The sequence below is a fragment of the Oryctolagus cuniculus genome, chromosome 4 (assembly GCF_964237555.1).
Source record: "Oryctolagus cuniculus chromosome 4, mOryCun1.1, whole genome shotgun sequence".
NCBI classification, from domain to species: domain Eukaryota; kingdom Metazoa; phylum Chordata; class Mammalia; order Lagomorpha; family Leporidae; genus Oryctolagus; species Oryctolagus cuniculus.
In genome coordinates, this window is record NC_091435.1 from 28,208,399 (window position 1) to 28,352,577 (window position 144,179).

Sequence of the window (144,179 nt, forward strand, 5' to 3'; positions counted from 1 at the left end):
TGTATTTTGATGTTTCATATATGTAAGAGAAATATTAGAATGAACAATTTTAGAGTAAAAGAAATCATTTTAATATCAATTACATATTTCTTTAAATTAAAATCTGAAATCAATAGAACAAAGCCTTAAGTATATATGCAGATCTCCCATAGAAGAGCAAATATTATTTTTCCTTCATATTCTAAAATCCAGAGAAAGTAGAGGGTGAACCACTATATTTTGCAATTGATTGCATTAACTTCAAGACTGATTTGGTTAATGTCTCCTCAAAGGCTTACCACCATATTTTGGAATTTTCATACCACATTTCTCTGTGCTGAAATACTATTTTCTGAGAAAAAGATTGATTCAAATTCAAGATATTTTTTAGACATATTTCTCTTGTGGGATTGTATTTGGCTCTGTCTTGGTTTGCGATTTTTTTAAACTTTTATTTAATGAATATAAATTTCCAAAGTACAGCTTATGGATTACAATGGCTTCCCCCCATAACGTCCCTCCCACCCGCAACCCTCCTCTTTCCCACTCCCTCTCTCTTTCCATTCACATCAATATTCATTTTCGATTCTCTTTATATACAGAAGATCAGTTTAGCATACATTAAGTAAAGATTTCAACAGTTTGCTCCCACACAGAAAGATAAAGTGAAAAATACTGTTTGAGTACTAGTTATAGCATTAAATCTCAATGTACAGCACACTAAGGACAGAGATCCTACATGAGGAGTAAGTGCACAGTGACTCCTGTTGTTGACTTAACAAATTGACACTCTTGTTTATGGCCTCAGTAATCACCCTAGGCTCTTATCATGAGCTGCCAAGGCTATGGAAGCCACTGAGTTCACCGAATCGGATCATATTTAGACAAGGCCATGGTCAAAGTGGAAGTTCTCTCCTTCCTTCAGAGAAAGACACCTCCTTCTTTGATGGCCCGTTCTTTCCATTGGGATCTCACTCATGGAGATCTTTCATTTAGGGTTTTTTTTTTTTTTCCCCAGAGTGTCTTGGCTTTCCCTGCCTGAAATACTCTCATGGGCTTTTCAGACAGATCTGAATGCCTTAAGGGCTGATTCTGAGGCCAGAGTGCTGTTTAGGACATCTGCCATTCTATGGGTCTGCTGTGTATCTCGCTTCCCATGTTGGATCGTTCTCTCCCTTTTTGATTCTATCAGCTAGTATTTTCAGACACTATTCTTGTTTATGTGATCCCTTTGGTTCTTAGTCCTATCATTATGAACAGTTGTGAACAGAAATTGATCACTGGGACTAGTGAGATGGCATTGGTACATGCCACCTTGATGGGATTGAATTGGAATCCCCTGGTATGTTTCTAACTCTACTGTTTGAGGTAAGTCAGCTTGAGCATGTCCCAAATTGCACATCTCTTCCCTCTCTTATTCCCACTCTTATATTTAACAGTGATCACTTTTCAGCTAAGTTTCAGCACTTAAGAAGAATTGTGTATTGATTACAGTATTCAACCAAAAGTATTAAGTAGAACAAACAAAAAAAAATACTAAGAGGGATAACATATTAAGTTGTTCATCAACAGTCAGGGCGAGGGCTGATCAAGTCACCGTTTCTCATAGTGTTCATTTCATTTCAACAGGTTTCCTTTTTGGTGCTCAGTTAGTTGTCACCTATCAGGGAGAACATGTTGTATTTGTCCTTTGGGATTGGCTATTTGGTTTGTGATTTTATTTAATTTTTATTTCTTTAATAAATTTATTTATTCCAGCTGGGGACAGACAGAGTTTCCATCCATTGCTTCATTCCCAAATTCCTGTAATGACCAGGACTGAGAAAGGTCATATCTGGGAATTGGAAACTCAAAACAAATCTCTCATATGGGTGGCAGGAACCCAACCAACGCAGCCTTCATCACTTCATTCCATTGTCTACATGCGTAGGAATTTGAAATTTTGAGTGGAGCTGGAAAGCAAACCCAAGCACTCTGATGGAAGGATGTGGGTACCTCAATCAAGAGCCAAACTGCTAGACCAAACATCCAATGTAGTTAGAGACTTCTGATTTTCTCATGAGGTGCCAGTCTTAACTACTCCTAGATTACTTATCAAAGAAAAGAAATCTGCCTTTATTTTGAAGTTGTGAAAACAATATAATCTCAACTTTTCTTGAGAATGTCAAGCACTGCATTAAATAAAAAATTATTATTTTTTTTTCTGGGTGCAGAAGACTTTATTGATGGTTTCATGACAAGGTAGGGCTCCCTAAGCCCCTCCCCTCCTCCAGGGGGTCTGGGATGGAAACTGTGAAGAGGGGCAGATTCTCAGCGTGGTGGGGACTGAGTGAGGGCAGGGACTCCCCAGCGGCTGAGGGCCTCGTCCTCCTCTGGTGCTCTCGCTGGGGCTGGTGGTTTGAGGGCTCTTACTCCTTGGAGGCCATGTGGACCATGAGGTCCACCACCCTGTTGCTGTAGCCAAATTCGTTGTCATACCAGGAAATGAGCTTCACAAAGTGGTCATTGAGGGCAATGCCAGCCCCAGCATCGAAGGTGGAGGAGTGGGTGTCACTGTTGAAGTCGCAGGAGACGACCTGGTCCTTGGTGTAGCCCAGGATGCCCTTCAGGGGGCCCTCGGAAATACAGCATCAGGCCGGCACCCCAGTTCAATAGGCTAATCCTCCACCTTGCGGCGCTGGCACACCGGGTGCTAGTCCCGGTCGGGGCACCAAATTCTGTCCCGGTTGCCCCTCTACCAGGCCAGCTCTCTGCTGTGGCAAGGGAGTGCAGTGGAGGATGGCCCAAGTGCTTGGGCCCTGCACCCCATGGGAGACCAGGAGAAGCACCTGGCTCCTGCCTTCAGATAGGCGCATTGCGCCGGCCGCAGCGCGTTGGCCGCGGCAGTCACTGGAGGGTGAACCAACAGCAAAGGAAAGACCTTTCTCTCTGTCTCTCTCTCCCTGTCCACTCTGCCTGTCAAACAAAAAAATATATAGCATCACATCTTTAATATGGCATATTTTAAAGGGCTAAAGCTGTTTTTCTCTAAATTGATCTCTTTGCTAATTTCAATATAACACTGTAGGTATGTGTATCTGTATGGTTCTCATCAGTTTAACTAATTCTAATTTTTTACTGTTTGGAAAGATGCTTATCCATTTCTGTACTTAGTGGGATTATGATATAACTTTATGCTATTTATTAATATTTTATGCTAAGGTTGTAGCTTCTGGAAAGAAATTTTCTTAAATTTCAAACATTATGTTTCCTCAAATAGATCAAGCCTATTCAAATAGTTTAAAGCTTGATATTTGTGACCACAAACTTTCAATTCATGCCTACAATATCCCAAGCTATGTTAGTTTATTCCTCCGTGTTGGAGTATTAATTAATTAATTTATTTATTTATATATATCTACTTATTTATTTATTTTATGATTTATTTATTTTACTTGAAAGTCAAAATTACACAGAGAGAAGAGGAGAGGCAAAGCAAGAGAAAAGTCTTCCATCCTCTTGTTCCCTGCCCAGATGGCCGCAATGGCCAGAACTGCACAGATCCAAAGCCAGGAGCCAGGAGTTTCCTCCAGATCTCCCACGCGGGTACAGAGATCCAAGGGCTTGAGCCATCCTCCACTGTTTTCCAAGGCCATAGCAGAGAGCTGGAAAGGAAGTGGAGCAACTGGGTCTCAAACCATATGAGATGCTGGCACTGCAGGTAGCAGCTCAACCTGCTACGCCACAGCGCCAGCCCCTGGAACATTAATTTTGTTTAGATGACATATAATTTCAGATCTATAACTACCAAAAATAGTCTTTATGAGATGGATATGTGACCATTTGTTTTTATCTAAAGGTAATGGCTGCATTTTTTACTTTAACAAAATGTCTTAGTCGTCTTAGACTGCCATACAAAACACCTGAGAATTGCTATTGAAAGAAAAGCTCCCAGGGGCCGGCACCGTGGATCACTTGGTTAATCCTCTGCCTGCAGTGCCGGCATCCCATATGGGCACTGGGTTCTAGTCCCAGTTGCTCCTCTTCCAGTCCAGCTCTCTGCTGTAGCCTGGGAGGGCAGTGGAGGATGGCCCAAGTGCTTGGGCCCCTGCACCTACATGGGAGACCAGGAGGAAGCACCTGGCTCCTGGCTTCGGATTGGCACGGTGCCGGCCGTAGCAGCCATTTATTTGGAGGATGAACCAATGGAAGGAAGACCTTTCTCTCTGTCTCTCTCTCTCCCTAACTCTACCTGTCACATAAAAAAAAATAGTAGTCCATAAGATCCAGAACACTTAGTGTTCCTAAATTTTTTTAAAGATTTATTTTATTTATTTGAAAGACAGTTACAGACCGAGGTAGAGCCATAGATTGAGAGAGAGAGAGAGAGAGGGGAAAGTAGTCCATCATCTGGTTCACTCCCCAAATGACCGAAACAGCCAAAGCTGAGCCGATCTGAAGCCAGGAGCCAGGAGCTTCCCCCAGGTCTCAGTCGCGGGTCCAGGTACCCAAGCACCTGGGCCCATCTTCCACTGCTTTCCCAGGCAGAGAGCTGGATTGGAAGTGGAGCAGCTGGGACTCAAACTGGCACCCACATGGGATGCCAGCGCACAGGCCGTGGCTTTACCCTTCTGTGCCACAGCGGCAGCCCCCTAAATTTTTAAATTTTGATTTTAAGATCTCTAAATATATTAAAGGGAGTATCTGCCATATACTCTGTCATGTATGTTACCCTTTCCAAGGTATCTCTCTTCTCAACTTTCTACATCTCTGCCATTATAACAGTAGTACAGATCTTTATCATCACTTTCTCTGTAATGCAACAATTCTCCCTCATCTAATAATCTTTCTTGCTTGCTGCATTAATTCCCTGCATAATATCTAAAATGATAAAATAAGAAAGCAAAGCAAAAGAAACAGAGAAGGCTAGAATGGGAGTAAGTCAGTTGCCTAAGAATGCTTTCCTGGTCCCCACGGTCTTTAGGCTCTACAAGGTCTACCTGTGAATATGCCTTCAACTTCATTTTGAACTATTCTACCTACATTGTCATTACATTGCAACTCTATTCCCAGTGATATTCACTACATATAGTTCTCTTTCTATTTGTGGTACACCTGCAAAAGTCATTATTTTTCACAACTCAAGTTGGGATATTTTGGGTCTCAGCATCTTGATAGTTGGTGTAGCAACGTGTTAAATAGTTTCTAATTGAAACTAGACCTTCAACACTCTCGTTCCATTTCAACATTTCATGGCTAGTGTGGCCTTGAGTGAGTTCATTTTTGTGTTATATATTCTTCATCTATAAAAATGAAGTCAATGTGATCACCTGTCTCAAGAACGTTTGTAGGAAATCTCTTTTTTAAAAAAAATAAGATTTATTTATTTATCTAACAGAGTTACACAGAACGAGAAGGTGAGACAGAGAGAAAGAAAGAGAGAGAAAGAAGTCTTCCATCTTGATTCACTCCTCACTCCGATCCGAAGCCAGGAGCCAGGAACTTCCTCCAGGTCTCTCACAGGGATGAGGGGCCCAAAGACTTGGGCCATCTTCTATTGCTTTCCCAGGTCATAGCAAAGAGCTGGATAAGAAGTGGAGCAGCTGGGACTTGAACTAGCACCCATATGGAATGCTGGCACTGCAGGCGGTGGCTTTACTCATTATGCCACAGCACTGGCCCCTAGAGAAATTCTTGAGATAACATATGTAAGGTACACATTAGAAAAAAATATATATATATAACATATTTAATCATTTATTGGATTGTACCTCAATAAAGTGTTCTTGATTAAGCTGAGTTTCATTATAATCACAATAATATAAATAGAGCCAACTCTTCAACTACTCCAAGTTATAGGGAATGATTTATCTCATTAGATTCTTTCTTGGTCTCTATCAAAAAACCCAGATTATTACTTTTATCACATTGAAACTGAAATTTCAAATGTGTTTATATAAGCATAATCTATACAGTTTCACTAAACTCTAAGAGCCTAACATGTAAGTACTGCATGTGCTTTGTCCATCACTAGATTATTGTCACCTACAACTGCCTAAAAAGTAGATTGACTGAATTAGTGAATATTGTTAGTACAATTGAATTTAATGAAGCAAATCCATGTATCAAACTTTTGAATCCCCCACCAGAGAAGTGATGAAACTAACAAGGAAGAGAAGTGGTTAAAGAAGGTAAGATATTCAACAACAGGAAGAGTCAGTGATATAATCCACGGGGAACACTGCTGAATAAGTAGAAGTAATGGGGAGGTGTCTGTCAATAGACAGATAAAAATCAAGGCCAATTCTACGAGATGACTTTTATTAATAATTAATGAAGATATCAGACCATTTGAGCTGTGTGTGCTCAGTCAGGAATAGCATTCAACAGGGAAAAAGACATAGAGAATAAAAGGTACAGTAAAATCAAATAACCTTAGTGATGGTGTAGCATACTGCTGACCAACAGATTGAAATAATAATGATTCTTTAAATAGGATATGGAAAAAATCTCTAATTTTTATATCTTCATGAAGCATCCTTTACAAAGCTGTAGTAAATGAAATGAAAAGATAATTTTATTTTGCCTCAAAAAAATTCTGAAATTCATGATCTGAGAAGTCTTCAAAAGTTTCATGGAAAATTCAAATTATGAAAAAACTTTGGCAGAATTAAAAGTATTTTACACTAAAAAAAAACTTAACTTTTAAGTTTCTTCTTCCCACAATCTTTTTGAGGTACACTTGTGTTTTTTTAGGAAATTTTTATTTGAAAGAGTTTCAGAGAAAGAGGCACACACGCATAGAGATAGAGGGAGAGAGATCTTCCATCTGCTGCACTCCCCACATGGCTACAAAGGCCAGGGCTGGGCAGGTTGAAGCCAGGAGATAGGAGCTTCATCTGGGTCTCTCACAGGGGTGCAGCTGCCCCAGTTCTTGGCCATCTTCCACTGCTTCCCAGGTGCATTCGCAGGAATCTGCATCAGAACTGGAGCAGTGGAGCAGTAGAGGCTCCAACTGTGCCCACATGGGATTCAGGCTTTGCAGTTTAACCCACTATGCCTCAGTGCTGGACACAAGAAAACTGTTATGTTTTTGGAAATAAAATATGCTATACCAACTGAAAAGCACATTAAGCAAACTTTCTGAAGTGAATTAAGTTACATTTAATGTGTATTTTGCATGATGATTTCATTGTGTTTCTTTGTATTTGATTTTCTCTCTTCACTTAAGTCATTGCAGCAATTTTTCTTTGCTCTGCCTCCTCTGCCACAGTTGATCTTATTTGAATTAAGAATGCAGCTGCCTTAATCAATCTTTCCTGTTATATATGGATTTAAAAATAAATTTTCAAGTACAAAAACTCCTGACATTATTCAGCCCATGAGCTAATTCAAGCTCTGTTTGTCATGATGTAGCTGTTTCCATCCCTATGCAAATTCTGCTTTGTCCTCAGTGTTGACATTTGCGTTGCTTTCACAGTTGGTGGAATTAAAAGACAGACAAAAACATTGCAAGTAAACTCTCATTATATTAATGCAAAAGCCCACATTATCCTGATTGTAACCATTAATATAATTAATTCACAAACAAATGCTAATGCTGTTGCTAGTTTTTGTGGCATGTTGATCATTTCAATTTACATGTCTTCCCTTTAGGATTTTCTGTTTCACATTTTTAAAATGGTATAGGTTAGGCCTGCGCCGCGGCTCACTAGGCTAATCCTCCGCCTTGCAGCGCCGGCACACCAGGTTCTAGTTCCGGTCGGGGCGCCGGATTCTGTCGCGGTTGCCCCTCTTCCAGGCCAGCTCTCTGCTGTGGCCCAGGAGTGCAGTGGAGGATGGCCTGAGTGCTTAGGCCCTGCACCCCATGGGAGACCAGGATAAGTACCTGGCTCTTGCCATCGGATCAGCGCGGTGCGCCGGCCGCAGTGCGGTGCACCGGCTGCAGCGCGCCGGCCGTGGCGGCCATTGGAGGGTGAACCAATGGGAAAGGAAGACCTTTCTCTCTGTCTCTCTCTCACTGTCCACTCTGCCTGTCAAAAAAAAAATGGTATAGGTTATACAAAAATAGCCCAAATTTCTTCATGAATTATTCTACGTTGCCTATAGGGCACTAAAGATACATTTCAAAATAATTAAGCCAATACTTGACATTAGTTTTTTTCATTTCCTTGAGAATTATATTGTCAGCTAGATTACTACCTTGTGCTTTTGATTAAAATGTGTATTATTTTTATATTGTAGCCACATGTGTAGTTATGGAAGAATGAAATTATTTTCTCACATCAGAAAATTATATTTGATATGACTGAGAAGTTACTGTCAAAATAATGCATGTCTAAATGAGAAACTTTTATAATTACCCATTTTCAACTTGCCAACACTATTACATTTGGGAAGAAATGCATGCTTTGAACATGCACTTATTTTCAAACTTTAAAACAAATCAGAATATGTCATTTAGCTAAGATCTCAGTTCTTTCATCTATGAATGCTCTCAATCATATCATTAATGCATATTAAATTAGCATTAACCTTGTCCCTACCATATACAGTTTTATAAGGAGTAATATTCCTATCCCTTGACTAATTGCACCAATAGACTTCATTGCATTGACATAACTAATAGACCATAATAGTTTAAAGGATGATATTTCTCACTTAATTTTAACTCTAGACTTGCAATTCGAAAAGGAGAATAAGTTACTGATAGAAGATTTTAATCAAGAGTAGTGTCTAGTTGGCAGTTAACTGAAATAGCTATCTTTCCCTTAATAGCAGTAAAATAGAAAGGATTAATTGCCCATTTTTATTGGTGCAATTGGAACTTAAAACTCCAGAGACAGTTTAAGCAGTTAACCACCATTAGAGTCTATTTCACCATCTGCACCTAAAAATTGTAGTTACCAAATCAACACATAAAAGACTCAGTTAAGCTAAATATCTTATTCCAAGTTTTCAAATTGTTTGTTAACAGTCTCTTGTGACTTGGAATACTTAAAAAATAATTTCCATTTAAAATATAATAATATATTGAAGTCATTTACATTTTGATAGTTTTAAAACTAAAGACCAAACAAATCACAATCTGTTTTAGAAATTTTTAAGAATTTTAAAAATATTTTTATTTTCACTTCCTTTTTAAAGAAATTAATTTGTTTCAACCAAAATCTGAACATATATATGGCCTCTTTAATAATTACTATGTAATGAAAGAAATACAGACCAAACATGATGGCCAAAAGTATCTTGAGAAATTCTTGCTCTTTTCAAGCAAGATATTTTAATCATACCCATAAATACAAGAATAAATATTAAGAACCAAATTTTATATGAACTAATCTCAACAGAAACAGCTAATAGAGAAACCATAGATTTTAAGGGGAAAAAAAAACACCCACATGTATCATTGTGTCTTTTGGGATAAAACCATTGTGTATCTATCCACATGTAGTGTAATTTTTTTAAATAGGCAAATTCTAAAATATAAGACTTTTTAATGATTACAGTTATTACAGACAAAAACACATTTAATGTGAAGTTCCATAGGTTTTCAAAACATAACCTTTAAACAAACTGACTTGAGTTAAAAATATAGTTTTCATTTCTATTTAAGTCTAAAATAAGATTAGGCATATGGTTAGGGTCTGTGTGTGATTTCCTGTTGAAAGTTTTAATGAGGACATCCTTTTCTACTGAAACTACATCTTTTCCAGGACCTTTTCATAATTTTGAAAATTACCATGAACCAACCATTTAAAAAATTAACTGTGCTTTCAAATATCCCAGAAAATCCTTCCTCCATATTCTTTCAAGTATAGAATTGCATTCATTTATCATTCAGGAGAAATAGGCTGACCTATATTTTGCTGATAAAATTAGATGGAAGTTGATTGGAAGTCATAATAATAGTTTGGTATGCATGTTAAAATAATCACTGCATTTCATATGTGTCAGACTCTTGCTAAGTTAATGAATTGACTTCCAAGTTGCAACATCCTGCAGCCAAGGGAAAGATCAGAACACAAATCATGGTCTCTGACTTGCTGAACACTTGACTGATTAATTTGGCCTCTTATTTGTTTTTTGTTTTGTTTTATTTTTCTTTCTGCTTTTTTTCTCCAAAGAAACCTTTTATTTAATGAGTACAAATTTCGTAAGCACTATTTTAGGACTATAGTGATTCTTTCCACCATACCCACTGTCCCATCCAAACTCCCACACCACCTCTTCCTCCCTGTCCCATTTGTAATCCCATTCTCCATTTAGATTCATTTTCAATTAACTTCATACACAGAAGACTAACTCTACACTAGGTAAAGATTTAAATAATCTGCACACACACAAACACACACACACAATTGTTTGAAAACAAGTTAATTCTCATATCTCATTGAGGACAGAGGTTCTGCATGAGAAGTAAGTGCATAGTGACTCCTGCTGTTGAACAATTAGCACTCTTTTGTATGATGTCAGTGATGACTGAGGCCCTTGACATGAGCTGCCAAGGCTATGCAGGATTTTGAATCCACAATCTCTGCTAGTATTTAGACAAGGCCATAAGCAAAATAGAAGTTTTCTCCTCCCTTAAGAGAAATGTGGACTCTTATTTGACCAAGTTTTAAATTAAGAATTCATTTTCTCCCCTTATGGATAAGAAAATCAAAGCCCTACTGATTCTGTTATATACATTAAATATTAAAGGTCTGGAGTGATGGACTGATTAGAAGGATCAAGATATAGAAAAGAGGAGCCAGCGCTGTGGTGTAACTGGTAAGGCAGCCACTTGCAGTACCGGCATTTCATATCGTGCCAGTTCAAGTCCTGGCTGCTCCACTTCCAAACCAGTTCTCTGCTATGGGCTAGGAAAACAGTAGAAGATGATCCAAATGCTTGGGCCCCTGCACTTGCATGGGAGACCAAGAAGAAGCTCCTAACTCTTGGCTTCGGATCAGCCCAGCTCTGACCATTGCAGCTCTTTGAGGAGTGAACCAGTAGAAGGAAGAACTCTCTCTGCCTCTCTTTCTTTCTCTGTGTAACTCTATCAGATAAATAAGTAAATCTTTAAAAAAGATATAGAAAAGAAAGAGGAAAAAAAGAAGGGTGGGAATTACAGGAAGAGAAGCTGCTCTAAGCCTGGCTAGTATGGTGGCAAAACCGACCAGGTCACATTACACATTGCAGTGAAAGATGGAACCTGAACCAACCAGACGGCATATTTCCATAAGCTAAACATGTGATTATTTTCAATGATCATTGTGAAAAAAATACATAGATGATTGGTGAGTATGGGTTCATTGATTAGTTTGCCTTTGAGAACCTATCATCGCTTAAGCAGCTGAGGTCACTTGCAGCTTCCCATATATTTCAGTGACTTCAGATGTGGCTGTGGGTGCCCAGCAATGTCTGAGGCATTTTATGTTAAATGAGCTTTGAAAAGTAGAATCAATCATTCTATTTTTAAAATAAACATATTTTACCATTTAAGAAAAATATAGAAGTCAACATAGCAAAACCTATGGAATCTCAGTGAGTTGTTGATTTTCAAATAAATCAGCTAATACAGTCCTGAAAATATTTACCTCCTAAACATGCTTGCTCAGGAAGCTTCTGGAGGCTACATTCCACCAAAGGAAGGTTGAACATGAAGAAAGACAAATGTATGATAAGCAAACAATGGTACCCCAATACAGTAGAAATGTGAAACAAATTTCAAACTGGAGAGAAAAAAGAAGTCACAGCATAACAGCAGCATGGTCAACCCATAGTTGAGTCAGGTCAGTCTGGAACAGGATAATGAAAAACTCCAAGAATAGAGATATCAAGAAAAAGAAGTCCAAATAGAATGAACAGCACCTTAAAGATTTATGGTCTGTCTGAATTTCGGATTAAAAAACCTATTAATTTTATATTTGCATTTGAATATTTGAAAGTGACTTCATGATAATGAAATACAAATTTATCCAAACAGATAAACAAAAATGTTACCTCCAGAAAACAAAAAAGAATGGAATCACGTTATTGATATGTTTATATTTAGAAAGAGAAAACATTCTTGTGTATGTGTGTGTGTGTTCAAGTTAAAATAGTCTTAAAAAAAAACTAAAATTTAAAATACCATGGTCAGCATTGTGTTGTAGTAGGTAAAACAGCTGCCTGCAATGTTGGCATCCCATATGGGTGCCAGTTTCTGTCCCGGCTCCTCCACTTCCAATCCAGCTCCCTGCTAATGGCCTGGAAAAAGCAGTGGAGGATGTCCCAATTGTTTGGGCCCCTACTACCCACGTAGGAGACTAGAAAAAGCTCCTGGCTCCTGGCTTTGGCTTGGCCCAGCCCCACCTGTTGTGCCCATATGAGGAGTGAACCAGCAGATGGAAGCTCGCTCTCTCTCTCTCTCTCTCCCCTCGTGTCTCTCCCTCTCTCTCTATAACTCTGAATTTCAAATAAAAAATAAAACAAATCTTTAAAAACAAGTAAATAAAATAAAATTTAAACTACCTCCAATCCAATTTCCTAAACGTATGTGTTATTTTATAACTATATAATAATCAATGGTTAAATTAATAGTTATAGTATGCTGACTACATGCGTATTAATTATGAGCAAGTGGTCCACCACACAATAATCATGTTTCTCTTTCTTCTCTGCTATAATTTCCTTTCCTGCCTTGCACGTTTGGTTTCTCTCCTCTCAGAGACTTTTCTCACAATGGTGTGATCAACAAAATATATATCAACCTCATTTTCAGGGAAAGCGGCAGAAGCTTCCAAAAGCATAGTTTGCAAACTTCAATTGATCTCTGGGCTCCAGATCCACACAGGAAGACTGATCTTTGCATGCTGTGGTTACCTGCTCCAGAGCTTGAGAGATTCATTCTTAAAAATACAAAAAATCGGGGGCCGGTGCCATGGCTCACTTGGTTAATCCTCTGCCTGCGGTGCCAGCATCCCATATGAGCGCCAGGTTCTGGTCCAGGTTTCTCCTCTTCCAGTCCAGCTCTCTGCTGTGGCCCGGGAAGACAGTGGAGGATGGCCCAATTGCTTGGGCGCCTGCATCCGCATGGGAGACCTGGAAGAAGCTCCTGGCTTCTGTTCGGCATAGCTCTAGCAGTAGCGGCTATTTGGGGAGGTGAATCAACGGAGGGAAGACATTTCTCTGTCTCTCTCTCTCACTGTCTAACTTATGTGTCAAATAAATAATAAAAAAATGCAAAAAATCATTTATTATCTTTAAAATGGTAAAAATTTTCAGGTGTTTTTTTTTTTTTAAAGATTTATTTATTTATTTGAAAGACAATTACAGAGAGGCAGAGGCAAAGAGAGAGAGAAAGGAGAAAGGTCTTCCATCCACTCATTGACTCCTCAGAGGGCCATAATGGCTAGGGCTGAGCCAATCTGAAGCTAGGAGTCAGGAGCTTCTTCCGGGTGGGTTCAGGGGCCGAAGGACTTGGGCCATCTTCCACTGCTTTCCCAGTCCATAGCAGAGAGCCGGATTGGAAGCTGGGCAGCCTGGACTAGAACTGGTGCCCATACTGGGTGCCAGCACTGCAGGTGGCAGCTTTACCTCCTATGCCAAAGCATCAGCCACTTTCAGGTTTTTTTCAAAGGATCATCATCTGACTGTGAGATAGTGTGGCTAGGCACAGGTATGCATTGTTTTCTAATTCAGATGTTTCATAAATTTCCTTTCTCTGTCTTCTGTACTGAGTCCAAGATAAGAACTTTAACAGGCATTGCTTATTCACTGCCACAGAAACAGAAAGTACCCATTTCTCTGATTTAAATAATCCAATATTTCTTATCCATAGACAATATAATGACAAATTTGATCAAATTCTTTTGCTTAGACACAATTTTATGCCCCTGTCTGTATCTACAGCTTAGTATACCATATGCTTTATTGATACACCATAAATTTTCCCTTAATTAGATATATTTTGGTTGAAAGAAGCCTAACGAAAAGTTAAGAAGAAAAAGAAAATTTATTAATAGTTATGTTTTATGAAATTACATTTAGGGCCTCAGGAATAAAACTTCAAATGTAGGTCTTGTGGGGAAACAGGAGGTGGATTATTTGGCTTGTCTTTGCTTATTTGTTTCATTCTTCTCAACCTTACTTTCTACATTGGAATAGGACAGACAGCCCAAAGCAGGTAGGATATAAACATCTTGATGTAATTATCTATCTCCCCAGAATAATTTTTTTCAATGATTCTGAGTTTTAAATTTCCAAGTAAGGATGTTAACTTTAGGCTTGGAATCAAACTATCAGCTTTGACTTTCCAAAGGAAAAAAAAAAAAGGTCATTAACTCATATAATTCTAGTGTCTCTCCCTAATAGCCAATAATAAATAATCCTTGTAGTTGTTGCTGATATAATAGCAATTTAATTGAGATAATGGTGGAACCTATGAAAATTAAGAAACGATAGATTCTCCAAAGATGAATAACCATAAATGACCTGGGATTGGGCTGACGGTTGTCACCAAAAGCAGTAATTATGTTCTGTATTAGAAGAAAGTATACTTTTAGAGAAAAAGTATGGATATTTTACTTACAGCCACAACAGCTAGAGTCTTCATGAGAAAGAAACAAAGTACAATTTTATCTTTTTGATGAATAAGGCAATGATAGCCATGCCTCTGGCTTCAGTCTCTTCAGTCTCTTTGGTTAATATTCAAATCTCTTCTATGTTGGCCTTAATTCTCTATATCATGCACGATATCATCAATTTAAACATGCCCCAAGCACCTAACAGGGAAATTTCAAAGTACTACAAATTGTTCACCAGTCTAAGATTAAGCTAATTCTGCTGAGTTCATGTAGCAGGAGAACTGGTTGGACCAGTGAAACTCATGCTCATTAATTGGTTATTTGCTTCCTGGATTACAACCTACTTGTCTGATCCAGATTGTGAACATTGACAGCATTTCCTAAATTCCATTGGCTATCTTGCCTTGAGAATAGAAGAAGAGATAGTTGTTAGTATGATGTTCTTAAAAAAATGAGAAAGCCCATGTGAAGATGAGTGTTGATGTTGTACATTGTAGCCAAGATATTTTAGCTAGAGAAACAAGATAATCGACAATATAATGTACAGATTCAGCTCATTGGATAGATGTGATATTAGAACCTTTTGGAAGTAGTCATACTGGTATTTTTCTTTCATCCATGTAAAAGTTGGTAAAATCCTCATATGTGATAACTTTGAGTAGCCATGGTGGTCTGAAGAATACAGGCAAAGTGATGAAATATCTGCATAAGAAACCAGAAATAAGGACCAAGGAAATACAGGACTGTATCTATGACTTGCCATGGTCCACCTGACATAAATGATCATAAAGTAAAGTGAGTCCAGACTGCCTTATTGAGTGTACTTCTCTAGCCACATCAAACTATGTAGAAATAAGTAAATGATATTTTTCCCAAGAAATAAATAAAAAGAATGAATATAAAATCAGTTAAACAACTAAGTTATGGTATTTAAAGGTAATCCATGGGGCTAATAACCAGAATATATTATGAACTCAATTTTATATTTATCTATCTATTACATATGTATGTATAGATATATTTCTCAAAGAAAGACGTATAAGTGTCAGACAGTTATGCAAAAAAGTACTTCACATTAAACATGAAGGAAATGCAAATCAAAGGCAAGATGTCATCTCACTGCACCTAGATTATCTATTGTTGAAAAGACAAAAGATAACAACTGCCAGTAGAAAATGGGGGCCTCTGCAGGGTGTTGGATGGAGCTCCATCAAAGGAAAAACTAAGACTATCACTTGGCCCAAAAGTGAGTATAGATCCAAGGCACATGAATATTCAGGGAATCCATAGGCCATGGCTGTTGGCAGGGCAAAGATGGTGACCAGATTGTAGGAAAGTGACCGTAGCAGAGAGCGATATCATCTAGTGCAGTCAGGTAACCTAAAAATCAAAGCAGCAACACAGGAGAAAGTTCTGAATGTGTAATGCAAGGACCCTTTAATATCTATGATATTAAAAATATGTGAAGAAAAAACCAAGCAAACAACAACATCTTTTTGATCTGGCTCTGAAGGATGTAGTATTTTCAGCAGAGCCAAGATTCACTGCAAACAGAAGAGTGAGTAGATACATAATAACCACAATGTGCATGTGGTTATTATTCATACTTTTAAGACTCAGTTGGGGATGGTGCCTTCACTTCAGACAATTATGATGTATTTTCTAAAGAAGTAGAAACTATTTTAACAGGATAGATTCCAAGGCTAAAGTAAAAAGTAAGCATCCATAATTAAACTTAGAAAACCATCTTTTTGTAATGATGTGTTTTGACATTTTTTGAAATATAAATTGCTTATGTGTCATTAATCAACTATTCTTTAATTAAGAATTCAAGAAGTAATTGAACAGACAGCAGGGAATAGAAAAAAATCCTGATTCATCTTCAGCCATTTAAGAAGTGGTAAGAGGGGATAAAATACAAATATTAATGAATTATGTGATTTCTCTTTTTAAATTCACCATTGAATATAGTTTCCAGAAAATCTATAGCAATAATTATTTTGTTTAGTTTTAAATGCCTATATTCATTTTCTTGAAATAAACATGTCTGTATCTTTGTCTCATTAATAAAGCTGTTAAATTGAAAAATAATGAATTTAATAAATGCTTTTATTGAAGCAGAGTTCTTTGTAGATTAATCTTAGAATTACTTTGGATATCTTACATTTATATAATCTAACTACAAAAATGATTATTCAGAAATACCTTTAACAATTAAGTTAAATTATTTACCTACTCAGACTATTGAACTATACTTCTATTTGCTTCTTATAAAGAAAAAATAGTTAGGTCAAATAAGATAATGCTGCAATGACACATAACCCTCTTTCCTTTAGACTAAGCTCTTAGTGATCCATATAACCAACTCAAATTTTGTTAAACAGCTTTTTGTAAAAAATAGATAAATAATGGTCTTGTACATTAGCATTGCAGAAAGGTTGTGTTAGAGATGAAGAAAATTAGAATTGGAAAAATACAGAATATAATAGCTTCTGCCTGACTGTAAATGGAGGGCAGTACTTATCTGTCCAGGAAGCAAATCAATCAATCTTGGCATCTTTGACATTATGAATGTTGCTTCTGTCACTGTGAGCCTCAGCACATGTTTTGCAGTGTTCATACTAGCATTTCTGTTTCATGGTTATTTGACTAGAATTCTTGTTTTCAATAATAAATAAACCAATGTATAAAATGAATCCCTGGACATTCAAATTAATTTGTAGTTATGCTAAGCCAATGTCTGAAGCAGCTTCTGTTGAATATTTCTTCCTTTTCTATTTTTTTCTTTTTTTCCTATTTTATGCATTTATTGGTGATTTTTCCTCTCTTGACCTTTATTTTTTATTTTTAAGTGATTTTTCCCCAGGAACCTTTTATTTATGGTATACAAACTTCATGCATTTCATAAATACAACTGTGTATTTTTTTCTTCCCAGAGCAATCCAACATAGGATCAATTCAACAATTACATACTGAATGCCAGTTTTCAAGTCACTGTATACAGCAGGGTATCAAAAACTCTATGAAAACATCCTCATGCCTTAAGAGCCTGAGAATCCCTTCTTGGTGACAGGAAACATATAAATGAGGTTTCTATATCATGATCCCTGTGCCACTTATCTGTGCATGTGTTAGTCAATCAGCGCCTTTATTAATATATTTAATCCCTCATCCTAGACCCCTGAAAGCATCAACAGTAATCTGTTTCATTTTTGTTCTTCATCCACACTTACAACCATGTTTTGTAAATAAAGCAGTGAATGCCTTACGACAATTCCAAATGTTACAGAGTTAATGAATAACAATACAGTTGGGAATTCTCAACAAGCACATTATGATGTAAACACACAGGATCTATCTGGAAAATACTTCTGGTTAACACCTGTGCAAGAAAAAGGCAGGGAGCTGGATTAGGTTGGTAGAATGGGTGTGTTGGGATACAATTTCAACAAGGGCCCAGCAGCTCTTCTCCAAGGAGCTGTTAGCAGAAGACACTTCAAAGCCATCTGCATTTGTAGTGAGAAGACTGGGTGTCCACAATCCCATGTTAATATGTTACTGATGCAGGCGGGAATCAGAGAATGGGGTATGCTGTGGGGCAAAGCACCTTTCAGATGAAGCAGTCCTTAAGGGTGAATGACATCTGAGGATTATCTGCTGTCCCTTTCTCTGAAAGTGAAATAAGGTATCCATCGCTACTAGAGCTTCAGGTGCAGTATCCACAAACAAAGTATCTCATGGGCTCCGCATGTCTTCAGCACACTAACAGGGATGCAAAGTGTTCTGAAGAGCTGAAGAAGAAAAGGACAATATATGGAGTTTTGTCTCATTGAGACAACTATGTTAGATTCATCGTGCTTGTTGAGTAACAGGCATCACACAATGAACGAGCATCACACAGAGAATTTCTGATTATGTAAATAGCACGAGCAAAGGCACCAAATAATCAGGGAAACTGAGAGGACAAAGAATAATTTGCTTTATTTGATGGATGAATGGATATTTTGGGGGAAATATTAGTAACTATAAATAGAGCTTGTATTATAATGTAACTGAATTTCAAATGTGTTCATTCCCCTTTTATTTTCCATTATTTTAATGAAATCACAATTTTAATATAGTTGTTTCTTTCCAATATTTTAATATAAAAATGCCATAAATAATAATGCAATAAATTCTTTGTAATGGGACAGATAATAGTTTGAATAAAATGTAATGGAAAGAATCCAAGAGACGTTGCAGACGTGAAACGTATGTTGATTTTATGTGTATATATATATGTGTGTGTGTGTATATATATATATATATATACACATATTCAAATAAGTTTTCTGGTCTCCAGTGTAGAGAACATTGGTGTTATTAGTCAAAGAGTAATATCAGAATTCAAATCTCAGTTCCAACTTTCAGATTTCACACTTTTACCTGAAGCTGTAACTGCTTCCAACTCTAGCAAGAGTCCAGGAAATTGACAGACCCACTGGGACCAGGCCTGAACTAGCACTTCATTAATAGCACAATGGGTTCAGGAAAAGCCTTACTCTGCTAGTAAGATTTTGACTAGTAGATTTAACTGTTTAAAAAATTGCTAAGCTTCAATACACCTCTCCTATGTATTGCATTGGGTCCTTGCCTACAGCCAAAACCTTTTCTGCAAACCGCATCCCGATTCTTTTTCTTTGTACCTTTTTGCACGTTATGGACTTTCCACGAATACCTGGTGCTTTAAACCAGCACTGTGTTTTGGGGCTTTTTGCTTGTTTGTTTTTATTTAAAAGGCAAAACAAGTGATAGAGGGAAATCTTCCATCTGCTAACTTGCTCCCCAAATGACTACAACAGCCAGGACTGGGCATGCCAAAGCCAGGAGACAGCAACTCCACCCAGGTCTCCTGCATGGGTGGCAGGAATTGAGTACTTGGACCATCACCAGCTGCCTCCCTGAGGCGCATTGATCTGCTGGATGGAAAGCAGAGGCAGAGGCAGCTCCAGGACTCAATCCCAGGCCCTCCCGTATGAAACTCAGGTTCCCAAGCAGAGGCTTAAGCTGCTGCGCTACAATGCCCACCTCATTACTATGTTTTATTGATTCTTACAATGTAGGAATATCTTCTCAGCTGAAGTGACACCTGACTTTGTTGTCTAAAACTGCTGCTTCTTGGATAAATGAAGGAGGTAAACTGAGGAAATTAAAATGACCCCCCGTCCTCAGCTAAGATAGCCCCATTGTCAGAGATTCCTTATACTTTGAGTTCTGTGATTTCCTTGCCATTTTCCAAGGGCACCATGCTGCCTCTCTTGTGGACACTCTGCCGAGCTATCTTCTTCCACTAACTTTTAGTTTGTGCTAATAGTCTTTTAAAGAACTTCAAAGACAGGAAAACAACCTCATATAAACACATTGCTACAGCAATATCAACAGTAACATCTTGACTCCCTGAGGGTAACGTACAAATCTGTGAACCACAAAATTTTTCTGAGCTGAATTCACACTTTAATTTTGCTCTGAGCCAGAGAATCTTGGCAACCTGTGCACCCAACATTGAATTTCTGAGTATTTCATGTTCATGGGCTGTGCTGTGGAGAACCCACCCAGGACTTTACATTTTCCTTAAACTCAAGCATTTTATGGCAAATTTGGCTTTTGTTTTTGTGCTTAGGAGCTTCTATAAAAATAACTGATGTGTGTGTCACAATATAGATTGCCAAGGACATTCATATGTGAGCAAGTTGGTTGTGAAACACAAGCTTGGAAGATTTATTGTTAACTGCTAAAATCATCACTATAGCTCTGATGCTCTGAGCATAGCGGCAAAGGAGGGAAAATATCTCACCAAAAAGAGAATGTTTAGGAGATATGCAGTTAGAGGTAAGGCCCAGGGCAGGCATTGCAACATAACACATTAAGCTGCTGCGGGGGACTCCCATATCTCATACTGGAGTGCCTGTTTTGAGTTGCTGCTACTCCACCTCTGAATCAGCTTCCTATTAAAGCACATCTTAGGTAGTATCAGACTGTGGCTCAAGTACTTGGGTTCCTGCCACCCATGTGGGAGACCAGAATGGAGATCTTGATTCTCAGCTTTCCCCTACTCTTGCTGGCATTTGGGGACTTGAACCAGCAAATGGAAAATGATGGAACAAGGACCTTTTCCTAATAAAAAATACCCCTACCTCTCTGCCTTTTGAATATAAATAAATAAAGAACAAAAACATTTAAAAGAAAAACAATAGGACCCCAACCCCAGTTGTCCTGAGCAAATGGAATGAGGTGGATAGGCCTGTACAAAGCTGATATTCTTTGTTGTAGCCTAAGAGTCCACAGATACAGCTTTCTTGCATGACAGACCTAGTCTAATTAGGCTTTGCTAAGATCACATCTCCAGAATTTTCTCCAAGCTTCCCACACATGGAGCCTGTGAGTCTAGAATAAGAATGTATGAGTAAGAGGGGAGGTGGTATTGTTGGATAAAGGTTGAAGTTTCGGGTGAATACTGTTTCCACATTCTGAGGTACCAGTCTGCCAGGGCCTGCTGGGCAGACTTGTCCTCCTTGAACACCGTCCTACTAAATCAGCCTGTGTTTGTGGGTTCAGAGCCACTGTGGCCAGCCACAACTTAAGACAGCCATGCCTGATGAAAGGCTACCAGAGGGCTTGCTCACTTACTCTAAAACAAGAACCATCAAAGAATCAGTAGGAAGAGCAGAAACTAAAACATCAGGTTCATTGAATCCCTTTGTGATGAGCAGTCACCTCTATCTGTGTTAGGACAAATTGCTTCCTCTGCTCCTGCTGCATAAGTGAAACCAGGGACAGGAGATGCCTTAGTCTCCCAGGTCAGAGGCAAGTGCAGGCAGAAGGGATCCAGGGTCTCCACCTTTGGCAGGACCACCAATGTGTTTGATTAAATTGCATGGCCTTTTAAAATTTCTTTTTGGTTTCGAAATCTCACTTCTGCCTTCTCGAGCCAGATGCCCTGATAAGGCTGAATGATCTTTATAATAGTTCCGAGGCTGATTAAGTATTCTTTTTTTCTGTCCTGAATTTGCCTAGGATTCATGCACAGCCCACAGTTAACTTTATTAGCCACAATAATGGTTGCCCTGTAAAGTTCTCAGTACTATTTCACATTATAACCTGAGATTCTTTGCTGTTTTGATACTGGCCCACTCCACTTCTATCATAAGGCAAAATTAATGGGTTCCCTAATAAAACGTGTTGAGTTTGAATCCTCATGACTCTGTGATCTCTGTGAAATTTTCTAGAATTGCTATTCTTCAATTTTACTACACACACACACACACACATATATATAGAATAACAGGAGGATTTACATTACAAGGTGGCTGTCAGGGTGAAATGAATTTTTTTGAAAAAAAATATTTATTTGAGAAAGAGAGATCTCCATCCATTGGTTTACTTCCAAATCACCATGAAAACCAGGGCTCTGCCATGCCAAAGCCAAGATCTAGGAACTCCATTCTGGTCCCTTATATGGATGGCAGTACCCCAAATACTTGGGCAATATTCCATTGCCATCTCAGGCACATTAGCAGGAAACTGTATTGGAAATGGAGAAGTTGGAACAAGAACCAGCACCCTAATATGGGATGACTACATCAAAGACATGGCCTAAACTGGCTGTGCCACAACACCAGCCCTGAAATGAGATTTTAACCAAATAAATAAATAAAATAAAATAAACCTTCAACACAGAACTTGACAGTTAATAAGTATTCAAGATATATTGGTCAATATCTCTATTGGAAGACGTCTAGAGAACAGGCTTTGCCCAGGCCACAAGAAGAGGGACTGGTGATGGCATTGTACGTAAGATCAGGAAAAGTTATATAATTTGTGGGGCTTGGTAAAAAATGAAAACGCAGAGCCCTGACGAATGCAGAGCCAATCCACAAATAAAGGAGTAGATGAGAGTTTTTGCTAATATGCCTATCAAATTTGTTATGGCATTGCCAGATTATAGCATGAATCGCTGTTGTAGGACCCAGAAGCTTCCAGTGCCTAAAGTCATTCACCAGTAGTGAAATACTGGTCTTCCTCTAAACACAAACCTCTCACTGCTCTGGGTATACACTACAGTGGTTCTTAGGTGAGCAGGAGAGGCTGGAGGAACTGGGCACCACAAAATGAGTGAATAGCTGAGAACTTGTTCTGTTTAGGCAGGAGGTGATGGGATATCGAAAAGTCTGGGAGCTCAAAATGCATAATCTATTATACCAATGTCACCAATTACAATTTTACAGAGGAATTTATTAAGAATTTCAAAACAGGCCAGAGCCGCAGCTCACTAGGCTAATCCTCCTCCTTGTGGCGCTGGCAAACCAGGTTCTAGTCCTGGTCGGGGAGCCAGATTCTGTCCTGGTTGCCCCTCTTCCAGGCCAGCTCTCTGCTGTGGCCAGGGAGTGCAGTGGAGGATGGCCCAAGTACTTGGGCCCTGCACTCCATGGAGACCAGGATAAGTACCTGGCTCCTGCCATCGGATCAGCGCGGTGCGCCGGCTGCAGTGCGGTGCGCCAGCTGCAGCGCGCCGGCCGTGGCGGTCATTGGAGGGTGAACCAACGGCAAAGGAAGACCTTTCTCTCTGTCTCTCTCTCTCTCACTGTCCACTCTGCCTGTCAAAAAGTAATAATAATAAAAAAAAGAATTTCAAAACAGCCACTCAAGGTGCTTATTCCTTTCAAATGTGGGACTTGTGCAACTACACATATCCATGAACACTACCCATGAAGGTTATCCTAGGTGAGACATAGCTTTTCCAGACTTAGTGCCCTCAGAAAGCAGAGAGGCTACACAGGGTCCTAAGGACATTCAAGTATAGGTGCAACTTACAAGAAAGTATACAGAGGTACTAAGAACCCAGACTCTGGACAAAGAATAGGAAAGAGATCCCTCTGGAAAACTATAACCTCATCTGTGACTTTGAATCTCCTTTTTTGTGGATCAGGGGATTATCAGGGCTGTCTTTATGACAGTATCTACCTCCCAACACCAGGAATCTACTCAAGTATTATTAACAGAGACAGCAGGCCAATGCTAAATAAAGGCTTCATTTTGCAGAAGACATGATGGGAATGAAGAGAGTAGTATACCTCAGAAATGCTGACAGCTGCCTGTATGTCTGGCAGCCAAGTAACGGAGCCCAGAGTTGAGTGAACTGTGGGTCATAAGGATCCTACAATCAGTGCAGATGTTTGCTTCCAGATCAGAGTCGGTTCCCACCTACTACGAAGCACAAGCTTCTTGGAACCTTCCAATGGACACTCACATCTCCTAAATAACCATAGCGTACTGTCTTTGAGTGTGTGACCTTCTTTTCAATATAAACTCCTCATAACAACTCTCATCATGGGATCAAATTTGTTGCTCAGAATGCCTGGTTATTTGCTGTTTTTTGAGAGATCCCTGGAAATGTGTTCTGAGACACAAACAGGTTTTCCCCAGAGACATGCCAGTAAGAAGTTTGGGGTACTGAGCATTTTTGCTTGGTGTAACCTTTAAGTAAGAGGACTTCACCAACATTATCAGTTGCTTCTGTATCACATGGAGACTTCTGATGTGCCTCTTCCTACAGGCTATAAGTGCTGTCTTTGCCCAGGTCCCAATCTCTGTGTCATTTGCATCACAGATCCTCGCAGTGCCCTCCAGCTTCTGCTGTACAGAAACAATAATAGCCTCATGCATGGGGTGAACTTACTGATATTTTGCAAATACTAATCTTTAAGTTTTAGTTTTTACTAAATTACAAGTGCACCTTCCGTTATTAGTCAAGGCACTAATGTGGTATTTTGTGCAGATTCTGCTAGATGAGTTGTCAAGACATCCAAGTGCAGGGCCTGTTCATCTCTGGGACAATTAAGGTCTGAATAAGATTTTCTGGTGTCTACCTATGGCTTGGTCAAGGTCTGTCTTTCTCTGGCTGGAGGATTTATGAAGATGTGGATGCTCCTCCCAGGCTAGGCTTTTGATGGTAATAAGGCTAAGAATGTAGTGACTCTGATCAATGAACTCATGAAGCATCCTTGAAGGTTGCAAATTCTGTTTACCATTGTATCACCTTGGTTCAGAATAATGTTTTGATGAATATTGGTGTCAAATATGTGGTAAACTAATTGTGAAGCTTGAGTAAGAGCATAAAGAAAATGACAAGTTTATGGTATAACGAACTGAATTTCAAACGAACTAAGTTATGAATTTAGACCTGTTTTGTGGGCCATGGGGAAAAACAGGTCTATAGCTTGGTGTTAATTGTTGACAGAGATTCACATTTGTTAGGACACGGTGGTATGTATCTGATAGTGGTTTGTTGAGATAGCAGGATGGGTGAAATTACAGCTGAATATAGTCATGGACCTGCTGCATATACTTGAGTCATGAGCTGAATTGCGGTAAGTATAATTACACTTGATTTTTATGCTCAATGCTTTTGTTTCTTTATAAATGATTCATTTCTTTTATCCATGTTTAAAGAACTATTGCATGCACAAAAGTACTTCAAAAGTTTGTGGAAGTGGAAATAAAATGTTTAATCATGCATATAAAGGAATCTTCAAAATGTTCATTAAAGTGTGTATTTTGGAAAAACATGTATAGATTTCAAAACTTGTGCCAAAGTAAACTTATTTTTAAATTTTTATGTAAACTTCTGGAAGTAGCATTGTATATATATTTTATTGTTTATCATTTCCAATATAAGATAAGAGAGTAGATAAAATAAAAGGAACAGATAAATCAATATTTACTGATACAGTAGAATTCAGATTAGTGACACATAGAAAGAAGCAAGATTCAAAAACTAAAGTGGACAGATACTGTGAGGACATCCATGAATGAGTGAGAACTAAGAAGAGAACATGGAGTTTTATCTTGGTAGTCATTAGTAACTAGGAGAGCAGCCTTAGTGCAACTGTTGGGGGTGACTCACAGCAATGAGGCAGAATGAAGTTATTCTGGGACAAAAGAACCAAAGACTTACAGCAGGTGCACATTTGTACTGACCACCCTGTACAACTGAATTAGGCTTTCTAAATTTGTCCAGAGTACAAGTATGTTTGATCCTGAACTATGGGCAGATCTGAGCCTGTAGGTAAGGTTCAAGTAATACAAGTGGCCGCACTAGGAGTTAAATTCAAAGAATGTCATTTGTGGCCTTGGTCTCCCTGGGAACCAGTTTTCCTTTCTATTTGTAACAACCTGGCTGTTACTTTCACTCCAGACAGCTATCTTCATACACAATGTAAATGTAACAAATCCATTGAAAATATAACTCAAAGAGCATGTCTTCTTGAAGTGGAGCTGTCTGTGTGACCTCAAAGTCTTTTCAGTGCCCGTAAAGGGAGTCGTTGTCTGGCAAGCTGCCATTTCTGGGTTCATTGAATATGAACACTTTTCTTATCAAGATTCTGGTTCATGTCTGTTCACTACTTTAATGAGTTGACCCCTGTCATGAATCTGGCTGCGCTAATCAATCTGCAGTCAAATATACAATTTTTTCCATTCTTCATTAAATACCAGTGTCTATAAATTACAGGCCTATTTTGATATAGAAATATGGTTTATTCAACCACACCAATTTCCTTAAAATTATACTTTAGTAGAAAATAGCCCAATGGTAAGTATGATGATGATGGTGTCCTAATTTTTGTTCACCCAAAGTAGTTCCTAAAACAAGTGATTTTTATTTGCTTTGAGTTTATTTGTAAGGTAGTTCAAATGCAAGATGTGAGAGTCACAAAGTGATACAGGTGGAAACAGATTAATAAAGTGTACCTTAATGAGCCCATAACCACTGCAGATAACTACAGTTCAAGGCTAGCAAGAAACTGTATTTGAAAAATGTCAGGATTGTGCCTCTGAGGGATGAGTGAGTCGGAGTAGTTACTAACATTCATCCTCATTGTTGGATGATTGATATTGACATCATTAGTTCTTGGCGCTTCCACACTATCCTGAGGCAGATCTGTCTTGCTCATGTAACAAAAGCAAGCAGAGAGTGGGAAAGATACAGATAGAGAGCCATTGGCACATAGGGAGATTCCATCAAAGTTGTAGCCATCATCCTGGGTGGGCTAAGTGTATTTGAATGGAGCACTGACTATGTTACATAAAGTTTACATGTTTTATCATTAAGATCTCATGGCCACAATTAAATCTGCTGCCCATCACTGCTTCTTCAAGGCAAAGTATGTGCATGATCCCTAAGAGAACAGGAGGATAGAAATGTCAAAGAAGAGTTAATTAAATTAGAGTTCAGACTGATACAATTAATTTTAGGGAGATAATTAGTATTCATTGACTCTTTCTACCATTTCTTTTAGATTGCCTTCATATTTGCTTAGGACTTTTGATTGTCTAGAATGCTTGCCTGATATGTTGGCATAAATTTTCAACATAGGTCACAAATGAAAGGACTGAATTCTAGGTAGTTTTCTCCTGGTAGACCTTGGTAGTTTTAATTTCCTCTTAACTATTACTCCAGGACATGGAGACTTCATGAGGCAGCCAAGAGAGTGCCTTAATTTACAGAACTCTCTTTTGAATTCCCATTACATAGTAGCACCTGCACTTTCCTATATAATCAATATCAAATTTCCAGGTGTGACAGCGTAAAACACTAACTCTTATATAAAACTCTATCAACATGAAAAGGACGGATGATAAGGGCACAGCAAACAACTATTATATGTTATTTAGAAATCCTAATGTTCTCCTGTAGAAGCCTGACATTTTTCAAGAACCAAGGCCTCAAATCCAAGTGTGTGTCCAGAGACAAAATCGAACACAAAAATTACCAAAGTAACTCACTAAGAGTGATGAAGGAGAGGGATGGTTTATTTATTTATTTAATTTAGGTTCTAAGAGGTTTTATTCTAGATATTGGAGACATATGGCCACATAATGGCTATTGATTTTTTGCACATATTTCTTTGTAAGTGACTGCCCCAAAACTTCACAAAATAATTTCTTTCAGTTCTAACTTTAAAAAAGAATTCCAAATTTTTATTAGTCTGTTAGCTCCTAAATTACAATGTTGTAAGACCTGTAAATGTTCTAATCATTTGTTCATTGCTGCTTGCTTTGCCATCAAGAGTCCCTTGATCCAAGGCTACAAAGTAAAGGGTCTTGTGTGAGAAAATTGGGCACTCTGAGCTCAGAGATGATATGCAGAAGCATTGGGTTAGGAAATTCAAATACACATAATTATTCACTTCAATAGAAGTTCATTTCTATTTTCTCCATAGTGAAACAGTTGTGTTTTATAACCATCTATATACAATGCAACTATTTGCACTCTTTAAGAAAAGGAAAATTTTGATATGCTATACCATAGATATTTTCAGGTGCTAAAAGATTATTCAGTCCTGTCACCAGTTAAATCAGCCTTGAAAGATGTTACATGTGCTGTAGAACCTATTAGTAATTTTCATTCTTGTCATTGTGACTACCCTGCTTGTGGACCTACGGAGAAAACATTGGAATGAGCCATTATATCCTTGTGAGTTTCAGTTTTTCCATCACCACAAAAGGTCATGAATCACAAATATCTATACACTATTGGAATAATCCCAGTGTACACTTGTAGATCTCTTATCTGACCTTTTGTATCTAATTGCCAATATTCTTCCTGAAAGCCCATGAATTTCCAGCCAGGACATTTACAGCTGTTCACAAATGGAGTATACTCCTACATCATAAGAAGCATATTTTGTCTAGCAGTTTGGAGAATTTCTCGTTATCTCTTATTTTAAAATAGTCTGAACCAGAAGTAAATGCCACACCTGCCTTCCCATGCCCCTCTATTTTTGTAGGTTAACTTGTATTCTCTATTTTGAACCTCGCTTATCTGAATCTCTTCTAATACCAGATAACAAAAAGTAATCTAGCAAAGTTCATGATTCCATGGTGACTAACAAATATAGGATAAAACATGAGGCTTTTAATATTTTCTCTCTCATGTAAAGATGTCTATCTATAGTAGTTACAAACTGTAAATTGGAAAATTGTCTAACATCATTGTTTTAATCATTGTTTATATTTGTGCATATATTTTTGGTGATTTAGTAAAACAGTAAACTTTTCTAGTATGCATATTTTCTGAAGCTTTAGAATGTACCTAGAAAACAACGTAATTGTGATTGCACTATGCAGTTGTGTTTTTATCTTTGCAATTCCAAAATCATACCTCTTTACCAGGAAATATGTGAATTGTTATTAATCTTTCTACACTATATAGTAAAGTGGGATTTCAAAATTCCCATCTGCACACGAGTTAATGAACAATTCAGCATCTAAGATAGGTATCAATTTTTTTAATTGCTGAGTACAGTTTAATTAACTTCAAAACTATATTATGGAATATAATAAGTTATTTGTTTTCATGTATTCTCTTAAAAATTCTTAGTGTGTATGTAAGAAAATTAAAACATTTATTTCCTTAAAAATTATATTCCTTATTATAATTATTTTATAATTATTAAGTTAATTAACTTTATTTCATAGTGTTTACGAAACATTTCTTGCCTTACCACAAATTTGCTTATAAAATTTGTATTGTTCATAGTGTTCTACCCATTCTCAATCTATCAAAATTCTCATATTACTTTGAGGTCTGCCAGTCTCAGATCGCAGTGACTTAATTATTTATTCATAATTATGCAAGTGAATTGGGATCTATAAGGTGATGAAATACAGAAAACCATAACCTAAAATTAGGAATCCCAAAAACTCTGGACTCAACCTTGTAATTAGGAGAATTTAAACATATACATAAAAAAACATGTAAATATGCTAACAGTATATACTGCTAAAAATATTTTGTAGACTCCTGAACCTCATCTATAATTTTCTAAATTTATTAATTTCACAGAAGATGATAGCCCATTTTTGTGTTAATGTGTCTTTTCAAGCCTGTAATATTAATATTAGTCCAGGAAAGAAGGAAGGAAAGAAGGTAAGAAGAACAAAGAGGAGAAAGAATATGAAGGACAGTGGAAGGGCACAAGTGACCCATGTGAAACTATTTTCTCTTATTTTTGCTCTGTAGTGGTGCTGAGAAACTGCAAGCCTGGGGGAGGAAGTGACTTGTAACTTCCTGTTTGTTTCTTGCGGATTCCTTTCCAGCCATGGCTCTGGTGAGTTTTCTACTAGCAGTGTTTTTCTCATCTCAACTAAAACAGATTTTCCTGTAGCTGCATTTGCGTTGTGTTTGTGGTTTTCCCAACACTTTCAGAAAGGCCTCATCATACATTGCCAGTACCATATCCTCAGAGATCTGGTTCATTATTGTAATCACCTCCTCTGAGTTTGTAAATTTCAGTAGAATCAAAATCCTCCTATTGTCACGATCATCAGGTGATGGATGGTTTCCTGCAATTGTTGCCTGTGTGATATCCTATAGGTTTAGCATGGACGTAACTCAGTTAGCAACTTTGTACACACAATTAACACTTTGATATTTAATTCTATTGGTAGAGTGACCTGTGTGATTTTCATCAGCTAACTTGAGTTTGACTGAAATGAACAGAGAAAAATAAAGAAATAAGATAGTTTATTTAAAGTCTAATATATGCTAACCATATTGCTAAGTATTTCAGATGTATATCCTATTTTCAATTATGTATGTATAATGCAAAAATGAGGCATCTGACAATCATAGAAGCTGAATTTCTTCCCCAAATCACAAAGCATATGGTGCAGATTCTCACCACTGACTTCTTAAAATCCAACATCCAGGAACCAGCGCTGTGGTGCAATGGGTTAAAGCCCTGGCCTGAAGCGCTGGCATCCCATATGGGCACTGGTTCTAGTCCCAGCTGCTCCTCTTCTAATCCATCTCTCTGCTGTGGCTTGAGAAAGCAGTAGAAGATGGTCCTTGGGCCCCTGCACCCACATGGGAGACCAGAAGAAGTTACTGGCTCCTGGCTTCGGATCGGCACAGCTCCAGTTGTTGCAGCTATTTGGGGAGTGAATCAGAGGATAGATGACCTCTCTCTGTTTCTACCGCTCTCTGTAACTCTTTCAAATAAATAAAAATAAAAAATCTTTAAAAAAATCCAATGTCCATTTTTATTCAGTATTAGTTTATTATGTAATTATGTAATAACATCATTTTGCAAGCAATTAATGTTAAACACTTGTTAATAATATACATTTTAACTATTATATTTTAATGAAATTGTTTTGAAAATATCACACACCTAAATTTACTTAATCCTCACAATAACCTCATATTCCACATTCTTTGGTTTTCACTTATATTTTTGCTTATTTCTAGCACAATGGAACACTTTGATGTAATGGTGATCTATAGTGTATGATCTATAGTGTATGATCTATAGTGGAGAGTTTCAGTTGAGAAATTGTGAAGTTCTTAATAATGAAGTAGTAAAATCCAGTATCTGTGAAAATTCAGCTGTCATTTTTTAATCAAGAGGCTTGGAGAAAGTAGTTTATGGGAGAGAAAGAAAGAGAGAGAGAGAGAGAGAGTTCTTATCCACCGATTCACTTCTCATATGCTTCTAATCATTGGAGATGGCCCAAACTGAACCCAGCAGCTAGGAACTAAATCCCTGTCTCCCAGTGGTTAACAGGGTTCTGCCAATATGAGTCATCATCTTCTTCCTCCAAAAATCTGCTTTGGCAGGAAGCTAGAATCAGAAGTAGGGCCAGGTGTTAAACCTGGATGCTCTGGTATGGGGCACTGGCATCTTAACCACCAGATCAAACATCCACCTTTCAATGATCATTTTTCAAGAAAAAATGTGAAACTATGCATGGAAGACACTTTCAAAGAGGTCAAAAAGCTTGTACAAGGCAGTGGTTTAAAAATGCATTGCTTACTTCACTCATTTTCTGTACATTCAATGTGTCAGGAACTAAATTTGGTTCAACCTACTGCGGTAGGTTGAATTATCAGACTCAGTTTTTCACCTTTCCCTGCATTCTTGCTCTACTTCAGACAATTGTACAATACCTTTCACAAATGAATATATTTTTGTGACTCTGAATTTGGGACCCTATGATTTGGTTTGTCCAGTGGACGCTAATAGGTAAGACACAACTGATGGTTTACAGCATTAGACCTGGTCTCTTTGTTTACTGCCATACACTGAAAGAACCAATTTATTGAGCTTAAAGTAAGTCAGTCAACAAGTATATGATGAAATCAATCCAACTAAGGTCAAAGAGCTACCCTAGCCAATTCATAGATTTTCCAAGTGGAAATGGTTAGTTTTATATACCAATGAGATTTTGTAGTTATTTTTAATATTGTAATAATTGACTAAATACTCCTATAGAATGGTTGACTCACATATAGACTTGAAATCAATCCAAACATCTACAGCCAACTTATATTTGATCAAGGATCCAAAACCAATTCCTGGAGTAAGGACAGTCTATTCAATAAATGGTGCTGGGAAAACTGGATTTCCACGTGCAGAACCATGAAGCAAGACCCCTACCTTTCACCTTACACAAAAATTTACTCAACATGGATTAAAGAATTAAATCTACGAGACGACACCATCAAATTATTAGAGAGCATTGCAGAAACTCTGCAAGATACAGATACTGGCAAAGACTTCTTGGAAAATACCGCAGAAGCACAGGCAGTCAAAGCCAAAATTAACATAAGGTGTTGCATCAAAATGAGAAGTTTCTGTACTTCAAAAGAAACAGTCAGGAAAGTGAAGAGGCAACCAACAGAATGGGAAAAAATATTCGCAAACTCTGCAACAGAAAAAGGGTTGATAACCAGAATCTACAAAGAAATCAAGAAATTCCACAACATCAAAACAAACAACCCACTTAAGAGATGGGCAGATGGGAAAAGGACCTCACTAGACATCTTTCTTTCTTTCTTTCTTTCTTTCTTTCTTTCTTTCTTTCTTTCTTTCTTTCTTTCTTTCTTTCTTTCTTTCTTTCTTCTTTCTTCTTTCTTTCTTTCTTTCTTTCTTTCTTTCTTCTTTCTTTCTTTCTTTCTTTCTTTCTTTCTTTCTTTCTTTCTTTCTTTCTTATTTTTTTTTGACAGGCAAAGTGGACAGTGAGAGAGAGAGCCAGAGAGAAAAGTCTTCCTTTGCCGTTGGTTTACCCTCCAATGGAAGCCACGGCCGGCCTGCTGCAGCCAGCGCATGGTGCTGATCCGATGGCAGGAGCCAGGTGCTTCTCCTGGTCTCCCATGGAGTGCAGGGCCCAAGCACTTGGGCCATGCTCCACTGCACTTCCTTGGCCGCAGCAGAGAGCTAGCCTGGAAGAAGGGCAACCGGGACAGAATACGGCACCCCGACCAGGACTAGAACCCGGTGTGCCAGCGCCTCAAGGCAGGGGATTAGCCTAATGAGCCGCAGCGCCGGCCATCACTAGACATTTTTCAAAAGAGGAAATCCAAATGGCCAACAGACACATGAAAAAATGTTCAAGATCACTAGCAATCAGAGAAATGCAAATCAAAACCACAGTGAGGTTTCACCTCACCCCAGTTAGAATGGCTCACATTCAGAAATCTACCAACAACAGATACTGGAGAGGATGTGGGGAAAAAGGGACACTAACCCACTGTTGGTGGGAATGCAAATTGGTTAAGTCACTATGGAAGTCAGTCTGGAGATTCCTCAGAAACCTGAATATAACCCTACCATACAACCCAGCCATCCCACTCCTTGGAATTTACCCAAAGGAAATGAAATTGGCAAACAAACAAGCTGTCTGCACATTAATGTGTATTGCAGCTCAATTCACAATAGCTAAGACCTGGAACCAACCCAAATGCCCATCTACAGTAGACTGGATAAAGAAATTATGGGACATGTACTCTATAGAATACTATACAGCAGTCAAAAACAATGAAACCAGGTCATTTGCAACAAGATGGAGCAATCTGGAAAAGATTATGCTGAGTGAATTAAGCCAGTCCCAAAGGGACAAATATCATATGTTCTCCCTGATTGGCGACAGCTAACTGAGCACCAAAGGGGAAACCTGTTGAAGTGAAATGGACACTATGAGAAACAGTGACTTGATCAGCTCTTGTCCTGTTGATGTACAATGTAATACTTTATCCATTTTAGTATTTTCTCTTTGTTTTGTTCTAGTATTATTGGTTGAACTCTGTGATTAACACACAATTATTCTTAGGTGTTTAAATTTTAACTGAAAAGTGATCCCTGTTAAATATAAGAGTAGGAAAAAGAGAGGGAGGAGATGTACAATTTGGTACATGCTCTATCGGACTTGCCCCAAATGGTGGAGTTAGAATCATGCCAGGGGATCCCAATACAATCCCATCAAGGTGGCATGTACCAATGCCATCTCACTAGTCCAAGTGATCAATTTCAGTTCACAATTGATCACACTGATAGGTCTAAGAGTCAAAGGGATCACACAAACAAGTCTAGTGTCTGCTAAGACTAGCTGATAGAATCAAAAATGGAGAGAATGATCATGGGAAGTGATACACAGTAGATTCATAGAATGGCAGATGTCCTAAATAGAACTCTGGCCTCAGAATCAGCCCTTAAGGCATTCAGATATGGCTGAAGAGCCCATGAGAGTATTTTAGGCAAGACACCCTGGGAAAAAAATAAGGAAGACCTAAATGGAAGATCTCTGCAAGTGAGATCCCAGTGGAAAGAACGGGGCCATCAAAGAAAGAGGTACCTTTCTCTGAAGGGAGGAGAGAACTTCCACTTTGACTATGATCCTGTCTGAATAAGATCGAAGTCGGCGAACTCAAGAGACTTCCATAGCCTTGGCAACTCATGACTAGAGCCTAGGGAGATTACTGATGCCATAAACAAGAGTGCCAAATTGTTAAGTCAACAACAGGAGTCACTGTGTACTTACTTCTCAGATGGGATCTGTCCTTAGTGTGTTGTCCAATGTGAAGTAATGCTATAACTAGTACTGAAATAGTATTTTACACTTTGTGTTTCTGTGTGGGTGCAAACTGATGAAATCTTTGCTTAATATTACTGAATTGATCTTCTGTATATAAAGAGAATTGAAAATGAATCTTGATGTTAATGGAATGTGAGAGGGAGCGGGAGATGGGAGGGGTCTGAGTGGGAGGGAAATTATGAGGGGGGAAGCCATTGTAATCCATTAACTGTACTTTAAAACTTTATGTCTACTAAATAAAAAATTTAAAAAAGAAATAGAATTTGTTTCCTCCATTCACTAATATAAAAGTGCTTGGATATACACATATATCTATATCTATATCTATAGCTATATCTATATAGATATAGATATAGATATGTGTGTGCATGTGTGTGTTACATAAATAAACAATTCAATTATGATACTAAAGGCAAGTATTTAAAAAGTGTTATGTGAGGACTACATGAGGAAATATGAACCAAGATTGTCCCCAGCACTGCATTTGCACTCTTGTCATATATATACATTTGTCAATTTAAGAATAGATGTTTCTGACCTTTTTCCATTAACATGCACATAGTAAGAATCTGAAAATTAAATGTGGTCAAATAACCATAGAGACTTCTTCAGAGCTTGCTAGCTGTGTACCCAACATCCACCTTCATCTCCTTTCTATATAAAGTGTGTATATAGAATTATCCAAGGAAGCCAAGCTAAAATCATACCACCCACCTACAATGGTAACTTAATATCATAAATTATATGTTCAGATAACAAAATGTAAAGAAAAATAATTACAGTTGACTTCTAGAAAGGTTTCTTGAAAGCCTACCCAGATGAGGATGTCTCCTTTTATCTATCCCCTACTTAATGAATTGAAGAATAGATCTGTTAGATACTGCAGTGGCCGTCTTGGAGCATGAAGGAAGTTGATGGTGCATATGAGCACATATAATAATGATCAGATACCAAGATAGAATAATCTAAAGTACCTCTAGTGGTATCAAGCAATAATTTCTACATTTGAAATTTTGTATTATGTGTGTTGCAAATGCTCTTATTTTAAGATTTTTAATATTTTCTGAATAATCATAAAGAAGTATACGCCAAGTCCTGTAACTGAGGTGAAATTATCCCTGAAAATCAATGTAAGGATGCAAAGCATTGTTTAATTTCTGTATTAGCTGCAGAGAACATTTAAAAATATTTTGTGGTTGAGCATTTGGCACAGCAGTTAAGATAGCACTTGAGACACCTACATCACATTTGAAGTGCTTTTATTCAGCTTTTGCCAATGCAAGTCCTGGGAAGCAGCATGTAATAGCTTCAGTAATTAAGGCCCTGACACCCACCTGGGAAACTGAGATTGAGTTCTGGGCTTCTGGCTTCAGTACGTCCCAGCCTTAGCCATGGCAGCTTAGCCATGGTGGGCATCTAGGGAATGTATCATGCTGTTGTCCCAGAAATACTTATTATTCTTGATGAAGTTATCATTATCTACCCATAGGCCCACCAATGTAATGTAGTCCTTGCAAACACATGAGCAAGATATATTTGTTGAACAGTGCATTTTTATTATTTTATAAAATATTGTATAGAAGACTTAGATAAAATCATAATAAAATAGAAACCTAGCTGACAAACAAGTGAAAGTTCTAAGATGTCTCAGTAGTATGTCAATTCTACTTAATACTTTTGATTGAATTCTGTAATCAATACACAGTTATTCTTAAGTGTTGAAACTTAACTGAAAAGTGATCGCTGTTAAATATAAGAGTGGAAATAAGAGTGGGAAGAGATGTGCAATTTGGGACATGCTCAAGCTGACTTGCCACAAACGGTAGAGTTAGAAACATACCAGGGGATTCCAATTCAATCCCATCAAGGTGGCATGTACCAATGCCATCTCACTAGTCCCAGTGATCAATTTCTGTTCACAATTGATCATAATGATAGGACTAAGAGTCAAAGGGATCACATAAACAAGACTAGTGTCTCCAAATATTAACCGATAGAATAAAAAAGGGAGAGAATGATCCAACATGGGAAGTGAGATAAACAGCAGACTCATAGAATGGCAGATGTCCTAAACAGCATTCTGGCCTCAGAATCAGCCCTTAAGGCATTCGAACCCAGCTGAAAAGCCCATGAGAGTATTTCAGGCATGGAAAGCCAAGACACTCTGGCAAAAAAAAAAAAAAAAAAAAAAAAAAAAAAAAAAAAAAAAAACCTAAATGAAAGATCTCCGCGAGTGAGATCCCAGTGGAAAGAACGGGTCATCAAAGAAGGAGGTACCTTTCTCTGAAGGGAGGAGAGAACTTACACTTTGACTACGACCTTGTCATATTTAGACCTCTGTCATATTCAGAGTCGGTGAACTCAAAAGGCTTCCATAGCCTTGGCAATTCATGACAAGAGCCTAGGGTGATTACTGAGGCCATAAACAAGAGTGTCAATTTGTTAAGTCAACAACAGGAGTCACCATGCACTTACTCCTCATGTAGGATCTCTGTCCTTAATGTGCTGTATATTGTGATTTAATGCTATAACTAGTACTCAAACAGTATTTTTCACTTTGTTTTTCTATGTGGGTGCAAACTGTTGAAACCTTTGCTTAATATATGCTAAACTGATCTTCTGTATATAAAGAGAATCGAAAATGAATCTTGATGTGAATGGGAGGGGAGAGGGAGCGGGAAAGGAGAGGGTTGCTGGTGGGAGGGAAGTTATGGGGGGGGGGAGCCATTGTAATCCATAAGCTGTACTTTGGAAATTTATATTCATTAAATAAATGTTAAAAAATGTATATAGTTGATAGTACTAAGTCAATTTTTGTTCATTTGGGAAGTAACTGAGTTAAACTTCGGTAACATCTGTGTAACAACAGAGAATTACTGATGGATGTCTAAAAAACGGACATGAGTCTTTACACTTTCTTCAACTATTTAAAATATAGATATCTTATTTAATAACTTCATTTGTGCTGTTTATTTTTTATTTTTTTAAAGATTTATTTTAGTTATTTGAAAGAGTTAGAGAGATGTAGAGCCAGAGAGAGAGAGAAAAAGGTCTTCCATCCATTGGTTCACTCCCAAATGACTGCAACAGCCAGAGTTGAGCTGATCCAAAGCTAGGAACCAGAAATTTTTCCAGGTCTCTCACATGGGTGCAGGAGCCTAACTACTTGTGTCATCTCCTACTGCTTTCCCAAGCCATAGTAGAGAGCTGGATCAGAAGTGGAACAGCCAGGACTTGCACCAACGCCCATATGGGATGCTGGTGCTTCAGGCTGGGGATTTAATGCATTGATCCACAGCACCAACCCCTGTGCTGTTTATTTTAAGGTGTATTTACTTGAATGGCAGAGAGAGGAGAGAAAGAGAGCGAGAGCGAGAGCGAGAGAGAGTGAACCGTCCATTCGCTTGCCTCATTAATTGAATGTCTGAATAGAGCAAAAGGGCTAATGCTTCTGGTGGTAAAAGAAATTTATTCTGCTTGACTCCACTTTAGTTGGGGGCGTCACTTTCTTTTTTCCTTGAACTGAAATATCAGGTCTTCCTCGGTTTTGAGCTTATCTAGATTCTGATTGAAACAACACAGTTAGTTCTCTTGGATCTCAGGTCTTCTAACCTGCACTGGAACTACAACATCCACTCTCTGGGGGTTTCCATCTTGCCAACAGCAATTCTTGAATCTTGTCAGTCTCTGTAACTGATGAATCAATTTCTCACAATAGATCCAATTAATTCTGAAGACATCGCTTGATTCTGCTTCCTTTTAGAGAATGTTAATATAGAGGAGCCTAACAGTTCATGATTGCTGATGTTTTATTGAACATTCCAGTTTGTTCAACAATGTTTGTATACTTTACGCAAGAACTGGATAAGACATTGGGTCAAACGCTCAATATGCTAACATATTGATATAGATCTAATGGCCATTTTCCTATAACTGAATCACATAAATGAAGCAAAACGAATAAAATAAAGCTATAGAAGTCAGATTCTTCTGTGTGAAAAGTTCTAGTTAATTTCCCAACACATAATTTCTGCTTCTAACTATAAATGTGAATGGTGACTAGTGGGATAAATCCCTAAATGTGTCCTGGGTCACAGGAGTCTTTAAATCTCACTAGGATTAATTGATCAGGGACTAAGGCCATGTTAAAAGCCTGTAAGTACAAATGTTGTGTCGAGGGAGTCTAGTAGCAAGTCTGTCTCCGACATAATGTACATATTCTCTTTGCCCAGCCCTGACTTCCCTCTGTCTTTTCTGCTGAATAATGCACAGCGACACCTTATTGTCCTGGTCTATGGATTAAGCAACTCCCAAAGAGAACTCATTTGGTCTTTTGTCGAAGACAAAGTGCTGCTGTGATTGGTGTTATATAACTACTCCTGGGAATGAAGCATTACCTCTCTTTTGTGAAGCTGTGCCATCTTTCATCCTATTAACTCTTGTGAAAGTCTGATGAAATCCTGAGTGTATTATCACTATAAAAAAGTCTCTTAGCTTTCAGATTCCTACCTATAGATTTTCTGGGTGATGCATGGTTTTAAATGACACTATATGCCATTCATCACATTTTTAAGCACTGAAAATGTAACGCACATGAAGGAGGCGGAAACAAAAGTGAATAATTTTGAGAGGACTTTTTACCAGTACTTCAAATTATGTGATGAAACTACAGTACTTAGAAAGAAAGGGAGGGCTAGGAGTATAAACTTGGTTAAAAGAAAAGTTTAGGGAGGAAATAAATTGTAAAGTATCTCTAAAAAATAAAGACTAAAAAATCTCTTACTCAGGACCAACTCACTGCCTGCAAGGCTGGCGTCCCATGTTGGCGCTGCCGCATGCTCCGGCTGCTCCACTTCTGATCCAGCTCTGTGCTAATGGCCTGGGGAAAGCAGCAGCATATGGTCCAAGTGCTGGGGTCCCTGCATCCACAAAAGCTATCTGCAAGAACCCCCCCTGGCTCCTGGTTTGGCCTGGCCCATCCTTGCTGTTGAGGCCACTTGGGAAATAACCAGCAGACAGAAGATCTCTCTTTCCCTCTTTCTCTAATTCTTTCATAAAATAAAAAATTCTTAAAAATCTTATTTAAAGAGAGGTTTATAATAAATCGTTGTCAAGGAGAATTACCCATAGTCTATTTCTTATATTCCATGTGATCTAATATTTTCTGTTCATATGGTAAAATTAGTCAGAGCTCCTGCAATACTATTAAGTTACTGTTTGTTTTCACCAGATAATCTTCGTGCCATCTCAGTGCATTTGGTAGATAGGAAACATGTCATCTTGTTTGATATATAACACTATACATGACACTACATAGTGTTAAATCTCAGAATATTATTTGATGATAAAACTGTCATACAAAAGTAGATGTTCTAATAGCAGCTGACAAAATTTGCATTTCATCATTTACTCAAATCTTATACAGTTAACTTTATTACTTTATCAGTTAAAAATCTTTTCAGTATTGACTCCCTAAAGTGACCATACCTGTTTTGTTTCTGTATTTTTATTGGTGTGTGTATTAGGCACTCAAACAACAATGCAAAGAGCTATGGATCAAAGCTGAAGGGGAATAACCAAGTGTTTTAAATTAGTTTGACCTTTCAAAAATATGTTTAAATGCCCAGCTCACAGAGGATTTGACCTTTGTCATTATCAAAGGACTTTGTGTTATTTGAAGATTGAGCTCATTAATAAAATTAATGGTAGGTTACACAGTAAGGGAGAAGAATATGTGGTTTGTATTGGATGGATTAGGGCTAACTGTAAATTCTTTGTATATCATGCATACACAGATGTTTTATGAAATGAATTGAAGCTGTGTACATAATTTCAAGACAATAAACATGGATATTTTTGTGGTAAAGCAATATTAATCTGCCAACTTCTTATTCTAAGAATAAAGAATAAAAAGGAAAATAAGATAGCAATAATTTCTGGAAAGGTATTCAATGTTTACCTACCTTTACACAATTGTTAAATAAAGTAGGATGGTTTTAATCTATACTTGCTGAAGCTGATGAATAGCATTCCTGTTTTTTTTTTTTCCTCAAGTAGGAAAGTATTCACAATATATCCTTCTGGCTTTCAAAGTTGTCACACACATATAAAATTTGAGTGCTGGAGCCAACTTGGCTGAAGAATCCAATTGGTTCTCAGGAGTTTATACCAAACGATAGACCTGCATCTGTTCAGATTCCCAGTATCTTGTGAAAGAATCAGATATGACAATAATACATTAGGAGAACCAGAGCAGAGATGTTGGCAGAGAATTAGTCTCTGTTGACTACCTCCCAACACAGACAAAATGGGAAGAGCTGCACACACACCAACTCAACTTGATGAGCTCTTCGGAGCCAGGTGGGAGAAAATAGTGCCTCATGCTGCTATGATCATCATAAAAGTCCAACTGAAGAAAGAAAGAAGGAAAGAGTTGTCCATGTCATTTGTCTCCCAGTTCCAAGGAGTGTGGCATGGAGAGACATGACTAAGCTGGGGAGATGGAACAAACTGAATCCCAGAGCCAAAACCACTGGGAAAAATTCAGTTGGACTAAGTCTCCCGTTTGGGCCCCCAGGCCTATACCTGTGGACTGAATAGCTGTAGCTTCCATAGCCACGTAGCCTCTTCCAACTGCCCCCCACCCCAACACACCATTGGTAGAAATTAAAATTCAGACTCACAGAAAGGGCAGATGAAGGATTTTAGGATTGAGCCACAGAGTTCAGAAACCAGTCTACAAAGCTGAGATCCAGTGCCTGATAAAGCCTAAAAGCACGAACTCCCGGTTGGTGCTCACAGACCAAGCAAGCTCCTAGGCTTACCCAGCTTCAGACAAAGACCTGCCCGTTGCAGGGTCAGACTCATTTTTAAGTGTGTAACTACCAGCCTCCAGCAAATTTGTTGGAGATCTCCAGAAATTTGTAGAAAACTATGAGTGTGGGACCCCGAGGTGACCAGGCTGGGCACAGTTTGGGTGGGCAGAAGGGTGTCTTTATCACTCTTCACCAACTTTGGCAGAGAGCAAGGGTCATAGAATTGTGACTTGGGACAGAGTGCCAGGCTAGAAAAGCTTCACACTGGGCACATCACAAAGGTTTCTGTCCTAAGACAAGTCCCTGTGGACAGTCATAATAGGTAGGTAACAGCCAGCATTTAACAGCGGCAAATTGTCCCTGTCTCCATGCCACTGCCTGCACACGGTCTCTGGACCTGCTTCAGTGCCCAGCAGACTTGTATAGTACCATTCTGTCTGTCTTATGCCTCTGCTGAAATCACTAGTGGCTGAGAGGTGTGACATCAGAGAGTAAGCCAACATAGTAGCAGGCAGACCATAGCAGGGTGAATTTTGGTTCTTTCCTCTGGATGCAATGGTGTTGGGGCTAACAGTTCTGGGTGTAAACTAGCATTGTGGCATTTTTAGGCACAAGACAAGGAGTTGTATCCTACTACAGGCCCAGGAAGAGGCTTGTTGTGATGGGCCACCCCTTTGGAGGCACTTCTCCTGTGCATATTGAAAAACACCTTAACTGAACATTTGGGACAAATTTGAATTTGAGAAGTATTGTGAGACTGAGTCAGTGGTAAAAATCACATAAGTATCTATAAGCCAGAAAAAATAAACAGACTGCTTAGAATTTCTAGGACAGCCACAAATTAAGCCCAATCACTGTTGCAGCAGCCTGTGGTTATAATTGCTTGAGCTTGTGTCTTGTCACCAGGAAATGTTTCAGCTTTTTCTTTCTGCCAAATTTCTAAAATGTTATAGCTCTTTTAGATTATGATTCTTTTTCTCAGCCAGTTTCTTTGTCTCACATCTATAAAGAATGAGGAATACTGACAAGGAAGAATGAGCAATGTGAAGGAGGTTTATGGAAAAAATACTGAGAAAACTCCCAACAGTCACAGTGGATCTCTGAAGGAGGAAACTTTTGAGGATTGATTGTCTAGGGCTTTTAAATAGGGTGTAAAGGGGAAAGTTCTCATGATGGGTCTAAGAGAAGCATTGAGAAGTTATGGCTTTGATTACTTATTTAGGTGGAATTTAGGTCTCTGTTCACAGAAGTCCTTCATTCACTCTCCTCAGGTCCTCTAAGACTCATCTCCAGTTGGTGGGCAGGGGCCTCTTGTCCTTATCTACCAGGTGAGCAGCCTATCTCTATCAATCACCCCTTTGAACAGGTAACCCTAATATTAGAGAAAGGGGGTAACAACTGCTGTGTCTACTTTGAAATAGAGAGGGATAATGTTAGAGACAACAGTCATGGCTCCTCCAGAGGTTTGTCCAGGGAACTTCAGTAGAACGCCTGAATTCATGGTTCTGTCTCTAGGACCCTCTGGAGTTTGCTAGACTCTAGACAAGAAGAGACAAGTTTTAAAAGAAGGTTGAGTATATAGGGCACAAACATAAGCAGTATCACAAAAATACAAAGAGAAGCTACAAAAGAAAGCAATCCATGACCATATGATATAGAGTCCTAAAGAGGATAAGAGGAAATGTAGCCAGCTAGGCAATGACACTGCATGTTCTATTATGTTATTTATGAGCCTGACATTGTCTTTTAGAACCTGTAGATTTTCTTCCACATGGTGAGAGGTATTAATCCAAATGCAACATGTTTCATTTAATAACACACTTGTTACACCTTATTGGACTGTTAGAATTTCTAACCCCCAATGATTTTGTAAGACCATAATTTTCTGAGACTCAAGGGTCTTTATCATAGCCTCCCACCCCTGTTGAACCACAAGTGTGAGGTATAAGATAGCTCTCTCCAATGTGGGGGTATCGAAAAACCAAAAGAGGCCTTTGTAAATAGAGTATCGCTATCTTGGTCTTTCTATGGGGAAGGTGTCATGGGCGTGTCCCCTGAAATAAAGGAATGTTTCTGAGCCCTCACTGTGTTGCCTTCATTCAACAGGATTAAAACCACGGCACCACATCATTAGTGGAGGTAAGCTGATGAACAGTAAGATGAAAAGAACTGGTACCTCAAGTAGCAAGGCTTTTCCCCAAAAAACTGCGGCTGGATGATAGGATTGAGGTATGATAGATTGGGAAGGAGTGTGCATAATAGACTTATCTTTTTTAAAAGGGAGTTTGAGTCCTTCTGGAATGATAATATTCACCTTCCTTCGAGGTGTCAAAGCTGTCCTCCAGGATCGAATCTGAAATTGAATGGGAAACCCAGGCTTTTACTCATGAATGGTAGATCCGGGGCTCTAATCCACACAATTTTACCACAGTGAGAGTAGAAAGAATCAAAGTATAGGGCCCCTCCTAACCCTCCTATAAAGAGAGAAAGTGTGTTGGAAGGGCCTTAACTAATAATGAATCTTTCTTCTGGGGTATACTTAGGGTTTCCTAATACCCTGGGTTTTGCCTTTGGGAGATCTACAATGGCCTGTTAGAATTTGACAATTGCTGGCCGGCGCCGCGGCTCACTAGGCTAATCCTCCGCCTTGCGGCGCCGGCACACCAAGTTCTAGTCCCGGTCGGGGCACCGGATTCTGTCCCGGTTGCCCCTCTTCCAGGCCAGCTCTCTGCTGTGGCTAGGGAGTGCAGTGGAGGATGGACCAAGTGCTTGGGCCCTGCACCCTATGGGAGACCAGGAGAAGCACCTGACTCCTGCCATCGGATCAGTGCGGTGCGCTGAATTTGACAATTGCTGATCACATATGGTATCTCATTTTTCATTAAGAGGTCATTAGTAACAAAAGGATGACTATATAGCATTTCAAAAGAGCTCAAACTTAACCTGAGGGTATATTTCAAATATATACTAAGGCTATTAGAAGGAGAGATCCAGGGTAAATAAATTTCCTGAGATAGCTTTTTGAGGTGTCTCTTGAGGATGTCAATTTTTTCTATCATCCCTGATGACTGGGAGAATCAACCCCAAGCAGAATAGAGATGATAATGTAAACCTACTGTCTTAGATTCTTCAACAACGGGAATGATAGTCTTCTTGAAGGAGGGGCCATTCTAATTTTGTGGACTCAGAACGTCCAAACAAAGTAACTATTTCAGAGATCACACCATTATTCTTTTGGTAGCCTTCACATTTCTACAGGGAAAGGTTTCCATCCAATTAGTGAACGTGTGTAAACATTTCTTGTTTTACCCAGGTCGATAAAGTCTAGTTTTCAGCCCTCCTCTGGAGAGTTTCCTTTTCTTTGTGGTCTGGAAAGGGAAATTCTTTGATTTAAGAGTTTACTCCTAGGAAAAACCTCACAGGCCCCCACAACCTGTTTCATAGTCCTGGGGAGGTCTTTACTGTATATTGCCTCTGGGCCCATTGAAAAGTCTTACCCCTCCACAGATTGAAAGCTTGATGGAGAGTTTTAAGTGCCTTTCACTGGCAAGAGAAAGGAAAATGAATTCTTCCTTCTTCATACTGAAGTCATTCATGCCACTGGATACTATAATCTCTAGAAAATATCCATTGTGTCCCTTCGTGGGAGGGGCCTGATCTCTTATGGATAGAGGGAGTCCCCTTAGCTATTGATCTGGCTGCCGAAACTGTGACTTGGTTCCTCTCATAATTTCATCTCTCCTTTTGGTGTGTCTTACAGAATACAACTGCCACTTCCTGCAGGAGGAACACAAAAGACAACAATTGGTCTCCTTCCTGGTGGTATTTGATAGGAAACCCATTTGAAGTAAAGTAGCGTCTTTCTTTACAAATAGCTAAAAGAGCATGGAGAACAAGGAGACATATTGAGAAAATGTATCAACATTCACCCTTTTTTCCTGCTCAACTCCAGTGCTGTTCTCAGGGCTACCAGTTCTACCTATTGAGCACTCAGGTCAAAAGGAAATGAAAGCTTTTGATGGTCTCATTTAATGTGACAATGTCATATCTAATGTGGCAGGCTCCTGTTCAACAAAAGAATTCCCAATTGCCATCTGTAAAGAGAACTCAGTCCGTGTCCTCTAAAGGTGTATCCTTGATGCCCTCTCTGGCTCCATAGGTCTGTGGAACTATCATTACATTCATGTTCTGGATCCTCCACATTCTTCTGGATTTCTCCACGGGAGAAAAGTAGCAAAAGTAAGAGAGAAGCGAAATCTCAAGCTGGATTGCAGGGCCCTCCAGCTGTAATGCCTGGCGTTTTTAAAGGTGATTGTTAGCCAAAGGCTTCTTTTCAAAGTTAGCAATTCTGTCACACTATGCAGAGTATGCACTATTACTCTTGCCCAGGGTCAATTTGGTGGCTTCAGGTATTAGTAGGGTGGTACCTATAACCACTCAGAGGCAGGCTGGCCACCCTTTTGCCACGGTCTCAAATTCTTTGCTAAAAAATCCTGCAAGCTTCTGAGCTGATCCCTTAAGCTGATTCAACACTCTTAAACTCATCCCTTTTCTCTCCACTTCATATAGATTGAATAGACTTGTTTGGCTTCTGGGCTCCATGTCAAAATATGGGTCCCTGGCATTTGTTTATCGTTTTTACAGCTAACACAAAGGATGTTCTATTTCCCTGTATCCAGAAATCCAGAATCAACAGAATCCTGTGACTTTAGGAAGTCTCTAATCTTTTTTGTTTCTTCGAAGGCCACACATTTTATTCTCTGTAAAGTGGTGATATAACCAGAGATGGCTGGTGAGAATATCCAGGGTGAACTGGAGAAGAGAGACAAATGTCTAGGTGTGAAGGTATGACATCTTGAATAAAGATGATGGTGGAAAATAAGGAAAGTGGCTGATCTTGAAGACAGAAACAACAGCAGCATTGATGACTAGGATAACACAAAGCACCTACCTAGAAACATCTGAACCATCTATGGAAGTTTTCATATCAACAGACTTCAAAATGAAGGCTTTGAGACAAGTAGATTTGGCATCAGATCCTGTCCTTCCACTTGTCATCACTGACAGGCAAATGAACTCTTAAAGCTTCACTCTCCTCATCTTCCCTCTCATGGGGTCATTGTGAGATTTCAACAAGTTAGTGGACAAAAAGGGCTGATAAAACTGATGGCAAACATAAGGTATAATAACAAAATGCAATATTATTTGCCTACTCTGTGAGTGAGATCCCAGTGGAAAGAACGGGCCATCAAAAAAGGAGGTACCTTTCTCTGAAGGGAGGAGAGAACTTTCACTTGGACTATGATAGGAGTTGGCGAACTCAAGAGACTTCCATAGCCTTGGCAACTCATGACAAAAGCCGCGAGTGATTACTGACGTCATAAATAAGAGTGTCAATTGTTAAATCAACAATGGGTGTCACTGTGTACTTACTCCTCATGTAGGATCTCTGTCCTTAATGTGTTGTACCATGTGAATTAATGGTAAAACTATTACTAAAACAGTACTCTATACTTTGTGAGTCTTTGTGGGTGCAAACTGTTGAAATCTACTTAGTAAATACTAAGTTGATCTTCTATATAAAAAGGTAATTGAAAATTAATATTGATGAAGAATGGGATGGGAGAGGGAGATGGGATTGTTGTGGGTGAGAGGGAGATTATGGGGGGAAAAGCTGCTATAATCCAAAAAGTGTACTTTGGAAATTTATATTTATTAAATAAAAGTTTAAAAAATTAATTAAAAATATATAAAAATTGTAAAAGTAATAGAATAATTCTGCTACATAATAACAACACTAATTATTGATTTGTATAATAAAATTACTTTCAGTAGTTTTCTCCCAAATGATTTTAAGTTTTCTCATGATTTCAGTAGAAGTATTCTCAATTAGGTGTTCACCTAGGCATAAAATTCAAGTGACTATGTTCATTTCTCAACAAGAATCTATAATGTACAGTGAAGTTTCAAAATGTTAATTGGAAAGTCACATTACATTTTAATTCCATTTTTCAAGAACTCCTTGTACATGGCTTTGGGGATATATGGGCTAGAAAATAGTTTAGTTTTATGTGCTGTCTAGGGGTTAAATTAATGGAAGAGAAAAAGGCATATTCCATTGAAATGATCAATCTGTTAATTCTCTGTTAATGAGCCAAATGTCAAAATAAATGACACAAATTAGTCTTCTCCCTCTTTTTTTTTTTGGTTAGTTGGGCCAAAAGTGTGTCCATTTTCTTATGTTTTTTCAAAATATCATCTCCTTGTTTCTCTTATCTTTTGTATGTTTTGTTTCAATTTTGTATATTTTCTCTAATTTTATTTATTTCTTTTCTCCTACTAATTTGGGGTTTGGTTTGCTGTTATTTTTCTAGGTCTTTGAGATGCATTGGTAGTTCACTTATTTGGTGCCTTTTCAATTTTTTTTATGTAGGCACCAATTTCTATAAACTTTCCTCTTCACATTGCTTTTGCTGTATCCCCTAAGTTTTGATATGCTGTATTATCATCTTCATTTTTTTCCAGAAACTTTTAAAATTTTTCTTCTGATTTCTTCTATTACCTACTGTTCATTCATTCAGGAGCATGTTGTTCAGTCTCTCCGTGTTTGCATATGTTCCATAGATTCTTGAGTTATTGATTTCTAGCTTCATTCCATCATGGTCAGAGAAGATGCATGGTATGGTTTCAAGTTTTTTTTTTTTTATTTTATGAAACTTGCTTTATGGCCTAGAATTTGGTTTATTCTATAGAAAGTTCCATGCACTGGTGAGAAGAATGTGTATTCTGCAAGTATTGGATGAAAAGTTCTGTAGATATCCATTATGTCCATTTGGTCTGTGGTATTGATTAACTCTGTCGTTTCTTTGCTGGTTTTCTGTTGGTTGATCTGTCTGCTGCTGAAAGTGTGTTATTGAAGCTTACCATTGCTACTGTATTAGAGTCTATTTCTCCCTTTAGATCCATTAACATTTCTTTTATATAGCCAGGTATCCTGTAATTAGATGTATATACATTTATTATAGGCACATCTTCCTGTTGAGCTGATCCCTTAATCATTACATAATGCCCTTCTTTGTCTCTTTTAAGAGGTTTTATGTTAAAGACTATTTTGTCTAATATTAGGATGGCAAAACAGCTCTTTTTTTGGTTTGCTAGCATGGAATGTCTTTTTCCTTCCTTTCACTTTCAGTCTGTGTGCATCTTTGTTGGTAAAATATGTTTCTTATATGAAGCAAGTAGATGGGCATTGCTTTTTAATGCATTCAGCAAGTCTTTATATTTTAACTGGAGAGTTGAGGACATTTACATTCAAGTTGATTATTGATAAGTAATGACTTCGCCCTGCCATTTCTCCATAAATATTCCTATTGTTTACTTTGAATTTCCTTTGTCCTTTTACCAGGAGACTTTCTGCATTCACTCTCTTTCATATTGAGGGCCATGTTTCTGTTTTTCTATGTGTAGTACTTCCTAAAGCATCTTTTGTAAGGCTGGATGATTGGTGGCAAACTATTTAATTCTTTAAATTTCTGTTGTTATGGAAGGTCTTTATTTCACTTTAACTCATAAATGAGAGCTTTGCAGGGTACAGTATTCTGTGTTGACAATTTTTTTTTCTCTCAAGAGGAGCTTCTAATCTATTTAAGTGTTTTAGGAAATGAAAAAATGCCTATGGGTTTGATTCCATCTTCTCCCAGTGCCAAGTTCCTTTACATAAGGCTAAGCCTAGATACTATCGAGGCAAGCAGAATTGTGCTTTATGTTGCAAGACTTTATGGTCTCTCTTTACAAAAAATTTGAGAAGCATCTTCTTGCCCTCTTGGGAACATTCCTCAGTTCAGTTGAAAAGGATGGTGTCATACCATCCTGCATATGGATGGGAAAACTCTGGCATTTCTTTGGACAAGTCTTGTCCAAACAGATGAGGCTGTCTTGTAATCCTGGTGACAACACAGTCCAAGTTAACTGGGTGAACAGAGTAGAAGTATCTTGAAAACAAATATTGGTTGTTGTGGAATAATACTATAAAAAAAGGTATCTTTTGAGTCTAAAACTGTAAACTATTTAATGCCTTTTGGAATTTGGGACAATAAAGTATAAGGGTTAGGGAACACTGGGTGAATGTGGATCATCACCCCACTAATGTGTTAGGGCTCCTGTACTAGCCTCCATTTGGTTTGAGGACTCCATTCTCCATTTGGTTTGAGGACTCCTAGGATTAGAATGTTATAGTGACTGTTGCATGGTTCCAAATGTCCCTGTGATTTAAGATGTCTATGATGACTTTTAGCCCTTTTAGTTGGAGCCAGGAGGACAGTGGTTTTTGTTCAGGCTAAGAGATCTCTCCCTAGAAGGGGTATTGGGATTTCTTGTATGATAAGAAAGGCATTTGTAAAAAATAAGCTATCCCATTTACATCTTAGGGGCTGGGTGAAATAACTAAGGGCTTCTGGAGATGCTTCTGATGGTCACACTAAGAAAAGAGGGGAGTCCATGATTTGAGAGAAGGACAGAAAAGGTAGTTCCAGTATCTTGGAGGAATTCGATTCCTTCCCTTTCATGGGGATGGGAAGGAATTGAAACCAGGGGTCTGGGTGTTAGAAGCCTGTAAGTGAAACTCTAGGCCCCTTAAGTCCTGTTGGGTCATCCAAGAAAGGGTGCCAGGCTCCAGAAGCCTTGATCTCTGGGCTCATTCAACCATATTCAAGTAGGAAAGGGCCATGCAAGCTTTGTCTGACATCAGGAATGTGCACATTCCTTCTTGAAATCTCTTGCCTGACATCAGCCATAGCTCTTCAGAGGCCTACAGGTAACCTCATGTTTAAGTGGCCATAAAGGTACTACCACTCCTCTGACGTGTTTATATCCATTCTCTCCCATTGTTGGGTCTCCTTCTGAGCCCAACTGTAAAAGACCAAAGTGATAACCTTCAGATTTCTAATGTACTCTCAGTCCCAGGACCCTGGGTTTAAAGCATTTTTCTAATATCTGGGGCTGACTGAGTAAGGTACCTATCCTTCAAGATTTCCTGTTATTCTATTGAATTCGGGAATAGTAAAATAATATCTCCCTCAACCTCTCTATAATGGCAGAGGTTGTCTTCACAACGTTGGTCTATCATGGATAGTTTGGAGTAGCTGAAGTGCTTAGTCCTGGTCCTCCTAATTCCCTCCAGGATATAAACAATGAAATATGTTCTTTTCTGTTCATCTACAGGGCCATCCGGTACCCATTTATGGTTAATTTCTTCTTGAGAAACAGCCTGCTTTACTGTAGGATATATGTGTACCTGGCCTCCATGATCAGGAGAGGATAAAAATGTCATATGAAATCCATCCATGAATGTTTCTACAACTTGTTGAGCAGCTTGTTTTTCATTCCCTGTTAGGGTCGTATTTAGCAGCAACACTATGTTTTTCTAGGTCAGAACATAAGACTGGGACACTCAAATGCCTCAATATATCTGAGTCATCTGAAAATGTTTCCAAAACTCGCTTTATCTGTCTAAGACCCAGCAGGAAAGGGAAAACTGGACATGAGTAATGCCACCGAACCTTTCAGGAACCTCCTGGAGAGATAAAGCAGAAGTTAACATTCAGGTTTTCTGCTTATTAACAGGTAGTACTGAATTGCGGGGGCAGTGGGGGTGGCAAGAGTTGTAGCTGGTGTGATCTGTGTGGACTATGTGGCAGGCTCCTCAGCAGGCAGAGGGAGACGGCAGCTGTATTCTTGAAGGTAACTGCTGTTAAAGCCACCAGGTCTACCTCAGAGTTGACAATTTCTGGCTTGTATTACATGGTGCAAAATGCTTAGACATAAAGCGTCTCAGGACATTGCTCTGCTCTGCAAAAGAAGAGGTCTGGTTAGAGGACAGTGTTCTAGTTAATAGTTCTCTCTGGGGACCAAGTCTTTCCATTCTCTAACTTGTATCACAGCCATGCCATGGTGTAGGAAAAGAACTGGCATTCTTCAAGTTTCGGGAGTCAAAGGAATCCCAATGCTCAATGATACAGTCCAAATACGTGGAGACGGCTTAATCCCCATCTAAAATAATAGAACAAGCAACAAAGGCATTCTTAAATTCTGCCTGTCCACTTGAGTATACCTGAAGTTCCTGGGCATGGGAGCATGCGGTCCTGAAGTGCACAGCAGAGTGGGTCAAGGACAGGAGGAGATGCTCTTATCTGTGCCTCAAACCTTCCCATGTGTTCCTACGACATTTGATTCTGTGGATCATAGGTGAATGTGAAACCTGGCTCTCGATCAAGAATGGGGCCGGCGCTGTGGTCTAGGGGGTAAAGCCACCACTGCAGTGCCAGCATCCTATGTGGGTGCCGGTTTGAGACCCAGCTGCTCCACTTCCAATCCAGCTCTCTGCTATGGCCTGGAAAAGCAGTAGAAGATGGCCCAAGTCCTTGGGCCCCTGCACCCACATGGGAGACAAAGAAGTTCCTGGCTCCTGGCTTTGGATCGGCACAGCTCCGGCCAATTGGGGAGTGAACCAGCTGATGGAAGACTCTCTCTCTCTCTCTCTCTCTCTCTCTCTCTCTCTTTCTCTGTCTCTCCTTCTCTCTGTATAAATAAATAAATCTTTAAAAAAAAAAAAAAAGAATGGTTAAGCCAATAGAAGTAGTTGCCCTTACCTGTGCATAACTTTGACCCTCAGTCTATCTGAAACTCCCGTTTTTCATCTATATTTTGACCTGGCAATGCCTGGTTATTTAATGTTTGCTCGCCTGTGGTTTGTCAATACTCACTTTAAAGGATCTGGCGTGTTCACCAAGTTTGCTAATTTGGGCATGACATTAGCACCATTCTCCCTCATTTTGTTTTCTTCAGGCAGCCATAATCACATAGCCAGAATGACATGTATGCACACATATCTCATGTCTGCTTGATACATCCCTGTCCCTGCTATGGGCACCCTGCTCAGGTGCAGAGACACCCCATGGATGTATTGCCCCAGCTCCTACACGTAAGGGTAATATCTCCTTGAAAGTGGGGCTTAACCCTTAGTGCAGGCCATGCTATGCAGATGAGGGTTGCAATCAAGCATAGGATCTTATGGGGGATGGTCAGCTAGCTCCATCTCAGTACCAGCTGGGCCCTCGTTACATGCTGAGAATGGGGTAGAGAACGCTCAGTCCTTCTATTACGTATCATCATGCTACTAATATAGCATACAGAACAAGCTATCAGAAATAAAGCCTGGAGAATGAATCCACTCTGGAACAACGTCCCATTGACCCCAGGGCATAAAACATCAGACCTTTATAGAAACACAACATATGTTTGGCATCACATTATAATCCATTTAACCTGAGTATTTTAACCAAAGCTGTTGGCCAGATCTTATCAAAGTTATAGCAGTCATTCAAATAAATATGGGCAGATAATCCTAACCTTTAAAACTCAGTTCTCCTAAGCAATCAAAACTTAATGAAGAGAACAGAAAACATATGAAACCTGTCCCCAAGATGTATAAAATTTTCATTACCTAGGTCAGTTATAATAGTACTGAGAAACACTGATTAAAAGGACTAGCACATGACATCAACATGTAACTGCCCATTACATAGAGCAGGTAAATACATTATGGAGCAAAGAGGTAGAGATTCACATAATATTCGTGTTATGAATACAAGAAAAAAGCCATCTCTGTAAATTACAGAGAAAGATGAAAAAAAAAACCTATCAGATAAAAAGACTTAATAGATCCATGCCCAACTCTTTTTCCCCCCCACAGGCAGAGTTAGACAGTGAGAGAGAGAGAGAGAGACAGAGAGAAAGGTCTTCTTTTTCCATTGGTTTACCCTCCAAGTGGCCGCCAAGGCCGGCACATTGCAGCCGGCGTATTGCGCTAATCCGAAGCCAGGAGCCAGGTGCCTCCTCTTGGTCTCCTATGTGGGTGCAGGGCGCAAGGGCCTGGGCCATCCTCCACTGCCCTCCCGGGCCACAGCAGAGAGCTGGACTGGAAGAGGAGCAACCAGGACTGAATCCAGAGCCCCAACCAGGAGTAGAACCCGGGGCGCCGGCGCCACAAGCAGAGGATTAGCCTAGTGAGCTGCAGCACAGGCCCAGGCCCAACTCTTGCTACCTCAGGTGGGAAACCTGTCAGGCCAGTTGTGGCCAGAAGACACTGCTCCTTTCTTTCCTGGCATTTGAGATTGAGTGAGAAGGATGTAGCAAACCGAAAGGAAAGAAAGTGAGGAGTGCAGATTTTAATCCAATACATTAAGCGGAAGTGGGAGTCTGGATTGGATAAGTGAGATTTCAGGCAGCAGCAAGAAGCTGGCCAGATACTTTCGAATACTCCTAAACTTTACTATAGTCTGATGCATTCGATGAATTTCTTCAAATGAGAGCCGAGGAAGAACAGTACCACCACTCCCAGTGCTGAAAGGCAGAGGGTGATTAATCAGGTCTGCCCCAGCAAGCCTTCCTCCTGAGGCTTTATGGCCAGCAGCCCTGCTAACTGCTTTTAACTGGCTGACAGAGTCCCCATGTTTTTAATTTAGAGTGGACTCCTGTAGAGAACAAATATCTCCAAAAAAGAAGCAGAGGAAGTCCATCTTCACTCACACTTCCAATGACCCTTGGCGTCTGTGGGTCTAAATGGTCAGGGTTTTGTCTCATTCCCAAGAAATGTTGCAAATTTTTCTTTCTGCCAAATTTTTTAAATGTTACAGCTCTTTTAAATTACAATTCCTTTTCTTTGCTGGGTTCTTTGTGTTGTGCCCATGATAAATGAAGAGCATGGACAAGGAAGAGTGAGCAAAGTAAAGGAGATCTATTTAAAAAAAAAAAAAAAAAAAAAGAAGGCAGAGAAAACTCCCAGCAGTTGGGAGGTATCCCTGAAGGAGAATGCTCTTGAATGTTGATTTGGTAGGATTTATCATAGGCTGTAAAAGAGGAAGTTCTCATGACTGGTTGAGGCCTTGAGGATTTATGGCTTTGACTGGCTAATTGGGTCAAAGTTAAGTCTCCATTCATGGAAGTCCCTCACACAAAGTCAGGGGCTTGACTTTCCTCAGGTCCTCTGAGACTTAGCTCTAGATGGTGAGGAGGAGCCTCCTGGGCCACTTTCAGAAAGAGAGAGATAATCTAGACAGAAAATCAGCAATGCAACAGAAGGGGCTGAATCATTCATACCTAAAAGCCATTTTCATAACTTTCCATTAGTCGCTACAGAATACACATTCTTCTCAACAACACATAGAACATTTTGTAGGATAGAGCATATGGCAGGTCACAAACCTCTCACTGTAACTCAGTCTTTCAAATAAATAAAATAAACAAAAAATCATTAGTTTTGTCGTGTACCATTAATGAACAATTGAATAATCTGAAAAATAATAAAAAAGCAATCTTATTTCCAGTAACTACAAAAAGTCTATAAATAAAATACCTTGGGATAAATTTAACCAAGAGGTGCATGATATCTCTGATGAAAAATATAATTCATTGAAAAAATAAATTGAAGAGAAAGAGGAAGGATAGGCATTGATACATAGCAGCTTAAGTCACTGCTTGCAATGACAGCCTCCTGTATCCGAGTGCCAGTGTAACCCAGCTTTGTTTCCAGCTATGTGCTAATGTGCCTAGGAAGACAGAAGGATATGGCCCAAATTCTTGTTCCCTGCCACTTATATGGGAGACCAGGATGGAACTGCTGGCTCCTGACTTGAGCAAGGCTGGGTCCAAATGGAGAGTCAATCAGTGTTTGGAAGATCTCCATTTTTGCTTCTCCTTCTCTCTCATTCTGTCACTCTGCCTTTCAAACAAGTAAGCATTTTAGAAAAAGATTTTGATAAGGATACAAAGAAATGAGAAGATACCCTGTGATCATGGATTGCAAGAATCGTTACTGTTAAAATACGCAAAACATTCAAAGTAATTTACACATTCAATTCAATTCCTATCAAAATCCCAAAGGTAATTTCCATAGAATTGGAGAAAATAACACTAAACTTTCTTAGGAACTATCAAAGATCCTCAGATAGCCAAAAATATCTTGAGTGAAAAAAGCAAAGCAGAACACATTATATTATTCTTTAAAACACATTTCAAAGCTACGACAATTATAACATGGTGGTATTGGGTAAAAACAGATCCACTGACCAATGGAACAGAATACATACCTTAGAATAAACCTATGTACCTAAAACCAACTAACCATTAACAAAAGTGCTAAGGGCATGCGTTGGAAAAGAGATAGTCTTTTTACTAAATGGTGTTAGGAAATTTGGATTTATAAATGCAGAAGAATGAAAATAGACCCTTATCAATTACAAAATTTATCTCTAAATGATTTAAAGACCTAAATATGAAACATGAAACTTTAAAATTATGAGAAGAAAAAATAGGGAAAACACTTCAGGATATCAGAATAAACAAGGATTTTCTGAATCAGGTCCCAAAAAGCAGCGAAATAAATGCAAAAAAAATAGACAAAGAGAATTTCTCCAAAGTAAAGAGCTTTTGCACAGCAAAGGAAGAATCAACAGAGCAGAGACAACCCACAGGATGGGGATGGGGAGAATCTTTGCAAGGTATATATTTCACAAGGGAACAAATACGGTTAATATCCAGAATATATAAGGAAATAAACTCAATAGCAAAAAGATTAAATAATTATTAATCACTCTACAGAAACACTTCTCAAAGGAAAACATACAAATGATGAACATTTGTATGAAAAAATAATTAACATTAATCAAAAGAGGGACACAAATCAAAGCCACAAGGAGATAGCAGCCTACTTCATTGTTATTGGCTCTGATTAAAAAGTAAAAAGACACGTGTTGGTGAGGATGAGCACACTGTTGGTAGAAATGTAAACGAGTACAGACTTTGTGGGCAGCAGTATGGAGGTTCCCGATAATATTACAAACAAAACCTCCATATAATCCAATAATCTCACTACTGGGTGTATATTTAAGGGCAATGAAATCCATGTTTCAAAGAGACTTTTTAACATATTTATTTCAACACTATTCACAACAGCAAAGAAATGGAAACAACCTAAGAGTCCATCTATTGAAGATTGGATAGAAAAAAAAAAATGTGGTTCATATGCACAATGGAATTCATACACCATAAGAAAGGATGAAATCTTATTGTTTGCAGTAAGTGAAATAAGCCAAGCACAGATAGAAAAATATCATATGATCTCGCTCATAGTTAATTCCATAGATGTCAAAAATATAATGATGCTTACCAGAGTCTGAGAAGGGACGTTGAAAGGAAGGAAAAGGGAAAGACTGAGTAACCAGTACTGGGTTATAGTTAGGTAAGGGTAAGTTCTGGGATTCTGTTACAGAGTAGGGTAACTACAGATTATGTTAACATAGTATATATTTCTCTATTTAATAAAAGCCTAGAAGATAGGATTCTGGATGTTTTTGCTATAAAGAAATGTTAAATGGTTTAAAGGATAAACATATTTGCCCTGATTAAATATTAAACATGTATACATGCAAAAAAAATTACACCATACTCCACAAATATGCCAACTTTCTGGTTGTTAATTTTTTGAGAAATAAAAAATAACCATACACTCTGTTTTTAACATTGCATGGGAAAACATACACACACACACACAATCAGAATTTAATGAACACACCACCCAAGGCTTTTGTTGATGAACCAGAGAGAAGAACAGCTTTACTAATGAAAATTACAGAATTGTTGACTGATTTTGTTTTTGTTGTAAACAAATTGTGGAGTAAGCAGTAAGGTTAATAGGAAAAAAATGCTTTAAGATGATACTTACTCAAACCATATCGGAAGATTACAAATGACTGTTCTTTGAAAGCAGACTGCAATCAGTGTGGGAAATTAGGTGGCTGCTGTGATTTCAGCTCAAAGGTTAAGAAAATGAAAATGTGTGGCGGTATTAACAAGCCTTGCTAAAGTGAACATTTGAAAGTGAAATGTGGAAGGCAAGTGGATGCAATTTCTCCCTCAGTATACTCTTGCTGGAGATTGAAGGTCTCATGATATCAAAACAGTAATCCTTACTATTTTTTTTAAATTTCCCTTAAGAAAATGTGTGTCTGTGGCAAAAAAAAAAAAAAAAAAAATGACGTAAAAGAAAGATCTCTGTGAATGAGATCCCAGCAGAAAGAATGGGCCATCAAAGAAGGAGGTACCTTTCAATGAAGGGAGGAGAGAACTTCCACTTTGACCATGACCTTGTCGAAATAAGATCAGATTTACTGAACTCAAAAGGCTCCCATAGCCTTGGCATCTCATCTTCACTCTCATGGGGTCATTGTTAGATTTCAACAAGTTAGTGGATAAAAAGGGCTAAAAAAATGCTCTGTGAGTGAGATCCCAGTGGAAAGAACAGGCCATCAAAAAAGGAGGTACCTTTCTCTGAAGGGAGGAGAGAACTTCCAGTTTGACTATGACCTTGTCTAAATAAGATCAGAGTTGGCAAACTCAAGAGACTTCCATAGCCTTGGCAGCTCATGACAAGAGCCTTGGGTGATTACTGACGTCATAAATAAGAGTGTCCATTGTTAAAACAACAACGGGTGTCACTGTGCACTTACTCCCCATGTAAGATCTCTTTCCTTAATGTATTGTACTATGTGAATTAATAGTAAAACTGCTACTCAAACAGTACTTTATACTTGTGTGTCTTTGTGGGTGCAGTCTGTTGAAACCTTTACTTAGTATATACTAAGTTGATCTTCTGTATATAAAGTTAATTGAAAATGAATTGTGATGAAGATTGGGATGGGAGAGGGAGTGTGAGGTGGGATGTTTGCAGGTGGGAGGAAAGTTATGGGTGGGGGGAAAGCCACTATAATCCAAAAAGTGTACTTTGGAAATTTATATTTATTAAATAAAAGTTGAAAAAAAAACTTAAAGGAAAAAAGAAGGAAGGAAGGAAGGAGGGGAGATTGAATGAAGAGGGAGAGAAGAAAACATGGCTATCTTCTTAGAATTGTATCTATGAAATTCATGACATCTGTTCTCTTTATATTAATAAAAATCAGCACTATTAACTAAAAAAAAGAAAATGTGTGTGTGTGTTTTCTAAGTGTAGTTATTTTCTTAAAGTGCCAAATATTGTACATCTAAATAATATATATATGTATATATATGTGTGTGTGTGTGTATAGAAACAGGACTTGCAAATTAATGTTTTTAATCATGAATGTTACCAATAAGACCTGTACTCTGTGGTATTGAAAAAGGTAACTAGCTTGCTACTGAGATCTTTCTGGATCTTGTATTACGACTGTGATGGATAGAGCTATTCTGATACTGGCAATTTTATTTATTTGTTTGAGAGGTAGTGTTACAGGCAGAGAGGGAGAGACAGTGAGAAAGGTCTTCCATGTGATGGTTCACCCCCTAAATGCCTGAAATGGCCGGAGCTGGGCCCGTCAGAAACCAGCAGCCAGGAGCCTCTTGTGGGTCTCACAGGCGGATGCATGGGCCCAAGCACTTGGGCCATCTTCCACTGCTTTCCCAGGCCATAGCAAAGAGCTGAACTGAAAGAGAAGCAGCCCAGACTCAAACCAGCAGCCACATGGGATGCTGGCACTGGAAGGGAAGGCTTAGCCAGACCCGACACTGGCAATTCTAAAAGTATTCCATTTTATCTTATTTCTGTTTTCTGATTAGTGAACTTTTCATGATTTCTTAGGCTCCAAATTGCATAAAGTACTAATTTTCTTCTAGGAAAATTTTTTTGCTTATTTTTAACTTTTTCATACTAATGTTTCATATTTCCATGATATTATATAGAGTATGTTTAATTTTAATGCATATAAAATGGGCTTTTAAATTCAATTGCAATATATTTCAATTTAAATTACACTAAATAAATGCTAAATGTCTTCATTTAAATAAACCAAGGAAAATGTAATAGTACCCATTTAAATTATTCATAATTATTAAAAAAACAACTTTGATGAAGATGAGTAGCAATTTTTTTTTGACAGGCAGAGTTAGACAGAGAGAGAGACAGAGAGAAAGGTCTTCCTTCCATTGCTTCACCCCCCAAATGGCTGCTACGGCCAGCGCCATGCCAATCCTAAGCCAGGAGCCAGGTGCTTCCTCCTGGTCTCCCATGTGGGTGCAAGACCCAAGGACCTGGGCCATTCTCCATTGCCTTCCAGAGGCCACTGCAGAGAGCTGGACTGGAAGAGGAGCAACTGAGACAGAATCTGCGCCCCAACCAGGACAAGAACCCCAGGGTGCAGGCACCGCAGGCAGAGGATTAGCCTAGTGAGTCATGGTGCCAACCAATGAGTAGCAATTTAAACAGCACATAACACTCAACAGTTTCAAAAAGGAAGGAAGAAAGATATTGCATAAGATTAAAAACTGTTGCAATGTCTGACCAATACTTGGAAACTGAAATTCTGTTATTGAACAATACTGGTTGATTTAAGTATTGAAAAGAACAAATTTTCCACTTGGTGAAATGGAGGACATAATATAGTATTTAGGTTCACAGTGTAAACTGAAGGAATTAGAATGCCATTCATTTTTGTAGTTACTTTGATCAATTGTTTAATTTCTATAATAATAAAGGACATATCATATTTCTTTATTATGTTTTAGTTAGTAAATATCAAACCAATTTTAGTAGAATGACAGATTCCTTGAACTGAAGATTTTAACGCTATTGAAAATTTTGTTAGAATTCTACATTGCTATCTTGCTCAATTTGAAAAAATAATTTCAAAATTATGTCAACCTAAATAACTATTAAAAGAGAATTGTCAAAGAATAATGAGATTTGTTTGGGAATGGCCGAATATTGTGATAAGAACACACATGTCATAGCAAACTTTTAGGGTATTCAAAGACATTGAGGCAAGAAGAAACTATTAAAGGGGAAAATCAATAAAATTATAAAAATTTTAAGTGAAAATTTAGAAGGTTTATAGTATAAAATATTCTTTTTTTTTTAACTTTTATTTAATGAATATACGTTTCCAAAGTACGAATAATGGATTACTATGGCTTCCCCCCCATACCGTCCCTCCCACCCACAACCCTCCCCTTTCCCACTCCCTCTCCCCTTCCATTCACATCAAGATTCATTTTCGATTATCTTAATATACAGAAGATCAGCTTAGTATACATTAAGTAAGGATTTCAACAGTTTGTTCCCACACAGAAACATAAAGTGAAAAATAATAGATGATTTTTTTTAATGATGATGAAATCAGATCAGACCTATTGTCATGTTTAATCCCAGTGAGAGTCAAGTTGGGAGTTGATTAGTTTCTTTTCTTTTCTTTTCTTTTTTTTTTTTTTTTTTTTTTTTTTACAGAGGATCAGTTTAGTATGCATTAAGTAAAGATTTCAACAGTTTGCACCCCCATAGAAACACAAAGTGAAATATATTATTTGAGTACTCGTTATAGCATTAAATCTCAATGCACAGCACATTAAGGACAGAGATCCTACATGAGGAGTAAGTGCACAGTGACTCCTGTTGTTGACTTTACCAATTGACACTCCTGTCTATGGCATCAGTAATCTCCCTATGCTCCAGTCATGAGTTTCCAAGGCTATGGAAGCCCCTTGAGTTCTCCGACTCTTATCTTGTTTAGACAAGGTCATAGTCAAAGTGGAGGTTCTCTCCTCCCTTCAGAGAAAGGTACCTCCTTCTTTGAAGACCTGTTCTTTCCACTGAGATCTCACTCACAGAGATCTTTTGCCAGAGTGTCTTGGCTTTCCATGCCTGAAATACTCTCATGGGCTTTTCAGCCAGATCTGAATGCCTTTAGGGCTGATTCTGAGGCCAGAGTGCTATTTAGGGCATCTGCCATTCTATGAGTCTGCTGAGTATCTCACTTCCCATGTTGGATCACTCTCCCCTTTATTTATTCTATCGGTTAGTGTTAGCAGGTACTAGACTTGCTTATGTGCTCCCTTTGACTCTTAGTCCTTTCATTATGATCAATTGCGAACTGAAATTGATCACTTGGACTAGTGAGATGGCATTGGTACATGCCACCTTGATGGGATTGAATTGGAGTCCCCTGGTATGTTTCTAACTCTACCATTTGGGGCAAGTCAGCTTGAGCATGTCCCAAATTATATATCTCTTCCCTCTCTTATTCCTACTCTTATGTTTAACAGGGATCACATTTCAGTTAAATTTCAACACATAAGAATAACTGTGTATTAATTACAGAATTAAATCAGTCATATTAAGTAGAACAGACAAAAAAAACTACTAAGAGGGATAATGTATTAAGTTGTTCGTTAACAGTCAGGGCTATGCTGATCAAGTCACCATTTCCCATAGTGTCCCTTTCACTTCAACAAGTTTCCTTTTTGGTGTTCAGTCAGTTGTCACCGATCAGGGAGAACATATGGTATTTGTCCCTTTGGGACTGGCTTATTTCACTCAGCATGATGTGTTCCAGATTCCTCCATTTTGTTGCAAATGACTGGATTTCATTGTTTCTTACTGCAGTATAGTATTCTAAAGAGTACATATCCCATAATTTCTTTATCCAGTCTACCGTTGATGGGCATTTAGGTTGGTTCCAGGTCTTAGCTATTGTGAATTGTGCTGCAATAAACATTAGGCTGCAGACCGCTTTTTTGTTTGCCAATTTAAATTCCTTTGGGTAAATTCCAAGGAGTGGGATGGCTGGGTCGAATGGTAGGGTTATCTTCAGGTTTCTGAGGAATCTCCAGACTGATTTCCATAGTGGCTTGACCAGTTTGCATTCCCACCAACAGTGGGTTAGTGTCCCTTTTTCCCCACATCCTCGCCAGCATCTGTTGTTGGTAGATTTCTGCATGTGAGCCATTCTAACCGGGGTGAGGTGGAACCTCATTGTGGTTTTGATTTGCATTTCTCTGATTGCTAATGACCTTGAACATTTTTTCATGTGCCTGTTGGCCATTTGGATTTCCTCTTTTGAAAAATGTCTATTGAGGTCCTTGGCCCATCTCTTAATTGGGTTGTTGGTTTTGTTTTTGTGGAGTTTCTTGATCTCTTTGTAGATTCTGGTTATTAACCCTTTATCTGTTGCATAGTTTGCAAATATTTTTTCCCATTCTGACGGTTGTCTCTTCACTCTCCTGACTGTTTCTTTTGCAGTACAGAAACTTCTCAATTTGATGCAATCCCAATAGTTAATTTTGGCTTTGACTGCCTGTGCCTCCCGGGTCTTTTCCAGAAACTCTTTGCCTGTGCCAATATCTTGAAGGGTTTCTCCAATGTTCTCTAGTAACTTGATGGTGTCAGGTCGTAGATTTAGGTCTTTAATCCATGTTGAGTGGATTTTTGTGTAAGGTGTAAGGTAGGGGTCTTGCTTCATGATTCTGCACGTGGAAATCCAATTTTCCCAGCACCATTTATTGAATAGACTGTCCTTGCTCCAGGAATTAGTTTTAGATCCTTGATCAAATATAAGTTGGCTGTAGATGTTTGGATTGATTTCTGGTGTTTCAATTCTGTTCCATTGGTCTATCCATCTGTTTCTGTACCAGTACCATGCTGTTTTGATTACAACTGCCCTGTAGTATGTCCTGAAATCTGGTATTGTGATGCCTCCGGCTTTGTTTTTGTTGTACAAGATTGCTTTAGCTATTCGAGGTCTCTTGTGCCTCCATATAAATTTCAGCACCAATTTTTCCAGATCTGAGAAGAAGGTCTTCGGTATCTTGATTGGTATTGCATTGAATCTATAAATTGCTTTTGGGAGAATGGACATTTTGATGATATTGATTCTTCCAATCCATGAGCATGGAAGATTTTTCCATTTCTTGGTATCCTCTTCTATTTCTTTCTTTAAGGTTTTGTAATTTTCATCGTAGAGATCTTTAACGTCCTTGGTTAAGTTTATTCCAAGGTATTTGATTGTTTTTGTAGCTATTGTGAATGGGATTGATCTTAGAATTTCTTCCTCAGCCATGGCATTGTCTGTGTATACGAAGGCTGTTGATTTTTGTGCATTGATTTTATACCCTGCTACTTTGCCAAACTCTTCTATGAGTTCCAATAGTCTCTTGGTAGAGTTCTTTGGGTCCCCTAAATAAAGAATCATATTATCTGCAAAGAGGGATAGTTTGAGTTCTTCCTTCCCAATTTGTATCCCTTTAATTTCTTTTTCTTGCCTAATAGCTCTGGCTAGAACCTCCAGAACTATATTGAATAGCAGTGGTGAGAGTGGACATCCCTGTCTGGTCCCAGATCTCAGTGGAAATGCTTCCAACTTTTCCCCATTCAATAGGATGTTGGCTGTGGGTTTTTCATAGATTGCTTTGATTGTATTGAGGAATGTTCCTTCCAAACCCAGTTTGCTTAGAGTTTTCATCATGAACGGGTGTTGTATTTTATCAAATGCTTTCTCGGCATCTATTGAGAGAATCATATGGTTTTTCTTCTGCAGTCTGTTAATGTGGTGTATCACATTGATTGTCTTGCGCACATTAAACCATCCCTGCATACCAGGGATAAATCCCACTTGGTCTGGGTGGATGATCTTTCTGATGTGTTGTTGCATTCTATTGGCGAGAATTTTATTGAGGATTTTTGCATCTATGTTCATCAGGGATATTGGTCTGTAATTCTCTTTCAGTGCTGCATCTTTTCCCGGCTTAGGAATTAAGGTGATGCTGGCTTCATAGAAAGAATTTGGGAGGATTCCCTCTTCTTCAATTGTTCTGAATAGTTTGAGAAGAATTGGAGTTAGTTCTTCTTTAAATGTCTGGTAGAATTCAGCAGTGAATCCATCTGGTCCTGGGCTTTTCTTTGTTGGGAGGGCCTTTATTACTGTTTCAATTTCTGTCTCAGTTATGGGTCTGTTTAGGTTTTCGATGTCTTCCTGGTTCAATTTAGGTAGGTTGCATGTGTCCAGGAATCTATCCATTTCTGATAGGTTTCCCTGTTTGCTGGCATACAAGTCCTTGTAGTAATTTCTGATGATTCTTTTTATTTCTGTGGTGTCTGTTGTTACATTTCCTTTTTCATCTCTGATTTTATTGATTTGGGTCTTTTCTCTTCTTTTTTTAGTTAGTTGGGCCAATGGGGTGTCAATTTTGTTTATTTTTTCAAAAAACCAGCTCCTCGTTTGGCTGATTTTTTGTAATGTTTTTCTTGATTCAATCCTGTTGATTTCTTCTCTGATTTTAATTATTTCTCTTTTCCTACTAGATTTGGGTCTGGTTTGCTGTAGGTTTTCTAGATCCTTGAGGTGAATAGAAAGCTCATCTATTTGGTGCCTTTCCAATTTCTTGATGTAGGCACCTATTGATATAAACTTTCCTCTTAACACTGCTTTTGCTGTATCCCATAAATTTTGGTATGTTGTGCTGTTATCCTCATTTACTTCCAGAAAGTTTTTGATTTCTCTTTTGATTTCTTCTATGACCCATTGTTCATTCAGGAGCATGTTGTTCAATCTCCATGTGTTTGCGTATGCTCTAGGGATTCCTGAGTTGTTCATTTCCAACTTCATTCCTTTATGGTCTGAGAAGCTGCATGGTATGATTCTAATTCTTTTGAATTTGCTGAGACTTGCTTTATGGCCTAGTATGTGGTCAATCCTAGAGAAGGTTCCATGTACTGCTGAGAAGAATGTATAATCTTTAGCTGTAGGATTGAAAGTTCTGTATATATCTGTTAGATCCATTTGGGCTATAGTGTCGTTTAAATCTACTGTATCCTTGTTGATCTTCTGTCCTATTGATCTGTCTATTTCTGAGAGTGGAGTATTGAAGTCCCCCAGTACTATTGTATTGGGGTCTAAGTCTCCCTTTAAGTCCGTTAACAAATCTTTTAGATAAACCGGTGCCCTGTAGTTAGGTGCATATACATTGATAATTGTTATATCTTCCTGTTGAATTGATCCCTTAATCATTATGTAGTGTCCCTCTTTGTCTCTCTTAATGGTTTTTGTGGTAAAGTTTATGGTGTCTGATATTAAGATGGCTACGCCTGCTCTTTTTTCATTTCTGTTGGCATGGTATATCTTTTTCCAGCCTTTCACTTTCAGTCTGTATGGATCTTTGTTGGAAAGATGTGTTTCTTGTAAGCAGCAAATAGATGGGTTTTGTTTTTTAACCCAATCAGCCAAACGGTGTCTTTTAACTGGACAGTTCAGGCCATTCACGTTCAATGTGACTAATGATAAGTGGTAACTTTGCCCTGCCATTTGCCAAAGATAAGTTCTAATGTATGCTTTGAATTCCCTGTGATCTTTTGCTGTGAGCTTTCCTTCCTTGGTTTCCTTCCTTTACCTTCTTTCATATTGATGACCGTGTTTCTTTGTTTCTGTGTGTAACACATCTTTAAGCATCTTTTGCAGGGCTGGACAAGTGGCAACAAATTCTTTCAATTTCTGTTTGTTATGAAAAGTCTTTATTTCACCTTCATTCACAAATGATAGCTTTGCAGGATATAATATTCTGGGCTGGCAGTTGTTCTCTCTTAGTACCTGGGCTATATCTTGCCATTCCCTCCTAGCTTGTAGAGTTTCTGATGAGAAGACAGCTGTGAGTCTGATTGGAGATCCTCTGAGAGTAATCTGACGTTTCTCTCTTGCACATTTTAGGATCTTTTCTTTATGTTTCACTGTGGAGAGTTTAATTACAACGTGCCGTGGTGAGGGTCTCTTTTGGTCATGTTTATTAGGGGTTCTGTGAGCTTCCTGTACTAGGATTTCTCTGTCCTTCTCCAAACCTGGGAAATTTTCTGCTAATATCTCACTAAAAAGGCCTTCTAATCCTTTCTCCCTCTCCATGCCTTCAGGAACTCCTAGAACCCGAATGTTGGGTTTTTTAATAGTATCCTGAAGATTCCCGACAATATGTTTTAGATTCCTAATTTCCTCTTCTTTTCTTTGGTCTGACTGTATCCTTTCCTGTTCTCTGTCTTCTAAGTCCGATATTCTCTCTTCTGCTTCTCCCATTCTGTTTGTAAGGCTCTCTATTGTGTTTTTCATTTGATCTATTGAATTCTTCACTTCAGTCACTATCCCAGTTTCCTGTTGTACTAGTTGTTTCGTTTCATTTTGATTCCTCCTTAATATTTCATTTTCACGAGAGATTTTCTATCTTGTCCATTAAGGATTTCTGTAGTTCAAGAATTTGTTTTTGAGAACTTCTTAAGGTTCTTATCAATTTTTTGAGATCTGCTTCTTGCATTTCTTCTATGTCATCATCCTCATAATCTTGAATTGGGGTGTCTTTTTCATTTGAGGGCTTCATGGTGACTTCCTTGTTTTTATTACCTTGGTTTTTGCGTTTGTTATTTGTTATATTGGAGATATTTGGTTTCTTCACTGTGGTGCTTTTTCTTGTTATACTATGACTCTAGATTAAGTGGACTATCTGTTTTTGATGGAGCCTTAGGGCTTGAGATGGGTGTGGCCTGAGAGCTCTGTTTGGTGTGCCAAAGGTGACACTCCCAGGTTAGGCGTGGTAAACCTCTCTCTCTCTCTCTCTCTCTCTTTTTTTTTTTGATTCAACAGGGAAGTTATTCTGCACAGCTGAACAAAGTTGGAGGTAGTTAGCAGGCAAATGATATACCCACAGGAGCCAGAGATCAGAAGCTCTTTCCCAAGGACCACACAGGGAATCTGTTCGGCCCTTAGAGTGGGCTCAAATTCTCCTTCAGTCTCCCACTGGGTTGCCAAAGTTACGGAATTGTAGCGTCTCTGGAGAGTGCTCACGTGAATTCCGTGAGTTCTCTCCCCCACCGTCTCTTTTTTCACAGTCTCAGTTCAGTAGCACCATAAATTTACTAAGTCCTAATCTCCTGTTAATTCGCCCCACCCAGAGTCAGGTTTTACTGCTAGGCTCAGGGCCGGTGCAGACCTGAGGTTGCTCTGCTTATGACGTATGTCCAAGATGGCGCCTGCTCTTTGTCTTGCTCGCCCTTGAGAGGTGAGCGGAGAGAGAGAAACCCGTGTCCATACCAGTCACCTTTTTTTTTTTCCCTCTCTCTCTCTTCCAGTTAGCTTGGTGAAGTCCCCCCCGCCCCGGGGGTCGTTCCCTCTAGTCTCCTCTCTCCGCTTGCCTGCTGGTGTCTCGGGTTATTGAGGTTTGGCTCACCTCGCGTTCCAGCGCTGGTGTGTTGAGTCTGCCGCTGACGTCCCGAACTGTGGGCTCCCACGCTCTCCACGCAGGTCTGCTCCCCTTCCAGCGCCGATGTGTGGACTCAGAGCCCTGGACTTCCCAAGTCTCCCCGCTGTTGCACTCCCCTTCGAGCACTTGCGCGCAGACCCTGCAGCTTGCGCAGCTCAGTCCCGTGGCTCGGCTTCCGCGGCTCAGTCCCGCGGCTCGGTCCTGCGGTTCGGCTTTCGCGCGCGGTGGGCGACCTTGTTCTCCCAGTAGGTCCTCCGATTCACGCCCACTGGATCCAGAAGAGTTTTGTCTGCAATATTTTCCTGGTTCTTTTTTCTGAGGCTACCGTAACTCCCCTTTTATTAAACTAAATTTTCCCGGACTATCGGTGCGCGCCCTCACTATTCCGCCATCTTGGCTCCGCCCCCTAAAATATTCTTTAATAATATTCCTTGGAAATGGTGATTAATAACAAGAGTGTTACCCTCCAGTCTGAGTTTGAACAAAGAGTTCCTGGGCAAATGTCCTAGTATAGTGCAGTTTGAAGTTCACAGTAGCCTTCATTCAATGTTCTGCCTGTTAGTATCAGGCAGCCATGTGTGAGAACCTTCCTTCATAACCTTTTGGATTTATGTTTTTTTTTTTAGGGTTGACTAAAACAACTCCATTTTGTTTCTGACAACTAAACAACTACTTTGGAGGACTATTTTTTAGTGTTAATTTGGGTAAAGAAAAACAAAATAGTCCATTGAAAAGTTATAGGAAGGATAAATGGAACTTCCAAAAATTGTTTTTAGCTTTTATTAAATTAAAACTATTTACATGATAATTGGATTTAGAGATATTGTGCATGCTTTCTCCTGGACTCCTGATAACTTCTGTGACTACTTATGGTTGGGTAATAAGTGTTAAAGTTTTCATTAAACATTTAGATACCTCCAAGTAGTAGGAAATGATCAATAATTCCTACAACATATTTAGAGGTACATAATTCATCCCCCAGATGTCAACTGTTGGATCATAAATCCAATACCATGGATTATCTGTGATCTAAATTTTATTGAATTGCACTTAACATCCATTAAAGGTAGCTATGTTGAGAGTGGCACTGTGGTACACTGGGTTAAAGCTAGAGTTTGCAGCACTAGCATTCCAAACGGGCATCAGTTCATGTCCTGGCTGCTCCACTTCCAATTCATCTCTCTGCTAATGCAACTGGAAAAGCAGCAGAGAAGGGTCAAAGGGCTTGGACCCCTGTACCCATGTGGAAGACCCAGAAGAAGTTCCTAACTCCTGTTTTCAACTTGACACATCCCTGGCTGTTGAGGCCTTTGGGGGAGTGAACTGACAGATTCTTTCTCTGCAACTCTGCCTTTCAGAATAAAATATATGTTTTTTTTTTTTTAATTAGCCATGTTAGTTGCAGTTTCACAAAAGATGAGTGAAGGTCAATTTCTCTTCCAAATTGCAGTAGCGTATAATTTCTGCCATAATAATCATAGTGGCATTAATAGCAATGTTTGTCCTTACATGCATCAAATAATCCAGAGAAACTTTTACTGTTGAAACTATATGATAATACTCTCTATTAATAATCATTATGTCCTGATACACCCATGTACTCCTCCCAGGGACAAGGGTGCCCAGTTGAAAATAGGGTTATTAAAAGTGCAAGAACTTTCTGTGGATTTATAGCTTCTGTCTGCTGACCTCACTGCAGACTATAAAAAGGCTGGCTTAAAGGATAGCTAATTGTCCAATACAGAGATCAGATTTTGAACTTGGTTTTAGAAAGTTCTTTTTAAAATGCCATGGAATTTGATGAGCTAAAAGAATCTTTGGTGCGGGAAAGTAACAGACAAGATCACAGTGTGGTAAAAATGTAAATGAGTGCAGTTGTTTTTAATTCTGTATTTTTTTTCTTTTTAAAAACCCTCCATCCAGACTGGCATATCTACTGTGAATCAATGAGGCATAACTAAATTTCTAGATTTCTCAGGGAGTGAGATGGTCTGGGTAATGAACGATAAAAGTATATATAATTGAGCTATTGGCAGTATGTACTGTTTTAGCATAGTACAGAAATCATCATTGTGCTGCAGGTAAATGGGAAAAATTCCTTTCAGTGTAAAGGCAGTAAAAATTTGGCTATCCAAATTTTTTGACAATAAAAGATACAGCTTTTTATTTCTTTTCCTTTTTTCTTTCATTTTGATCTAAAATTCCAGATGAGAGAATTAGAGAAGAAACATATTGAAGACAAAAAGAACAAGAGCAGTGGATATTATAAATTACCATCCAAGGGAACACAGTGATAATAGAAGGAAGTCAGTGAAAAATCAAAAATAGAAAAAAAGAAATAGAATTCACTTAATTCAGAAAAGTTCAGGACATGTTGAATCTTGTGTTTGATTGAGAGTGAAAAATGGTTCAGCCAATTGTCCTTGTGTTTAGGTCAGATTAAACACTAGAGGGTAATCTGATATTTCGCTTTTCACTTACAGTGTATAATCTATCTGCTGTTGATTTCTGTATGTGGAGTAGCTTGTGAACAGCTTTCAAAAGATACAGGAACTACCTAAATCATACTTTATTTTTAGTAAATGAGTATACCCCCTAGTAATGAGAAATGCAGATGTGTTAATCCACAGAATGTAATCCAACACAAAAACTGTCATATTCTGCAGATAACCAATTCCCTCCAGGGAAAACAAGTATGAGCAGCATCTCCATGTGCCCTGAAAACATTAGAAAAATTCACAGAAAGTATTAGCCTCTATATAGAAGTAAAGATTTTTCAAGACATCAGTGTGTGTGTTAGTGTATGTGTGTGTGTGTTTGTGTTTGCATTTTGAAAGGGTTGTGAGATGATAACAAAATCATTTTCACATAAACTCGCACTTCTTCTGAAATCACTGCCCCGTGAGTTCCTGTCTTTCTTCTGAACATTTTGTATGTCACTATCCTGGTTTGTCTTCTAGCAGAGTTGATGTTATTAGTCTCCAGGCTATCAGACTGGTGAATGTCTGCAACTCAGTATGAAAACGTCCAAGGGGCAGGCCTGTGGTACAGCAGTTAAGTTACTGCTTATGACAAATGTGTCCCATATCGGAGTGCCTCGTTCAAGTCCCAGCTCTATGTTTGTAATCCAGCTTCTTGTTAATGACCACTTTGGGAGGCAGTATGTAATGACATGAATGCTGGAGTCCCTACCACCCACTTGGAAGATGCAAGGTCTGAGGAACGGACTTTGGCTTGCATAATTCCTGACTGTTACAGGCATTCGAAGGAGGAAAGCAGCAGTTGGAAGATCTTTTTCCATCTCTCTCTCCCCTCTTTCTCTCCTCTCTCTCTCTCTCTCCTCTGTGTGTGTGTCCTTTTCAAATGAAATGAAAACATATTTGAGACATTGCAAAACATGTGTTTAACTAATCTCAAATATTCATTGGTAATTTATAAGATCTATGGCTACAAAAGGGAATCTTTAAAAATGTGCAAAAAAAGCATATGGATTCAGGTTAAGTGAAATTTGTTACCAACAATTGGACTTGATTCCTTCATTATTTTTGTTTGCTTTGGAAATCTTGACTGATTAAATTTATTCTGTGTGAATTTTAGAAATTTCTTTAAATAGATAAAATGATATCTAGAAGTACACTTTGTCTCACTGATTTTAATGTCACCTATTAAATTCTGGATGGCAATATCCAAATAAAATAGTAACAACTTATGGCAACTTTGTAGAATATTCTTGTAATTCAAGAGAGATGGGACTGGATGAACATTCTAGAAATTCTTTAGAATTGACAGAGACATTTATTTTGACTGAAAGAGGCAAAATCTAACAAAACTCAATGTTATGATGGAGAAATTGGTGGTGCAGCAGTTAACAGACCTCTTGGGGCACATGTATCTTACAACAAAATTCCTGCATGTGAGTCATTGTTTCCCCTCCATCCAGTTTTCTGTAAATATATACTCTGGGAAGTCACAGGTGATAGTTCAAGTATTTGATTCCTTGCTGCCCATGTGTGAGAATAGATGGAGCTTCAGGCTCCTGCCTTTGGACTAGACCAGCCCTGGTTATTGCAGTCATTAGGATGGACCGATGGATGCACTGATTCTGAGGCCATAGTGCTGTTTAGGACATCTGCCATTCTATGGGTCTGCTGTGTATCTCGCTTCCCATGTTGGATCGTTCTCTCCCTTTTTTATTCTATCGGTTATATTTGCAGACACTAGTCTTGTTTATGTGATCCTTTTTTTTTTGACAGGCAGAGTGGACAGTGAGAAAGAGAGACAGAGAGAAAGGTCTTCCTTTTTGCCGTTGGTTCACCCTCCAATGTGCAGCTGGAGAAGAATGAGCAAAGAAGAATGGTAAACCATTTAATTCTTCTTTGCTCAATCTTCTCCAGCTGCACATTAAATGCTCATGATTTTAAAACTATTTATTTACTTATTTAAAAGGCAGAGTGACAGACAGAAGGAGAGAAAGGGAGAGAGTATGTTCCACCCACAATTCACTCCCTGGATGACTGAAACAGTCCAGGTTTGATCAGGCTGAAAACAGGAGCCAAAAAATCCATCTGGGTTTCTCACATGGGTGACAGAATCCCAAGGACTTGAGCCATATTCCATTATTTTCCCAGGCTAATTAATAGGAAGCTGGATTGGAAGTGCAATAGCCAAGGTTTGAACCAGCACTCAGACGTGGAATGTAAGTGCTGCAAGCAGTTCTTAACCCACTGTGCCATGGTGCTAGCCATTAAATGTTCATATTTAAATGTTTAATGTTCATATTATTAGAAGTTCTATACTTATGTGATTCATTTTTCTTTATATATAACTACCAACAGCATCACAAACACACAATATTATACCTACCATTAATACAATATTTCAGAACAATTGTCTATGTTGAATCATTTTCAAGACCTTCAGACAAAAACATTCAATACCCTCCAGGCCTCAAACAGGTGAAAAAAAACTCCTCAAAAATTAAAATGTTCAAAAATAATTCCATCATCTCCTCCTAGTAGCTTACTATATTTGTTCCTAACTCAGAGAGACAAATATTCTTCATAATAGTAAACCTCCTTAAATATAGATTTCTCTGTTTTCAATTTTTTTTGACAGGCAGGGTTAGACAGTGAGAGAGAGAGAGAGACAGAGAGAAAGGTTCACCCCCCAAGTGGCCGCTATGGCTGGCGCACTGCGCAGATCCAAAGCCAGGAGCCAGGTGCTTCCTCCTGGTCTCTCATGCGGGTGCAGGGCCCAAGCACTTGGGCCATCCTCCACTGCATTCCTGGGCCACAGCAGAGACTGGACAGGAAGAGGAGCATACTGGACAGAATCCATCCAGCGCCCCAACTGAGACTAGAACCCAGGGTGCTGGCACCGCAGATGAGGATTAGCCTAGTGAGCCATGGCACTGGCCTCTGTTTTCAATTTTTTTCTAAAATGCTAGGAAAATAATGTCTGTACCATCACATTATTTATATATTAATTCATATTTTGAATGAATCAATATTTAGATTCCATACACGGTCACTATTATTATTACTTTTCACATAAATTCTATTGTTAATAATCTTTCAAATACATACAGATATTTTAACAGAAATAGCATGTCCTTATGCACTCTCCCAACATCCCACCATGAATAAATGGCTCATGAAGTGGCATTGACTTTCTCCCTTGCCTGGTATCTTCTTACAGATAAACAGACATTAATGCTTGATGTCCACATTTGGTTGTTATAAGCATGTAAATGATATTAAACATTTACTAGGAAACAAATATATATATATATATATATTAAAGTGCTACGTTGCTTGACGTATCTGGTTCTATAGTATCTGATCTCAGCAGATATACCCTTCTAATCTCACTGCTTTCTATGAACAACAATTTCTCAGATTAATGTACTCAAAATTCTTAGAATTTTCCATTTGAAGTAAAGATGCCATATGACATATAACTCTTTTTTAATATGAATTCTTCTACTATCCTCTTTTATAGTATTTACAATACTTCATGAGATATTTGTCTACATTCATCTGCATCTTCCAGACAGCAAGCTCCCAACTTATAAGAATCATTTATTTTTATCAGTGTAATTTCAAAAGCTTGGTACAATTCCTTGAAAAAAGACTGTAATCAATTATTGTACTTAGATATTTTTTTCTCTGCATCCTCAATCTATGGTCAGATATTTCTTACATGATATTCAACAGTTCTTATCTCTAAAACAATTGATATAGTGTATAATTGAAGAGAAGTCATGTTAAAATGTAAGTATGAATTGCTAAAAAATAGTACGTGTCAAGTATTTATTGAGATGACAAGGACATGTCTTTGGGAATACATATGAAAAGTAGCAAGGGACATGGATGAGACAATTGTGTATTAATATAGTAGCTATTAGGATGAAGTAGACATATTAATCAGAGGAAACATTTAAAAAATTTATATGGGAGTATAATCCTCATAATATATAAAGTTAAAAATATAGTGTGTATGAAAATAGTCCATGAATAGCATTAAGTAAAGTATAAAAACCATATTATGCTGTATTAGTAGATAATTTATTGAATGTATCACCTTGAAAACTATTTATGCAAAATCAATACTTAACACCTTAATGAAATGAATTTTGTGTGGGTAGTAATAAAATCAATAATAAGTTATTGTGCTTAGATCAGTGACCAACAAATAGAGATATATTAAGTAAATTCCTCCCGAATAGTGTACATAACTCCAGTAATTGTTTTGAATGTCTAATTTAAAATTTTTAATGGATAGTATAAATAAAATGCATCCTAATGACAATCAACCTATTGTAGTACACTACTGCCTCCTCATTTGTTATCTCTATTTGTAGGAATAGTGCTATTTTCTATATTATTTAGAGATGTTTCATGCTTATAGGTAATTGTACAAAGAGACTGTGTAGACATTCTGTTTCAAAAGCCACCCTCACTTTGTGGAAACTATAGAAGATAACACAAAAAGAAAAAAAAAGATATGTTTTTAGTACCTGCTTTAAAGCATTGGAGAATTATGAAAGTTACATACGTTGAGGGAGAAGAGAATAATATTCCGAGAGAGAAGAGAAATCAAGAGACGTCAGAATAATGTTCTTAGTTTTCCATATTAGAACAAATGCCAAATCTTTGGATGACAAAACAAACTTAGCCACCATATTGTAAATCTTCTAGTGTTAGATTAAAATTTAAGCAACGAATGTAATACAGGAGTTCACTGATAAGTAACATTACTTTGTATTGTGCATCAAGTTAGGAACAAGGTATAGTACGATAAACACAGCAATTAAAATCTCTGTAAGGATCTGGTGAAATACTGTCAACCTAACTGGCAGATGTAAAAATAATATTTTGTGGCAAAAATATTTTCATAGAATGCAGAAAACTATATTTTTTAATACAAAATATCAGACACCCAATTTTAAAATAACGAAATGAATAGACGATAATTAACTGAAATCAGATTAAAAAAGAAAGCTGGCAACACAAACAGGATATTCATAGACTGAAGCTACTTTCGTAGGTATTAAAATAAATATATGTATATGTGCAAAAAAGTATTATGACCATGGTGAATTCTGACAGAAAAAGAAACTTTGAAGAGTGTGGTGGAATGAGAAGGCCATGCCAAGGTGGCCGCTGGCAAGCGAGCGTCAGTTACTCAGGAATGGCTTTAAATCCCACCTGGCAAAGGAACCTGCCTGGCAACAGGCTGTGATTGGATGGCTTTGAATCACACATGGCAAATGGAGCCTACCTGGCAACAGGCTGTGATTGGATGGCTTTGGAAACCGCCTGGCAACAGGCTGTGATTGGTTGGGGCACAGACTGCCCCTTGACTGGATTGGCTGGTCTTGGCTATATAAGCTGTTGTACCAACTGAAATAAACGAGTCTGTGTACTGCTTGCCACAAGCCCACTGTCACCCGACTCCCGGGGTCTGTGTGGTGACTCCACGCCTCTTGCCCCCTCCACACTCCTCCTCTCAGAAATGAATCCACTGCAACATTGTTGAGAAATCAACTGCAACAGAAGAGAATATAATGGAAATTCTACTTTGAAAAATCAATGAATGAACTTCAAAATTCATGGATAGTTTTAGCATATTTGAAAGAGGTAAAAAAGAATTATAAGCATAAAATTAAGTGAATGATAAGCTCAATGCCATCTCACTGTTCCAGGTGATCAATTTCAGTTCACAGTTGGTCATGGTGGAGGGACTGGGAGTCAAAGGGAGCACATAGACAAGTCTAGTACCTGCTAACGCTAACCGATGGAGTAAATAAAGGGGAGAATGATCCAACATGGGAAGTGAGATACTCAGCAGACTCATAGAATGGCAGATGTCCTAAATAGCACTCTGGCCTCAGAATCAGCCCTAAAGGCATTCGGAGCTGGCTGAAAAGCTCATGAGAGTATTTCAGGCATGGAAAGCCAAGACACTCTGGCAAAAGATCTCTGCGAGTGAGATCCCAGTGGAAAGAACAGGTCATCAAAGAAGGAGGTACCTTTCTCTGAAGGGAGGAGAGAACCTCCACTTTGACTATGACCCTGTCTAAACAAGATAAGAGTCAGAGAACTCAAGGGGCTTCCATAGCCTTGGAAACTCATGACTGGAGCATAGGGAGATTACTGATGCCATAGACAGGAGTGTCAATTGGTAAAGTCAACAACAGGAGTCACCATGCACTTACTCCTCATGTAGGATCTCTGTCCTTAATGTGCTCTACATTGAGATTTAATGCTATAACGAGTACTCAAACAATATATTTCACTTTGTGTTTCTATGGGGGTGCAAACTGTTGAAATCCTTACTTAATGCATACTAACCTGATCCTCTGTAAAAAAAAAAAAAAAAAAAAAAAAAAAAAAAAGAAAGAAATTATCAACTCCCAACTTGACTCTCACTGGGATTAAACATGACAATAGGTCTGCTCTGATTTCATCATCATTTAAAAAAAATCATCTATTATTTTTCACTTTATGTTTCTGTGTGGGAGCAAACTGTTGACATCCATACTTAATGTATACTAAGCTGATCTTCTGTATATTAAGATAATCGAAAATGAATCTTGATGTGAATGGAAGGAGAGAGGGAGTGGGAAAGGGGAGGGTTGTGGGTGGGAAGGACGGTATGGGGGGGAAGCCATTGTAATCCATAAGTCGTACTTTGGAAATTTATATTCATTAAATAAAAGTTAAAAAAAAAAGAAATAGAGAAGAAATATCATGTGTGCTACATGGAAAACAGTGAAGGGTTCTAACATATGAGTAATCAAGGTCACAAAAAGAGAGAAATGATTGAATGGAACAGAAGCAAAGGAAAGGGAAAATGGCAAAGACCCTCAAAACTGATGGAAGACACAAAGCCACAGTTTTAACAATTACAATCAAAGTAAATAAATTCAAAAAAATTTCAACAGTAAATTACATATAACTACTGCAAATTGCAAATGTTTTCAGAACAAAAATACAGATGCCCTGCAAATTTAAATTGTAAGTCACAATGAAATCTATGATAAATAAATAATTAAATAAAAATAAAATATAATTACAGAAAAGTAGAAAAAAGTTTTTAAAATGGAAAGTAAAAGCAAACAGATCTGAAAGATGGTCATTAAAAATATCTTTGAAGTGCTTAAATGAAAAAAATTGAACCCTAGAGTTAATATTTCTAGTAAAAAAAGTTCAAAATAAAAATCAAAGACAGTTAAATTTGATGAGTGAAAGATGAAATAAATGATCAACAGGAGATTCAAATTAAAGGAAATAGTAAAGCTAATTATTCAAGCAGAAGGAGTGACACCCTTGTGTGCAAAAACAGCTTGGTCATCTTTGTGTTGTCTAAGGTCTTCTAAGTACAAGAAGAGATATGAGGTCTCATTAAAGATCAGAAGCTGTGAGTTAAAAACACAATTGGACATTAACATGCATACACAAAAATGGTGTTAAAATTAACTGTCTAAAAGTTCTCAAAATAAATGCTTCCATATATTTTCAAAAAGACATGCAAAACATATTTATTTTTATTTATTTGAAAGGCAGTGAGAGAGAGAGAGAGAGAGATCTTCGAGTTTCTAATTCACTGCCTGAATGCCCACAACAGCCATGACTGGCCTTGGCAGAAGCCAGGAGCCAGGAACTCTGTCCAGGTCTCCCACATGAGTGGCAGGGACCCAGGTGCTTGAGGCATTATTTGTTGCTTCCCAAGCTATGCATTAGCTGGAAGCTGAAACACAAGTGGAGCCCAGACCCAGGCACTCTGCTATGTACATAATATATTCAGTATATTTAAAAATTTTAAGGATTTGTAAAATCATTAATTCAAAAATAACTACTATTGTGCAGATTAAAATGACTCATACTCCAAAGATGCAAAAAGTATACAGATCAAATCTTCCTGTGAAATGTGGAAAAATGCTATATACCAACCTCTGCTTTTGACATTACATTGATTGTAAACTTTTGCTAAATAGAAAAGACAGATGTTTCTTTGCAAATTATTTCAATTTTTAAGTCTTTCAATTGTGGTCAGTTTTACTATAAAGTTTTCTTTTTATTTATTTTCACATTCATGTTATATATTGCTTTGGTTTGGGTATGGTTTAAGTAGATCCTAAGCATTCATGTGTTGGAAGCATGGTCTTCATTCCAATGTTAAGAAGTAGAGGGACTTTTAAGGGATAGGATATAGTAGGAAGGTATTAGGGCATTGAGAGTGCTACCCTTTGTAGGGACTTAGATAGTTCTTGTTGAATCCCAGTTATTTCTTATATAAGAGAACTTATAAAAGAGAAAGTCTAGCCACTCCTCAGACTCTCTGGCTTCCTATCTCACTTTGTGATCCCTCCTTCTTCTACAGCCTCATGTCATGATGTCACCTACCATTAGACTCTCAGAAGAGACTGAACATGTGGGAGTCACCCAATCATGGACTGGAAGCCTCCAAAACGCTTAACTGAATAAACATTTTATTGTAAAGTACCCAGACCCAAGCATTTCACTGTATCAACTGAAAATGGAATAAAACAGGGGAAAACTACTACCAAGAGTGGAGTTGCCAAGACTAAACCTAAAAATGCATTAGTGGCAGCCAGCGCAGTGGCTCACTAGGCTAATCCTCCACCTACAGCACCAGTACCCTGGGTTCTAGTCCCGACTGGGACACCAGATTCTGCCCCAGTTGCTCCGCTTCCAGTCAAGCTCTTTGCTGTGACCCAGGAAGGCAGTGGAGGATGACCCAAGTGCTTGGGCCCTGCACCTGCATGGGAAACAAGGAGGAAATGCCTGGCTCCTGGCTTCAGATCAGTGCAGCGCGCCGGCCATAGTGGCCATTTGGGGATTTGGGGGGTGAACCAACGGAAGGAAGACCTTTCTCTTTGTCTCTCTCTCTCACTGTCTAACTCTGCCTGTCAAAAATAAAAAAAAATGTATAAGTGGCTTTGGAAATGATTAATGGGCAGAGTTCAGAAAATTTTACCTCTTCACTTCATTGATTGTTTCATTTGCTGTGCAGAGCTCTTTAGTTTGGTGAAATCCTTTGTGCTTGTTTATTGCTTTTGTTCTCTGTGCTTTGGGATTCTGATCAAAAAAATTAGTAGCATCATGAAGCATATCTCCTATGTTTACTTCTAATAGTTTCAAAATTTCATGTTTTATATGCAGGTCTTTATCCATTTTGAATAGATTTTGTATATGATGATGGGGATCTAAATTTGCTCTTCTGCATGTGGATATCCAGTACCATTTATTGAAAATAAAGTTATTTATATGAATTAAGAGTTATTGGAGATCAGTTGAGTTTACTTCTGGTGTCTCTACTCTTTTTGATTGTTCTGTTTTAATGTCAATACCACACTGCTTTAATTACTGTGACTTTATAATATATTTTAAGTTCCGCATATGTGTCATGCTAAATTCATATTGTAAAGATTTATTAGGGTATTTGAGGTTTTTTGTGGTTCTGTAAAAATTTTAGTAGTCTTTTTCCCATTTTTTTGAAAAAATAGCATTGTATTTTTCGAAGGAATTACATTAAATATATAAATCACTTTGAGATATATAGACATTTCAGCAATATCGATTCTTCCAATCAATGGACACATGATTTATTTTATATAATTTTATTTTATATATACAAATTTCATGTATTTTGTATTTACAGATTGAGGAACAGAGTGATACTTCCCACTCTACCTACCCTGCAGCAGAGTCTCCCATCTTAATTCCTCCTTCCTCTCTTACTCACTCTGTTAATTTTTACCATGATCTACTTTCAGTTTACTTTATACTCAGAAGATTAACCTTGCACTAATAAAGAGTTAAATAGTATGAAGAAAAAAAAAAAAAAAAAAAAACACTGCTCCTCAACAGTAGAAACAAGGGCTATAAACAATCATCAAATCTCAAAATGTCAACTTCATTCTTGTACATTACATTTTTGTACTCTATAAGTTACCACAAATCAGAGAACACATATGGTATTTGTTTTGGGTGGACTGGCTTGATTCATTAACTATAATGATTTCCAACTGCATCCATTTTATTACAAAAGGCAGGATTTCATTTTTGCTTAGAGGTGAGTAGTACTCCACAATGCCAAGACACTCTGGAAAAAAAAAAAAAAAAAACCTAAATGAAAGATCTCTGTGAGTGAGATCCCAGTAGAAAGAATAGGTCTTCAAAGAAGGAGATACCTTTCTCTGAAGGGAGGAGAGAACCTCCACTTTGACTATGATCTTGTCTAAACAAGATAAGAGTCGGAGAACTCAAGGGGCTTCCATAGCCTTGGAAACTCATGACTGGTGCATAGGGAGATTACTGATGCCATAAACAGGAGTGTCAATTTGTAAAGTCAACAACAGGAGTCACTGTGCACTTACTCCTCATGTAGGATCTCTGTCCTTAATGTGCTGTACATTGAGACTTAATGCTATAACGAGTACTCAAACAGTATATTTCACTTTGTGTTTCTATGGGGGTGCAAACTGTTGAAATCTTTACTTAATGTATACTAAACTGATCTTCTGTAAAAAAAAAAAGAAATTATCAATTGAGAAGAATTGGAATTAGTTCTTTAAATGACTGATAGAATTCAGCAGTGAAGCCTTCTTGTCTTGGGTTTCTCTGTTGGTGTAATTATTTAAATAACTAATTATTCCTGATTCAATATCCTTCTTGGTTATTGGTCTGTTTAGGTTTTCTGTGTCTTTATGATTCAACTTTGGCACACTGTATATGTCCAGATACCTCTTTCTTCTAGATTTTCCAATTTATTGTCATATTACTCTCTTTAGTAATTCACGGTAATTCTTTTTATATCTGTTGTATATGTTGTTACAGTTCCTCTTTTATCTCTGATTTTAGTGATTTGGATCACCTTCCTCTTTTGTTTTTTCTTTTGACTGCTTGGGCCAATAGTGTATCAATTTTGCTGATTTGTTTCAAAAAATCAGCTCTTCATTCACTGATCTTCTGTATTTTTGTTTCAATTATGGCTATTTCTTCTTTAATTTAAATTATTTCCTTCTTTCTAATAATTTTGAGTTTGGTATCTTGTTTTTCTAGGACCTTGAGATGCACTGGTACCTCTTTTATTTGATGACTTTTTAATAAATTTATGTAGACACCAATTGCTATAAAATTCTGTCTTAAGACTGCTTTTGCTGTATCACATAAATTTTGACATGTTATATTGTCATCTTCATTTGTTTCCAAAATTTTTTTGATTTTCCTTTTGATTTCTTCTATGACCAACTATTCATTTAGGAGCATTTTGTTCAGCCTCCATATGTTTACATATGTCCATTAATTTTTGAGTTGTTAATTTCCAGCTTCATCCCATAGTTTTCAGAAAAGATGAATGGTATCATTTTATTCTTTAAAATTTGCTATGTTTGTTTTATGGTCTAGCAAATGGTCCATGCACTGATGAGAAGAAGTGTATTCTGCAACTGCAAAATGAAAACTTATTTAGATATTAGTTAGGTCTGTTTGCTACATAGTACATAGTGTCAATTGGCTCTGTTGTTTCTTTGTTGATTTTCTATCTAGTTGATCTTTCTGTGGATTAAAGTGGGGTGTTAAAGTCTCTTTATTATAATTATATTGAAGTCTATGTCTCCCTTTAGATCAATTAACATTTATTTTAAATAGCCAGGTTTCCTATCATTGGGTACATATACATGTATTATAGTCACATCTTCCTGTTGAATTGGTCCCTCAATCATTACAGTTTCTTTCTTTGTCTCTTTTAAAAGTTTTTATGTTAAAGTCTATTTTGTCTGATATTAGGATGGCTACTTCTGCTGGTTTTTGCTTTCCATGAGTATGGAATACCATTTTCCATCCTTTCACTTTCAGTCTATATCATTATTGGTGATGTAGATTTCTTGCAGGCAGAAAATAGATCAGTCTCGTGTTTTAATCCATTCATTCAGTCTGTATCATTTAATTGGAGAATTTAGGCTATTTATAATCAAGATTTCTATTGAAAGTGACAACTTGGCCCTGCCATTTTTTGTAAGTATTCTTATTTTTTGCTTTGAAATTGTATTCTTTGAAATTCTGGGAGATTTTCTGCCTTTCATTTCATTGTGTCTTCTTCAAATTCCCTTCATCAGTGAGTCACAGCTTTCATTGGTTAATTTTATTCCTGAATACTGTATTGTTTTGCCTAAATAAGATTGCTTTCTCAATTTCTCTTTCAGATAATTTATTATTTTTACACAGCCATGTTACTGAATTTCAATAATGTTTTTGTATCCTGAAACTTTGCTATATGTTCATTCTAATAGTTTTGGAAGAATTTGGGGGATTTTCTCTATATCATCCTCAATGATAATTTGACTTCCTTTTTTAAAAAGACTTTATTTATTTATTTGAGAAGTAGAGTTATAGACAGTGAGAGGGAAAGACAGAGGGAAAGATCTTCCTTCTTCTGGTTCACTCACCAAATGGCTGCAATGGCTAGAGCTGTGCCGATCCAAAGCCAGGAGCCAGGGTACAGGAGTTTCTTCCAGGTCTCCGATGTGAGTGCAGAGTCCCAAGGACTTGAACCATCATCTACTGCTTTCCCAGGCCCTAGCAGAGAGCTGAATTGGAAGATGAGCAGCCATGACTAGACCTGGTGCCCATATGGAATGCAGGCACCGCAGGTGCAGGATAAACCTACTGTGCCACAGCACAGGCCCCTTGACTCTCTTTTGTTCAATCTGGATGTCCTTCAGGGTTTACCCATTCAATATGAGGTGTATAATGTTAATGGTTCAGTATGAAACACAGACTTGATTATGTTGAGGCTCTTTTCTTCTGTGCATAATTTGCTCATGGTTTTATCATTAAACTGTGTTGGATTTTATCAAATGTCTTCTGTGCATCTACTGATAATCATGTGATTGTTCTCCTCCATTCTATTAATGTGATGTATCATATTTATTGATTTGTGTATAATGAATCTTCTTTGCATTCCTAGGAAGAATTATTTTTGTTCAAGTTGAGTAATATTTTTACTGTGTTGTTGGGTTTGATTAGCTAGTATTGTTGAGGTATTGCATCTATTCTCATCAAGGTTATTGACCTTTGATTTTTGTCATGTCCTTTTCTACTTTTTGTATCACGATAACGCTGTCCTAAAAGAATGACTTTAGAAGAATTTCTTACTCTTCTATTTTTTTAAATAACTAAGAAGAAATGAAATTAATTTTTCTTTAAATTTTCTGCAGAATTCAGCATGAAGCCATACGACCCTGGGCTTTCCTTTGATGGGAGACTTTTGATTAGTGATTCAATATCTCTGTTCAGTATAAGGCTGCTTATATATGGCATTTATTCATAAAGAAATCTCAATAACATATTTGTCTGTTTCTTCTAGGTTATCATTGTTGCCATAGTAATTGTTGTTCATAGTAATTGCTAGAAATTGTTTGCATTTCTGAGTGTCAGTCACAATGCTTACATTTTCTGATTTTATGTACTTCACTCTTATTTTCTGAGCAAGCGGCTCAATAGGCTAATCCTCTGCCTTGCGGCGCTGGCACACGGGGTTCTAGTCCTGGTCGGGGTGCCGGATTCTGTCCCGGTTGCCCCTCTTCCAGGCCAGCTCTCTGCTGTGGCCAGGGAGTGCAGCTGAGGATGGCCCAAGTCCTTGGGCCCTGCACCCCATGGGAGACCAGGAGAAGCACCTTGCTCCTGCCTTCGATCAGCGCGGTGCGCCAGCTGCAGCGGCGGCCATTGGAGGGTGAACCAACGGCAAAGGAAGACCTTTCTCTCTCTGTCTCTCTCTCACTGTCCACTCTGCCTGTCAAAAAATAAAAAAAAATAAAAAAATAAAAGGGGAGTTACAGTAGCCGCAGAAAAAAGAACCAGGAAAATATTGCAGGGGAAACCCTTCTGGATGGAGTGGCCTTGAATCGGAGGACCTACTGGGAGAACAAGGTCACACACCGCGCGGAAGCCAAGTCGCAGGACCGAGCCACGGAAGCCCCAGGGTCTGCGCGCCAGTGCTCGAAGGGGAGTGCATGCCACACAGACAACAGCAGGGAGACTTGGGACGCTCAGGGCTCCAAGTCCACACATCGGCGCTGGAAGGGGAGGTGAGCTCAATAACCCGAGACATTGGTGGGGAAACGGGGGTCAGAATCTAGAGGGGGGCCGGAAAGTGCAGCAAACTCACTACCGGAAAGAAGGAAAAAAAAAGCTTCGGGGTTTCTCTTCCCCCTAACCTTGCAAAGGTTACAAGGCTGCAAGGCTTGAAGAATTCCCAAGAGACAAAGAGCAGGCCTCCTCTCTGGATCTACATATCAATGGAGGAGAGCTAAGGAACTGAGTCACTACAATTCAGTAGCCTAGGCAACCCAGTGGGAGTCCAGAGGAGCCAAAGACTGGAAGCAAAATACCATCAATTCTGCACAGCCTTGCCATGCGGTGTTACTTACCCCCTGAATAAATAAAATACATAAATAAATAAAAAGAGAGAGATTTACCACGCATAACCTGAGGGTGTCACCTCTGCACACCCTTAACCAGGAAGAACCAGGCAGAGCTCTCAGGCCGCACCCATCTCAAGCCTCCAAGGCTCCTCCAACAGCAGGCAGTCCACTTAACACGGACACAGTATAAAAAAAAAAAAAAAAAACGCACAGTGACACAAGAAGAATTAACTATGCCGAGTAACAAACACAGGAATCGAGGGAACAAGATCAACGATGACACTATGATGCCTCCAAATAAGCGAAACACCCCAAGCCAAGAGTATGAAGATGATGAGATAGAAGAAATGAAAGATACAGATTTCAAAAAATTTATGATAAGAACATTTAGAAGTTTTCAAAAGCAAATCCTTGAACTACAGAAATCCTTAATGGACAAGATTGAAAATCTCTCTCGTGAAAATGAAATTTTAAGGAAGAGTCAAAATGAAACTCAGAAACTAGTAGAACAGGAAAGTGTTATAGTGAAGAGAAATCAAAATGAAATGAAGAGCTCAATAGATCAAATGACAAACACATTAGAAAGCCTTAAAAACAGAATGGGTGAAGCAGAAGAGAGAATATCGGACTTAGAAGATAGAGCACAGGAAAACATACAGTCAAACCAAAGAAAAGAAGAGGAAATTAGAAATCTAAAAAATATTGTTGGGAATCTACAGGATACTATTAAAAAAAACAACATTCGAGTTCTAGGAGTTCCTGAAGGCATGGAGAGAGAGAAAGGATTAGAAGGCCTTTTTAGTGAGATACTAGCAGAGAACTTTCCAGGCTTGGAGAAGGACAGAGATATCCTAGTACAGGAAGCTCATAGAACCCCCAATAAACATGACCAAAAGAGATCCTCACCACGACACGTGGTAATTAAACTTACCACAGTGAAACATAAAGAAAAGATCCTAAAATGTGCAAGAGAGAAACGTCAGATTACTCTCAGAGGATCTCCAATCAGACTCACAGCAGACTTCTCATCAGAAACACTACAGGCTAGGAGGGAATGGCAAGACATAGCACAGGTGCTAAGAGAGAAAAATTGCCAGCCCAGAATATTATATCCTGCAAAGTTCTCATTTGTGAATGAAGGTGAAATAAAGACCTTTCATAGCAAACAGAAATTGAAAGACTTTGTGGCCACTCGTCCGGCCCTGCAAAAGATACTTAAAGATGTGCTACACTCAGAAACACAGAAACACGGCCATCAATATGAAAGAAGGGAAAGGAAGAACACCTACCAGTAAAAGAGCATGGGAAGCTCAAAGCATATACTAGAAAATATTTCCGGGAAAATGGCAGGGCAAAGTCACTACATATCAATAGTCACATTGAACATTAATGGTCTGAATTCTTCAGTTAAAAGACACCGTTTGGCTGACTGGCTCAAAGAACACAACCCAACTATTTGTTGCCTACAAGAAACACATCTCTCTAACAAAGGGGCATGCAGACTGAAAGTGAAAGCTTGGAAAAAGATATTCCATGCCAACAGAAACCAAAAAAAAAAAAAAAAAAAAAAAAAAAACAAAAAACAGGTGTAGCCATATTAATATCAGACAAAATAAACTTTAATAAAAAAAACTGTTAAGAGAGACAAAGAGGGACACTATATAATGATTAAGGGTTCAATTCAACAGGAAGATGTAACTATTATAAATGTATATGCACCTAATTACAGGGCACCAGTCTATTTAAAAGATATGTTAAGGGACTTAAAGGGAGATTTAGATTCCAATACAATAGTACTGGGGGACTTCAATACTCCACTCTCAGAAATAGACGGATCATCTGGACAGAAGATCAACAAGGAAACAGCAGATTTAATTGACACTATTGCACAAATGGATCTAACAGATATCTACAGAACTTTCAACCCTACATCTGCAGACTTCACATTCTTCTCAGCAGTGCATGGAACCTTCTCTAGGATTGATCACATACTAGGCCATAAAGCAAGTCTCAGCAAATTTAAAAGAATTAGAATCATACCATGCAGCTTCTCAGACCACAGCGGAATGAAGCTGGAAATTAGCAACTCAGGAAACCCCAGAAAGTATGCAAACACATGGAGACTGAACAACATGCTCCTGAATGAACACTGGGTCATTCAAGAAATCAAAAGAGAAATCAAAAACTTTCTGGAAGTAAATGAAGACAACAACACAACATATCAAAACTTATGGGATACAGCAAAAGCAGTATTGAGAGGCAAATTTATAGCAATAGGTGCCTATATCAAGAAATTGGAAAGGTACCAAATAAATGAGCTTTCAGCGCACCTCAGGGACCTAGAAAAACTGCAGCAAACCAAACCCAAATCTAGTAGGAGAAGAGAAATAATTAAAACCAGGGAAGAAATTAACAGGATTGAATCCAAAAAAACATTACAAAAAATCAGCCAAGCGAGAAGCTGGTTTTTTGAAAAAATAAACAAAATTGACACCCCATTGGCCCAACTAACTAAAAAAAGAAGAGAAAAGACCCAAATCAATAAAATTAGAGATGAAAAAGGAAACGTAACAACAGACACCACAGAAATAAAAAGAATCATCAGAAATTACTACAAGGACCTGTATGCCAGCAAACAGGAAAACCTATCAGAAATGGATAGATTCCTGGACACATGCAATCTACCAAAATGGAACCAGGAAGACATAGAAAACCTAAATAGACCCATAACTGAAACAGAAATTGAAACAGTAATAAAGGCCCTCCCAACAAACAAAAGCCCAGGACCAGATGGATTCACTGCTGAATTCTACCAGACATTTAAAGAAGAACTAATCCCATTTCTTCTCAAATATTCAGAACAATCGAAAAAGAGGGAATCCTCCCAAATTCTTTCTATGAAGCCAGCATCACCTTAATCCCTAAGCCAGAGAAAGATGCAGCACTGAAAGAAAATTACAGACCAATATCCCTGATGAACATAGACGCAAAAATCTTCAATAAAATTCTGGCCAATAGAGTACAACAACACATCAGGAAAATCATCCACCCAGACCAAGTGGGATTCATCCCTGGTATGCAGGGATGGTTCAACATTCACAAATCAATCAATGTGATTATCCACATTAACAGACTGCAAAAGAAAAACCATATCATTATCTCAATTGATGCAGAGAAAGCATTTGATAAAATTCAACACCCTTTCATGATGAAAACTCTAAGCAAATTGGGTATAGAAGGAACATTCCTCAATATAATCAAAGCAATCTATGAAAAACCCACAGCCAGCATCCTATTGAATGGGGAAAAGTTGGAAGCATTTCCACTGAAATCTGGCACCAGGCAGGGATGCCCACTCTCACCACTGCTATTTAACATAGTTCTGGAAGTTTTAGCCAGAGCCATCAGACAAGAAAAAGAAATCAAAGGAATACAAATCGAGAAGGAAGAAGTCAAACTATCCCTCTTTGCAGACGATATGATTCTGTACTTAGAGGATCCAAAGAACTCTACTAAGAGACTATTGGAACTCATAGAGGAGTTTGGCAAAGTGGCAGGATATAAAATCAATGCACAAAAATCAACAGCCTTTGTATACACAAGCAATGCCATGACTGAGAAAGAACTGCTAAGATCAATCCCATTTACAATAGCTACAAAAACAATCAAATACCTTGGAATAAACTTAACCAAGGACGTTAAAGATCTCTACGATGAGAATTACAAAACCTTAAAGAAAGAAATAGAAGAGGATACCAAAAAATGGAAAAATCTTCCATGCTTATGGATTGGAAGAATCAACATCATCAAAATGTCCATTCTCCCAAAAGCAATTTATAGATTCAATGCAATCCCAATCAAGATACCAAAGACATTCTTTGCAGATCTAGAAAAAATGATGCTGAAATTCATATGGAGGCACAAGAGACCTCGAATAACTAAAGCAATCTTGTACAACAAAAACAAAACCGGAGGCATCACAATACCAGATTTCAGGACATACTACAGGGCAGTTGTAATCAAAACAGCATGGTACTGGTACAGAAACAGATGGATAGACCAATGGAACAGAATTGAAACACCAGAAATCAATCCAAACATCTACAGCCAACTTATATTTGATCAAGGATCTAAAACTAATTCCTGGAGCAAGGACAGTCTATTCAATAAATGGTGCTGGGAAAACTGGATTTCCACGTGCAGAAGCATGAAGCAAGACCCCTACCTTACACCTTACACAAAAATCCACTCAACGTGGATTAAAGACCTAAATCTACGTCCTGACACCATCAAGTTACTAGAGAACATTGGAGAAACCCTTCAAGATATTGGCACAGGCAAAGAATTTCTGGAAAAGACCCGGGAGGCACAGGCAGTCAAAGCCAAAATCAACTATTGGGATTGCATCAAATTGAGAAGTTTCTGTACTGCAAAAGAAACAGTCAGGAGAGTGAAGAGACAACCGACAGAATGGGAAAAAATATTTGCAAACTATGCAACAGATAAAGGGTTAATAACCAGAATCTACAAAGAGATCAAGAAACTCCACAAAAACAAAACCAACAACCCACTTAAGAGATGGGCCAAGGACCTCAATAGACATTTTTCAAAAGAGGAAATCCAAATGGCCAACAGGCACATGAAAAAATGTTCAAGGTCACTAGCAATCAGGGAAATGCAAATCAAAACCACAGTGAGGTTTCACCTCACCCCGGTTAGAATGGCTCACATACAGAAATCTACCAACAACAGATGCTGGCGAGGATGTGGGGAAAAAGGGACACTAACCCACTGTTGGTGGGAATGCAAACTGGTCAAGCCACTATGGAAGTCAGTCTGGAGATTCCTCAGAAACCTGAAGATAACCCTACCATTCGACCCAGCCATCCCACTCCTTGGAATTTACCCAAAGGAATTTAAATTGACAAACAAAAAAGCGGTCTGCACCCTAATGTTTATTGCAGCTCAATTCACAATAGCCAAGACCTGGAACCAACCTAAATGCCCATCAACGGTAGACTGGATAAAGAAATTATGGGATATGTATTCTTTAGAATACTATACCGCAGTAAGAAACAACGAAATCCAGTCATTTGCAACAAAATGGAGGAATCTGGAACACATCATGCTGAGTGAAGTAAGCCAATCCCAAAGGGACAAATACCATATGTTCTCCCTGATCGGTGACAACTGACTGAACACCAAAAAGGAAACCTCCTGAAGTGAAATGGACACTATGAGAAATGGTGACTTGATCAGCATAGCCCTGACTGTTAATGAACAACTTAATACATTATCCCTTTTAGTATTTTTTTTGTCTGTTCTACTTAATATGACTGGTTTAATTCTGTAATTATCACACAGTTATTCTTAAGTGTTGAAAATTAACTGAAATGTGATCCCTGTTAAACATTAAGAGTGGGAATAAGAGAGGGAAGGGATGTATAATTTGGGACATGCTCGGACTGACTTGCCCCAATTGGTAGAGTTGGAAACATACCAGGGGATTCCAGTTCAATCCCATCAAGGTGGCATGTGCCAATGCCATCTCACTAGTCCAAGTGATCAATTTCAGTTCACAATTAATCATAATGAAAGGACTAAGAGTCAAAGGGAGCACATAAACAAGTCTAGTACCTGCTAACACTAACCGATAGAATAAATAAAGGGGAGAGTGATCCAACATGGGAAGTGAGATACTCAGCAGACTCATAGAATGGCGGATGTCCTAAATAGCACTCTGGCCTCAGAATCAGCCCTAAAGGCACTCGGATCTGGCTGAAAAGCCCATGAGAGTATTTCAGGCATGGAAAGCCAAGACACTCTGGCAAAAAGATCTCTGTGAGTGAGATCCCAGTGGAAAGAACAGGTCTTCAAAGAGGGAGGTGCCTTTCTCTGAAGGGAGGAGAGAACCTCCACTTTGACTATGACCCTGTCTAAACAAGATAAGAGTCAGAGAACTCAAGGGGCTTCCATAGCCTTGGAAACTCATGACTGGTGCATAGGGAGATTACTGATGGCATAGACAGGAGTGTCAATTGGTAAAGTCAACAACAGGAGTCACTGTGCACTTACTCCTCATGTAGGATCTCTGTCCTTAACGTGCTGTACATTGAGGCTTAATGCTATAACGAGTACTCAAACAGTATATTTCACTTTGTGTTTCTATGGGGGTGCAAACGATTGAAATCTTTACATAATGTACACTAAACTGATCTTCTGTAAAAAAAAAAAAAAAAAAAAAAGAAATTATCAATTCCCAACTTGACTCTCACTGGGATTAAACATGACAATAGTTCTGATCTGATTTCATCATCATTTAAAAAAAATCATCTATTATTTTTCACTTTATGTTTCTGTGTGGAAGCAAACTGTTGAAATCCTTACTTAAGGTATACTAAGCTGATCTTCTGTATATTAAGATAATCGAAAATGAATCTTGATGTGAATGGAAGGGGAGAGGGAGTGGGAAAGGGGAGGGTTGTGGGTGGGAGGGACGGTATGGGGGGGGGAGCCATTGTAATCCATGAGTCGTACTTTGGAAATTTATATTCATTAAATAAAAGAGAAAAAAAAGGCAAAGGAAGACCTTTCTCTCTGTCTCTCTCTCTCTCACTGTCTACTCTGCCCTCTGCCTGTCCAAAAAAAAAAAAAAAAAAAAGGAACTCAATTACTCAGCAGCAAAAATCTAAATAATATAATTACAAGTGAGCACTATATCTAAAACAGACATTTCTCCAAGGAACACATACCAATTACATATATTTATTTAAAACATGCTGAATGTCACTAATCATCAGAGAAATGCAAATCAAAGCCAAAACAATATCACACCTCACTCAAATTAGATTGACTTTTATGAAAAGGACAAAAGATAATAAGTATTGGTGAGGATGTGGAGAAATGAACACTGTACTTTTAGTAAACATTCTTATAGCCACTGTGGAAAACATTATAGAAGTTCCTCAGAAAATTAACAATAGAATTATTATGGGATCCACCAATCCCACTACCAAGTACATATCCAAGTGAGTTGAAAGAGATATCTGTATTCTCATATTTATGTTAACACTGTTCACAATAGCCAATACATCTTTGTGTGGGTAAAGAAAACACAGTGCATATACACAATCAGCTATTGTTCAGTCATAAAAATTGGTGAAATCTTGTCATTTGTATAACATGGATGAAGCAGGGGGTGGTTATATTAAATGAAGCAAGCCAAGCACTGAAAAATAAGCATCGTGTAACCTCACTTGCATGTGGAGTTTACAAAAAGAAATGATCTCATAGAAGTTGCAAATATAATGGTGGTTTCCAAACAATGGGGAGAAAAGAAGACAAAGACAAATGAGGAAAATTTGATTAACGGATACTAAGTTATAGTTAGGAGCAGAAATTCTGTTGTTCTAATGTACATTAGGATGACTGTAATGTTATATACCATATATTTCTCTACGAAAGCAACAATGCAACAAAAAACTAGAAGGTGAGATTTTAAATATTTTCACCATAAGGAAATTTTAAACATTTGAAGAGATAAATATATTTACCCTATTTAGGTGTTTATATGTGTGTGTGTGTATTCATATATATATATACTATAAACATTGCATGGTACTCAATAAATATGCATAATTTATGTGTCTGTTAAAAATTTAAAATAAACAAATGAAATTGAATGCCTACCTTGCTGTGCTTCAGTCTTGCTTTGGGAAAGTTCTCCCTTTCTACTTCTCTATCTCTCTGTTTTGGAATAGGGATTTTTACCCTATTTCTGCCTGCTATTGCATCTTGGAAATACATCCTTGTTTTTATTATTATTATTTTTGAAGGCTTACTGTTGAAACATAAGAGTTTAAACTTGGGACATTTTATGAAGATTTCTAAAAATTTATTTATTTGAAAGGCAAAATGACAGAAAGAAAGATCTTCTGTCAGCTGGGTCATTCTACAAATACCCACAATAGACAGAGCTGGACCAGGCTGAAGCCAGAAGCCTGAAACTCAAAACTCAATCTGGTTCTCCCATGCGGGTGACAGGGACCTGAGTATTTGGGTCATAACTGTGGCTTCCCATGGCACACATTCGCAGGAAACTAGATTGGAAGCAGAATAGTCAGGGTTCAAACCAGATAGTCTGATATGTGATGCAGCCTTCTCAGTCAGTAGCTTAACTTGTGCCCAAACACCAACCTCTGGACCTGGACTTTTAAGTGATTTTGAACAATTTATGACTTTGCAATTATTGCGGATGGAATGAATGCTTTCTAATTTATGAGATATGAATCTTGGGAGCCCCAGGTGGACTGATATGGTTTGTATGTGTTCCCTGAAATTTTATGTTGGAAGCTTATCCTCCAGTGTGACAATGTTAAGAGGTTGTGCAACATTTATCCTTTTAAATAACTATTTATTTATTTGAAAGATAGACAGACTAAGAGAGAGGAGAAGCATACACACACATACACACACACACATACTCAGAGAGAGAGAGAAAGAGAGAGGGAGAGAGAGCTCTTTAAGTCACTTAATTCACTCGCCAAATGTCAGGAATGGCTTGGCTAGGTCAGGCCAAGGCCAGGAGCCAGGAATCCATCCAGGTCTCTCAAGTTGGTATTAGGGACACAGATATACACTCCTAGTTCTGTTAGCAAAAAGTTGGATCAGAAGCAGAGTAGCCGAGATTGGAACTGACACTCAGGTAAGTGATGCCAGGATGAGCAGTGGCTTAAGGCACGCATCACAGTATCAAATCCCGTTGGACTGTTATGAGGTAGGACATAGTGCAAGATGATTGGATCACTAGTGGCATCACCCTTGGAAGCCCATGAAAGGGATTTAGTAGCTCTCATGGGATCCCATCTAGTTCTTTTACAGTGAGTTCTCATGAAAACACAAGTTGAATCCCTCCACACTCTTTGTATTTCTGTCTCCCCATGTCATCTTTCCCAGTCCCATATACTCCACCATGATGCCACTTTCTATGAACTGACACAACCAAGGGGAACTTTGTGAAGCCAGTGCCATGTTGTTAGGGCTTTCTGTTTTCAAAACTATGACTTATATAACATACTTTTTTTTTTGCAAATAACATAGCTTTGCATATTTGGTTACAGTAATAGAAAACTAATACGAATTCTTAAATTAATAAAATTAACATTTTTGAATAACAAATAGACGTGAAAGAATATCTAAATAAAATCTGACTATCTTGAGGATATAATTCTTCAGTAATTTAAAATGTTTAAAAATAAATCATAAGGACATTATTAAAGGATGAAATGTACCGTTTAGCTTTAGTTTAAAGAAGTTGTACAGCATTTTTTATAAACCTGTGGGAAAACTTGACAATATTCATTTCATAAGAAGTTTTGGTTCAATAAAAATATGAGTGCATTAATGCTTAAAGCTTTCCAGAGAAATGTTATTGTTAGCAATATGTATATCCTTGCCAAGAAGCGGATGGTGTGAGTCATCTTGTAATGACTGATGTATTACTTTGGCAGTCAAATATCATCCAGTCTATAAGTAGAAGCAGTAAAGTCCTTGGCAGTGACAGCTCTGTCTCTATATAGAAAACTTTGAGGTTGGGAGGCATGATTCAGGAGGGGAGAAACTGATCTGATCAGTGTTAGGATCTTTGGTTGATGACATAGATTTACAGATCTTGTAGATGAAGCACAAAGCAAAGATACACTTTTTAAACGTATTTATCATTCTACTCGTTTAAACATGTGTACATGAAAGCTAGTCAAAGCATATATTGGAAACATAAAACCTTTAGCCTAATGCCCCTGATTTTTTCCTTCAGAAAAATATGAATCTCTTGAAGTTGTTACATTTCAATTCATTACTTAGCATGCTAAATATGAGAAAAAATATGATAATAGAAGGTAAAAGGACAAAATCAATGGTTTTTAAAAATCACAATTTATCATGCATTTTAAAATTTTATTTTGGTTATGTGGTAAATTAACACAGATAACAGATTCAAGTCTGTCTTAAGACAAGAAAAAATGATAAAGTAAATGTCACTATAAATTATCTCTAACATTTCTATATATTAATTATTAAAATCTGAAAGGAGCTTATACAGACACAAGCAAAATTTTTATGAATAGAAAATACTTACTAATTCCAAAGTACCAAATCAATTCAAATATACATTACAAAATAATTCAATAATATTAATTTTATCTGACTCAGAATAGAAATCTTTTATTAAAAACTTCTTCCTCAATACTTATCCCAAAACTCAATAGCAGCTCACCATTTTTCTTGTGATATTAATTTGCTTTGTCTTTGGTGAGAGACCAAGACACACACACACACACACACATACACAAAGGCAGTAAGAAGCTCTGGTTTAATAAAGCTCTGGTTTAATAAAGCTTAGTATTTCCTTTCAGAGTAGCTGTCTGTGCATTTGATTTATTCAATGAAGTTTAAGATTCATTGTCGTTTGTCTTCACAAAGAATTATATAAAAGAGAAATTAGACTCGTGATTTAAAAAAAAATGATGTCCAAGGAGGATAATCAGAAGATTTGGAATTATATTTAAACTTGTATGAGTTTAGTATAGACATGAAACTTTTAAAATGATTTTATTATGAAAAACATTAACAGGTAATTAATTTAAAACTTAAACAGTTTTTCTAAAAGAAGAATTCAGATTATTGATCACATAAATAGATTCAGATCACACATTTCAACCAAAATGTAATGTTTTTGCCAAATGTCTCTTATTGAATTGTTTACTTGTTTTGTTCTTCAATTCTCTGCAATAGAATGCAGTAAATATATACTCCTCTTCTCATGAAACTTCTGAGCTCTGGTTCTCTTTTCCATTTATAAGAATAACCATCACAGCTTATTGAAAGACAGATTTGTGCATAGAGAACCCAGAAATTCTAATTCAGTAGATAGGTCAAGCATAGGGCCCATAATTCTAAAAAGTTCGTAGGTATCAATGACATTCTTTTTCTAGTACCACATTTGGAAGCCAACATCAGAAGTGAAGAAAGTCTGTCCTGTGGGCTATATAAGGTCCATAGAAACATTTGGTCTCACTCTTCTAAGGCAGCTGTAGGTGGGACTCAAATTTCAATAAATATATAGCAGGCTAATTTATAAACCCTGCAAATAATATTACAAATATCCAAATGACCCTTAGCAGAGAAAAGATCCCCATCCCCGCTAGAGTAATGACCAATACTTCTGTGAGGATAGAAATTAAAGAAGACAGTGGGAGGAAGGAGGAAGGGAGTGTAGAGTGGGAAGTATTATTATGATTTTAAAACTGTATATATGATATACATTAAATCTCTCCTTTATAAATGAACAAAATTATTTTTAAAAAGTGGAGCAGAAAGTACATCAATGTGAAAGAGAAGCCAACTAAACCAGTGGCCACTATCCAAAAGTAGAACAATTCTAGCATCACAATAAATTCAGTAGGGGACAATATTGTGATACAATCCGTTCAGCCACAGTCTGAAATTCTGGCCATAAATATGGATATCCATATAGGTTCTGGCTGCTCCACTTCTAATCCAGCTCCCTGATAATGGATAATGTGCCTGAGAAAGCAGCAGAGGATTGATTGCCCAAGTCCTTGGGCCTATACACCCACATGGGATACCCAGATGGAATTCCTGGCTCCTGGCTTTGACCTGACCTAGCCTTGGCTGTTGCAGCCATTAGGAAAGTGAACCAGTTAATGGACGATCTCTCTACCTCTATCTCTATTTCTCTCTTTTGCTCTCTCTCTCCCTCTCTCTGCCTTTCAAATAGATAATAAATAAAATATTTTATGTTTTATTTTATTATTCTTAATCTTATTTTAATTTTAATTAATTTTAACAGATTCAATATGATTTGTAGTTACAAGTATAAGAACATAATGTATTACCTTTCTCTCTCCCTCCCATATTTCTCTTTTCTGCCTTTTTTTAAAGTTTCTGAGATGACATTTTATATTTACATTGTAGTAACAGCCTTAATAAGTCTTAAAAATAATAAATTCAGTAGTACTGGATTATAACCCAACATATATAATGCATGTTTATGAATTCTGATAAGTGGTTAAATAAAAAATTAATTGGAGGAAAACACACAAACGTTCCCTGAAGAATTCCAAATAATTCATGCAGATACACCTTCTAGATGATGGAGATTAATTGTCTACTCCTTCAGGGTGTGTCACACCAAGTGACTTCCTTCCAGAGTAGTGTGTGAAAAAGGAGGAGTAGAAAAAGTACCTTCATGTGGAGAAAGCTGACAGGCATAAATTTATCATTGCAAGTGATGTTATGTTTACAGTGTGTACCCTTGATATAATGTGATGAAAACGACACTTTGTCTCTGTGATCTTCCAAAACAGTCTAATATAAAAACATGCAAGTTACAATTGGATATTCTAAAATATCCTACTCTTCAAAGCTGTCAAATCACCCAACAACTGTTCCCACCAATAAAAAACAAACAAATTAAAAAAGGAAAGCTTCATAAATTGTCAGAGCCAAAGGAACTTAAGTAACATGAGGGCTACGTGTAAATGTGGTAGCCTGGAACCAATTAACAATGATGCATCAATAATGGTCAATTAGTTATGACAAAGTTACCTATAATAATGCAACATATAAACAATAGGAGGAAACCAAGTGTGTGGAATATGGACAGTCTGTAATATCATTACAACTTCTTGATAAATCCAAACAATTCTCAAAATATCTCATTATAAAAAGCAAGAAGAATGAGAATAGTCAACCAGTTGAGAAACTGGGAGAAGCAGACACCATGTCATCATCAGCAGTCTTTTATCTTCTTTGAAAAGAATTTCCGGATACACACATTAAAAAATGGGTAAGTCCCATTGGGTTAGTGGTTTTTGGCTGCTTCTTTGAAATCCATCCCCCCTTCACTTAAATTATGTTGATTTTTTCACGCATGTTGAAATTTTCCCTTCTGAAACCATCATTTTTTTTAAAAAGCAACTGGTTCTTTTTCATATAAAGAATAGGAGTGAGACCTAAGGTAATGAGCTGTATTCATGATCAGAGACATAGATATTGACAAGTATAGGATTCAATAAGCCAGCAAAAGGAGGATCTCGCTCTTTGTCTCTTTGTCTCTTTCACTCTCTCTCTCCTTTTCTTTCTATGTCTGCCTTTCAAATAAATAAAACATAAATAAATAAATTTTAAAAAATTTCTGGGTAAAAATTCTATTAAATGTTCTGGTACACAAACTTGTGATCTGGAATCATGGATGCACATTTCCCACCAAGATGGAGTCCAGTCTTTGTAGAGAACAGACAAAACCAAAGAAAGAGAAGACAAGACTTTGCATGTGCGTAGGCTAATAAGTCTATCTAACTTTTGAAATATACTTAAGTTGACAATTTGTTACTTGCCACTAGAAATACTACAATTGTTGAAAAAATATTTTCTACATTATACATGCATCAAATTAAGTACTCTTTTTTTAAAGGAAGTTTTATTTAATGAATACAAATTTCATAGGTACAACTTTAGGAATATAGTGAAATCTTCCCCTCATACCCACCCTCGCACCTCCAATCCCATCCCACCTTCTACTCTCTTTCCCATCACATTCTAAAACAAGATTCATTTTTTAATTAACTTTATTTACAGAAGGCCAACTCTACACTACGTAAAGATTTCAACAATGTGCACCCACACACATATACAAATTATAAAGTACTGTTTGAGAACAAGTTTTACAGTTATTGCTCATAGTATAACTCATTAAGGGCAGATGTCCTTCATGGAGAGCAAGTGCAAAGTGACTTCTATTGTTGATTTAACAATTGACACTCATATATGTCATCAGTGATCACCTGAGGCTTTTGATGTGAGCTGTGAAGGCTATGGAAGCCTTTTGAGGCCAGGAATTCCATCAGTATATAGACAGGGCCATAAACAAAGTGGAAGTTCTCCCCTCTCTTCAGAGAAAAGTACATCCTTCTTTGATGGCCCCTCTTTCCATTGGTGCCTCACGCACAGAGATCCATTATGTAAAACATTTTTGCCACAGTGTTTCAGATTTTTGTTCCTGAAATGCTCCTAAGGGCTTCTCATCCTAATGCCTTAAGGGCTGATTCTGAGGTTAGAGTGCTATTTAGGGTATTTGTTGACTCTTAAAATATATATGCAATAACTTGAGAATACAACATGCTTAAAGAATAACAAGTTATATAACATTTGAATAATCCATGTAAAATACATAGCACTGCAATTATGCTAAAATATGAAAATAAGATTGTACTGGAAATTTTATCTTCATTGCTTCAAATAAATATGCAATGCTTCATCTTCTTTTATTCTTTCAATTTTTAAGCACAAGGTTTCAAAACTTTGTGTTGGCCTGTTAACCATTTAATTATAATTGTATATTATCTTGTGAAAATTCAAAAGTGTTTAAATGTTGTAGTAATATTTTTTAAATCAATGACAGACTATATATGAAACTAATCAAATCAAAGACTAAATTCATCTCTAAAATACTTAAAACATATTTTTAAATGGAAAATTTTATGACAAGCTTCTAATCCAGAAACTATGGAAAGGCATATATTTGAAAAACAGCAAGGACCACTTCATTGCAGATTTGGTTATGTGCCCAAGATGATATATAGAATAATTTGAATTTTTATATCACAAGAAAAATATTCTTGGCTGTTATCATTATCTGAATGTTTCAAGGTGGCCTAATATGACTCAGGGACCTTGGGTACAAAGAGTACTGATGTAAATCAGTCACTGATGACAATGAATTTAATTAACATTCAAGTAAAAAAGTCCATCAACTAAAATGCAAGTGTCACTAAATAAAATAAAATTTAGAAGTTTCTGACTGAAATAAACATTCAAGTTTACGCAGAAAACTGCAAATTATTTTCTCTGAAAATTTTCAGAATGAAAATATTAAGAGTTCCTAGGGGCTGGCGCCGTGGCTCACTTGGTTAATCCACTGCTTGTGGCACCAGAATCCCATATGGGCACTGGGTTCTAGTCCTGGTTGCTCCTCTTCCAGGCCAGCTCTCTGCTGTGTCCCGGGAGGGCAGTGGAGGATGACTCAAGTGATTGGGCACTGGCACCCATGTGGGATACCAGGAGGAAGCACCTGGCTCCTGGCTTCGGATTGGCGCAGCATGCCGGCCGTAGCGGCCATTTTGGGGGTGAACCAATGGAAGGAAGACCTTTCTCTCTGTCTCTCTCTTTCACTAACTCTACCTGTCAAATAAGTAAAATAAAAATGAACAGTTCCTGGTATATTTTGAAAATGTTTGTCTTGACCACACGTTGGAGAAAGCAGCAAATGGCAATAGTGGTGGAAGCACCTGCTTCTCTTTGACAAAGTTTGATATTAGAAGTGTCTCTCTCATTTTTGTCACAGTGCTTTAGGGAGACATAGCCATTTCTTTCATCAGGAGAACTGGGCATAGTTTATCAATAGCTAGTACAGAGATCTATGTCATGATTTACAGGGTTCTCGTGCTCTGAAGAAATCTGTCTCTTTATATTTTATCTCATGTTTGGAACTGCACGGAAGCAAAGTAATACGGCCATTCATTTTTTATTCCACTTCCTACTTCCGTACGACATTCCTGTAAGTAGAATCTGGCAAGCATTTCTCACATTTTATACCAAAGACTAAGATGCCACATCATATGCTTTAAGCATAACATTGACTTGCTAAGGCTTTTTTTTACCTTTACTTTTAAAATAATGTTTAAAAATTAAAGCTTAACACATTATCCCATTTTAGTCTCATATACTTAATAAAATATGTAACAAAACATATTTGGGGGTATTTTTCCAATAATTCAGTGCAAGCAGCCAAAAATTGTAATGCACTTCTCTCACCAAAACTATTATAAAAGTGATACTCAATCCATTACTTACCACTTGACCTTAAAATCTTATTTATTAGTCTTCAGTTTCACTCCTGAGAGTGATGAGGTCTTTCCCATTCATTACTCCACAATTCCCATTATATTTCATAAAAATATTTTATGAAATAAGCAACAATTTAAGTTATTTTATTTATATACATTTATATGTAGATTATATAGTATGTATGATTGGAATATAAAAATATATCACTCAGATAAAACAATACCTTCAAGGGTCCATGTACTTTACTATAATCAGTTCCATTTGACACTGACTTTGTAAACAGGTATTTTAAAAATCACTTTCTTGTTGTGGCATGGTGGGTAAAGCCACCACCTGCCATGCTGGTATCCCATATGGGCACCAGTTCAAGCCTCAGCTCCTCTACTTTCAATCCAGTTCTCTGCCTATGTGCCTGGGAAAGCAACAGAATATGGTCCAAGTCTTGGGCCCCTGCCATCCATGTGGGAAACCTGGAAGAAGTTCCTGGCTCCTGGCTTCATTCTGGCCCAGGGCTGGCTGTTGCGGCCATTTGAGGAGTGAAACAGCAGGTGGAAAATTTCTCTCTCTCTCTCTCTCTCTCTCTAATTCTTATTTTCAAATAAATAAATAAATGTTTAAAAATAATCTTATTGATATTTTCCCATTATAGTACCCAGTAATTTAAAATGACATCCGTAAGTCTAATCAAAGAGAAACTTACTGACTTCTCAGGTTTTTCAAGCATTTGTAGGGAATATTCAAGGCATTTGATGATTTTCAGTTTTTTCTTTCCTTTTTTATCAGGTTTATAGCATTTCAGTGATCATGTAAGTTTCACTAATTCCTCATATAAAATTAAGTATGCTTTCCTAAATGAACTGTTCCTTCTTTCGTGACCCTCTCTCCTCTAGATACATAATCCTCTCTTGACTCTCACAGATGAAATCCTCCATAAATTTGTACACATATCATTTATCTGTATGTTTATTTGCTACATCCCAGTGATGTATTTTCCTTTATCTCTTTTTTTCATAGAAGCAGAAATTTTTATTTCATTGGTAAGCAACAGTGTCGATACTGTTCTGGCTACTTCCTGCTGATAGGGAGTCATCATCTTCAGGGCCCTTTGGGTGTGGAAGGATGAGTGGCGATGACAGCCATCCAGGTTGTTGTGGTAGAATGCAGTCACCATTCAGGGTTCTATCTGAAGGACCATTTGCTTCTTGATGAGTTCTGACCTCCATCTCCAAGCTGCCGCCCGCTCCAGCTCTGGGGCTGCTACAGTCATTCATTGTGTCTGTGTTCATGCTGAGAATCCACGGCCTCCACACAGGTCCCCAGTGTTCCTCCTCCTCCTGTAGTATTTCCAGTGTGGTTTTCTCTCCAATTCTCCCCCAAGTGTGCAATTCCTACACTTTTTTTTGGGGGGGGGGGCTATTTATATCTAGCCTAGTGTAGCATGTCACCCCCTAATCAACTATCTTGGAATCCTTCCTTTATCATTACAGTCACGGATTAGAAGGACAAGCTGCATAGTCTGTCCTATTTCTGTTCTCTTCCTTTCCTAATGAAAACACACTTCTTCCCTTTGATGATTGCATTATGCCTAAGCATGGTGAGTGCTTTAATGTGGGATTGACATGTAGGCAGGTTTTCTTGGAAAAGGATGGTGTTCAGAGGCTCTCAACTTGTTGAATATATTAAATTGTTACTACTGGCATGCACTTGAATTTTTATTTAGATTGTGCATTATTTAAACAGCATAAGACATCATTCACACATCAAACAGTATTTAACTTTAAGGTTAATGGAGAATCATTTTTCTTTTGAGGAAAGATCTTAAATCTCCCCAGAAGCCATCCCTTGTCACCTCCACTCTTTAGATCCTAAGAAAGTCCAGACAGTGAGCTGGCAGTTATCACGCTGACCTGTGAGTCCCACTCATTCCCCTCACATGGACAGGGGATGATCTTTCTGCCCTGGCCTTACATGGGAAGACCTGGCAGCTTGCTGACCTTGCTGGCTCCAGGGACAGCCTGTCTTTGGCTGCTCTAAAAGGTACTGCATTGTCCTCAGCCCTTTTGTCTTCTCTATCATATGCAAAACGATCCATACTCAAATGTGACAGTTTTACAATTGATTTCCCTCTTGTGGATTTAATTCTGCCCATGTCAGATAGAGATTTTTAAAATTATGCATATTGAATTTAACTAGTAAATAAACTGTGATTTATTTTTAAGTGTATAAATGTGCTTTCAAGACCTTCAGAAAGAGTGTCGCCTCCATTTTAGTCTTTGCTCTACTATTCAAATCTTGCTTCATGAATGCACTGTGAACATATAGCAAACAAATCAGAATTTGCATTGGAAATTATATTGAGAGATTTGCTCTAAAACATTCAGCTGTGTGTGTCTGATGGTCCATGAGTGCCCCCCACAGGGTGCAGTGTAGACTTTTCAGATGGTGTTGTCTCTGTTTAATTTTCTTGAGTGTTCTGTCTCAGATCATTTCTGTATTAGAGAAAATTCATAAAGGCTTGAAAAGAAATTAAATTCCTTGATCTAATTTAGTGAAGGTTTAATCATTTAAGTTAGGAAGCAAAATGTCAATACCAGCCTAACCCTACTCCCACTGTACATCAGCCTGCTGCATTCAATTGCTTGATAAGAAGTGTCCGAAAAAAAAGATGCTATTTTTGTTCTTAAACAACAGGTAATGGATATTTAATAGTTTTTTTTTAGCTATTCTTTCTGTAGGAAATTGAGTTAGGAACACAAATGTTGGCAATTACTCTTGTATTATATAGCATTTGTTTGGAATAGTACTAATAAGTCTCCAACAACATTTATACTTTCTAGACCATACATTCTGAGCCCCTTGCTTAAATTCCTTATGACCTTGAGAAGCCTTCTCGTGACCCTGTCAAGGGGGTGTTACGGGTATAATTTCATCAAGGGATAACAAAGACCTGATTATACCCATGTTCACCCATTTTGTGAACTAATAATTTGAGATGGAAAAATCATTGCTAAAATAAATCACCACTATAAACAATTTCCATATTATTGGGGAATTTCTTTAAAACGAGTAGTCACTGCATTGTCAGTTCCAGACAGACAGTTCCAGGGAAAAAAAAATGAGTTCGGGGAAGAATCTGGTAATCCAGGGCAATGTTTTCATCAAAATTACTCTCTCAAAAGAACATTGAGAGTATGTTTATCATTCTAAGGACAGATACTGAAAAATATTACAAGCCATATTTCTCTAGATATCAAAGAAAAGAAAGGCTTGTAAGCACTACAAGTGCTAGAAATACTCGTCATGTCCAACAGGAGGCTCCACTGTTCCTTACCCAGAGTGATCAAGTGGAGGATTAGCAATGCAAAGGTCAATTCTGAGGACCAGAGTTACTTCCTGAGTACCTGCTCAGGGCTGCTCCTTTCCAAAATAAGCCACAATTGCCACATGGAGGCCTGGAGTGACAGGAGCCCTCATTCCCTTTTACCTTCTTTGGTAAAACATACATACATACATGCATACATACACACACACACACACACACACACACACCCCTAAACAAAACTAACGATTTTGAACCATATTTCTTTAGGCATGAATTAACGTTTTCTAACATGGAAGTACAAAATCAAAAAAGAAAGTAAGAATGCTGATCAATGGGAGAAGCTGAACTGCTATGATTAATATATCTTTTAGATCATCTCCAAAAACATAAAAACTAAAAACTATGTTTTAGCTGATTTTGCAGTAACTGATGGAATCTATCTATGAATTAATTTTAAGAAACCTAGGGATACTATCTATATTCCAAAGGTATTTATAGTAGACTACAACACATTTCTAAGCAATAGGGGCCCAGGATTCTTCTGTCTTGCAGTTATGCCATCTGGAACAGGTGAATTTCAAGGTTACTGCATATGGGTAGAGGAACCTAGAGAATATTAATGAATGATTTTTTAAAATAAAAAGTGGAGATTGCTTTCAATATCAATGCCCACAAACTATTGATCAAAATTCAGCCAGTGGTACCTCATGATTCTAAGGGGTGGGTGGTGATCTGGTAAATTTCATTTTGTGTATCCAGGAGGATGGTGCAACATGATTATTATATAACCTTGTCCATGCTACACATTCCCGTGTAAGATTTATATCTAAGTATAATCTCAATAATTCTAATTGCCTTTACATCGAGATTCTTTCCCTTATTTTATATGAAAATCATCATTGATTTCTTGTCACATTTTAAAAATTTTTTCTCAATTTTTATAACACAATTACTTAAATTTATCAATGGTCTATTTTTCCTTCTATCTTGTTTTAAAATCCTAGTCTAATAGGTTTGAAGTTTTTTTAGGATAATTTTTCTAAAACAAAGCTTTGGGGAAATAAATTAAAGTTCAATTTAGGATTTTATGTTTATTTAGATATGTGAATTAAAAAGAAGCCCTTTAGGGCATTTTCAGGAATTTGAACACTGAGATGTTTACCCCAATTTTACAATAATGAGATAAAGCCAAAGAAATCCTGTCAATTTAATAGGAGAGCCATCACCACAGAGAATTCTATTGGCTTTGAGCTTCACAGCAAAGCATGTTTATTGCTTAGTTAAATATTAATATGATTAGAGGTCATACTCTTTGATAAAATCCCATGGTAACACAGAGTGGAGTAAAAAGCACTCAATTTCAACATGTTTTGTAACGTTTAGAACTCTATAACTGATGCCTGAAAAATTAAGATTTGAGCTGGTTTAGAAAATCCATAGACAGACTCTGCTGTGAGCACTAAGGCCAGAGTCAAGGGGACATTTAATAAGGAGGAAATTGAAAAGGGATAGTTTCACTCCTCTTACAGTCTAGACTGTGCAAAAGCATATTTCAAATCCAAGTAGATCAAACTACAGCTAAATAAGTACATGTGTCTGTATTAATGAATCAAACATTATGAGTACAGATTAATTAGGTAGACCTGAATTGTACCCTATCATAAAGTGGTGATTAAATGATAAGAAGGAAACTTTGAATACCTAGCTCTATTAATAATTCACCATGTGCATACAGACAAATAATGGAGGTTCATGATACATCCATTTCTGTAGGTGAAACTTCAGGATAATACCTACCTGGTCCTGATAATTATAGGACTACTTTAATAATGACTATGCCTCTCAAAGTGAGGGAAGGCTCATGTAGGAAATATGGAAAAAAGCAAAATGCTTACCTATGATGTCATTGATATTTTCCATAAACACTAAAATATTAGCAACATTGAATTCATGGTTAAAAACTTATAAGCATTTAAAAGCCAACCTGCCCAATTAAGCCAGTTTCTAGCTCAATATTCATACTGTGAAACCCTACAAGTTCCATTTAAGTTGCCATGGCTGAGCATGATTTTATAAGATCAGTCCCATTCACAATAGCTACAAAAAACCAATACCTTAGAACAGGGGCCGGCACTGTGGTACAGACAGTCGAGGCCCTGGCCTGAAATGCCAGCATGCCATATGGCTCTCTGCTATGGCCTGGGATAGCAGTGGAAGATGGCCCAAGTCCTTGGGCCCTGCACCCATGTGGGAAACTGGGAAGAAGCGCCTGGCTCCTGGCTTTGGATCGGCGCAGCTCTGGCTGTTGCAGCCATCTGGGGAGTGAACCAGCAGATGGAAGACCTCTCTCTGTGTCTCTGCCTCTCTCTGTAACTCTGTCTTACAAATAAATAAAATAAATCTTAAAAAAAAAAAAAACCTTAGAATCAACTTAACCTGCGAGGTGAAAATTCTCTGTAATGAAAATTACAAAACATTTAAGAAAGAAATAGATGAAGACACAAGAAAATGGAAAAAATCTTCCATGTTAGTGAATTGATAGAATTAAATCATCAAAATGTCCATACTACTGAAAAAAAAAAATTAAAGATTCAGCATGAACTCAATCAAAATACCAGTGACATTCTTCTCATATTTAGAAAAAAATGATGCTAAAATACATTTATTTATTTATTTATTTTGACAGGCAGAGTCAACAGTGAGAGAGAGAGACAGAGAGAAAGGTCTTCCTTTTCCGTTGGTTCACCCTCCAATGGCTGCCACGCTGCGGCCAGCGCATCGCACTGATCCGAAGCCAGCAGCCAGGTGCTTCTCCTGGTCTCCCATGCGGGTGCAGGACCCAAGGACCTGGGCCATCCTCCACTGCACTCCCAGGACATAGCAGAGAGCTGGCCTAGAAGAGACGCAACCGGGACAGAATCTGGCGCCCCAACTGGGACTAGAACCCAGTGTGCCGGCGCTACAAGGCGGAGGATTAGCCTATTGAGCCACGGCGCCGGCCAGCTAAAATACATTTAGAATGAGAAGAGACCTCAAATAGCTACAGCAATCTAAAATAACAAATACAAAGCCCATTGCATTACAATACAAGATTTCAAGACATACTACAGGGCAGTTATAATAAAAACAGCCTGGTCCTGGCACAAAAACAGACATGTAGATCAATGGAGCAGAATAGAATTTCCAGAAATTAATCCATGTATCTACAAAAAGCTAAATTTTGACAAAGCAGCTTAAATCCCTGGAGAAAGGAAAGTCTCTCAACAAATGGTGCAGAGAAAATTGGATTTCCCTTACATTTTACACAAAAAATCAACAACAAGTGGATCAAAGATCTAAATCTGTGACATGATACCATGAAATTATTAGAGGAGGATATTGGGGAAAATCTCAAGACATTGAAATAGCTAAAGACTTCTTGGAAAAGACCCCAGAAACAAAGGCAATAAAAGCAAAAATTGACAAATGGGTTTACATCAAGCTAAGAAACTTCTTCACTGCAAAGGAAACTCTACAAAGTCAAGAGGCAATCAACAGAATAAAGAAAATATTTTCAAACCAGGCAACTGATAAAGGATTAATATCCAGAATCTGTAAAGAGCTCAAGAACCTAAACAACAAGACAAACAATCCCTTGGAAAAATGGGCAAATGACTTGAACAGGCATTTTTCAAAAGAGGAAATTTAAATGACGCACAGACACATGAAAAAATCCTCAGGATCACTGTCATCAGGGAGATGCAAATCAAAACCAGGATGAGGTTTCACAATGAGGATAGAATGGTTCTTATACAGAAATCAAAAAATATAAATAAATAAATGCTGCAGAGTATGTGGCAGGAAAGGCACCTTAATCCACTGTTGGTGGGAATGCAAGCTAGTACAGCCATTGTGGAAAACAGTATGGAAATTCCTCAGAAAGCTGATAATAGATTTACCATGTGGCCCAGCATTTCCACTCATAGGAATTTAACCAAATGAAATTAAATCAGGATACAAAAGAGTTATCTGTACACCCATGTTTATTGCAATTCAATTCTCAATAGCTAAGATACAGAATCAACTCAGATGACCATCATCCAACGATGGGATAATGAAAACGCGTTGCATATACACTATGGAATGTTACTCAGCTGTAAAAAATACTGAAATCCTGTCTTCTTTTTTAAGATTAATTAATTTTATTTGAAAAGCATATTTACAGAAAGGCAGAGGCACAGAGAGAGAGTGGTCTTCCAACCACTGGTTCATTGAACAAATGGCTGGAGCTGTGCCAATCAGAAGCCAGGAGCATGTAGCTTCATCTGGGTTGCCCATATGGGCACAGAAGTCCAAGCACTTGGGCCATCTTCCACTGCTTTCCCAGGCCATAGCAGAGAGTTTGATCTGAAGTGGAGCAGCTGGGACTAAAACCAGCACCCACATAGGATGCTTGCACTGCGGGTGGTGGATTTACCAACTACACCATAGTGCTGGCCCCTGAAAATCAGCATTCTGAAACAAAATGGATGCAACTGGAAACCATCATACTTAGTGAAATAATCCAGTACCATTCTTTGCAAATCTAGAAAAAGCAATGTTAAAACTCATATGGAAACACAAAAGAACTCAAATAGCTAAAACAATCTTTTATATATATATATAGATATAGATTTATTTTTTGGCAAACGAAGGAAGGAATCACTTTGTGGTACCATCTGCTGGATACATGTATGAAAGTACTTTAAAAATTCCTGTAAAATGAAATTAAAAGGTGCACCTATTTTGGTGGAAAAAAAAAACTTTGAAAATTTTCTAGAAGGGACCATCTAAAGGTTCATGAACAAGGCATATCATGTAAGAACTAAGCATGGATTTTAAAACATTTTTGACACCAAATTAGACTTATCTTTTAATTCTACTTACCATGAGCTCTTTGAGGTACCCCGCTGATTGAGATCATTGTACCTGAAAGAGGCTTCCTCGCCACCCCAGGGCCCTTGAGCCAGACACCCAGATGGACCAGCTGGAGCCATAACCACCGTTAGGTCTCTTTCAGCATTTCTTTTTTTAAACAAAATTTTTATTTAATAAATATAAATTTTGAAAGTACAACTTATGCAACAAAAACAAAGCCTGACACATCACAATGCCTAATTTCAAGACATACTACAAGGTCTGGTACTGGCAGAAAAAACAGACTTATAGATCACTGGAACAGAATGAAAACTCCAGAAATCAATCCATACACATACAACTAACTTATCTTTGACAAAAGAACTAAAATCAATCCTTGGACCAAGGGCAATCTCTTTAACAAATGGTCCTGGATCTCCACATGCAGAAGTAGGAAACTAGGTCCATACTTTACACCTTAAACACAAATCCACTCAAAATGGATCAAAGACCTAAATCTACGAACTAGTACCATCAAATTACTAGAGAACATTAGGGAAGCTCTCCAAGGCATTGGCATAAGGAAAGAGTTCTTAGAAAAGACCACAGAGTCATAGGCAATTAAAGCCAAAAATGACAGATGGGATTACATCAAATCAAGAAGCATCTGCACAACAAAAGAAAAAAAATCAGCAAAGTTAAAAGGCAACAGAAAGAATGGGGGACAATATTTAAAAACTATGCAACTGATAAAGGGTTAACTTCTAGAATCTATAAAGAGCTCAAGAAATTCAACAACAACAAAACAATCTAGTTAATAAAGGGATAAAGGACTTGAGCAGGCATTTTTCTAAAGAGGAAATTCAAATGGCCAACAGACACTTGAGAAAATGCTCAGGATCACAGCCATCAGGGAAATGCAAATCAAAACCATGATAAGGTTTCCCCCTTTCTCCAGTTAGAATAGTTCTCATTCAGAAATCAACAAATGACAAATGCTGGTGAGGATGTGGGGAAAATGGACCCTGGTCCACAGCTGATGGAAATGTAAACTGGTGCAGTCATCGTGGAAGACAGTATGGAGATACCTCAGAAATCTGAACATAGAGCTATCATACGATCAGCCATCCCACTCTGAGATTTACCTAAACTAAAAGAAATCATTCTATGATTCTATGATGAGTTAAATGTACCCCCATGTACACTGCACCACAATTCACCATAGGTAATATATGGAATAAACCCAGATGTCCATCAGCTGTTGACTTATTAAAGAAATTATAATATATAATTATATTATATATAATTAAAGAAACTATTTTATATATATATATATGCTATGGAGTACTACTCAGCTGTAAAAAAAAAAGAAAAAAGAAATCTTGTCTTTTGCAATAAGATGGTTGCAACTGGAATCCATTATTCTTAGTAAAGCAATCCAATCCTAAAAAGACAAATAACATATGTTTTCCCTGTTTGTAATAACTAATGGGGTAAGAAAATATATAATTATTTGCATTTCAATCTGCGTAAAATTATCCTTATGTATAAACTATGGAGAGAAAATGGCTTACATTCTAAATGAACTTAATTATTATCCTATAACCACACAAGAAATATTTAGATGTTACATTGTCATTAGTTCTATTTCATTGAAAAAAATTATGAACGACTAATTGAGAAAAAAACACTGTGTATGGATGAAATGGTCATTTGTATTCAATGATTATTTATATGTGCTGTCTATATTCTCAATAAATTAGGGTCTCTTTTATTTCAACTTATTAAACTTCTTATTCAATAAAATATTAAGACTTTTACTATAATGTAAATGTAAAATGTTACCTCAAAAATAAAAAAATAAAGAAAGGTAGAAGGGAGGTATGAGAGGAATATGAGTATGTTCTTATACTTGTATCTACAAATCATATTGAATCTGCTAAAATATGTAAAATGAAAATAAAAATGAAAAAATTTTAAAAAGATCCATTTAAGGTGCTATTGTTTAAAAAAAGTCATTAATCTATATCATGGATAGATAGCTTATTCTTTCATAAAATTTTCTATTTGAATAATCATCGTTTGAATTTCTTTTTGAGAAATTATGCTAGAATTTTATCTAATAGAATTTGAACTCAGAGTTGTAGACTACTTACTGTGTTAAGTCTATTTTATGGTCATTCAAGTTTCCTTTTAGATAGACAGGATGTTAAACTCATATATAATTTAAAGCCCAGCATCTCTTAAGATCTGGTAAACAGGATTTTACCCCATAAATGCAGTCATCCTTCAATATCTATCGGGAATTGATTTCAGGATTGTCTCAGACACCAAAATCCATGGATGTCAAAGTCCTTAGTATAATACTTTATGCAATATAAACAGTATGTAAATAATTTTATGCTGTATAGGGAATGGTAGCTAGAAAACAAAATCTGTGTTAGTTCAGTACAGATGCAATTTCCCCCACGTATTGTCAAGACAGAGTGGGTTGAATCATCTGCTGCAGGACCCACAGATATGGAAGGTCCATTGAACTTAAATAAAAGGTAATGTGAAAAATAATGCCTCCATTTTCACTTGTACCTTGAGTCTAATGAGTATGATGAAAGCAGAATGGTTTTTTCTTGAAATATTAATGAGATAAAATTCCAGTACTGACATTCCCACAAGTAAGAATCTGAAGATTTAAATTAACAAGATAGGCCTCAACGAGAAAACAAGATCTAATTCAATTAAAATTGATACTTCCTTCTAAATTGCATAAGGGAATACTGTGCTTCACATGGGAACTCTGCGTTGCACATACATCATATAGGAATAATTTATGTCAGACCTTGTAACACACCGCTCTTTATAAAGAGTTCACGACTCCATAAAGGGGCTGACTGGCAGTCCTTACAACCTTGCGCTTACATGTATCTATAACACAGGCATCCACTGTGCACATTTCTCCACAAACCCAGCATTTATGTGTGAACTATACGCATCCTGAACTGATGACAACAGGATATTTGTTGCACTTGGTTTCCAGGGAAACGACACTTTACAGAATCCCTGCTTCTGCTGCTCCATGCGAAGCTGCCTCAGAATCGCCTTCAAAGAGCTCTTGTCTCCATCTGTGAGCCGAAGGTAAAGTGCTGTGATGGCAGCTGCTAATGAGCTGACTCGCCTCCATCAGGGCAGGTCTAAATTTACTTCTGCTGTCCCCCTAGGGAACTGTCAACCAGGAATATGAGTGAGAGGAGAAGAAATTATTGCCCCTTCCCAGGAGCATACCACTCTCTCTAACACACTGGCTAATTTGATAGTTACAATAAAGGATGGATAGCTAAGGGGAAAAAAATCCATGTACATTCACTGGTACTGCAATGTCAGCTAAGTGTTTGCTTCCTAAGTCTTCCAGTGGCAGCTTCTCCATGACATGCTCTCTGCATGTGTTCATGACTCTTGGTTTTGTCAGCTGCGCTTGTTCCTAATTGCAGATTTCACATGGTGTATCCTCTTCGGAGGTCTGTGTTGCTTTGCTCCTAATCTACAACTGACAACAAAGAATTTCTGCCACAGTTACTGGAAACACAAAAAACATATGCTTGAGATCAATCATTAAAGACAATTTTTGTTCTGCCAATACTTTATTACTCAGCCACTGCAATGAGGGTATTAACGAGAGGCGCCCTTTGTTCATGGGGTCATTCACCAAGTCTATTACTATGGAGCAGTGTCTCAAGTAAGTTAGGTTAAAAAGGCCTGCTTCTCGGGGGAAATTAGGTAAATCCCACTGTGATTAGAGCATATTAGTGAATGTTCCTACTTTCTTATTTTGCGAATTGCTGTAATCCATTTTGAGGTAGATTTCAAAACAATGTAGGTAAAATGGGCAATAGAGCTCTTATTAAAGATATTCTAAATAGAGAAGTATTGTGTGCCACAGACAAAACCTATAGAAGTTAAAACAACTGGTGTAACCTGAATTGTACCTGCATTGAAATGTCTGATATACTTCAATTAAGTAAACTTGTTGTCTCTTAACAATATACAACATAGATGTCTATCGCTGATACTGTTAGCTTTGGTTTGTCCTCCCAAATTCTTGCAAAAGTTTATTCCACAAGGTAAAATGTTAATGTTATTAGCAGTGAACACTTAGTCTAACCATGGTTTTTAGGGGGTGAGGCCTTGGAAAATGACTAGGTTTAGATACGGTCATTAGGATGACATCTTCATGACTGACTCCTGATGGTGTTATAAGAAGAGACATAGGGCCAGCGCCATGGCTCACTTGATTAATCCTCCACCTGCGGCACTGGCATCCCATGGGCACTGGGTTCTAGTCCTCTTCCAGTTCAGCTCTCTGCTGTGGCCCGGAAGAGCAGTGGAGGATGGCCCAGGTGCTTGGGCCCCTGCACTCTCATGGGAGACCAGGAGGAGGCACCTGGCTCCTGGCTTCGGATCTGTGCGGCACTGGCCGTAGCAGCCATTTTGGGGGGAGAACCAATGGAAGGAAAACCTTTCTCTCTGTCTCTCTCTCTCACTGTCTAACTTTATCTGTCAAATAAAAAAAGAGACATAAAGGACCTACAGAATCCCATGCTCCCTCTTCTTGCTGTGTGATACTCTGCCACCTTGGGACTCTACCAACAAGAAGACCATCCCAAAGCCCAAACCAATGAGGCCTTTCCAGTCATTGACCGTGAGCACCAAAATAAACTTCTGCTCTTTGTAAAATTAGTTTGTTTAGGTATTTCATTATAGTGACATAATGCTGACTAATGGACTATTCAATTAGAAAAAAATGGGGGATGATATTTACATTGCTTAAACTTCCAACATCAGGTCATTTCTTATAGAAACCTTAAAGGAGAGTGCAAAGTTTATTACATGATATAGGGTAATAAAGAACACATGGGAGACAATAAGGTACTGAGTGAATCTATGTGGGTGTTTGCATATGCATATATGCATGCAGCATTCTTAGGTTTAGAAAGGTAGACTATAATAAAAGTATATTTATTTTTAATATAACTGAATTTTATCCTTACAACAGTATAGCTAGAGAACATAGCTTTTAAAAATAGAAACAGACATAGGGATATACCCGGAAGACAAGAGGAAATAAATGGAATGAGAGTCCTAAAAGATAATCAAAGTGATTTTATGAATGGAAAGGAAAAAGGCATTTGTGGAGCAAGAAAATAATGTCTCAACAAAGGCCATCTTTATCTTTTCCCTTTTGAACTCTACATTTTTCCAGGTGGCAGAGGGGCATCAAAAGAAGGAATTACAGTTCTCCTAAAAAGAGGACATAAAGAAACCCAATGAGGCACAAATCTGAGGACCTTCTGAAGATAGCAGAACTGCTGACGGCTTCTTTAAAATTACACTCAGTTCTCTGAAGTTCTTTCTGAGGAAGCTCATGTAAGAATTCTCTGCTATTTCTCCTGTGAAGATAAGAAAGAATGCAAATAAGTGGAATTTCACTGAATTGGGGCACGTTGATCTCCCTAAGAACTATCGAATGGCTATTAGTCACATGTTATCAATAAACGTCATCTTCACTCTTGTTGGCACACCACCCTCTATTCGTTTATCAAAGGTGCTTACTTTTCACACAGAGAATTACTTTTGCCCACCTCCTTCCCCCTTAGGGCACTTTTTTCCCTGCTTCATATCTGAATTATTTTTCTTTTAATTTCTTTTCAAAATGTATATAGTGGTTTATCTATTTATTTGAAAGTCAGAGCAGCAGAGAGAGAAGGAGAGGCAGAGAGAAGGGAAGATCTTTTATCTGCTGGCTCACTCCCCAAATGCCCTCGAGAGCCAAGACGGGGCCATACCAAAGCCAGGAACTGGGAGTTCTATCTTGGTCCCCGACGTGGGAGGCAGGGGTCCAAAATATTGAGCCATCCCCTTCTGCCTTCCCAAGAGCATTAGCAGGGAGCTGGATAGAAAACAGAGCAGATGAGACTTGAACCATCACCACAACATAGGAAACCAAAGTCAAAAACAGCATTTTAACCTGCTATACCACAATACTGGCCCCTGAATTCTTTTCTTCTATGTGGCTTTGCTCCCACTCAAGAGTATACAATCTTGTAGGATATCAACCATGAGCCTATCAATCCAACACCCCAAGAGGAAAATAAGAAAGCAAACAAATAAACAAATAATGTGTTTCTAATGGGTGTTCTAAAACAATCAGAAATGATTCTCCTCAATCAATTGTCTCTAGGGAAAATCACTCAAAAATCTACCTAATGACTCTGCCAGGAGGAGAGAGTATGGTCAAATACATGCACAGATGTGTTTCATTGTGCTTTGGGAAAATTTAGCTTCCATATTAATTACTAACTAAATGTTTGCCATTAAGAAAATTTCCATTCAGATAATTCTACCATGATATCTGCCCCATGTACCATTATTTTCAGAAATGCTGAGATAATTAGACAATAATAAACCATAAAACAATAAAGAAATGTAATTGGTCAATTATATGCAACACTCAAAGACAGAAGTACCCAGAGAATTTATTTAAGAACATGGTAGCTTTGCTGTTATTTATACTGTTTTCATATTTGTTTCTACACAGAAACTGGAGCAAAGATTTACATTTCAGTGATAACTTATGATCTGTACACCTGGAAAAATGAGAGTTAAATAAAAGTTTGATAATGAGAATCTCATGAGAAATAAACTGAGAGAACATGTTGTTAACAGTAAAATCACTAAATATCTCTACATACATGACTCTGTGTGTGTGTGTGTGTGTGTGTGTGTGTGTGTGTGAAAGGGCTTACATACAAAGGCATTTCAGTTTTCAAGAACTGGGGACGGCCCTGAATTTTTAATAACCTGTCCTCTTTCTGGGAAGAATAAAGCAATGTAACTCACTGCACTGTAGCAAAAAAAAACAAAAACCAAAAAACAAAACAAAACAAAACAAAAAAAAAAAGAAAAAATGAGTCAGACATTGCTAGTGCTTGTAAAAACCCTTTCTGTGGTCTTTTAAGCCAGTTAGCATGGTGGTTTCCCTTCCCTCTGAAGCTCACTGGAATTCCCAGTAGCCTGATTTCTTTCTTTTAATTTTTCAACTCAGAGACTGTAGCCTGCCTGGGTCCTTCCCCTCTTCAGTTGCCTCAAAAGTTTCTAAGAGGTGTCCCTGGGGACTAAATTAACCTGAAGAGCCATCTGCATGTTCTTTGATTCAGTTAACAAAGCAAATTTTAAAACTCAGAAACTTCATGTAAAAGTCTGATTCCCAGTTAATTTCAAGGTAATTCAAAGAGAATGAGCCCCACTGATCCTTGAATACCAGCAAGTCTCTAGCATAAACTTGTATTCCCCCATTCAACAAAATCCCCATTGCTACCTGTGGCCCAATACTTGTCGCAGCTTAGCAACTTGGGTCACCTGATTGGTTCCTTCAGGTATTTTAATTCTGGGCTCTTGAACTTCTTAATACTGTTTTTTCTCAAACTTAATTTTGATTTTTAAAAAACTTGACAATAGCACACACTATTTTCTTTTTTTATCGTTTTTTTTTTGTTTAGTAAATATAAATTTCCAAAGTACAGTTTATGGATTACAATGGCTTCCCCCCCCCCATAATTTCCCTCCCACTCACACCCCTCCCATCTCCCGCTCCCTCTCCCATTCCATTCACATCAAGATTCATTTTCAATTATCAATTCAGTATATATTAAGGAAAGATTTCATCAGTTTGCACCCACACAGAAACACAAAGTGTAAAATATTGTTTCAGTACTAGTTATAGCATTACTTCACATTGGACAACACATTGACAGATCCCACCTGAGAAGTAGGTACACAGTGACTCCTGTTGTTGACTGAACAATTTGACACTCTTGTTTATGACCTAGGCTCTAGTCATGAATTGCTAATGAAAAGTAGGATGTATGTGTGTCTGTGTGCATGCACACGTTTATATAATTGATCTTCAAAACATTTACTCTTATAGTTACTGGGATTGTTACATCATTTATTTACCAAAATTAGTTATAGCTTAGAATCAAATTTACCACTTATTCTCCATATACATATTAGGGTATAGGTAAATAAAGACCAATAAAATAAGCCATAAATTTGCTTATATGTTTTTATTTACTCTGAGTTACATAAACATGATAGTGTGAAAAGATTTCAATAGCCGTGAATATGGGTCAGTGCTGTGACAATAAGCTAAGCCTTTGCCTGAGGCACTGGCATCCCATATGGGCATGGGTTTGTGTCCTGGTGACTCTTCTTCCAATCCTGCTCTATGTTTTGGCCTGGAAAAGTGGTGGAAGATGGCCCAAGTGCTTGGGCCCCTGTACCTATGTGGGAGAACCAATAGAAGCTCTTAGCTCAGCTCCAGCCTTTGCTACCATTTGGGATGTGAACCAGCATATGGAAGACCTCTCTCTCCAACACACTCTCTCTGTAACTCAACCTCTCAAATAAATAAATAAAATATTTAAAAAAGAATAATGATATCAATAAATCTTTTGCCTTGATTTCTCCAGCAAGTTTAATTACTTCTTAAAGATATATTTATTTATTTGAAAGAAAGAGGGGAGGCAACGACAGGTGGAGAGAGGGAGAGATATTCCGTATGCTGGTTCACTCCCCAAATGTCCACAATACATGGATGTAGGTGAAGACAAAACCAGGAGCCCAGAACTTTATCTGGCAGGAGTCCAGGTACTTTCACCATTCTTTGTTACTTTCCCTGGGGCATTATCATAGAGATGCATCAGAAGCAGAGAAGCAGGGACTCTAATTAGCACTCCAATATGGAATAAAAGATTTGTGATCATCAAATCTGCTGTACTACAATGCTGGCCCAAACACATGGTTTTATTCTGGCTATTTACCTAATGATAATAATAATAATAATAACCTATTTTATTGAAATTTTATTGAAGTTCCAGTCCCCAGGCTTTGACCTAGCTTGGTCCTGGCTATAGCAGAGATTTGGAAGATCTCTATCTGCTTCCCTCCATCTCTGCCTTTCAAACACAGGAAATTTAAAACCAAACCAAACCAAACAAAGAGTTGGGATAATATGGATTCTTTCCACTCAACTGTTCTAATAGTTCCATTTGTTGTAGCTCTCTGGGGGACACCCATATGCAGCAGTTCTCATTCTTGACTAGGCATGGACATCAGAAGTGAGGATGAAATATACCTTTTTTTTTTTTTTTTTTTTTTTTTTTTTACAGGCAGAGTGGACAGTGAGAGAGAGAGAGAGAGAGAAAGGTCTTTCTTTCCCGTTGGTTCACCCCTCAATGGCCGCTGCGGCCGACGCGCTGCGGTAGGCCCACTGCGCTGATCTGAAGCCAGGAGCCAGGTGCTTCTCCTGGTCTCCCATGCGGGTACAGGACCCAAGCATTTGGGACATCCTCCACTGCGCTCCTGGGCCACAGCAGAGAGCTGGACTGGAAGAGGAGCAACCGGGACAGAATCTGGTGCCGCGACCAGGACTAGAACCCGGGGTGCTGGTGCCGCAGGTGGAGGATTAGCCTAGTGAGCCACGGTGCCAGCCCCTGAAATATACCTTTGATAACAGGTTTCATCCAAAGCTATGTGGCTGCCCACAAATGGAACCAACCTCTTAAAAGGACAGGCCTATCTTGACTTTATTCACTAAAGTCAGTCACCATTGTAGTAAACCTTTGTCTGAGTAGGTGACCCAAAATCATTTTTAGTGAAGTCAAGTGTTGTTTCCATGCATAAAATCTTCCTTTTCTCTTTAAGGAATGCCGTAGGCATAGTAGTCAGTTCAAATTTCAAGTAACTTGTGGGAACTCATAAATCCTGGATTATTCTGCAGTGAACATAGATTGTGAGCAAATGTAATTGGGTTTCTGTGGTGTTTTTCTCCTGGAAGAGTGTTAGGTGGATGTTCCATGAACAGGAGGAGTAATAGTAGGAAGAATCAATTTGAAAAATGGCTACAGAAGATATGGTTATCAAGAGGTGGTATTTACCTGATCTGTGGTAACTAATAGAGTGCCCACAAGGTAATGTAGAGGAGTGAAATAGACATATTGAGATCTAATGTTTGTTTACAGTCCTTGTCTCAACTGTTGAGGAACAGTGTTTTTTCCTTCATGCTGTGTATTGAACTCTTTACTTGGTTTAGGGTTAATCTTATCTGTATAAAGTTAACTGAAAACAGTTCTTTGTAAAAAGAGTAGAAATAGGACCCGGAGGAAGAAGAAGACTGGGAGCATGGAAGAGAGGGAAGGTGGAAAGTATCATTCTCTTCCTGAATCTGTGTATATGAAATACATTAAATCTGCATGGGCTTTCTCATTCTGAACAAGGGAAGTCAGCAGCATGTTTAGCACATTTGATGTCAAGCAATTCAACCTAAAGATTGATTATTATCTCTTACCCAGGATAAGCTTCTATATAAAGTGAAAGTATGACTTTGAACTTAAAATGTTGGCATTTATTATGAAGCTTTGTTTCTTTTTTATGACTTGAGTTAATGGTTAATAATCTATTTTATCAATTGTATCCAGTTTGTTAATGATTTAGTATGTTTACTGGATTACTGGCTAACCCTGAATGACTATAACTGAATTCATTCAATTATTGCACACCTTGTAAAACAGAGATCTGCATTTGGATACACAATTAGTTTATAAATTGCATTTGTGCCTCTTGATAATAGAGTTTGGTTTCATTTTAGGAATGACTGCATTTCAGTGGTAAGCAAAAATAACAGCAAAGAATGCAACCATTTATAATTGTTTGGATTTCATTTTAGAATATTGGTGAAGAAAAATACACAGTTTTTAAAAAATATACAGTAATTTGGAGATTTTTACTCTTACTTTTCCAATATGTAGACTTGATTATTATGAGCTATGTTTTCTTTTCTTTTATTTCCTTGAGATCATACTGCAAAATTAATCAATATGATTCAATTTTTAGATTTCAGTAGCTGATTATAGTTGTTAAATCAGTATGTGAGCCATTGTGGCTTTTGTCCATTTGATATTACTAATCATTTGTGATTTTTACACATATTGAGTATATGTATTTGAAAGGTAGAAACAGAGAGACAGGCAAATAAATATGTCCCACCCCTTAGTTCATTTACCAAATATCCAAAACACTGTGAACTGGGTCAGTCCAGGACAGGGTTAAAAACTCCATCCTGGTCTTACATGTGAATGGTAGAGTCTCATATACTCGAGTCATCACCTGCTGCCTTTCAAGGTGCACATTAGCAGGAAGATGGAATGGGCAGCAGAGCTGAGAATCAACTCAAACACTCTACTATGGGATGCAGGCATGTCAAGCAGTGTCTTAACTTCCATGCCAAACACCTGATCCTGTTCACGATTTTTGACAGTATTCATTATGGAGACTTTCACAATTTTAGTCATTTATTCATGGTGTACATAATAGAAAAATCAAGAACTATTATATTTCTAACAATTTTTTTAGTTTAAAACTCATGGAGACTGAATGGATTTGGTGTTGTTTTGGTATTCTACTACCTTATTTATTATAATTCTACTATTCATGGCCAGCGCCGCGGCTCACCAGGCTAATCCTCCGCCTAGCGGTGCCGGCACACCAGGTTCTAGTCCCGGTCGGGGCGCCGGATTCTGTCCCGGTTGCCCCTCTTCCAGGCCAGCTCTCTGCTGTGGCCCGGGAAGGCAGTGGAGGATGGCCCAGGTGCTTGGGCCCTGCACCCTGTGGGAGACCAGGAGAAGTACCTGGCTCCTGCCATCGGATCAGCGCGGTGTGCCAGCCACAGCGCGCCGGCCGCAGCAGCCATTGGAGGGTCTCTCTTTCTCACTGTCCACTCTGCCTGCCAAAAAAAAAAAAAAAAAAAAAAAAAAAAGATAATTCTACTATTCAGTAATTTCCAAATATTCTATTTTTAAATTACTTTTACTCAAAGACTAAAGCTTACATCTATTAAGTGAAACGTAGAAAAGAAAGAATTTTTCCCTTATGCCATTTACAGAAGGATTTAAAGGGAGAAGGTATAGTCTGGAGACATTAAAAATGCAAGGAATATCTACCCAATGTTAAAATCTCTAGAAATCAGTAAAATGAGTGACAGGATATTGTAACTATTTAATGGCAGAAGCAGAACTAGAAACTAGGCCTGTTCAGCTCAAATTACCCATTATTTCAAATAGACTCTGTAACTACATAATGGCAGAACAAAAATAAGTGGGCCTAAAGTCGGTGGTCAGACTTCACTGGCAGCATATACCTTAGCTCTATATGCAATCACAAACCTTAAACTCAAGAGAGTAAATGTGTGAAATCAATAAAAGAACCAATAAAGTGTGACAAACTCAGTCAAGCAGTCAAATGATCCCATCATTTGAAAACAAATAGCACATTTGACAGATGTTTTTATTTGGTAGACTAATTCACTGAGTGCTAAACATAGGCCACATGAATATTTTAGGTAACTCGCTAAACACAGAAATTTCTTTATCTGAGACCTTTTACAAAATGTCAGTTAAAACTATGACACGAAAGAAAAGTCAGTCACTGTGCCAGTCAATAACAGATGGCACTAGAGTTTGCTGGCTAGAGGGGTTTCCATATTGTCAACTCGTATACTTGCATGATCCGATCTGTTGTATTCTGAAGTAGAGAAGCTACTGTACATTAAAATCAAAGTTAAAATAAAATCCAAACAATATCTAGCTGTATTTCCAAACCCCACATAGAAATATTGACCCAATAAATCTTTCTCATATCTTTCTCCTCAACTTCTCCACATCCACTCTGCATGTGTGCATTTAAAAAAATAAGAGTTATAAGATGTAAATACAAACATAAGCAGTATTAAAATTACAAAATTAATATCACTTCCCACTATTCACAAATTCAAATTTCCAAAGATTTCCCCCATCGGCCATCATTGTTACCATTATCTGCAGTTTTATTTCCAAGATGTGATACACACTTTACATACAGTTTTGATGTGTTCTTTTTTAATCAGTATCATATCATGTACATTAGTTTTTGTCCATTAAATGATAAATTAAAAATATGTTTTCCTATCACTAATTGTTTCTTGGCTGGCTACTTCTAAATCTCAGGGGCTATAAATTGGATTCATTCCAATCTGCAGTTCAGAACACACTCTAAAAATTATTTGTAATTTACTTTGGTCTTTATTTTCTTTTAATATATTCTGAATGCAGAGCCCAACACAAAATAGCAAAAATTACCTCGCATACAGACACTGGACAAGGAACACCAGCATCTAAGAAGAAAGAACAGGGAGAGGGAGACAGGAAATGATGAAATGGTAGAACGCATGTATAAAAGTGCTGGTCCTTGCCTTGGGTAACTGGAACCTTCTGAGGACTTGAGTCTCAAGCAACTCAGAGTTATTGTTCCACCAAAGGCATTTATTCTCCCTTTTTTTTTAGAGTTGATTCCAGGAACATTTATAGTCCTTGAATTCTAGGATACCATATTCATGCAGTGTCATAGACAGTCCTGAGACATAAAAGCAGAAATGTTAAATAGCCAAATTTGAGACAACATGGGTCATGATACAGAGGCCTCTAGGAGCCATAAATACAGCTGATGTATATCACCGCACGCCAAAATTATTCACTATAAACTATTATTTATGAATTTATTTGAGTTTCCTTTTTCAGCCTAATCTCATGTTTAATCTTCTGTTCATTCAAGTGGGGAAAAATTAAGAGTGAATAAATTCTTAGAAAGACATAATTTATGAAGCTACATTAAAAAATAATATGGAAGTACTAGATAAAATTATTGCTACAAAAAAACCCAAGGTCTGTTGAATTTTTATGTGCATTTTAATAATTTACAATCTTATGAAATTTGTTTATACTATTTAAAATAGGGAATAATTCCCCAAATTCACTATAAAGTCAGCAAAGGCATGATATGTAAAAAACAGGAAAGACATTATTAGGAAGAAAAATTGTATTCCCATTTCACTTATTAACATAAAATCTAAAATTCTAAAGAAAAAGTGAGTAAATTAAACTAAATATGGTACCAAAGGAGAAAATATCATTATTTTTATGACTAACATTTTGGCTAAACCATAATTTTTCAATTTTATTACTGTATATGAGATAATGTTTAAAAGTATGTGATAAGTATTGCTGCAAAGAAAATACCTTTGCACATATTTGCTTTTATGTTTGTGCAATGTTCTTTTAGCCAGCTCTCTAGAAATTACTTCTCTGGGTGTCTTGCTCAGTTGATGCTGTTATAACAAGATATCAGAGAACAGATGACTTAAATACCAAATGTTTGCTTATAACAGATCTGGAGTCCATGAAGCCAAAGTTCAAGCTACCAGCCATTAAGGTGCCTGTCAAGGGCCGTGTGTCTTCTGCAAACCATTGCTTTCTCATTGTGACCTCACATGGATGAAAGAGAGGATCATATAAGGCTATTAATACCATCATTAGAACTCAAATCTCATGACGTAATAGTCATCAAAAGCCCCATTTCCAAATACTCTCACTTGGGGTTTAGATTTACAATTAGAATACAAATTTTGAAAGAACACAAACATTTAACATTCCAAATCTGGACCCCCAAATGCTTATCATATAAAAAGTACACTATTTATCTCAAAACTACAAAAAGTTTTAACTTGTTCCAGCATCAAGTCTCTCCTATCTAAATATCGTCTAAATCAAATACAGAGAAGACTTTGGATGCAACTTAACCCAAGAAAAAATTACTCCCTTCTGTGAACTTGGTGAACCAAGTAAACTAAGTATTTTTAAAATACAGTAGTGAACAAAGCATAGTATAGACATTTCCACTCCTAAAAGGACAAAGAAGAAAGAAAATTGGTGAGGAATCTCAAGCAAGTCCAAAACCTAGCAAAGCAAATTCCAAGAAAGCTTAAAGATCAGGAATGATGTTATATGGCTCCATGTTGCATGCTCCATTCCCACTAGGGTGGCAATGTCATCTCCATAACTTGGAACTATGCCATGACTCTGTTGCCCTTGTGCTAGCTCTGTGATCTCTAGCTGTCTTCACATGACTGCTATAGAAAAATTGGGAAAAGCCTCACTTTTGAGCCCTTAATAAGGGCACTAATTATATCACTGGGTTTCCAAACAAAGGTTTAATTCATCTCCAAATATCAGCACATTGTAGCTCAGGATTTCAGCATTAAGAGTTTTGAGGAAACAAAGTTTATATCACTAGACCAAAAAGTATTCAAAATTTACATTTTGATTGTTACTGCCAACTGCCCTTCTTAAATATTATACTGACTTTCAGATCCATCATCAAGCTACAAAGAATGTATATGTACTAGTATTTTACATATGAATAGGCTCTCAACTCAAATTTCCCATCCATAGGGAAGCTTACTTGACCACCTTAACCAAGTGAGATAATTCTCATTACTTACATCATCAGAGCATGGCAGGCTTCTCCTTCCCAGAACTTACTGTGGTTGTAATTACACACTTACTGCTGAAATCATCTGATTGTCTCCTCATGTCTGCATAAGCTTTACAATCATGCAAGGAAGTTTTGTTTCTTTTTACCCTTCTCCATTGGATCCCCGGAATCTAATGCAGTCCCTGATACATAGTAGATAAAAAATATTGACTGCATGAATTTTTGTTAGTAAATAAATTAATACATTGCTGGTTCTTTAATTGGAATTAATATTAACAGAGATTTTAGTCTACTCATTCCTATGAATATTCTCCAGGTTTTTCTGTACTCTTACTTTTTTTAGAGTCTTTATAGAACAGAAATAGCCAAGTTAGCTGCCTTAACTTGTTTATGCAGGACATAAATTAAGAAAATAATTTATTATTAAAATAATATATTTGGTAAACCCCAATGTTCACAGAATAGAGAGAAAATCATTTTCTAAATGTAGAAACCATCAATATAGCACCAACTATATGAGTAGTAACCAACTCACTGCATATTTGCATTGTACTTATGATTAAAATAACCACTTGATTTTCAGAGTTTTGTTTTCCATTTAACATTATTACTTTTTTAAAAAAGATTTTATTTATTTATTTGAGAGGTAGAGTTACAGACAGTGAGAAGGAGAGAGAGAGGGAAAGGTCTTCCTTCTGCTGGTTCACTCCCCAAATCGCCATAACAGCAAGAGGTGCGCCAATCCAAAGCCAGGAGCCAGGAGCTTCTTCTGGGTCTCCCAGGTGGGTGCAGGGGCCCAAGCACTTGGGCCATCTTCTGATGCTTTCCCAGGCCTTAGCAGAGAGCTGGATTGGTAGAGGAGCAGCCAGGACTCGAACCGACGCCCATATGGGATGCTGGCACCACAGCCAGAAGATTAACCTACTGTGTCATAGTGTCAGCCCCCAGAACACCATTACATTTTGCTGTATTATATTTACCTTACAGATTTAACATGTCAAAATAGTTTTGGAATCGACAATAAATCAAAAATCTAGGTCTAGGATGCCAGAATCACTTAACAGAAGCCCATTCTGCATTAATTTTAGGACTTTGCCTATCAGTATGAATGAGATAACTAAAGAGAGTTTCAAACATGGTCATAATCCCTCTTGTACTACTGATGTATTCCCTTTAACATTCATTAGATTTTTCTTTGTATAGTACATATCTACTCATCCCCTTCTCATCTCCTCCTGTGTTGGACTAAGCAAAGGAAATGTGTCATTCTCACACTTGCATGTTTGAAAATTCTTATTTTAACAGTGATTTATGCATTGATCAAAAAATATATTCATTCAACCACTTAAAAACTCAGTCCCTCATAAGCCTTACTCTGAATTAGAAATTGCGCCATGTGCTTCACATAGAACTGGGAACAAAGCACAGAATTCAGATGAGGAATTCACAGTTCTAGTGAGGTGGCTGCCACATGGAGCATTACAAACCAAACCATCCAAAAGTGCAGTTACAGCCACAAGGAGAGAATATGAGTCAAGTGTTAAATTGAACTGAAATAATCCCATCTGCCGACCTCCTCAAATATTTTTAGCCCTGAATTCCCAGAATAGCAAAAGGTGGTATGAGGTAGAGAAGTAGTCTATCAATTCTTTCCACCTCATACCAAGCCCTTCACATTTGCCTACTCATCCCAAGAGAAGTCTCCATTGTGTCATATCATATGGCATTCTTTTTTTTGTTTTGTTTTGACAGGCAGAGTGGACAGTGAGAGAGAGAGAGACAGAGAGAAAGGTCTTCCTTTACCATTGGTTCACCCTCCAATGGCCGCTGCAGCCGGTGCATCGCACTGATCCGAAACCAGGAGCCAGGTGCTTTTCCTGGTCTCCCATGGGGTGCAGGGCCCAAGCACTTGGGCCATCCTCCACTGCACTCCCTGGCCACAGCAGAGAGCTGGCCTGGAAGAGGAGCAACCGGGACAGGATCCGATCCGGCGCCCCGACTGGCACTAGAACTCAGTGTGCCGGCGCCGCAGGCGGAGGATTAGCCTATTGAGCCAAGCGCCCGCCAACTCGGCATTCTAATAATAATAACGTTGTACTATATTGATAACATTAAAGTATATTCATCATACTGCATATTGTATATTATCAGCATTTGGGAAGCCACTGGATGTGCTGCAGTATTTGGTGATAATCCTATTTCATCTAAAATGAGCTCTCCTTGTCTAGACTTTGGAAATGTATAGAAATTCTCATAGTAGCCACACTAAAATTACACAAAACTCTTCATTACTACTATGAAGTAAAGTCTTACTAGATTTAATAAATTTTATCACAAAATACAACCAAATCATTGGAAAACGATATATAATATGACCCCTTCTCACAAAAGACTTTGAGAGAGGAAAAATTGCAGTATATTAATATATTCATGTAGTCATCAAATAAACATTTGCTAATCCCTTGCCACATATTTATTATTGTGTCAAATGTAAGACAAAATCAGGAGTTCTTATTTGACCAAGAAAAATAAGGTAGAAAGATAAATAAGTAGATAGATAGATAGATAATCACATTATAAGCACTTATTGAATTTCCATGATATATTAAGCATGAAGTTCTGGAGAAACAATTGCATGAGTTTTTTGTATCAGTGATATCTGAGTTGATTGGCGCATAGTTCCAGAAGCATTATTATGATATTACATTTCACAAACCCAGACACAAACCAGTTTAGGTTCGCACAGCAACTGAGAGAACTGCCCAGTCTGTCTGCAGTACCAAATTAGTGTGGAATCTGAACAACCTAGAAGTCATTTTGATATGACTGTTGAGCTATTTCCTAAACTGGAATTTTTAGTCTTGCTAACCTTAGCTTCCTGCTAATGCAAACTCTGAGAATCAGTAACAGAAGGTTCAAGTATTTGGGTCTAGACCACTCATATAGGGAAACTGAATTGAATTCCCAAGTGTTCTATGAATTGGGATACAAAATAATTTATCAGAATAAGATTATAAGTGCTAATTTTTCACCCTGAGTGGCAAAGTAGCAATAAATATATATTAAATATTATGAGTATCTAGTATAAATTAAATAATATTATTGTCATATGTACATTAAAACCATAAATATTATTGGTCTACTCCCTATGTCATTGCCTGCTTCATTGTTTCTTACCACTTTTATGTGACCATTGAAAATCTTAATTGAAAGCCTTGGCCTTTAGTTAACTGTAGTTCTTCTAGGATTTAGGGAAAATATTTTCCCTGAAAGAAGGCAATGAGTACAATTAGGAGACGAAGAAGGAGTGAGAGTTAAGGCAGGCAGTCTACGCATGTCAACGTATCCTATGCTAGGTTGGATAAAGCAATTTCACAGCAAAGTGAGCAATATTTGATCGACAACAGTGTTGATGCAGAAGATCAGAGCATGGTAGTCAATCAGCCTGACAGGTAGTTGGGGGACCAATAGCCCACAGGTAAGGAATTCCTCAAAGAGAGCCGGCATGAATGAAACACTCAAAGAAAATAAAGAGCAGAACAAGGTTCTGTGGGGTCTGCATCCAAATCAGCACAAGATGAGGAATTCTACAGGCAGCAAAGCTCACCAGCTGATCTTTATCCAGTTGGGATCAGATAAAACTACTGCTTTTGCTGCTCTGTTGTTTGTGAATTATAGACATTTCAAATACATTTAAAAAGATTTTTTACAGAAAAAGCAGACTGATAGAGGATCTGAGAGGAAAGAAAGAGAGAGAGAGAGAGAGAGATTTTTCTACTTGTTGGTTCACTACACAAATGCCTGCAACAGCTGGGGTTAGGCCAGGGAGAACCTGGGAACCAGGAACTCCATCCAGGTCTCCCACATGTTTGGCATACACCCAGGTACTTGAACTATCATCTGTTGCCTTCTCAGGCACATCAGCAACACACTGGATCAGAAGAGGCGCAGCTGGGGCTAGAACTGGCACTCTGATAAAGGATACCATTGTCACAAATGGTGGCTCAAGCCACTGAGCCACTATGCCAACCTTACATTTAACAAATTTGCTGTCTCTTAATGATAAAAAACATTTTTTCTAGAAATAGACATCTGCTTTAAATGTTTGTTTTATTGTAAAGGCAGAGAGGAAGAGACAGAAAGATCTTCCATCTATTAGCTCACTTCACAAATACATGTAAGGCCTGGAGCTCCAGGCTACAATCAGAAGCCAGAAAGCTCCCTCCGTACTTAAATCATCATCTGTGTTCTCTCAAAGTACTCATTAGCAGGAAGCTAGAATCAGAAATTCAGCCAGGACTTGAACCCAGGCTCTTTGATATAAGATTTGGGCATCCCAATTGGCATTTTATCCATTGTGACAAAAGCCCACCTGAGAAACTTCTTTTCAGAAATAGAAATCTATCAGGCTAATGTGGCAAATATGGGTAAGTTTAGAACACTGATCAGTAGGGTAGAATTTTATATTCTTCATGATTGTAAAGAGGCTCCACTTTCTTTTTGTTTATTCTCTGAGTTTTATATAGGCATTAACAACAGAAGAGTCTCATGATTAATTGTGGTTCACACATCAAGGTCAGGATTCTTATGAAGCTTTAAATATCAGAAAAATTGTGAGGCAGACAAAATTACTTTCTATCCCCCACCTTTGTGAATCATGTGCGTACATGTGTGTGCATGTGTGAGTTTGAGTTCAGATGACTGACGTTATCCTGTTTTTATTGATTGACTTGTCCCACATATAATTTCAAAACAGACTGGAGAAAGCTGAGAATATCCGCACCTAAACCTAGGGACTAACACCTTTCCTCAGGCTTATCAAACACTGCATTAGCACAGGCTACTGCTGCAGCCTTCGTCCTTAGCTCCCACTCTCTGTCTCCTCTGACACTGCACCCTTCAATTACCCGCTTCATTTTGTATCTTCATTTCTCTTTCTCTACTTCCTTTTTCCTCCTTGACTACACACGTGCAACATATTTCTAAATATTCCAAAACTTTGTAACACAGTGGTTTACCCTACCCAAATAGCTAACCCTTTGGCTTTACTTTCCTATATGATTTCTTTTTACAGCTTTTATTTTTACACAATCATTTACATTATTTTGTGTTCTGTTCCCTTCATCTCCCTTCCTAATCTACCAACACCATCATTTTGATGTAACGACACTTTCTAATAGGGAATTGAGCTCTTCGGAGTTATTTAACTCCATGACATTTTCTTCAACACTCTGGACTGTTTCAAGGTTGTTTGTTCTTGTTTTTTTTTTTTTTTTTTTTTTTTTTTTTTTTTTTTTTTTTTTTTTTTTTTTCAGTGCATCCCTAATTCTTTGGCATTGGTTAGTTGAACTCTCTTCTCTTTTACATGTCTAAGATAACTATTTCAAGTTTCTTTGTGGCAGATATTCTTTCTCTAATTACAAAATGGGGATTAATCCACATTTTAGATTTTTAATACCCTTCTCCTCTTTTCCCTTTCTTACCCAGATGTATCCTGCCTTCTGCTTAAACCAGTATTCTAAATATACCTATGCAAATCTATGCTGACTTCCTCACTCTTTTCTGCAGCTCTGCCCTGTGTCTGTGAGAAGAATCCTTACATTCAATCAAAGGGAAGACATCTTAAAATACCCCAAACAGAGCTGAGTTTTGTGTCTTTTTCCCTTGGGTACAAATTGACTCCTTCTTCCTATTGCTTGATATGCTCTGGGCTAAAATTCTCATGACCACTTTTTGTTTTCTCTCTCTTCTCAAGGAGACCTCAACTTCTAATCAATCAAAGTCTGCACTGCTTGATGACTTTTGTCTTTAAGGTTTGTTTGTTTCTTTGAAAGGCAGAGTGAAAGAGCAAGAAGGAGAGACACCATACCACGAGTTCACTCCCCAAATGGCCACATGGCCAAGGCTGGTCCAGGCAGAAGCCAGGAACCTGGAACTCCAGTCAGGACTCCCATATGAGTGACAGGGCCCCAAACACATGGGCCATCTACTGCTTTCCCAGACTCAGTAGTAGAGAGCTGGATTGGAAAAGGAGCAATACCAAATTCGAAGCAGCACTGCCATATGGGATATCAGCATCACAGCTGGTAGCTTATTTGTGGTGTGTGCAGCACCATCCCAGCCCCTCAGCATTTCTCAGTGTTGTGGTTTTAGTCCTGTCCTGACCATTCCCAACACCACTGTCCTCATTAGTGTTCATTCCACCTCATGTTATTTTTTGTGTAGCAATTTCTCCATCAGTCTCCTCTCACTAACGATTCTCCCCATCTAAATCTATCTGGAAAAAAATTTAATCTTTCTAAAGACTACTTTGATCGTGCCACAAGTCTGATTTATATACTTAGGATCAAACCAAAGCAGCTCAGCCTTTCAAAACCACACACAATCTGTCCCCAGTCTCCCTTCCTGGATTCCACCAAGTGCTCCTCCCTACCCCGAGTTAGCAACACAGCCCGGTTTGTCTGTTGATGGTCACCATATTTGTCCCAATCATCCAGCGCTCTGACTTTCTTCCCGTTCAGTTTTGCCATTACTATTCTTCTGAATTTTGTTCAAATTTCAAAACCAATCCTCCCATGGAGTACTTTAGTTTAATGCAAACTACAGTCTTCTAAATTCCATATATATACAACTCTCAGTAGATTTTTCACATAAAATGATGTACTATAAGCTATTTTAGCAAATGCATCAGATCCCCTTCACTCTATCTCCACTGCTTACATCAGAGAATGTGTCTTATATTTTCATAGTAGTCATTTGCATTTTAGTTCATAGTAAGCACTAAGTTTTTATTATTGATGAGCATAGTAATATTATTGAAATATATTTAACTCAGTTTTTCTTTCCAAAATCTGTATGCTAAATGCCTGTATGTAATATATTTAATCATGACTATTCTTATCTTTCAATATTATAGAAAATATTTCTTCATTCTCATTTTCACTTCTGCATGTGCACATACATATTTGTATATTCACAGTCTAACACCAATGTGATTTAGGTAAGCAATGACATTCAGCACCTCAATCCCTTCCCTTTTAAATTGGCCATTATACTCTCTGTCCTCCCCCTCTCACTGTGGATATGTAAGCATACGAGTATGCTGCATTAAGACTATAAACTGTGTATGTGTAAATAATACCATAGCCCTTCAAACGAAAGCCAGTCTACCTAGCTAAGCTATTATTACCATTATTATCTTACATTATGAGAAATAGAAACCTTTACAATGAGCGTATAATGGGATTTATCTGAGCAAGGCTGTTGCTGAATGCCATCGGTGTCTTTTCTTTTTGGTGTAAATATTTTTCTAAATGTACATCTTAAAAGACTAGCAAAATTAGTTTGTGGTGGAAATGGCAAGTTAAGTGCCAAGAGTTTTTAAATTGTCTGATAAGTAATATTAACTTCAATAAATTTATTTTTCTTCTTTTAGACCATTTCATGTCACAAGCTGAATTTGAAACCCTGTTTTAAAACTGCATTTTTCATAGCTACAAGTTGGTTTGTTAAAGTGCAGCAGCACCCTCTAGTGGTCATTTTCTTTTCAGTGGTGATTTCTCATGAAATAATTTCAACTTTTCATTCAATTCCTCTCAATTGTGTTCTAGTGAGATTTCTCACAAATTATGATTGGATATAATTTTTACCACAGTGTATATTCTTAATAAAATATATAGACATGAATTAAATAACAATGATATTTAGGGATTTATCAATCATCATATTTTAAAATGTAGAAGCTAAGTTTTTGGAATACTTGTAAAAACTTTTATCCAAATAAGTTTCATTTCCTTCATTTCCTCACAAAATTTGATTAAAAATTCAACATATAGATGCATATATGAAGCAATTCAGAAAAATATATTTTAATCTATCAAACGTTTTAATTTAGGATGACTGAAGAGTCCATGAGGAAAATGAGTTGCCTGGTAATGAATAAAATATTTACCCCCTATGACTTGCATGCTGAAAATACATAAAGTTGTTCAAATAATAATCTTCTACTGGCTTATTTATATACCTAGGAAAATGAGCCTGTGTCTATTTGAAGTTTAGTTCAGTTAAGCAAATATTTTCAAACATCAATTAATACTAGGTGATGAAGATACAAGAAGAATTATACTATACTCACAGAAAGCATTTTCCAGCTATTGCTTCTATTGAAATAAGACCCTAAAGTTTCACTAAGTTCTTGGATATTAATAGCCTTTCCAGTCAACAAATAAGAGAACTCAAATATAGAAAGCTAACAGCAACCTTATGGACTGAATCGTGATCTTCCAGTGTGTATGTTGCAGCCCTAACATCCAGCCCCTGAGAACATGACTATATATGGAGACAGAGCCTTTAAAGAGGTACCTAATTTTACATGAGCATGCTTGAAGGAGCCCTAATCCCATCTAATTGGTGTCCTTATAAGAAAGGGATATTATGACTTACTTGAGAGAAGCCAGTGATGTGGGAACACAGGAAAAAGGTTGTGTCAGCACCCTGGACACCTGCAAGTCCAGGAGAGAGGCCGCAGGAGAACCCACTCCTGCTGTCACGTTGCTCTGTCCTTCGACTTCCAGCCTGCAGAACTGTGGGGGACGTCCATTTCTCTTGTTGAAGCTCCTTGTTCCCTGGTGCTTTGCTACGGCAGCCCCAGGAAACTAAGGGAGCAACCTCAGCGCACTATCACCTGCGCTTCCCTCCAGTGAGCACACCTTTGTTCACAGCCATTTGGCTCCATTTTCTTGAATGACTTCATTAGAACGCTCCAGGCTGTTCCTGACTGTTTCAACCTTCCTTCTGTGAATCAGTTCTGAGTCTTATTTAAGTTAATGTCGATGGCAATGTTTTAGCTACTTGGGCTGATTTAACAAATGACCAAAAACTGGATGGTTTAAAACAACACAAATTTTATTCTCTCTTGGTTCTGGTGAGCAGACGTCACATCGAGGATTCACTTCTTCTAGGAGCTGTATGGGAAAATAGCTTATTCCCCTCTGCCAGCTTCTGAGAGTGCCAGTGTTTCCTATGGCTGCATCCTCCCAGCCTCTGCTTCAAACGACACACGACCTCCGCACATCTCTCCTTCAGGACACATGTTATCCAGTGCACCCTCATGAACCCAAGATATATTCACCTCAAGATGTTTGCTTAATTACACCAGCAGAGAACCTTTTCTTCAAAGGAATATATGCACCATTTCCAGATAGAAATAGCTTTTTAGAGAGCTGCCACTGTGATTTCTACAGAAACAATACACTTCAAAGGGGACTTACTACTTTCTTGTTTCATGCTGTCCATTCTATGGAGTATCTTTTTCTTGAAATAGATAATTAAGGAAAACTGTCATTATATAATGCATAGGACTCCATGTTCATGCAGAGGTTGGGATAGGTTCTATGTCCCTGCATGACTTGCCCTCCTAACTCACCATAATGCACATGAGCAAATGGGGCATATAAAAATGTTAACTAAAAGAACCAGAATATATAGCATATGCATTTAGTACATTTTAACAAGTGTATAATAAACTATAATTATTCAATGAGAGCAGTCTGTTGAGTCACTCATATTTTTTTTCTTAAACCTGCTGTGTCCAAGGCATTTCATTGCCAAAAAGGTAATGATTCTTAAGAATCAGTATCAAGAATCATAAAGTAAAAAGACTTAAATTTACAAAGTCATTTAATGTAATCTTTTATTTTACACATGAGAAAGCCAATCCATATTCATCAAGCCCTTGAATCCAGGCGTGAGTTTCCTACTCAAATCCCACATCACGTATTAACTCTTTTCCATTAACTACACTACTTCTTTGCTCCTTTCCCCTGTTCAGCTGAGAAAAAAGAGAACATTCATATCTATTCCCTTTCTATAAAACCTGATAGTGTCTAAAGGGACAGGTATAAGCACACAAACCAAAAATTGATCTCCTAAAACTCTAGCTGTCTAGTTATAGTCAGAAAAATATATTCCTAGGTAGTTTTCCTATATTATTCTTTTGAAAGAATCATTTCTCCCCAAGGAATTTTAATCATAAAGGAGTACTATCAAGTTTTCAAATAATGTGATACCACAAACACAGACTGTTTTAAAACCTGATTATACCAGTCAATGAACCTATTTGCACTGATTGACAATTAATAAAAATTCTGGGGCTACCCTTGTCCCTGAAATGAAACTATCAAGTGTATAGATATATCTTATATTTTTATTATAATATCAGATTAACTTCTTTGATTTCATCAGACATGGAGTGAAGAGAATGTTATTCTCTATCCCTGCCAGATCTCATTTACAAGATGTTTGATGATGCCTTAACATTTTGGTTTGCCACGGTTTTTACATTATAGTTATTTTGTAAAGAGAAAACTTCATGGTGACTGAGGATTGTTAACTATTGATTCATGATTTCCTGACTACTAGAAATTGCAATACAAGTCTTTCAAATAAAACTATTCATTTTAAGACTTTTTGAGGGGGCAGAAGTTGTGGTGCAGTGGGTTAAGCCACTGCTTGTGACATTGGCATCACATATCAGAACTCTGGTTCGAATCCCAGGTGATCCAGCTCTCTGCTGATGGACCTGGGAAGGCAGCAGAAAGTGGCCTAAGTGCTTGGGTACCTGCCATCCATGTGACAGACCCTGGTAGAGTTCCTAGCTGTTGCAGTCATTTTGGGAATGAAGCAGATCTCTCTCCGCCCCATCTTCTCCCTCTATCACCCTTTCTGTCACTCTGCCTTTCAAACAAATAAATAAATCTTCTTGAAAATACTTTTATTGATGATAGTAAACTTTATACTAAAACTTTAAATAGTAATATTTATCAAATTTTTATTTGATTTTATTTGTGCATGTCCCTTGTACCTGTTTTTGCTTTTCCAGAAGACTGTGACACCCCACTAAGCCAGTTTGTTAACTGTTACTTCAAGAAATGACCAGGCAGATAGAGAAAAGTAAAAAGAAATCAAGGCATGTCCTCTGGGGAGGCTGTTAATATTTGGTTTATATGTGATTCATACATAGATTTAGACATTTCTGTTACATTCATATTCATCAAAATGCCTGCTGAAGGATGACACAAATATTGAATACTCCTGAGTCCTTCAGCAGGAGGCTGCAATCCAAGTCTGTAGTGCAGTGATTTCTTATGTTTAGTGTGACTTGCTCACTAGGAATACACCAGATGGTGGAGAGCCATTAAATTCTTCCCAACTGGCCATGCCAGCTAACTTCTTGCCCAATGCCTTATTTACAAAGAAATGTGTCTTTTTAAGGCATTATTTAAAAACATTTGAAAGTACAAAGACCTTTATACATAATCATCTATGTAGTAACAATGATTGATGCCATTTTTAGTATCAAAACCAAGTATATGTGCACAGCCACAGGAGTCAGGGGTGTGAAAACCACGACTCAAACAGTACACATTTGTTTTGTTTTTATTTTTAGTAAGTAGAATTGGCAAAGACAAGCATACAGAATGTGTTTATCTCTGGAAGTATTAGAATGAGGTGTAGTTAATGTTAAAAAAAAAAAAAAAAACTCACAACTAACTGAGCACCAAAAAGGAAACCTGTTAAAGTGAAATGAACACTAGGAGAAACGGTGGCTTCATCAGCCCTCACCCTGACTGTTGATGAGCAACTTGATATGTTATCCCTCTTAGTATTTTTTTTGTTTGTTCTACTTAATACTTTTAGTTGAATACTGTAATCAATACACAATTATTCTTTTTTTTAACTTTTATTTAATGAATATAAATGACCCATTCTTTCCACTAGGATCTCACTCACGGAGATCTTTCATTTAGGTCATTTTTTTTTTCCAGAGTGTGTTGACTTTCCATGCCTGAAACACTCTCATGGGCTTTTCAGCCAGATCCACATGCCTTAAGGGATGATTCTGAGGCCAGAGTTCTGTCATTCTATGGGTCTGCTGTGTATCTCACTTCCCATGTTGGATTATTCTCTCCTTTTTTTATTCTATCAGCTAGTATTTGCAGACACTAGTCTTTTTTATGTGATCCCTTTGGCTCTTAGTCCTATCATTATGATCAATTGTGAACAGAAATTGATCACTGGGACTAGTGAGATGGCATTGGTACATGCCACCTTGATGGAATTGAATTGGAATCCCCTGGTATGTTTCTAACTCTATCGTTTGAGGTAAGTCAGCTTGAGCTTGTCCCGAATTGCACATCTCTTCCCTCTCTTATTCCCACTCTTATATTTAACAAGGATCACTTTTCAGTTAAGTTTCAGCACTTAAGAAGAATTGTGTATTGATTACAGTATTCGACCAAAAGTATTAAGTAGAACAAACAAAAAAAAATACTAAGAGGGATAACATATCAAGTTGCTCATCAACAGTCAGGGTGAGGGCTGATCAAGTCACCGTTTCTCATAGTGTTCATTTCACTTTAACAGGTTTCATTCTTAATCAGCCCTTAAGGCATGCGGATCCAGCTGAAATGCCCATGAGAGTATTTCAGGCATGAAAAGCCAAGACACTCTGGGGGAAAAAAAAAAAAAAAAAAAAAAAAAAAAAAAAAAAAAAAAAACAACAAAACACTAAATGAAAGATCTCCCCGAGTGAGATCCCAGTGGAAAGAACAGTTCATCAAAGAAGGAGGTACCTTTCTCTGAAGGGAGGAGAGAACTTCCACTTTGACCATGGCCTTGTCTAAATATGATCAGAGTCAGTGAACTCAGGGGGCTTCCATAGCCTTGGCAGCTCATGACAAGAGCCTAGGGTGATTACTGAGGCCATAAACAAGAGTGTCAATTTGTTAAGTCAACAACAGGAGTCACTGTGCACTTACTCCTCATGTAGGATCTCTGTCCTTAGTGTGCTGTACATTGAGATTTAATGCTATAACTAGTACTCAAAAAGTATTTTTCACTTTATGTTTCTGTGTGGGAGCAAACTGTTGAAATCTTTACTTAATGTATGCTAAACTGATCTTCTGTATAGAAAGAGAATCGAAAATGAATCATAATGTGAATGGAAGGGGAGAGGGAGAGGGAAAGGGGAGGGTTGTGGGTGGGAGGGACGTTATGGGGGGGAAGCCATTGTAATCCATAAGCTGTACTTTGGAAATTTATATTCATTAAATAAAAGTTAAAAAAAAAACTCACATTAAAACTGTATGCATTCTGGCTTCTCTTCACTATGCTATGAGGCCAAGACAAATTCTAAGTATGAAAACTGCAGCTTTTCAAATGTGGGAAACTGAGGGTATAAATGCATTCAGAAAATGCACAGCATCCTGTAAGGACTAGTTCATCGGCCTTTTGCCTTTCCTCCTAATAATAGCTCTCAGTGATTATTTGAACCTCATTCCCCTACAACTCCGCTATTGAAATAATAACGCTCTCCTCCTTGTTACATACAGCACTTTCCTTATGTCACTAGCATATAATATGAACCCTGGAATATTAATTAACTGTATATTTACATCTCTGTCCTCTAGCAATATGCCTATCCATAATTTAGATGAATGGCTGGAAAATATAACCATATTGAACTTTATCATTTGTTTTTATCCAAACTGTTCCTATATATATATATATATACACACACACATATATACACATATACATATATATACATATATATATACACATATATATATTTATGTATACACAGTGCCTGTATTTTAGGCAGTTAATTCATTCTTAGACCAAGCTACTAATTAGCAAAAGTAAATGTTTTACCAGAACCATAATTCTGTGATTCCAAGTTGATCATCTTGAATGTCAATGTAAAGGAAAGGTCTTATAATTTCAAACTAAATAGATTCTAAGTTTTGGGGGAAAAGTATTCAAGATTAAACATTTTCATCCTCAAAACCCCAGAGAAAATCTGTATCTTTAAAATGGGCACTCAAAATCAAAGGCCCTGTGATCATTCTAACTAGCAACTGCATATGCACTAGTTAGCTCCACAATGAAGGCTGATTGGTTTGGGAAAGCAACATTGGATCATAACTGCCAAGTGCATATGATAGATAATGACTGGTGGAGCAAACCTAATTTATGCTTCCTTCCAACTGTTTAGTTGCAGTTATTAGTGGCTGCCTACCTCCCTGCCTCCAGCCACATGGATGTCTCTTGAGCTCCTAAATATATTTACTTTCCATTCATTGCTTTGACTCACTGCCTACAGCTGTATTAATACATCCCAGAAGAATTTGTTCTCATCAATTACGGTAGAAGTTGTAGTCACAGTTCTGTGACACAACAGCACTACTGCAAGCTGGCCAAAAACAAACAAACAAAAAATCGAAAACAAAAATCAAACCACAACCATATTCAGCTAATAAATTCCTGCGATTAAGATTCTGAGATACGGAAAGAAGAGAAGAGTAGCAGGTACTTCTTCTTAACCAAATGAATTACGGAATACCTGAAATGTGGAGTCAGCGCTTAACAATGATTTGTACCTGGAATGATGAATGCATTTAAGGTTACACTTTCAGAATAAGACTGATTGGTAAGAATGAAAGGGAACAACACTGGGGAACTGGACTAATTACTTCAAGTTTCTAATTGTGACTCCTTTGAACTTTAATCTTACAAGGTTAGTTTTCATCTTGGAAATCTTTTGTTAAATGTTTTTTCCTGCTACTAGAAATTATCTCTAAGGCAAGAAATGATATGCAGTGATAAACATTATAGTGTTGCTATGATTTGAATAATAGATTTAAAATAATACTTTTCTCCTTTTTACCATGATAATTGCCTATGATTTATATGAACACACAGGGTTTTAAAAACAAATGAAAGCCTGGAGTCCACACAACCACATCATTCCAATAATGAGGACATGGAAGGGTAAGTTATTTTGAAAATGGGAATGGAAGGCTGATCTTCTATCTCCCATTTCAGAGGATCCTTTCATTGATCATTTGTGTAGATGGAGATGGTCTCACTGTAAGTTCATAGCTAATATTCTTCAGATAGTTGTAGCCAAAATACAAAATTGCTAGCAATAACCATATTTTATAGTGTCCTAAATAAGAGCAAGGGCAGAGAAAGATGTGGGAGGCAATTAGATCCAAGAGGCAATGGACTGTCTATAAAGATATAAATAAAATGTCATTAAGTTAGGTCAGCTTCCATGTCACTTTCTCAATGGGGTTTTTCCTGATCACTCAGCTTAAAGTAGCCTTCTGGTCGCTCTATATCCCATTAGCCAGGGTTCTTAATGGCACAGAATCATCATTTAGTACCTTCTGGCTAATGTATTAGAAACTCAAGGCTGGCGCCGTGGCTCACTAGGCTAATCCTCCGCCTTGTGGTGCCGGCACACCGGGTTCTAGTCCCAGTCAGGGTGCTGGATTCTGTCCCGGTTGCCCCTCTTCCAGGCCAGCTCTCTGCTGTGGTCCGGGACGGCAGTGGAGGATGGCCTAAGTGCTTGGGCCCTGCACCCCATGGGAGACCAGGAGAAGTATCTGGCTCCTGCCATCAGATCAGTGCGGTGCGCCAGCCAGCCGCGGAGGCCATTGGAGGGTGAATAAACGGCAAAAGGAAGACCTTTCTCTCTGTCTCTCTCTCTCACTGTCCACTCTGCCTGTCAAAAAATAAAAAGAAAGAAAGAAAGAAAGAAAGAAAGAAAGAAAGAAAGAAAGAGAGGAAGAAAGAAAGAAACTCAAGCTATGTGAAAAAGTAAATCCTGCTTTTTGTAGTTAAAACTGTATCTCTAGCACCTGGTAATTATTAGGTACTCACACAGATGAATAAATGAGTATAGATATAAAAAAGAGGGTCTTCAGTACAAATAGAAACAAAGGAATGAGTGAAAGAGACATTGTGAAAGAGTGAGAGACATTGACATTCTGCATGGCTAAGGCTTGGGTAAAAGGCCTGAAAAACGAAGGAGTGAGACAAAGAAATATCCAGAGTTCCAAATATAGTTGCTTTAGAAAATGGTGTTAAAACTGAAGGAAGCAAAAGAACAAAAGGAAGCAAAATTTATTTGAGTAGGAAAATGGTGAAAAATCTAAGTTATCTTTTCCAAATTTGCAGGGATGGGGAAACAGTCATGATACATCAACTATGTAATTGTAGCAAAGTATCTGAATTTCAAATGGACCTTTTCATTCATGGGACATATTGTTTTGTGTTAATGGCTGGTAAACCTTATATAAATATGATGATGATAACACAGATTCTAACAAATTCATTCAAGGAGAAATAGACAAACATATACGTACAGTGGCTCTTGAATTAATTTTTACTCACTCAGAAGTGCACTTAAGGTGAATTGTCAGATGGAAATAGGTACCTTCTAGAAGAGAATTTCTTTTAGTGTGAAAGACAGAAGAGCCTGGCCTTTGGCAGAAGACTGTCACACAGATTTGTCTTTCTTGTATGTAACACAAGAGGAGATGACAGGAGACAGCATGTGAAAACACAAGAGTCAATAAAGTTGCTGGAAGACCTCGAAGTCCACTGTACCACAAAATGTACAACGGATATTTTTATTCACTTTTCCCCCATAAGGTCCGAGTGCATCTGTGGGAGGCCATGATGGAAACAGCTATTGCCAGGAAACAATTCCCTACGGTCCAGACCAGGAAACCACGCTATCCCTTTGCATCACTCTCTCAGCAGTCTACACTAGCCCTCCCTTGAGGCTACGAGTCTCTAAATTAATGACCCTTCCTTTGCATGATCCCCCATTCCCACAATATCCTTTCTCAGATTAAATTATGTGTTCAGTTCCCAAAACCCTTGCCTTGCAAGCACTTTTGTCTTCTTTCTGATCTAGATTCATTGTACTCATTAACAAAATCATAACAATGGGTAAATCAACACTGCGCCCATTCCAATTCCTCATATTTGTACATATAGGTAAAATAAGAAGAGATAAAAACATTCACTATTCTACATTCATAATATGATTTCACTCTTTCTTCTCCAACCTCTAACATCCCCATCTTTGTTCCAATAGCTGATTTTACTTGCTAGTTCGTTGAGAAAACAGAAATCTGAAAGTGCTTCCATTTAACCAAGTACAATATCTATATCCCCATAGGATCTGCATTCATTTCCCTGCTGGCCCCATTTTTAAACTAAAATATCTTCTTCTCTTGCCAATCTAGGTATGTGACACCGAAGTTTCCCTCTTTCTCATATGTAATCAGTATTTCACAGTAACTCCCTGAATCACATCCAATTACTCTGACCATAAACTTTCTTCATTGACCGTTAGCTGCTTCCGCTTACAATAAAGCTCTACAAAAGCTGTTTATTATTTGCACTTGCTGTTGAACAGATTATATTCTTGCATTCTCTCTTAAATTCAGTTTATGGATCTATGCCACCATGATTCCACTGAAACTGGCCTTGATAATATTCCTAATTACTTTCACATCACCAAAACCAATGGTAAATTCTTGTTGCGAATTTCACTTAACACATTATTAGGATTTCACTCTTTCACTCAGTTGATCATTGTCAGGATGCAGCTTCCTCTCTTGATTCCTAAGATACTGTATTCTCTTGGCTTTCTCCTATCTAATAATTACTACTCCTTAGTATCTTTTTGATTCTTCCTCTCCGTCTCCATCCATTAGTTCTGGCTGCCCACTCCTGGAAGAATTCAAGGTCCTGTATAACATATCAAGCTTATTTTCTTGGCCATACTCTCCGAAAATTTTCCCCTTAGTTGGCCTTTTCTTGTAACCAGGGTGCTCTTGCTATTCCCTGAACTGATCATGCGTGATCTCAACTTAATGTATTTCTCCAGTATTTACCTCTGCCAGGTATGTCATCTTCCATAAAAACTGGAAAACCACTTATCAAATAAACTCTTTATCAGATCTTCTCAATAGGGCCATTATAATATTCTATTTACAGTAACTTGCTCATCTGTCCCATAGTACCCCTCATTTCCTTGACCTTATCTACTCTTTATTTTTCTTCTTGCTCACCAGTTTTCAGTATTTTATTTATTGCACTTACTTACTGTTTAATATATCTCCTTCTTACCATTGTTGTTACAAGTAAGCATCCTCATATTTTAATACAGGAAACTCATAGATCTTTTAAACTTAATGCTGTTTAATTCTATATGAAGTTGTTGGGCAAGAACATCAGCTAAAAGTGAGAGTTGAAACATTATGGAATACAACCCTGGAAGAGACTGTGAAGAATTCAAATAGCTCCTGGGGAAATAGAAAATAAAGTTTGCCAGGTGGCAAATCCCTTCTAAGAACTACTGAGCAGATTGCAGAAGATGCATAAAGAGTGGTAAAGTTCAAAGGACTCTCCAGTAGTTTTCTGTCTGAAAGCGACTATTCTGGTGTAATGGTGGAGAAAGCAGACAATTTGTATTAACGAAAACTCACAGCTCTGATTTTCTCATGTTGGAGAAATCAAAGGATGCAGATGTTCTATCGAAAATGGCCTAAGTAGCCTTGACACTGAAGGTTATACTGTTGGCAATGGAAATCTGCATGGGATTAAGGAGGAAATTACAACTTCAAAGGAGGGAGGTTGTCTTCGAAAGTAAGATGCAGAAGTTCGAGATAAGAAGCGTAGGAGCCCCAGATAAAGTGGTATAGTCCCTCCTGGGCCACTTTAGAAGAAAACTGAAACAGAAGTGGTTTATTTCAAAGAGTTATGATACTATAGTACTTGATAGGTCTTACTTCTGTATATTGAAGTAATCTAACATGAATTTAGGAAGAAAGAACAAGAAAAAACAGAAGACTGTTCAATTGTGATAATCCCCCATCTGTTTGGAGAAATGACCAACATACTGTGACAATAAATACCAGCAGAGAGTGGTATAATTAGGAACATGGGCCTCAAGGCAGAACTGGTGTCTAAGATGCTGTACAGAAGTGCTTTAGAGTAAATAAGGAGGGAGGAGCTTGGCACAGTGCTTTGGGTACCATTTGGGTTGCTTGCATCCCATATTGGAGAGTGTGGATTCTAGTCTTGGCTTCTGACTCCATCTTCCCACTAATGAGCACTCTGAGATGCAGCAAGTGATGGTACAACTTGGATTCAGTTCCTTGCTGCTGGCTTCAATCTCCTGATTCTTGGGGGTATTTGAGGAATGAATTAGCAGATGAAACATTGGTCTGTATGTATTTGTATGTCTGTTTTTCAAATAGAAAATAAATAATCTCAATAAAATTACTTATATGCAGATAAAAATAAGTAATAAAGAAAGATAAAAAGATAAATGCAGAGCCTGAGTTGATCCTTTCTTTGAAGACTGGACAGGAAAATGAGGAAACAAAATAGAATGGTTAAGGAGAATTGTTTTCTCAGGAAACAGGGTGCAATTAAGACAAGAAAATTCAGAAAATACCCTATAAAAATGTGGAGGAAATAAGAATAGGTGTTGACCTTGTTCTGTTTTTGTATTTATCAGTAAATGTTTGTATCCACATGGTAACAAAATTAAAACATATACCTATTTGTGAATCAAGAAACAGGAATGAGCTTCAGGAGATACCCAACAGGCATCAAGTTCAACTTCTTTACCTGACAGATAAAGAGACAATGTTTATAACAATGTGCTTCTTTTACTAACAACCTGTGTAACTTTGAGCAAGTTGCTCTACTCTTTGAACATCAATTCTCTAGTTTTTAAAATATTGTTTAGACTTCAAAAAGTGTGTGAGGAAACGAAATAAAATAATCCATTTCAATTGCTATTCCTGAAACAAAATAAGAATTTTTTTGTTATTCTATAATGTTTAATATCATGGTTGTAGTATTTGAAAAACATGAGTCCAAACTTGATTCAGACAGCTTTTCTGGGGATTTCTTTAAAATATTTGAAATGAAAAAATGCAAATATACATATTTATATGTGTTTTCTTAAAGCTCTTCTAGGTGTTTGGTTATGAAATTGGCTTGATATTGAGATCTCTGTGACAGGTAAGGAGAGCTGCAGACCTGTCTCAAAGCACAAAAATATAAAATCTAGTGTAATATCCACAAAGAATGATAAAAATTATGACAAAATATCATTTGCTCCAGAAATTCAAAAGGGTTAATATTAATGTCAATTAATTATATCCACATGCCAAAAAGAATAAAGGAGAGAAAATGTACTATTATTTTGGTAGATGCTAAAAAATCATTCAACCAAATTCTGCAACCATTCATGGTTAAAAACAAGAAAGCAAGACAGCAATCACTTAATAAAATATGAATAATACAGAATTTCTTTAACCTGACAAAAAATATTTATAAGAGAGATATCTAATTTTACACTTCATGTTAAATATTAAGAGTTTTTCCTGTTTAAAAAAAATGAATAAAGTATATCCACTATTGGGAGTGTTAATATAATATGACAGTATTTGGATTGAAATAAAGGGGAAATAGAA

The 144,179-nt window shown here is 37.7% G+C and overlaps 1 long non-coding RNA gene across 5 annotated transcripts; it reads right to left on the bottom strand.

The window, feature by feature from the left end:
• Nucleotides 1-16,754: 16,754 nt before the first annotated feature.
• Nucleotides 16,755-46,544, bottom strand: LOC103350598 (uncharacterized). Of its 5 annotated transcripts, none has more exons than XR_011388336.1 (5): nt 46,191-46,544; nt 44,356-45,016; nt 41,108-43,592; nt 40,388-40,833; nt 36,589-38,117 (listed from the first exon to the last, which is right to left on the bottom strand). It is a non-coding gene; the product is annotated as an uncharacterized lncRNA (long non-coding RNA). The 5 variants fall into 5 exon arrangements; XR_011388337.1 differs by having other exon boundaries at nt 40,388-40,630; nt 40,754-43,592; XR_007908978.2 differs by lacking the exon at nt 36,589-38,117 and adding an exon at nt 16,755-18,301 and having other exon boundaries at nt 40,388-43,592.
• Nucleotides 46,545-144,179: the final 97,635 nt, after the last annotated feature.